The 134,654-nt window shown below is 41.5% G+C and overlaps 3 protein-coding genes across 6 annotated transcripts; 1 reads left to right on the forward strand and 2 right to left on the reverse strand.

The window, feature by feature from the left end:
- Positions 1–3,638: 3,638 nt before the first annotated feature.
- LARP4B (La ribonucleoprotein 4B) lies at positions 3,639–59,335 on the reverse strand. 3 transcript variants are annotated; one of them, XM_064703933.1, is made up of 17 exons: positions 59,118–59,335; positions 41,035–41,169; positions 28,667–28,814; positions 28,293–28,454; positions 26,202–26,283; positions 25,618–25,754; positions 24,152–24,255; positions 22,309–22,419; positions 21,759–21,812; positions 21,216–21,425; positions 18,147–18,253; positions 17,413–17,550; positions 15,948–15,993; positions 12,767–12,931; positions 8,770–8,891; positions 8,033–8,144; positions 3,639–7,489 (listed from the first exon to the last, which is right to left on the reverse strand). In XM_064703933.1, exons 2-17 carry the CDS (start codon positions 41,113–41,115, stop codon positions 7,208–7,210), a joined length of 2,061 nt encoding a protein of 686 aa, XP_064560003.1. In that variant the 5' UTR covers positions 41,116–41,169; positions 59,118–59,335; the 3' UTR covers positions 3,639–7,207. The 3 variants fall into 3 exon arrangements, with proteins under 3 accessions (XP_064560003.1, XP_064560001.1, XP_064560002.1); XM_064703931.1 differs by having other exon boundaries at positions 17,413–17,667; XM_064703932.1 differs by lacking the exon at positions 59,118–59,335 and adding an exon at positions 58,808–58,824 and having other exon boundaries at positions 17,413–17,667.
- Positions 59,336–109,739: 50,404 nt separating this feature from the next.
- GTPBP4 (GTP binding protein 4) lies at positions 109,740–121,152 on the forward strand. 2 transcript variants are annotated; one of them, XM_064703934.1, is made up of 17 exons: positions 109,740–109,898; positions 110,509–110,679; positions 111,956–112,059; positions 112,680–112,816; positions 113,396–113,496; positions 113,881–113,973; positions 114,458–114,649; positions 114,737–114,802; positions 115,509–115,598; positions 115,992–116,102; positions 116,359–116,436; positions 116,545–116,596; positions 117,187–117,287; positions 118,149–118,346; positions 119,170–119,235; positions 120,298–120,432; positions 120,924–121,152. In XM_064703934.1, the coding sequence occupies exons 1-17, from the start codon at positions 109,851–109,853 to the stop codon at positions 121,074–121,076; spliced, it is 1,896 nt and encodes a 631-aa protein (XP_064560004.1). In that variant the 5' UTR covers positions 109,740–109,850; the 3' UTR covers positions 121,077–121,152. The 2 variants fall into 2 exon arrangements, with proteins under 2 accessions (XP_064560004.1, XP_064560005.1); XM_064703935.1 differs by lacking the exons at positions 109,740–109,898; positions 110,509–110,679; positions 111,956–112,059 and adding an exon at positions 112,485–112,551 and having other exon boundaries at positions 112,606–112,816.
- A 1,561-nt stretch (positions 121,153–122,713) lies between these two features.
- On the reverse strand, positions 122,714–128,552 carry IDI1 (isopentenyl-diphosphate delta isomerase 1). The gene is made up of 5 exons (XM_064703936.1): positions 128,413–128,552; positions 127,232–127,395; positions 126,159–126,251; positions 124,738–124,868; positions 122,714–124,184 (listed from the first exon to the last, which is right to left on the reverse strand). Exons 1-5 carry the CDS (start codon positions 128,505–128,507, stop codon positions 123,867–123,869), a joined length of 801 nt encoding a protein of 266 aa, XP_064560006.1. The 5' UTR covers positions 128,508–128,552; the 3' UTR covers positions 122,714–123,866.
- Positions 128,553–134,654: the final 6,102 nt, after the last annotated feature.

Here is a 134,654-nt window from a genome sequence, read left to right on the forward strand (position 1 = left end):
TGAAAGCATGGATCAGCACTCAGGATGGCAGCCAGCATGGCTGAGCTTCTGTCTCCATGGGAATCACTAGTTCAAATGAAAAGTAAAATACGAAGGTTTATCTGAAACAGACTTTGCTACCAAGGAGGCATTTGTCTGGCAGTTCAAGCAGAAAAATCTACTGAGAAAATCACTCTAACAAATCTGTCACTTCAGTGTCCACTGTCTGAATCAACAAGTCTCTGCAACACTTATTTGCCACAGCTTCAAGGCAGAAATCCTCCCTCAGCACCAGCATGAGCCATCCCAGAGGAGATGGACACACTGCCAGTATGCAGGAAGGACACACATTCCAGTAAAAACAGAAATGAAGACAATAACACACAAACACCATAAACCCAGCAACTGTAAATATTAGAAAATAGAGCATACTTTTTTGAATTTGTTGTATACATTATAGTTTTGAACACATACCTAGATAATCCTCCTCTGAGTACCAAATTTGCTTTACTGAGTAGGACAAAACATAAAACTCCAACAAACTGAAATGCTGAGATGCTGTCCATTGCATTGCTGAAAACAGGTGCAATTCTTAGGAGCAGGGAGCTGCCATCTACCACAAGCAATGCAGCTCCCAAGAATAGAAAGCATTGACTCACTAGAGATGAAAAGGAGAATATAACAAGAGAGGGAAAATGACTGAATTTTACACATCACATTTCTAAAGGAGAACAAGATCCTTGAGTAAGAGACTGTGTAGGTCCGGACAGCACAGAAACCACAGATCCCAAGAAGTTCCATTTAGGAAAAAGGCCTTCTCCCCCACAGAGCATATTTAACTGCACACCTTTGTTCCCATCACAGAGTGCATCCTGCAGGAGAGGCACCAGCTGCCTCCCACCCAAACAGGGCTGGCTTGGGGGGCTGTGAGCCATTGTCATGCAGAGACAGCTCCATTTGGTGCTGACACTCTAAACCTGAGTGAAGTACTCTGGAGTTGGAGACAAAACAGTAAAAGTGAGACATTTCTAGTGAGAGCCACAAGCTATGAACTGTGGATTCCTGGAGAACACCCCAGCCTTGGAGGGAACAGGCTGGACCTGCTGGATTTCACTCACTCTTCTACCTGGGCTGACATCTCAAGCTGTATGGAGAGCGTGGCTTTGTTTTGAAAGACATTAGACACATTTCATTGTGCATCAGCAATTCCACCCACGGAGATTTCTTAAATCTGTCCAGCTTTGGCATGTTTTACAACTCTAAATTCTTCCATTTACCCCTCCTTTCTCAGAGCACCCTTAGGCATGGTGGATTTACTGCTCTGCAGATGCCTCCAGTCTGCCTGCAGCAAAGGGGATGTGAAGCCATCAGGCTGCAGGATGGCTTCCACAACCCACATGTGAAACACAAGCACACAGTGCAGTTTGCTCCTCAAACTGATGGGAATTCAGAGAAATTAGGGAGTGATTTTTTCTTCTGACTCCCTTCCCCAGCATACAGCTACCCTTCTGCCCTCCATTTTGCAAAACAGTGAACTGCTCCCCAACCAGTTGTGGCAAGATGCACAATGACCTTTAATAGTCTATCATAAGAGATTAAAAATTTAGCACATTTACAGCATGAACATAATAACCAAAAACACTAGAGCAGAAATTGGACCCTTTCTCCTCTCCACTGTGAGAAAAAAGCTCAAAAATCACCAAGCTTGATGACTGGAGCCATATATATTGTGGAGGAAGCAAGACAACATTTAAGCCAAGATTTTTGCCTTCCACTTGTGATAAGCCAATTGTACCAACACTCAGTTTACTTTGGCTGATTGTAGTACAGTATTCCTGCCAGGACCATCATCACTCTTCTCCTTTTCCTCCCTCCACTGCACTGCTGGTACAACAAAAGCTGCTGACCTATTCCAAGCCCTCCTCTTTCCTGGGCACTTTTCAGAGCAGCCAGTGTGCAGATGAGAGGGAGCCCACAGGAAGGAAGAATGGCACAGCTGAGGCCAGCCACCTTCTTTGCAGCATTTCTGTGCTTATTTGGCACAACAGCTCAGGAACTGTATTACATGTGCCACTTCCATAGGAACTAAATTTCTAGCTGATCAATTTATGTTGGGCATTGAAATATATCCCAATATGTTTATCCATGATGAGTGGAGGCTGCAGTAACCCAGCTACCATAACCAGATGGCACCACTGTTGCAGAGCTTATTCTCTCAAAAGCAGAGAAGTGCATAATGTTGCTTTCACCTATACACCAGCAAAATCTGAAATGCAATCACTTTCCTGACTTAAATGGTTGCAGTCATAAAAACTCAGCTATACCAGAACAAGAGGTTTTAACATAAAGGTTTGTGAAGTAAAAGCATATTAGAAAACTTTAAACTTCATGAAATCTTATTTTCTAAAGAAGCCTTAGGATGAAAGCATAATGAATCAGCTTCTGTGACAGTGAGTAACCTTTGGATGCTCAAATTGCACATAATTTCCCACATTCACTCTTTCTCATCACGCCCAAGAGGACACAAAACCATGTGTTTAGCATGAACATTGCTGCAGCCACCACTGAACATCACCTTTTATTGAGGAAAATCAGCACAAAGGGGACACTGCCCAGTCTTGTTGTGCAAACAAATAGATCCCCAATTTCTGTCAGAGCTGGGGTGGTCCTCCACAGCCACGTTAGAATCATGGCAACATTGCTGACAAATTTCCATGCATTTTTTTACACATTAAGTGGTAGAAAACTTTGTTGCAAGGGCAGAACAGGATAGTCCCTGTTCAAGTGAAAACTGGTTGCCTTCAACTACTTGTAGCCCAGGTCATCACCAAAGCCCAATGGTTTAAGTGAATTTTCCAGCCTGGAGATGCTCACAGTGCCCAGTGCAGGCTGGTATTCCTGTGTTGGCTTACTTTGCTGAGCACAGAAGTGCTGAGGAAATAGAAGCAATAACAGTCTAACCTGTCCAGGAGCTTACAGAACCATCAGCATGAGAAATAATACTGCAATACTTCCCATGATGCATATAAACCACAGCAATTGTTAATATTTCCATGCTTACATCCATTGTTATAATTGGTCAGATATAGCTGTATAAGAGAAAAACCTCAACAAAACAAAAAAAGAGGGTGGTGGGGTGGTGTTTGAATTATTTCCAAAATATTCTTTTATGTAGAGAATATCCCAGAACCTCTTCTTTCCTAGATGCAAGATCTTCTTCGAGAAGAACTTCTAAGACCAGCTAAAGCCAAAAATAACCCCAAGACATCTCCAGATTCAAATGCCATGCAAGCAAAGCATCAACCTAAACATTAAAATCCATATTTAGGACCAAGCCAATACTTATCTAATAAATTGATGAAACCAATGAATAGAACCTTCAGTAAACAACACATCAGCTTTTGTGTTTGCATTAAAAAAGTTAACCAGTCATAGTTACCTAATAGAGAAAGACACTGCAGCCTTCAGATATATCACAGAGGTTCTTGCTGCTGATACAGAGCCTTAGGTGATGGTTACAGGAGCTGTGCTGAACAGGAAAGCAAAAGGTTTTTTTTTTTTCCCAAAATTAGAAATATACAATTTCCAAAAATGGGAGCAAAAGACAAAAGCTAATGAAAAATACTGCTGAAGAAATGTTTAATTAAAAAAATCAGGAATTCAACAGTGCCTAAATCTTTATTTTTCATAACCTACATATTTTTTTTCAAATTAGACAGTTTTACATTTTTATGACACAAAAGGAAACTTAAATTACTGATAGTTTACATGTAAGCTTGATTCCAGTCTTAATGGAAGAAGAACAAAAACAAAAACCCTCAAAAAGGCTCCCATATTACACTTCTATTTCGTGAATTGGCAGCTGTTAGGTGTCCTCAGAAATCTTGGATTGTCTGCTGCTATTAGTGTAATAGGCTCCGAAGCACAAACCCCTACCTGGAGCTGAAGGAGATACAGAGATAGGTGTGCACCATTACACTCAGCTGTTGCTCCTGATACACTGCCCCTGCTCCAAGGGCCTTTCCCAGCCAAGGGCTCAAGGCTTTGAAGGACAAGGCAGCAACATAAAAAATCTGCCACTGCTCACAGGTTTCTATGTGACAGTGTCACGGGGTGGGACTGATCTGAAATGACATTCAGTTTTGAAAGCAACCTTTTTTTAACAATTCCTGGAAGAACCTCAGATCCCATTTTGACTTGTTTTCCAAATGAAAAGCATCACCACGCAGTTCTAACAGGGTAAAATGCCAATTTTAATTACTGGATCCCTGAACCTTGAGCTCAGCTACTGCTTTTGGGAGATTTTTAATTTTAAAAGCTATGTTTTAATCCCTCTCTGTATCATAGCAACAGTCTGCATGCAACTTCACAACTCTACTCCGAAAACTCCATTTTGTCACTGAGTGGGGGTGGGGGGAAATAAATCTCAAAGCAAAATACAGTAAGGAGAAGTTGTATTGTATATTACACAGCGATTTGGCGTGTCACTTTTTTTTAAAAAAAAAAAAGCTATAAAACCACATCAGAGGAAGGTTTTAACTTTAGATGCAACAGACTGTTGCTGGGTAAGCAGTAATTACAGTGTATTGACCTATCACAAATGGCAGCAGAATACATTAGAACAGCACAACACATCCCAGTGGTCTCAACAGATCACCTGGGGCACCGGCTGAGCACCAGCACGAGCCGCTCGCAGCCGCTGGAAGGGAGCACTCGCCACTGTCTGCAGCTGGTAAAGCCTTTCAATGCAGCAGACAAACAGAATGAGTCATACAGCTGGCCTAAACCACACACAAATCTAGCCACCGCTTTCACTGCCGCTGGGGAAAGGAGAATGGGCTAAAAATCCAATTACAGGAGCTGAGCAGTTTTGGTGATGGTGTCGGGGTCCTATCTCCTCCCTCAGCATTCACAAAGTGCGCTTTTGAAACAGGAAAAATCAACAGACTCCACGTGCCCTATTTTGACCAATTCTGCAGCATACAACAGGCTGGATTTACAATGCCAACTAGTTACCAATTGATGCTTGTAATAGGAAATTTATCAGGAGTCAACTTCTATAGTTACTTTACAGTTCTATGAACCATGCATTGATACTCTTGAAAGCAGACAAGTAAGCTTCAGTGTATATTTTTGCAGCAGTCAAGTTTTTCCCCAATTAGACTTGATTTTTTATTAATGACTTAAAAATTACAGTTTGACTGCTGAAATTCATTATTTACATTGCAGAACACTTTTGAATTGGTTAAATTGTTTGGTTTTAAAGGGACTTTAGGAAAATATTTGAGGGCTTTCAAATAAGACTTTCGTTCCATTTCCCTTTTGCAGTGAAGAGGCAGAGTCAGTTCAACACACCAGAATAAAATAAGAAAAAGAAAAAACAACAAATTAAAGTAATATTCAAACCACAACATTTAGTTTATCTACATCCAGCTCAACAGCAACATTTATAATATCAATAATTTTTATCAGATTTTTTTCTTTAGGGTACCTTTTTATATGTTCTGATTATTTACAACTGTACAAGCAAAGCACACACTTCCAAGTGCACATATTTAATACAGTATTGACTATTTGCATTTACAGGTTTTTCAACAATCTGAAAAAGATCAACTGTTTAAGATCTTTAAGGTATATTACAAAAACTGCTGCTAGTTCCTGTACTACAGTATGTTTACCCAGTAAGACCAGTGACAATAGATACATACTGTAACTGAGTAATTCTGTATGCCATTCATGCTAACCCTCCACGGGGTCAGACCTCATTAACTCTAAACTGTCTTGTACAAAAGTTAAGGCAAAGTCATTTTCAAGTTTAAATAAAATTCAAGTCTTTAAATATTGGATGGAAATAATTCTTTAAAAAAATCAGTTGTTTAAATAAACATTTTTGTGGAATAAACTGTACTGTCATAGTCAGCAGGAATGAGTTTTGTCTGAACTTCCTGCAGTTTAAACACTTAAAGAAAAGCTTTAGGCATTTTAAAACAAAAATAATTTATATTCAACTTTATTAGAAACTTGCTAATTTAGTGCATCCTTGTCCTTCAGAAAGCGCATCACTTCTAAAGTAAATAAGTGTGAGAAACCTCATCCCAGAGGTAAATATCAGGGATCTCTTCCTCCACCACACAAAACAAACACCATTATCTCACGGCTTGAAAAATTGAAATTCATATGCCAATGCTCGTAGTTACAGGAAGATGTCAACACAAGGCTGACTAAGATATGAACTCTTTCAAAGAGCACTTGGGGCAGAGTTTTAAAAAAAAGTCTACACAGAGCACAGGGGTAACCAGAATATACAGCGCTGACTCAGTTAACTCCCTTACAAGCACAGGGAAGCTAAGGTTATCACAAGAAGGCTACTCTGCTTTCTCCTGATAACATCCACTAACAGGCTTCACCACCATAGAAGCTCACAGACTTGATTCTTTCTATTCACAATGTGCTTTGTATTTGCAAATTATAACATCAGTTTTATTCTGGAGTGAGAAGATGGTTACTTGCTTGCAGTAAGTCAAAAAAGGAAATATTTCAGAAAGACTGCTATATGGTGCCCTGTAGAATTCATTTTGTGTGTGCAAAACATCAAAAAAAGATTAGGTTTTTAAAAATGCTAGAAACAGCTACTCATTTAACCTAAAAGTGCAAGTTTGTTTGCTGACACTTAGTACAGCAGCCCAATAAAAAAAAATCTTCAAGGTCACATACTAATTTGTAAAATATATCTACTTTCTTGCACTCTACACACTAGCTGCCGTTATCAGTCTTTTGGACACTAATTTAGATATGTACTTGCAGACCAGTTTATTAAAAATATTGCAGCAGCATGTTTCTGCTTAACAGTTTAGAAAAAACTCACTATACAGAGCTTGCACTCACACAGCCACAGAGAGGCTTAATAAAAAGTTGATTTTTTTTTTAAAGACAAATATTTTACACCTTGGAAAAAGAAAAAAAAAAAATCACACTAAGCTTCACCTCCAATTAAGCACCAATCTAAATGTAAGGTTTAGAACAACTATCCAGAAATACCCAGAAAAATAGAATGCTTGTTCAAGAGGGGGAAAAAGTATTTCACAAAAAAATATCTTGCAGGCATTGTTACATGCCTTGTATCACTGCAAGCTCCTAACCAGCAACTCATTCTCAGGTATCTTAGTGGGAACATGGGTTTAATTTGTGGGAAACAGACCTCTTCTCAAATCCCTCCCAGGTGTTATTTTCACTGAGGAGATTTTGGAGGGGTACTCTGTTCTTTATTTAAGCGTTTGCCAACAGCTGGAGGGGACGATCTGCGTCCTGACTGTCTTCTCTGGTCTTTGGGTTGTCCAGGATGTGACTTTGCAGGAGGAGGTTCTCTGTTTTTCTCTATTGTTTCTGTGGGCTTTTTTTCTTCTTTCCCACATGCTACAGTGTTTGGCTTCTGTTCTTTCTGGGGTTGCAATGTAGGAGGATCCTTAGTTGTTCTCTGGCAAATTTCCGCATAACTAGGTTTTCGCAGTTCCTGGGAAATCAGCAACAAACAGGACAGAGTTAAACAAAGCATCCTAAGGGGCAAAAAAACCCCTTTTATGAACAAAAAAGGGTGAAGTCCTGTCCCAAAAGACTGATGCACTTAAATATGCAGACGAGGGTTTGAATATGAAGTTTACAAAACTGCATAGACAATAAAGCTGAAGAAAAGGTAAAATGTAAAACAGCATGCCAGAAAAATGGGGTACTGGCACAGGGCAAAATACTTCCCCTTCAAACCCTAAACCAGCTGAAACACAATGAATACTTTGGTTTCAATATCAACCTATGTTTTAATACTTCTACCTCAAAGATACTACCAAGAAAAAGATTCAGATAAGGGGGTCTCTTCTGCACTGCTAATAGCATCATTCTATCATGCAAGTAATCATGAAGCCAAACAAGCAAATTTAAAGCTGCTGGACTAATTCTAGGATGCTTGGGCTCACATGATTAGGCAACACTGGGGAGCAATAAATATTCTGTTAAATGCAAACTGGATCATTAAGAAAAAGTGAATAATAAGGTCACTTACTATGGCAGCCCCATTGACTTGTACCGATTTACATGCAGTACTCAGAGTGGAAGAAGAAAGTCTTTCTGTACTCTGTGTCTCTCTCTGCTGTTTATCCACAACTTTGGAGTCCCTGTAATCATCCAGCAGGAAGCAAGGCTCATGAAAAGTGAAAACTTCAGGATAGATGAATAGTTTAATAATAGCTCTAAAAAGTTTTGAGTATGACTGCAAGTAGTTACAGCTATAATTTGCCTAGCACATGATGACTAGCATTGCATTAAAAATGCCATCAAAAATAGAAAAAATATATTCCTGTGCAATGTGACACTACCTCTAATTTGTCATGTTCTAATAGCATTTAGTTACTCAGCTATTTGATTTGCAAGTTCCAAATAAAGTGTTACCAAAAACTTTTTTTATGGTATGGACATCAGTACTGCCCACAGGGCCATGGGGTTACTCTCTGTGTTTCAAAGGTATCTAAATACAAGACAGCAAGGTATTCATTAAACTTCTACTCACAGAAACTAAACCACAACACTAAATTTTCTTCTGCTAAATTACTATTATGATTGAATCACTATTATGATATTGTTCAGAAATTAAGCTTTATTGCCTTTACTACAAGTACAACAAAATATTACTTTTTTCATTGATTAAAATTTTAATAGCTATTTACATTGTTCTGCCTGATGAAAGAAAATGCAAATGTGATGCAGAGCAGACTAATTATACCCATGTAATTAAGTGCTTACTCAGTAGGCTGGGGAGGCGAAGGAGACCTTTCAAAGGTCCTGGGCAATGTAGAAGAAACTGGTAACGGCTCTCGAGGAATTCCTGATGGAATAGTGTTTGTACTTGCATCCACATTAATGTTCTGAAGGAGGAAAAAAGGCACAGAAAGACAATCAAAATATCCAATTAATATGGTCTGCCTGAAAATTAGCACAACCAGGGAACACTTCATAGTTTGATTTATACTGGTAAATTGACTATAGGAAGGTACAGAAGGAGCCAATACAGGAATTGTAATGAACATGTTATTTTTTCCTTGACATTTATTTAGAAACACAGACAGATAACACACTGGGATTATTTCCAAAGAAGTTAAAAGCTTAAGTCCATTTGGGACATATCTGAATGACAAAATCACTTTGAATCATTAAGGTTAGAGAAGACCTTCAATCAATCACCACCTTGTCAACTAGGCAACGGCACTAAGTGCCACACCTGGTCATTTCTTGAACACTTCCCAGGGTGGTGACTCCATCACTTCTCTGGGCCGCATGTTCCAACACTTAACTTGCCTTACAGTAAAAAAAAATTTTCCTGACTTTCAACCTAAATCTCCCCTGGCACAGCTTGAGGCCATTTCCTCTTGTCCTGTCACTGGTTGCCTGAGAGAAGAGACCAACCCCCACCTGGCTACAGCCTCTGTGCAGGCAGCTGTAGGGAGTGAAGGTTTCCCCTGAGCTCATTTCCTTCAGGTTACATAACCCCAGTTCCCTCAGCTGTTCCTCATAACTTGTGCTCCAGACCCTTCACCAGCTTTGCTGCTCTTCTCTGGACATCTCCAGCACCTCAATGTCCTTCTTGTATTGGGGGGCCCAAAACTGAACACAAGATTCCAGGTGCAGCCTCACCAGTGCCCAGGACAGGGGGACAATCAGTGCCCTGGTCCTGCTGGCCACACTATTGCTGACCCAGGCCAGGATGTCACTGGCCTTCCTGGGCACCTCTGGCTCATGCTCAGCTGCTGTCAACCAGCACCCCCAGGTCCTTTCTCCAGGGCCACTTTCCAACCACTCTGTCCCCAGCCTGTAGCACTGCCTGGGGTTGCTGTGACCCCAATGCAGGACCCAGCACTTGGCCTTATTGAAGCTCACACAACTGGCCTCAGCCCATCAATCCAGTCTGTCCAGACCTCTCTGCAGACCCTTCCCTTCCTGCCTCCAGCACATCAGCACTCCTGCCCAACTCAGTGCTGTCTGTGAACTTATTGAGGGTGCCCGAGGTTATTAAATCAGACTGGTCCCAATATCAAGCCCTGGGGAATACCACTACTGACTGGACTTCTTTCCACCTGTAAATTCTGCGCCTGCTGGTGACAAAGCAGGCTTTGCACCTGTAGACATAACCACAGGCAGCCTATGAAGACAAAAGTCTCCTAGTGCTGAGCACTAAGGACTGTATTCTTCAAAGCTCTAATTCTGTATCATCCCAATATAATGATTTGCTACCAAGCAAAGGCTTTTTCCATAGCCCTCAAAAGGTTCTGCCAGTGCCAAGTGATACTGTACTTCCAGATAAATGTCAAATAGGTTCAAGATGCATACGTTAATTTAAATGGTCACAAAATAAGAAAAGACTACTTTGTATTCTGAAAAACATATATCTCACATTTATAACCATTTTGTTTGTTTTAAAGGGTGCTATGTTCTTTGTATTGCTTCTGACCTATCTCAAAAATTCCAAACCTCAAAGAGATTCTGGTATGCAGAAGGGAAAACAATGGGAGAACACAAGCTCAGAAGGAATAAGATAACCCCCTCCTTTTCCCTCGGCCAAGTCACCATTCAAAAGGGCATAACCCTAAGACTCCTCTGGCTGCTGTTATAAAAGAAAATGGGATTTGATGGCACTGTTTTAAAATCAGGCAGCATAGATTACTGCAGCAGATCTAAGCCTAGTTTGATTCAATGTAAGACTGCAAAAGGTGGATGTTTAGAAATAACAGAACAGCTTTTATAGGTTTATTCACTGTAATAGTGTGTGCAAAAGCTTGAAACTGCAAGCTGCTGAGCATTCTGACCCAAGTGCATCAGAACTTGCAGGTACATGGTTAAGTGTGAACAGCTTCAAGTCAAGCAGACGTGCAAGAGCTTTTGCTTGCCAAAACACACAGCCTTGATCTGACAGTGCTGCACTTCCTAGTTACAAAATGTGGGATGATTATTACCTGCCTTTCCCCAGAGCTACTTCTAGAAGACATCACTAAGCAAAGAGCATAAAGATACAATGCTTGCATAACAACTGCTGGAAAGGATAGACCTTCAGTCCCCTCAGCTCCCACACACTGGACTCACCCTTCTATATGAAACAAGGGAAGCACTGTGTAACTCTACTTCAGTGCTTTGTAACACCACATCAAGTGACATGAAAAAACATTGAGATCAAGGTGAAAAGCAGCCTGTATACATTGGCAGGACTGATGTTAGCTCAAATAGCTCTGTAGCAGAACACAATTGCTCTTTGGAGCCAGCTGCTGTTATCTTACTCTTTACTTAAATGCCAACAAGGAAAGGCAGCATAATCCCTTTTTTTCCACATAATGGTACAGAATAACTCTTGTAGGTTGGAAAATGAAACTGGTAAATTGAAGGATGCTTTTTAATGTGACAGTGCACTGCACGTATCATAAAGCCTAAGTGCCTGACTGATATGAAGACTGCCTCTATAGGAGAGAAGTCTAAGTTCTTTACCATAAGTACAAAGCAAGTACTAGATCTGTAATGGGGGAACAAAGGGTTTTCAGCTGCAGTATTAAAAACAAGTGCTGGAATTGTATTTAAAACCTGAAATACCATAGTCAAAAACCACTTCATAAGTAACAGAGGTAAAATACTTCATAACTAATAGATCTTAGCCAAGAACAGCCTACCATCTGTAGTACTGGCTGACAGTAAGTTAAACACTGTTTTTACCATGGCTCTGAACTGCACATTCACTCTAAATGCAATCCTGGAACACAGCAGCCCCTCCTACCACTTGCAGGAGACAAGAGTAGATGGGCTCTCTGTACAGTCACGGCCTTGGGTGCAGACTGTCCTGCTGCCTCCCCCTTTCTTTACCAACCCCTGACACATGGGCACCAAAGAAAACATTCTAAACCCAGCTTATTGCAGGAGAAGACACCAGAGATTGTGGTGGTTCACCACTTCACCATGTCACTTTGCACTGCTAATCCAGGGCTTCACTTCTTCAGTTGTGGTACAGCTAGAAAAACACAAGTTACATTTGAGCTATCAAAAAAAGCCAATACAGACTTTCATAGCCCAGAGAATTCCACACTGCAGAGGGTTATTTGAGTTTTCCTGGAGAAGAACATACTGTCACTCACAGATGGCATGGCAGAGACAGTTCTAAGAATGAAATCTATGAAAAACTACTGAACATTAATTTTCAACTGCATCTCTATTACATCTACACAGCAATGGTTGCCAAGTTATTCTGATGTTTTTTTAATCTTTCTGAGCAATTTGACAAGACACTGGGATCCAGCTGGTTTTGGTAGCAGTTCTTGTTCCAGCTATGATGCCTAGTGTACTGAGATTATGTAGGCAGCTTCTTTATTTTGATGCTTAGAAGTTTGTCACTTTAAAGTGTTTTATATAAAACTCAGAAGTCTTACTTTCAAGCAGGAGGGAAAATCTATCACATATTTTTCACCTGAGCCTATCAAAAAGCCTGAGGCAGTTATGCACAGCAAAGAGCATATTTTCTAATCTCTGCTATTAACATCTACTTATTAAACTGGTGCCCACATTCCACACCATTTCAAAGAGAATACCCAACAAATTCTAAGATATAAGTAAAGAAGGCAGCAGCACATCATTTGACAGCTCTTTTTAAAGAACATTTCTTACAACCCATGTAAACCCCCAAGTTTTCCCACATATAGATCACCAAATCAGAAAACAAGAGGTATGCAATTCTTTGTTTTCCCAACCAAAATGAACATCCGCTACTCACTCTTTCTTTTGACGTTCCTATTACCACACTGGACAGTCTGTTTTCAAACAGGTCTTCAGTCTTTAAATTGCCAGCAGCCCCAGGTAATGGAGGAAAGCTAGATAAACCCAATTCAAAGCTGGGAGATGGAGGTTTCGGGGGTGGTGGAGACTGTGTTTGGCCTCTCTGGAACAGAAATACCAGGTTGGGGTTACTGCACTAGATGACAGAAAAGATATGCAGCTCTAAACTGTATTTTCACTTGATTTGTATCAGCAAACCCCTGGAGAAGGCTCCCCATCTCATCCCTCAAAAAACCCATAGAGTACCGAGAAATAGATGCTTTTATTTTCCACTGTTGCCCTTAAAATATTTAATTATTATTTAAATATCATGGTATATGCATCAGCTTTAGGGACACTGACACAAGAAGAAGTTTTCTCACTGACTCTTCATTGAGGACAGGCACAGTGACACAGAAAGGAAAACAGACTGGTTAATGTACCATGATATGGTGACAATATAATGCCCATTTATGTACAGTTTATAACATCCTAAATAAAAAGACAGGAGTCAACAAGAATCTTACTTTCAGATATATGAAGAAAGGGTAAGACAGCATGCCTTGTATGTAGTACAGACAATAACAATTTACATCTAATTCGTATTAATCTGTATTGTCACTGTGTAAAAATAGAATGCTAAGAGTCAAAACTGTTTTTGAAACAGACACTTTATAACTAATTCTAAGAAGAAAACCAATGTCTCAAGCAAAACAACCACCTGTGTGTTAATTGCAACTTTTTTGCACTATAGAGAGCAGTTCAGGAGTTAAAAGTACCATGGTTTAAGATCACTTGTAAGAAATGCTGGTAAGGATTTGCAAGTTATTTTATATTTACACAAGAAAAATAAAACTCCTTTGTAATATGCTGTAACTGAAGTTACAAATTAACTTCACCTACATCATGTAAACAAAGAAGTTTTTCTTCAAAGAACTGTTTCTTGACTGTGCTGAGGCCTGTGCTAAGATGATCTCTGCTGCAAAATATCAAATGCAAACCAAACTTTGAAACAGTTCCTATTTTGAAAAGGAAAACACAAGTATATAGTCAAGATGGTGTGAATGTGAGAACAATGCTTCTGAACAAAAAGAACAACAGATATAAGACTACTTTTGAGGTCTTTTCACAAACTATATGTAATGTCCAAAGAATTGTGCGTCAAGAGGGAAGCAGGGAAAGAAAAAATACAGAAGCAAGAACAATTGCAACTCCAATCACTGCTCCTGACCCAGCATTACCCCCTGGAAGAATGCTACAGCAATGGAGACTGCAAATCTCCAAAACTGAAGTCAGATGACCTGTCAAAGGTCAGGGAGAGAGACTACACTAATCCAGCTCAAACTGCAAGAGGAACAACTCGAATTTTTACAAGTCATTCGTCAAATCACACACTCTTCTTAAAGGGGACTGAAGTTCTGCAATAGCAAATGCTTTTATGTTACATTTTAAGTTACACAGTTGAATCCTAAAACCCTCAAAATCTTAAGAGTGGCATTGACATCTAAAATCAGCAGGATAAGAGAGGACTTCAACGAATTTTAAGCTAACTGCATAAAATTTCTCAAGCTAACTTCTTGTAGGTTCAGTACTTGGATTATGTCTACAGTCTCAGCAACAATCTGATCAAAAAGTTTCATGCTCTTTTTCATGCAAACGTGCATAGAACTATATCTTTTTTTCCTTTAAAAAGAAAAATCTTCTTTAGAAGTCATTATGCCATTCAAATATACTGGTTTTAGGGGTGTCCTGTGCACACTATCTAATTGCTACAGCATTACAGAAGAAATAGGATACTGGATTCAATTATTTCCACAGTCTAAAAAAAAGGTAAAACTTTAATCTTTTGGTTCCAAGTACACTTCCTTACAGTCCTGGGTGTGCAGCAGCTCTCACTTCTGCTCATGGTGCAGCACTGGACACTACAGAATAAAGATTCTTGGCCCAGAACAGACTGGAAGGACCCTGGCTGCACAGGCTGCAATTACAGCTTGGTGCTGACAGAAGAGAACTGTGGGTCTCCAAAGAACTCACAACTACCAGTTTTTACATTCCAAGTTCAAATAATCTTTGCAGTCAGCTCTGTCAGAAGTGCTGCTCTGCTCAGGGAGGCGTCCAAGGTAATCCTTTCACTTCAGCCACTCACATCTAACCTGCACCACTTCCTTGTTCTTTTAAATACAGAAAAATTAATAGGAAAATTTCACTTTTAAAAATTCAAGCAGCTTTGAAAGGGCAAAAGGAAGAAGTACTGGGAATCCTACAGGCAATCTGGTCTCACTGTCTCTGGGAAGTTTGATGAGAAGTAAAAGCAATCAAAAGGGAGGAATCACTTGTTAAACTTTCCTGCTCCTTTGTCCTAGTTCACTCAGGCCAATCAACAGCAGGAGCCACAAACACACACATGCAGTGATTCCAGACCTTTAGGGAAGTGTTATGGCTCATGCAGTAGTGTTTCTTTACAATTGTACATGAATAAGGAAATAACCTGGTTCAACTTCATGAATATGCCACATGTGGCAAAAATAAACTGCAAAGAAATGACTGGTTTTATCACACCAAACCTTAAATCCTATAAAAACATGGTTTTTTCTCTTCTACACTTAGTGCAGCCTTTTCATGTATCAAGTCTACTTTGGTATTAACCTTAAATTTAAGTTTCCCAAAACCACAGTATTTTAATAGTGTTGGCATACCCTTACCTGGTGGCACCTGAAGAGGCATTTAAGAAAATTAACTGATCACCTCATAACAAATATTTTTGCTACACATTATGCCACAAGGATCTATATAATGTTTTTCACTGTCACTGATTGATAATGAACTATCAAGTGTTTTTAACTTCAGCTGTTTAGCCATTCCTGAATGTGAACACTGGCATGTTGACAAAAACTGAGATGGAAATTTTTTGCTACTCTAAGAGTAATTTTAACTTTTCCCTGACTTCTGCATTAATGGAAAATCAGCTCTGATACCCAAATGCAGTAAACTCATGTGACTAATGAGCTGTTGTCTTTAACCAACTGTAATGTACAACTGCTTCTGCAGTAACTTATGTCCCCTGCTACTCCATGAAATATCCACACTCTTGCCTTGTTACCCTGCTTTTATTAGAGACAAATAAGATCATGAACACTCACTGTAAACTTGTCCTCCCTTTTCTTTCGGTAGCCATATGAGTTTTTCCTAAGGGAAAGAATGCAGATATAAGAACCTTGCCTATAAATGGTTGGAAAGCAGTTAATGAAAACAGGAAAAATTAATTCCAATTGGTATTTCATCCATCTTCATTCTGCACAGGTTGTATTATTAAGAAATGTTTTAGGGAAAAATTCCTAGCAAGCTCTCCTTAAAATAAAGGGATACATCTTATGCAAGTCAAGGTAAGAACAAACTGGTTACAATTAATTCCTGTGTTAAAAACATCTCAGTAGAGATACATATAAGGATTAGACAAATGTTACAGTATATAAATAAGGGGGTCAAAAATTTTTGTATACCAATGTAACTTCTGAAATACAGCTAACTATTTCCAATCCAGGTAAGGCTCCTTCAAAACATTTTTAGCACTTCGCCCCCAGCCCTGCTTCAGGTAAAGCCCCTCCAAGCAGTACAGTAAAAAATTTGCAGTGCATTCTAATTCAGTTTCAATATATTTTCTACGTTAATTTGACTTTCATTATTCTAAACGTATTTAATACTGAAACATCAAAATAATATCATTTTAAGTACTGATTGTTCCTGCACATTTTTAGTCTATAGTTTGAGCCATCTTGTTTCCTGAGTTCCTAATCATACTTTCATCCATTAGTTATAACACAATTTGGTAAATTAGATTTAGAAAAGTATTACAACCCTTGCACAAAATACCCATTTAATTTTGCAATGATACAAGTCTGAAATAGGATCATCTGCAAAATACTTATCTTCCAATTCAGTAAGTCACTCAAAATGTGATTTACTTGGAAGCATAAATACAGCCATTATCAAAGCTGCAGAATACTTTTATGAAGCACTTATTAGAACTGTATTTATAAATATGCCAGTTTTCAGCTCCCCAGGTAGTTGGTTCTGGGTTTTATTAGGTTGCTTTTAAAACATAACAATAGTTTCCTTAGTTGCCTGTAGCAGTTTTTCCTCCCTCCATACCAATCCACCATCTTTGCTGTTGTGTATGCCCAGTTTGGTCAAAATTCTGATCCCTCAACTGAAAAAGTGAAGAATGAGCACTGCTAACACACATTCAGGTGTACAATCTGCAATACTGAACAATGGAATTGGGCAGAACTCCTTCAATAAAGTCAAACAAATAATATAAAAAACTTTCTTGCACCAGATGAAGAAGTGATAGAAGATCTTATAGATCTAAACAGTTCATCAGTTGCCAATAATGATTTTCATCTGGTAGGAAAGCATGCAAGTCTGCTTTGCCTTTGTTCTGTATTTAACACTTTCTGTGAAGTGTTTTGCAAAATTTTAGGTTTGAGGAGAGTCTGAGTTTCAAGCAGCATTGAGAGCAGTAACAATACCACACCTGCACTAAACAGAGCAGTTCAGAAGCAGCAGCACCTGGCTGTTCAGAGGACAACCATGAAGCACACTCACCTCCCCCTCCCTAATCCAGGGGACGAGTCAAGGCTGGTCTGTTCCATCCTCCCAGTCCCCACTTCCCTCTTGGTGTAGCTGGTGGTGGCACTCTGCACCCGTGTCCTGCTTTGGCCCGGCTGCCGCGTCTGTGGACTCCTGACGCCATTGATTAAACGATCAGCAGAAAAGTTGAATATTGTAGGACTGTCTAGAAGCCCAGGTCCCCTTTCTGCACTGGGTATTGTATGGCGTATATGTGACTTGCTAGGATTCCTATAAATTCAAAAGTCATTTCAACATACGCGCACTAGCAGAGACCTTCTGAGGCCTAAGCCTGTTCACAGAATTCAGAAGCAAGATCTTCATTCCTTTATCACTTATTTCAGTTATAAGAATGATCACCATTCATTGTAACAGGTCATGTTAATTATCAAAATTAACCTTTTCCCTGTCTGTTTTCAACTAGAGCTTTACTATATGAATAATCCTGTTGATGACATGTCATCTCCCAGAATATTTCAGCTGAATACCCTAAATCACAGAACAATTTCTCAGCTTTCAGACTGTCCATTTACATTTCCAAATACTGCATCCATTAACATCAGAAGCACCATCTGCACTTTGGCCTCACCTTTGGCACCAGGTTCAGTTTCACAAGTACTCTCAAGTGAGCTGGTGTTACTAAAATAAGCAGATGAAAACCCCATGTGCCAGATAATACAACAGTATTGTTAAAAGATAGATGAACTTGCCTGTTCCTGGGAGGATACTGTCTGAGTGTTGTCAGTGGAGAAGCAGCAGGCTTGAAGGTTGGAGATGTGAATCCATTGATAAATCCAGTATTTGGAAATGGTGTTACCTAAAAAAAGGTATAGCAAGCTCATCATTATAAACAAACTGAGTATTACTTTTCTTAACCCCATATTTTATGTCATTCTGTGCAGGACAGTATACTCAAAAGATTGTCTTAGACAGCAATAGAGTATCTGTCTAGTGCCTTGTAGCTGACTTACAAAATGTTTGGAAAAAACCCAAGTTTCTGTTTTTCTGAGAAGTCAGCCACTACACATCTTCAACTTACGACAGCAAGAGAACTGAAAAACATCAAGCCAAAATTCTTGGCTGTAAGTTAAACAGCTCTCCTCCTATTTCACACCATACTACACATGGCTTTGGAGAACCAAGATACTCCTTTGTCAGAGCCTCTAATCTACATGGCCTGTAACTGTTTCTCTTACAATTGTACATGAATTTCTCCCTTAAAAAACCTCAACAACTTCCTTTTAGTTCCCCATTCTACTTCCATGTGACATCTAAATAAAGCCTAGAGAATAAGTGGATGTTAAGTAGAATTCTGATGCTTTTCAGATCTTATCACCTTATTCTACATGTGAAGCACTGTCTTCTTGTCTGAAGAAACAACATTTTCTGGGGTGGGTGCACACTAATGCCTTGTACATGCCTCAAAACCTGGAGCATGCTCCAAGTCATTTCTCCAACCTCACTAGCACACTTTTGTATTTTTTATTTAAATGTGGGAGTTTCATTTAAGGAACATTACTGTTAGCACCAGCAAATGCTTGCTTGTATTTTTCCCCTGAAAATAACTACAATGCAGAACAAAAAGATTCTTTCTACATTCTATTAAGCTTTGAGAAACAGCTATGATTAAGACCATTTGCTATAAGGGTACATTTAAACTTGAAAAAGGTTTCTTGTGCAAGTTAAACCATTAATCAATGGAAAACAAAATTTAACACCAAAGCTGTCATATTAAACTACTGCTAGCCTAACCTAGCATGCATGACAGCAAATGCTACCTCAGGCTTCACAAAAAGGCCATTAAAGAAGGCCTGTAACAAAGCTCCTTGAGGAACAAAGTTTCATCAAAATATGCTTTGAAGTGTTTCTGGTTTAAGAGTTACAACATGAGTCCTGAAAAATTCCATCAAAGCTAGTAAGCAACCACTGAACCTGAAAAAATGAGAAGACACTGAACTTATCAGGGACCCTAGCAATATTCAACTCTTTTCTTTATAATGATGTGTGATCCTTTTGGATGAAAAAAAAAATTTCCCCATTTTCCAATAATATCAAAAGCATTCACAGAAGTCAACTGGTTAAAATACACTTTCTTTTCAATTTCTTTTTTTTTTTATTCCCAAACAGGAAAAACTAGATTTTTTTTCTTGAATACGATTTAAGCACATGATGAAAAATGAGGCAGTTTTAGAATCCTGAGGACATGTGTTGCCATATTCAAGTTTCAGAACTAAAATGGTATTGCCCACATGACTGGGGTATTCAATCTCAAATTAGAGATGAGAGAGAGTAGAGTTTATGTTGAAGCAGAATAGAGAAACTTTGCTGTATTTTCACACAAGTCTCTACATGCAAACTGCAACCCTGTCTCATGAAAATTATTGCTGTGTCATGGTTCCTCAGGGTCCCTGTTCTCCTCAAGTGATTCCTATTCAAATATAGCTCTTCCTACAAAAGAATCAAGAAACATCACGTTACAGTCATGTACATAAAATGCAGCTAACCAATGACAATACACTGCAGAACAGTAAAAAGCAAAGCACAGACAGTCGATTTCCTGTTTTGACTAAGAAAAGTTTCAGATCTTTAATGCTAGCAAACTCATCAAGTCTTCCCCAAAAGACAGGACTAACTTTTTTGGATACAGAAAGTTACAGGATAACATAAGTAGATACACAGTATGATGTGCTTGAACCTGTGGCTTATTAATCTTTGTCTTCTGTTTTATTCCCATCCAGCTCATTCAGTATCCCAGAGCAAGACTGTGCAACAACCTTATTCTCAGTTTATCTACAGGCAGATTCAAATTCATTGCTGCTTAACAAGACAGCTTTTTCCTGGAACAACACTGCTCACTGTGTTACCTTGTCTCATCCACATTCTCCATCCCCCCCGAACACCTCCCCCTGCAAGGCCTCTGGTTCCCTTCCCTGTGTGTGAAGTGTTTAGCACACCAACTTTTTAATTAGCTGTGGTTCAGTACAGAGGATGTTTGCTCAAGTTTATTCAAGGACACTTTAATCCTCTGCCAAAAAAAACATCTAAAGAACTTCTAATTTTGAGCATTGCTCCCCTCATTTCTTTGAGCCACAAGTAAAGGAGGCATCTCCAGAGGGGAGAAAGAGGCTCCAGATAGGAAACCTGAGCCTCCCAGTCATTACAGGAAACTCCACATGTTTGTAGGGTAACAAAGGCCAACTAAAAGGGGCCAAGGTAATTCTGATGAGTGTCACAAAGCAGAAGACAGAAGCAGCATTGCAGGATACAGTCTATATCTCATTAGAGTATTTAAGGATTTATTGCTACCATCCTAGCTTCAAGCCTTACCAACAGCCCTTCAAGAAAGTAATTTAAAAAGCAATTTAAAAGTGATTTTTGTAATTAGCAAAAGCAATTTCACTTTTCATTGCCAAAAGAGATGTTACCATTGCACAGAAAATATTCTGCTTTAAGAACATGCCAAACAGGGCAATTCAGCATGTTAACCTACAATCTAACTTCCTGTTAAAAGAACTTGGTATCTTGACAAGTCTTTACTAAGGAACTGCCTCAAAATCTAAAAGGTTTAAGAAGAGAATCATACTCCAGTCTGAGATCAGACAATTTTCAAATAATTAATCCATCTTGTACACCATGGCAAGGATTCTGAAGGACTGTTCTTCAAGAAGAACCAGAATCTTAAACTCCCCTCTTCAGGATAAGTATGTTTCCTACACCTCAATAAGAAAATAGTATCAGCTTTGAAAAGAACACAACTGTTCCAGAATCAAGAGACTTACCAATGAAGGGTCAAGGTAGCTGTGTGTGGCTGACCAGGTCTGTGGGCCAATTAAGCTGTACAGTGGGAAGTGCTGCTGGGGACTGTATACTGGAGGGATGTAAAAGGATGTTGTGTAGCGCTGCTGCGTGTAGAGGTTCATATCCAGAGGTCTATATCCATTCTTTGGCAAAAATGTGTTTATAGCTATTGCCTTTGCTTTTATCCTTGCCTGCAAAGGAGATTAGATTATTTATCACAGCAGTCTTTCAAATTGTATCAGGATGGTTCAAATTAGCAGCTCTCAAACTTTTACTGGACACTTATCAGTCACTGCAGGGACAGCAGGAATGCTCCCCTGCTGCCTGATGCTGGGCTGGATATACCACTGCCACAAATGAGGAAGAGGAGAGCTGAAGTCATATGTGCTACATTTCTAAACCCACCTCCAGGTGAAATGGTTGCTGAGATTGGACTATTTAACTTTACAGAAATCACAGTGAGCACCACAAAACCCAGAACATACACACACACCCCACCCCTAACATCATAAACCTCTATTTACCTTAATTGGTTTTCCTTGGAAAGTCTTCACTTCTTCTCTAAGGTATCTGTAAGCCTTTATAAACAAGAAATTGTTAGATTTGTCAAATATAATTCAAATAAAGGAAACTTAAGTTTTGACAGGCTAAGCCTAACAATAATTCTTGGAGTGTCTGCTAATGTTACAGTATAGCAAAATCTCATACATCACCTGCATTTAGCAACATTTACCTTATCATTAAGTGCTTCAGTAGCATTAAAACAAGATTCTAATGGTTATGATTATAGGATTTCAATGTGTCACCCAAAAAAGTCAACACTCTCAGTACAAAAAAAATCATAGCTTTAGCCAGGAAGTCAGGGTATGTGAATAAGATTAAAAAAACCTCTTAAGTGTTATGTTTAATAGTTACTGAAAATTGGACACAACCTAAGGGGAAGCATTACTGTTTTTACAGCGTGGGGTATGTTTTTCTTTACACATTTGTAATACAGTTTCCAACCTGTCAATTCATCCTCCTATCAGCCTTATTTACTTTTACATTCTAATAAGATTCAAAAAACAGCATTACCTGCTGTGCATCAGCTTCCGATTCAAATGTGATGAACCAATTGTCATTATAGGCAAACTCACAGTTGATGAACTTAGGCAAATTGTCTCCTTTGAAAAGTGCTTCAACCTCCTGGGGAAAGTGGTTTGATAAGGAGGTGGGGAGGTGAGGGGGGAAGGATGGAGAGAAGAAAAGACATCAATATAAAATGCAAAACTCTGACACCCTGAGAAAGACACAAAGCACTGCTGGGCTTACAAAACATAAGAGAGTAGTTCAGAACACCTACAGCAGTGTCAGCTCTCTCCAGTCTCCCCCTGGAAGGCATTAACACCAGCACTGTCTAAGGCCATACTGCAAGAGGCTTAGGTGGGAGCTATTTAGGCCAGAGAAGACATTTAAACTTGGTATCAAGTGCAAAAAGATGTCTATTTCTCCCCTGTCCCCAAAACCATGGAGCCACATGAAAACCTCTGCATACGGCACAGGACAGGAAAATCCTGTCTTTTCAGCAGAAACCTGCAAGTAAGCTTTAACTCAAAACAGGGCTGATGTTACCTCAAACATGACTGGCTAGTTTCTACAGAAAAAACAGACCCTGGATTTTTTATTTGTTTTAATTCATTTGCATTATTCTTTTGTTTTGTCACAGATCTGAGGTGAGCAGCATCAAAAGGCAACACAACTTGGGAGACCTTACAGCCTTTGCTGCTTTAATAAAGCCTGACTCTGCTGTGCTAGAAAACATAGGCTAATAAATCTGGTTAGTTAAGTCCAGATTTTTCCAGCACAACAACTTTAAACACAATGTATAAAGCATTTTACTGGAGACCAATACTTCTGAAAATAAAGACTCCTCAGAACTTTGTTGTCAAACATTTAAGAGTGAACATGCAGTGCTAATATATCCAACTTGATGAATTCATGACAGAAAAAAAAAATCTACAATACTAAAACTTAGGAAGTCTTTGTAAGGCTACATTTAATTTGGAAAGCTAGAAGTAGCCATTATTTTAAAGCTGGGTACATAGCACATATCCAACTTCTTCCCTTCAATTCCTTTTAGCATTTTGTTTCATGTTCCTGTTTACTAAGGCCACTTAGTTTTTTGTTACCAGTTTCTACACTGCAGTACTTCTGATTTTTGCACGATGGTTATTAAGAGGAGCAACTCTTTCACAATCTTTAGTCTTGCTTGTAAAATTAAATAAAAGAGAAACTAAAATATATACCCATCATCAAGAATCTGCACCTTCTCCTTTTTGAAAATTCAAGATGGTTTAATTACAACCTCATAATTTTTTTCTAATATTTTCATCAGTCATAGTCCCTGATTCATTGGAGTGGCATTAAGTATCTTTCAAATAATGAAGTTCTCCAGTCTTGCACTCATTCCACAACCCAGGGGAGATCCTTAGTGACTTACTGACACCTCTCACCTCAACATTACAGAAACGTTTACAAAGCTTTAACTACTTTACTTGAGCAAGCTTCAAGGGGCAACAGTGGCATTTTCTAGTCTAAGATTTATCTTCTTTCATCTTTGTCTATTTATCCAAGGATCTGAGCACCAAGTGCATATAAGTAGGACAAAGCCCAAGAAATAGATGTATCTCTACCAAAGACAGCACTATCAGTTTCTCAGCCCTCTGCAGAACCACAGGTTCTACCACAGCCTTGCTATGAGCAACATACATCTACCAAAAATATTTCTTATCCAAACAAAAACAATAAGTTTAAGAAGTGCTGTTAGAAACTAACAGTGTAGTAGTAAAAAATGTGATGTGCTTATTGAAATCTAGAAGAAATCTAACTTCCAAGTCCTAAGGGAAAAGTGTTCTTTACTGAACAAGGGAACACTTACTTCAATGGGAGTAGATTCAGGTACTTCACGTAAAATCACAATACAGCGATTCTGATTTGGCCGAACTTTTTCCCCCTTTTCATCCACTTGAACTAAAGGCAACGCTAAGAGAGAAAAGACAAGAATGCATTTCAGCTGTCAACAAACCTAGGAGCTTTGCACTCCAAAAGATCCTGTGAACACAGACATACAATGCAGAGCTTCCAATATTTTTGGAATTAAGAAACAAGCAGACAATGTTTCTGTTCATCATTTACGTGCCTGAAGAATCCTTTCTAGTTTTTTACAAAACTTGTAGCTCTGGCCAAGTACACTCTGAGCTGAGATTTTCCATTTATAACTGGATCTCTGCACACCCTGGCAATGCCCTTGTAGCTCTCACCAGGCATTCATTCACTTTTCCATCTCTGGTATGCCTCTCTCTTGTTGTGAGCAGACTCAGAAGCACAAAGTTAAGCCAAGGGGGTCTCTTGATTCACCTACTTCCCTTACCTTTACAGGGGATGAAATGTTTTTGTGCTTCCAGGAGAGAACTCCCAGCACTAGTATAGTTAGTGCCTTTATCTTCCATGGAAGCTTCCCACAGAATTCTTCCCAGCTGTGCTCTGTGCAAGCTGAAGTTTGCTCTTGCAAAATACAAAACCTTAGAAACACTCAGTGTGCTCAGCACGACCCCAAACACCACAGTTCTATGACTGGAGCAGCCAAGGCTCCCCCTGACTGAGACATACAGAGCAGGTTTTCTCAGTTTCTGAGCAGTGACTCCAGCAGTGCCTCATTGCTGGCTGGCACACCCCACACTTTATGGGGACACAGTCCTCTGCATGTTCCAGAAACTTGATGGATGGCAGGAGCTGCTGTATTGTTCTTCCCACAAATATCTAAGCCATTGAAACCGACTGCAAGAACCAGGTTTGGCTGACCCAAAGCTCACTTCTTCCTGGTCAAACCACCACATTGACACAAATATTGCTCTGTTGGCCTTATTGTCCTGGTTCAGGGCAGCAGCAGATGCCAGCTGTAAGATTCCCCTTGGAAACACCCCCCAGGGTCTTGGCCCACAGGTACTCCACAGAGCTTCCATTACTGATGCAGCTGATTTCCATCCATTCAAGGTTCTCTTAAACAGTGACAATCCTCCATCCCTTTTTCCCCACCTGTCTTTACAGAACAGTCTAAAGATACCCATCATGATCCCCCAATCATGTGAGTTGTCCCACCACATCCCACAATTTAAAATCATTAATTCTTATGTGCATAGATCATTATTCAACAGCTGGAATACAGAGTAGCTTTAATAAAACTACAGTCCTATAACTGATGATCTAAGTTGCTTGGGCTACTTAATGCTGTAGAGAAAAATAATGGCATTTTACTGCAGTACAGTAAGAGAGATAAAAAATTCAGATTAATAGTTCTACACCAATAACCAAAATGCTTTCTACCACTGAGGAACTTTTACTTACATCTCAGCACTTCAACAATCAAATCCATATCAGTACTGAGTTTCTTGACATGATCAAGATTTGCTACTGTCATTATTGGCACATACTGATCACTGTCCATCTGTGATATAAGGTACATGTCACTGGCAAGATTTTCTCTGTTGGGAGAAAAAAAAGAAAAAAGAGAAATGTCATAGATCAACTTTGTCCAATAAACTTAAGAGAAAAATTCATCACATAGCAGAAGGCAGATTCCTTCAGCATTTTTGCTAATTAATGAAAATCACTGGCTTAAAGCTTGCTAAATAGCTTAAATTACTCAGTTTTAATTATGACCAGGAAAGATCACAAAAATTCACCTGATCTGTAATTGCTTGTAACTACTCTCATTTCAAACCCATGTTTTTGCTAGTTTATGCATTAGGCACAGAGCTTTCAGGTAAGCTTTAAGAGGTACATCAACACAACACTCTGAAATTTGTGTGTTACTTTTTCCAAATTCTCATCCTTTCCACCCAGTTTTAAGTAACAACTAAGAAATGTATTAACATACATCCCAAGCTGTTAGTCATCCTCCAGTTTGGTCCATTTAGGTAAATACCTACCTAGATAAACAGAATTCCAGTGTCTTTTTCAGTAATTCTCGTAAATCTTCCTGACCTTCTGGCTGCAACTGTTCGTTTCCACCTAATAATTAAAATACTTCAAATTAAAAAGTAGCTCTGCTATATTACACAATATCTATTTTAAACAAGCCATCATGTCTATTACTGACTACATAACTAGTAATGAATTTTCAAATTCAATAGATGTTCATTATGTATTAGTTACCAACTCCTGAAATTGCATGGCAACTTTTTATTTAAGAGAGAAAAGAGAAACCATGTCTGACTTTACTTGTTAACCTCTGTTCTCCAAATACATAAAAAATCTGAAGCACTTTTAGAACAGCTACAAGCACATCTCAAAGTAAACACTGTGAATTTCTAGCTGATGAAATTTCTGGCTGATGAAACCCTGACTAATGCAATGCAAGGAACAATGCAATGGAGGCATTCCATACTTCCGGTCTCACTCTAAATTACCAACACATTAATTCAGAGAAGGTTTTCAAAAATATAGTTATGGAATATCAGCAGATATCCAATCCACTAACAACAAATATGCAATCAATTTACAATCTTTTGGTTAAGAAGGCAAAATTAATTTATTTTTTATATATGTAAGTTTAAAAATTATCACATGGAAAACAGGAACCCCATGTTTCTTTTAAGTTTAGACACAATATACCAATGTCAGTAGATAGTAAACTCATTGAGTCAGTGGGAGAAATGTTTCAAGAGTATAAGTTTTGTGTGGGCTTTAGAGATTTGTACAACATTTAGTAGGACATTACTCATGTTCATATGTATGTGTGTAAATGGAAATTGGCTTTTTAGAAGCATTTCACTACTGTCCTCTATACCCTTCCCTTCACTAACTTTCATCCTTTTATTCAGCTCTCCTTGGGCTTTCTTCCTCCTAAAGCAACTTCTAATTTTCTCCCACCATGGTGTCCTCCACATGTTCTCCTCTGACGAAGAGAACACCAACACTTGAGAAATACATGTATCACGTTCCAACTATATTTCCTTTTATATGCATTTCTAAAATAATTACTAAAAAAAATGAAAGATCAGATTTCAGACTTGTGAATGTGCCACTACTCATCAAATAGAACAGACCCAACCTGCTGCTCAGCTCTTTACAACACCATCGAACTTGTGTTAAAAGTTAACTCCTTTGGGCACATAAAGGACACACGGACAAGTTCCAGCAATAATCTGAAGAATGCTGTTCCCTTCTAGAGTGTGAGGCACCATTAATACAATTTCCTATCTGCCAGCTAGTTACTATTTAATATTCCCCAATATTACCCTTAAGTACAAGACTCAATGAGAACTTTCAGTTTTCAAATATAAGCAAAGATGATACCACAATGATGTCTGATTTTCTGATTTCAGTTGCCTTGATTTGCAGCTATTACGGCTGCTGTACTGGTAATTTTAAATACTAAATCAGCTAAGCATAATGAACAGACCTGTTGTGAATCTCAAGAAACACCCAGCACATTTTCCTCTACTTCCCATCCCTCATCTCAGTTCAAGTAGTAATCCTACATGCATCCTGCAGACCTTCTGTCCCATTCCATAAAATATAAGCATGGTGAATCTCTATGCTAGTTTCCAGAAGCTTCTTAAAACATACCATCTGGTATAGACTATAGCTTCTTAACAGTTGCACTGAAGAGAAATTCTGGAGGTTGATTAAATAAGAATGTGAAGAACTTAATACTATAATGTTGCTTCTATTTCAAGTACAAAACGGGTCTTTCCCTGCATTAACATTACTACTTGAGACAAACTGTATGTCAACCTCACCTCAGGACCTGACCCAACTAGAAACATGCATTTGTTTGATTCTGGGCAGAATCTTGTAAGACTTAAACCAGGAGAAAACTGGTCTCTAAACATGTCCAAGTTTGACTGTATAACAGACAGGAATTCCTAGGGCCTGTTTAAAGAATGCATCCATTGAACGAGAAAACCGGTACAGCTCGTAGCTTTTTTTGTTTTTCAGATGCTCACTGTTTAACTCAAAACACAAGTTCAGTTTGTTTTTAAGCTAGGTCCAAGCACACCCTAGGTTTCTCTCACCTGTCTGGGTGGTTTCGTGCATAGACTCATACTCGGAATGATCAAGAGCCAAAGGGTTCATGTCCGCCTGCTCCGAGCCCGGCACGGCCGCGCTCGGCTCCGGCAGCTCCGTCAGCACCGCGCTCTGATGCTGCTTGTCACCATCGCCATTGGCATCCAGTCCTGCAGCACACACCACCAACATGCTCAGGAGTGCTCCTTCTAATCACACTAATGCCACTTACTATGGCATTTAAACAACAGTTAAAACTACATCTGAAATAAAAGTGTTTACATACATGCTTTACGTTTTTTACCAGAAAATTAGAATTGAGACAGTGCTGCACCAAATTTTAACTTCTGCTCCAGCAACAGGCAGAAACTCTTGCTCATACCTTCTTTACAGGAATCTGGAGGCTGGTCAGGTATTTCTTCCCACGTTTTGCTCACACTACCATCAGTGGCACCACTTGCTTCCAAGTGTAACATATGATTTCCCCACACCTTTGCATTGGGGTTTAACTCAGAAACCTTGGTTGACTCCTGCAAAAAGAAATGGATTATGCATTTCAGGGATGCACAGCAGGCATCTGGTGCACAGACACATTCCGTTTCAAACAACAGTATCAGACATACAACTCAAGATTTTACTCATGTTTTTTCACACCTGAATATATTAACTGAGTTCCCATAATCCTTTCAGGTACACAACTGAACTGTGGTGCACAGTATTCATTTCCTTGATTAAAGCCACCAGAAAAGGTTATCCAAGCAGAGCAAATGACAACAAACATTTCATTCTTTGCCTTTGACAGACTAACTCAGCCTGTACTTGACCTAGACTTCAGGCAGTTCTCTAATATACATGTCTTCTTGATGTTGATTATATTGCTAATCATATGTTACACTTTTATCTGCAGATCAATCTAACAGATGTTAGATCTGTATCTATTGTATCTGCAAAATAATACTTGAAAAAAATCAAGAAAATACAAAAGTATAGGGATTTTTCTGAAATTATATAAATGTGTAACAGTTTTAATGAAACATGGAAAATTGAAAACAATAAGATGTGCATGACAACTTCTGTTACCACATTTAGAGGAGGAACAGAGCGTTAGGACAAAAAGAATGAATAACCATATCTAGATAAATCATGTCAAGATAATCTCTTTTAACCTGGATTGGAAATGGACACATTTAATGATTACATATGGTTATATACAACCACCATATAAATGGTCACATCTGTGCTTAAGAAAGATGGCTCTCTGCAGTGCAAACATCTACTACAATACTTTAGAGTAACATGAGACTTATTTTGCTTATGTTTGAGCAAAATGCATTGGACTTATTCCACACAAAATATATGTTGAGTGTTTTAATGTAATTACACTGGGAAAGAATATTGCTCATGATACGACACAATAAAAAAGTTTATTAAAAATTTGCTTTCTAAATTTACAGATGCTAGGAACATTACAGCGTTTCAAGGCAGGTACTCCAAAACCCCACAAAACTTTAAATCTTCTTAAACACACACATTCAAATACTTATTATCACAGTGCATAGAGAATATATCCAGAAAATAACTTTAAAAATTTTCCTTAAATACATCTCCTGAATGACAGAGAAGACTTACAAAAAGTGGAAGCGTTTGACATAACTACTTGCATAGTAAGATTCAAAGATGACAGCAAGATCCATCAGTTTCCATTTTTAATATAAGAAGTTCCCCCAGGAGAGAGCAAACAGCCTTGAGCACAATCCACTGCCCACACTGCGAGTGCTGGGCAAGGTCAGAGCAGCTGTTCCAACACAGCAGCAGGGAAACAACTTCAGGGAAGCTCAGCAGGGAAGGAAAAGGAGCAGCAGCTGCTCCAGGTTGACTCTGCAGAGTGGGTAAGATTGGAGGGGACCACTGGAGGTCATCCTTGGAGGGGACCACTGGAGGTCATCCAGCCCAACCTCCCCGCCTGAGCAGGGCCCACAGAGCAGCTCAGGATTGTGTCCAGACAGCTTTGTTTGTTTGCTAGCCCAGCTAGCCAAGATCCAGCCTAGCTCTTTCCTCTTACTTCTCCTGCAGCCACTCCTCTCTACAGCACTACTCACCTCCAGGAGTGAGGAAAAATTTCCTAATTGCTACCAAACAAGAACTTCAGGAAATCCACAACACATTTCTTCCTATACAAAACTAAAGAGCATTAAGAATGGTTTGTAGCAAGCTTCCTTTCTGCACACTGTTTATCTTAAGTTCAGTTAAAACTGAGAACCTGCAATCAAGTTACTTCGCCAATGACTGAATTTTCACACAAATTAAACAGGAAAAATATTCAACAAAATTTTTTACTTCTGCATTCTGTACAGAAAAGCATTCAGCTTTTCAAAGGAAAGGGAGTCATCAGGTTCAGGACAAAACAACATCTATTTAACTAATGAAACCACAGTCTGACTTGGCTTAGTCAAACTTCTAGCTTCACCTCTAAGCTTTAAGAGCAAACCACTTCTGCAGAATACTTACAAGTTCATCTTTACTGTGCCATCCCCACGTACCAGCACATTCCGGCGCTAGCAGCTGATATGGGTATGTTTCCACTGCATATGAAGCACCTGGTAAATTTTCAGGTTCATTCTGGAAGTTTTCATTAACTATACACAGTCTATCATTCTTCATGGTATCATTAGAAGCTGCATTATTCCATAAAAAGCCCACTAGATATTCACCATTACCAGAAGGAACCGTGTCAGAAAGCAGCTGATTTGTCCAATCAGCATTGCCAGTCTGAAGATTGATGAAATGTGGCCACATTTCAACGTGGGGATTTTGTCTGTCCAGGTCACAGGACTGCTTCTGCTCACTTGATCCATCTTCCATCAGACCTAACACACACTGCTCTCTGCTTTGCTGAAATCCTGCTGCACCAGGAGAGGCACTGGCTATTTCATAGGAAGGAGTAGCAGCATATTTGTCTACCTGCTTTGGGTCAACACAAACTCCGAACTCTTTGTTTGAGAAAATCTTGTGATCTGGCTGCATCTGTTCCCAGCTTGTGGTCAAGTCATTCATCTGAGTATTTAATATGTAACTGGTGTTTTTCAGTTCAGTAGTCTTGGCTTGCAACTGCTTCAAATTCCCCCTGGTAAAAGGTTCTAGATTCTTAGCTGATAAACCAAAACCATTGAGGTTCTCCTTTGCGTGGATGCTGACATACTGGTTTACTTCACCATCCTGGAAATTACATTCATTTACATCACACATACTTTTTTCACAAGTTTCTGATCTATCCTCTGTAAAAGGCACAACAGAAACTTGAGTGTTCTCAACTTCTGGCTCTGGACTGGCACAGTGACACAACTCAGGCTCTTCTGCTGGTTTGTCATGCTCATGAGAACATGCATTTTGACACAATACAGGTAAAAAGTTATGGTCTATGTTTAAGAGTTTAGTGGCATCTTCCAGATTTTTTGTGGCATCTTTTAATTTTACACTGCTGTCCATACAGCTGTCCGTGACTGCAGGTGCAGAGGAGTCAGAGGGAGCATTCTGACTGTCAGTCACGCCTTCACTGCAACTGAAGATGCCTTTATCACAATCAGCAATGTTAGCATCCAGACTCTGTTTTACATTTTCTACCCTGTTATCAATGGACTCATTTAGCTGACCTTCAAATTTCGTCTGTTTTACAGCTTTTACTACATGCCCAGCTGTTTTGGCTGACTCAGTCTCTGCACTCCATTGATTTTCCACTGTGTGGAAGGAACACACATCCTGTTGCTCATCTTGTCTGCTGTTCATATCTATTTTATTCATATGCTCACATTCCACAGACACAGAAGAGAGACCGGTTTTGTTATCTGAATTTGAATATTTGCATACTTTATTCTCTACTAATTCTTGTGAAACCTGACACTCTAGGGTGTTTTCCTTTAGGAACATTTCATCTGTGCTTGGATTATGTGCATGAGATGTCACAGTGCCATCACTTATCCCTGATCTAGTTCTGCTCAAGTTACCAGCTTCCTCAAGAAAGTCACCTTTTAGTTCAGTGGCACTCACACAGATCTCCTCCTCCATGCCAATGTGGATTGCAGCTTCAGGTGATGCCCGGATTTCAGCACAACCCTTACTGTGAGTTTGAAAATCAGAACCTTCCAAGTTTAGCTGTGTTTCAGTCATGTTCAAAGCTTCACAGCTATGCAAAACTGTACCAGTGCACGTCTCTCCCTCTTTTAAGGATTCTTCAAAAGTGCTGTGATGTTCACTAGAGTCTGGTGAAAATGTTTGGCTATTACCATATGTTCTTTCAAGTATTTTTTTTTCCACATTTGAGTTCACTTCACTTTCTGGCTCTAGAAAGCAGACCTCTTCATCAAGTTTTTCTACATTGTCCATTTCATGTAGCTCCAATGATAATTTAAAGTTACCCCCTATGTTGTCTACCACCTGTTCAGTATTTATTTGCTCTACAACACTTGAAGGATGCCTAGTTAGTGGTACAACAAGTGGCACAACATCAGAATGATTACTTCCCTCAGTTTTTCCTGAATTAGATACTCCAGAGTTTAATAACACATTGGAAATATGATCACTGTTCTTCACCTTTTCTGAGTGAGGGCTGTATTGGTCCTCTCCAGCAGCATCCACAGGCTTTACAGAATCACAAGCAGTATGCAGTGATTCATTCCAACTGGCAGCACTACCCATGGTACATACCTCCTCTTGCTGATTCTCAGGGATGATTTCACCAGGCACTTTTGCTTTTAAGACATCTGTTACTATACTATCAGTATTTAACCTCTGCACCTGACACCTGTCAGTCAGTAAGTGATCAAAAGAACACTGGATGTCTAGGCTACAATATTCCTTTGTATCCTTTTTCTCCATGTTTGATCTATCCTCTTTTTTATACTCAAACAGTTCTTTCTGTGAATTAAACTTAGCTTCCACTTGTGCCAATTGTTGCATTGGAAATTCCTTCCCTCTGTCTAGAGGTCGTGCCATGGTGCACATTCCTTCATCAGTAACAGCTGAGTTATCTATGGCTGCTGCAGTCTCTCCATGCACAGTAGCTGGCACCTCTTCATCCCCTTTCAGATCTTCTGCATCTACAACACAAATGCTGTAAAACTCCTTGTCTTTCACATTTTGACTGTTGTCTACATCAAGACAGGAAAATGTTGGAGACATCTCTCTATATAAGCTCAAAACTTTCTGTAAACTGTCACTCTTGCTGTCTTCAACATTTACTCTTGTTTCATTTTGCCTTGAATGGTCACATGTAACTGCATAATCCTCCAGAGAATTTCTATTTAAGGAAATTTCACTCTGTAAGCCTTTGTCTACAATATCTGCTACATGAGAATTAGAAATATGATCAAACAAGCAATGCTCTTGTGAAGGTACATTTTCATTAGTAATACTGCTATTATTATCTTCTATATTGTTCACATACTGACCATTACTATTAAGTTTTTTAGGTGCTCTTTTTTTAATAATCTTATCTTTCTTTTCTTCACTTCTCTGCAGATTTCCATATGTACCAGAGACTTTCAAGAGGTGACTAAAGGAATTAAAGAAGCTAAAAGGTCTGCCATACGTCCTCCTAGGGCTGGCATGGGGAGTATTCTCCATGCTGTTATATGACAAATATTTTCCTTTTCTACCCCAAAAACCAGATTTAGAATCCGACACTGAGCAATCATCACCACAAACACGTTCAGTGCCGACTGTCACAGCTGCCCCGTTAACTGTCCTTCCCACTGTATGCAGATCCTGGCTTTCCACAGTTCCAAAAATTGAAGATAAAGTTTTACTTATCCTTGACTTTGGTGCTTCCTCTTCCACAGATTTTTGTAACAAGCTGGTTTTCTCCTCACTCGTGCTGTTACTCAATTCTTTACTGAAGCAGCAGCCCATGTTTAATAAGTAGTGTCAGAGGGTCTTCTCATTGCAAATCACCTTCCTCTTTACACTAACTTTCTATGGCTACTGAGGAGACAAGCCAACACCCAACTGCCAAAAATAGCACACTTGAAAACCATGCAGGGGTTCATATGTCATTGCCACTCAAAGTCCAAATCCCAGTTGCTGAGCAATGTTTCAGTATTTCATCATATACACTGTAATATTCAAGCCAAATACTCCTTCTAATGAGATTACAGTCTGTTTAGGAGTATTGCTGAGTCTTATGAACTTCTATTCTTTCCTAAAAAGTTTTGTTCATCCAAATAGTTAAAATATTTAAATGACATCTTTCACAATGCCCATATGTGCCAGAAACTACTTGTTTTCATATTTACTACAACTCCCACCTTCTATACAAGGAAAAATGCATTCCAGCTTGACATATTTAAATCTGACATGTAGATCAAACACTTCTTGGACATTTTCTCCTTCTCCTCCCTTCCCCCAGAGCTGAACCTACACCACAATTACTTCTTTAGGAAAAACAGGCTAAAGATAGATAAGACCTCATGTATTCCATTGAGCAGTCATTGTACGTTATCAGAAGCCAATTCTGTTCCAAGCCTATTTTTTTAATTTGTTATCTGCATGAAAAAAAAAGAATACATAATTCCTCAGTGACTTATAGCACTGAAGGGGGCCGCAAGATCATTTACCCACCTCATGGTACTGTGACAGGATTAATTATACTTAATGCTCAGAAAAAAAAACTGTGTACCCTTTTACTAAAAACTCAGAAATATTTAAAAAGTAATTTGTCTGAATGCTATTCCTTCCAAAAGTCTGTCCTCAGTAGTTTTCATTGTTGTACATATACAGACTCCTCCTGATCTCATAACAACTAAACCTTTTTTATACACATGTATTTACATATTGAAATACTTCTACTACTGTAAGTTCTTGTAGCTGCTAATAAAAAGTGGTTCTGTTTCTTCAAATATAAAAGCCCAATAAAAAAGCTGAAAACACTCAGCAATCTTTTTCTGCCCTAAAAAGATTTGTTCTTCTTTGCCTTTCCATTACCTCACATCACTTAGACCTTCTCTCAAATGCATTGCTATTATTTCAGATTTGGACTCCATACTTCAGAGAGCTTACAGAGTGCACAACTACAGCACCACCCTACTCTGTTACTTGAAAGATACTGAAAATCAGTAAGAGAGTAAGACAAGGCAGACCCTTAAACTCTTATTTCAAATGTTCTTTCAGACAAACACTTAACTCAGTGCTATTTTTCCACTGGTTGTGCACCTTATGGTAACTAATATTCCACTAACTCTCACCATAGAAGACTGCTGAACAGATAAAAAATTACATCCCCTCTTCAGCAAGTCTGCTTTGAAATTGTAAAGTAAGATCATAGGAAAACTACCCTCCCCCCGCCCCCTAGCCGACCCAGGAAGACTCCAAGTGCCTGCAGCTACACTGTTCCTAAGGATAGGAAGTCTGATGCATCATTGCTGCCATCTGCTGCATTTTTTTCAATTCTCCCCTGGGACAAAGTTATTCAACATGCCTGGATCCAGACTGAAAACTATGCCAAGTCACTCCTCTCTTTAGCATTCCCTGGAACCGAGGACAGGCAAAGGGGGAGGGAGTTACTTATAATAGTTTTTTTGAAGAAATGCCATGAGCAAACAATTTAACTGTTTTTAATGTCAGCTTAAAGTCACAGTAATACTTAAAAAAATTCACAACTATTCAGAAAACTCCCTTATCAGATAAACAAATAGAAAGATTTTTCCCTTTGTGATTTAGCCTTTACTCTAACTCGTGCTTTCTAGAGAGGAGCTAAGTGTCTTTAAGAGATAGAGCAGGGCAAAGTCCACTTTTCCAGTGCCTTAACAACCACTTCTCCTATCAACTAATGGAAAGAAAAGGGGTGAAGCAGTTCAGGCAAGCAGAAACTTATTCCAGTTTTCCCATACCCTTCTGATGTGTAAGAGCACATTTTGTACTTGTTCCTTTGTTTTTATCTTAGGGTTCCAGGGATAATTTCTATTTTAAAGCAGCTACAGTGCACATTCATTAAGTCAAATTTCTCAATACTATTTAGTGTGGGATTACAACTTTAAAGAAAAAAGGCAACATGAATTTAAGCAGAAAATGCCACTCCTGTTACGCTACATCACTCGAGGCACCTTCTGGCTGAGCTTAACACTGCCACCAACTTGAAAAGCACTTAACAGAGTTCATGCTCTGCTACTTCAGAGCCCAGCTCCTCTGGGGAGTAAATTTTGTTATTTTGTTTTGGGTTTTTTCCCTTTATTCATGCATATTTTAGCTCTGGTATATTGCTCATGTACTCAAAGCCTAAACAGGTTTTCTGACTGCATGAAACAAAAGTGCTCTGAAGCAGCACTCTCATAACCTGAACAATTACTTTTTTTAATAGGTATTTTGTCCTATGTCCTGTACACACCTACACAGAAGGCAAGAACTCAACATGCTTATTAACTAGAGTATACTTACCCTCTTTCATTTCTCAACATACTTATTCCTTGCCAAGGAGTAAGGGTTTATCCCAGATACAGCCTTATAGGCCCAAATTTAAAAACAATCTAGATTCAAAGTTAGAATAACACAAGCCAAAACAATCCTTACAACCTACCAAAATCTAACTAACTTCCTTTATTCTTTCTCTATAACAAAGCCATGCAACTGTAACAAGTTCTGAAGAAACAGTGATTATGCTGCACTCCCAGGCCACACCTGATGCCATGCCCATCGCCAGCCAAGGGACACAGAGGAGCAGCCTCACAGCAGATGTTGCAGTGACACCACTGCAGGCTTCTGAAACAGCTGATCAAGCTGCCTGACTTTCCAACAGACCATGGTTAATGGACTGCTAAGAGTTTAAGTACACATTCTACACTCTGAAATAATCAAACATGAGCATTAAATGTCATCTACATATATAAAACTATTCCTATGGCCTTATTCACTTTTCTTATGGCCTAAATCTAGAATACCATGACAGAAAGAGCAAACACCAACCAGTATTGATCCTTCATGATGCTGATACTGTACACGTCCAGTTTAAAGTCTAATTCTCCCATTTCTTGTTTAAAGCTAGTCATGATCTCTTGAATACCACCTACTCATTATACAAACTGCTGCTTAACATTAAATTGGCACATATTGCATGTAAAACTGTGATTTGTCCAATGATCTGAGGATTATCTGGTATACTGAATTTTCACTGAGCACATGGTCCTGTATTAAACTACTAAACTTGATTTCCTCAGTTCCTTTTCATTTTGAGGCTTATTCTTGAATGGGCTGCAAAAGGATTTTTGAACAACATAATCCAGCAGCAATAAGCCTGAGACATCCTTTCATATCCTTCCTAAGAAAAACATTTTTTTAACATACTTAAAATTACAATTAAGTGCCATCTTTCAGGAAGCTCTAGATATTTCCCCCCTGCTTTGAACAACAGTAGGATTGAACTTTTTTTTACAGTACCTATAAGGATTGAAAAAAATCAGTGTACCACACAGATTAGAATTCCCATTAACAGAAACCCATGGCAGCACCTGGTAATTATTCAGCTAGGGAAAGAATGGGTGATGCTAATATTGCAATCAGATGGCAAGTTTAAATGGCCCCACTGTGCAGAACTTGGTTACAGGAATCCCTTTTAAAGATATTTTCAAATTTCCAGATCAGGTCTTCAATTTGACTAATCAAGGAAAGAAAATTCTTTGGACCTTGGAAAGTGCTCTGAGAGGCCACACATTCAAATGTTAGAATGGCAGAGGAAGAGTTTAGGCTCAATAAGCAAGGAAAAAGACTTGTGCATGCTTTTAACACTAAAAGTCAGTTAAATCTTAATTTGGCAGAGACAGGACATACAAACTACCTCCACCATGGGATTTGCACCTTGGCCTCTTCCCTCAGAGTAACCTAATTTCTAGCAGCAAAGAGTTACTATTGAAAAGGAAGCACAGAAGTGAGTTAAAATGGAGTGAACTGCTTCTTAAAAGCTGAATCTCCTGGGTCCAGCCTAACAAGGGCTCTCTCAGAAAGACTAATTGTCAAATCAGGATACAAACAGTCCATTGGCAGATGTCACCTGAAGTGACAAAACCTACCTCTAGGTTAAAGAAGTTGAAAAAACAGCACATTTAACTACCAAAGCTAAGAAAACCATCAAAGTTAAGAATCTGCTAGTATCCTCTAAGCTATGGACCTCCAGTATGTAAGTCTAAGTTACTATTGACAAGAAATCCATGAAGATCCTCAAAATGCCAATTTCCTTCAAACAACCTGTGCTCAAAATTCTGCTGTTAAATATCACTAGAATCAGCCAAAATGATTGGTTGTGTTGGAAATGAACCAACTAGACTAGAACCATACAACATTGTGATTGACCTAGATTATGCTTTAAACAGCATAGTCTCATAGTTACTTCAATGCAGAAGAAAAGATTGTCTCACTCACTCTGAGGTTAAGACTTTGATACATGTTAGTGAAAAGGTGACCTGTGTATCTTTAATCAGCAACCCTGAAAAGTGACTTCTGAAGGATTCCCTCAAAATATCAAAATCTTCATTTTAATTTAGTCACTATTGATTACCAATTCAACAGTACTCACAGTAAAACGTCTTCAATTCTGTTCCTGCCAAATAACAGAATGACCAAGCTCATAATTAGAAAAATTTAGTTATTGTTCAAAGAGAAAACAAAAAAATACTTGTTATATAACCACTTCTGATGAAGAACTAGCCTAATACCTATTTTTACAAGACCTACAGAAATGTATCAAGATTTCCCATTGAATTAACTTTCTTCCTGAACAAAAACATTTGGACAAGGTGTATCAAGATATCCCAGTGGAACGGCACAGCCAAAACAGCTGGGAATGCAATTCAGCACATCTCTTACAAGTCTATTAAAAACAGACTCCCAGAAAGCTCACTAGGTGCCAGGGCAGTACGGCCCCATACCAAATGCACACTGAAATAATGATCAGCACAAACATGCACCTACATTTTTTTGCAGTCTAGCACTCTGATCTCAAAATAATTAAACACAAGAAACAGCAGGTCTTTTCACCTGACCTGAAGTATGTACTTGCTAAAGGCAATAGAGCCAGGATTCCAGAAGTTTTTTCTCCTTCCTATCACATTTATGGAAAGATGGAAGTGTTTTAATGATCTTAGTTTGCTAACTCTTTTCTGCACTCTGTGAAGTTTTCTCCAATTATAATCTTGTTCACAGAACTTGCAAGTGAAGTCCTGAAGAGCTGACAAAAATCAACTCATGTAAGCATGGCATTACAGAAGGGACCATTTTGAAAGCACCACTGTTAACAAAATATATTGGTAATTATGCTCATATCAGAATGACCTTCTGATGTTGTACACATAAGAGTATCATATTAGTATAACTTAAAACCTAATAAGCTAGAGGTCTCATCTTTTTCAGATAAAATATTCACCCAAAGAAAAGCTTTAATCACAATAGAACATGTTATCTGAAATGTACCATTATAGCATTATGGGTACATTCCAAGACACCTAAACTGACATCAGCTTTCTCTTCTCATGAAAAGAACAGTAAGGTCTCCTGAAATATAAATAAATGGTTATGCTCTTTTTCTCCAATTAAGTAGGGAAGAACAGGAATTAAGATTTAAATACTTTTTTTTTTAAATAAAAACTCTAGTATGTCAAAGAACCAGTACCCATATGAAGACAATAAATTGCCTTTAATGCTAATGCACCAACAGCTTCTAGCTCTTCAAGAAAATCTTCAAGCCACTCTTACTCAAGTTTATTTGTACTAATACTCTGGGTACAGAAAAACAAACAAACAAACACCAAAAAAACCCAAAAAAACCCCCAGCACATCTCAAAAGTTCAACTTCCGGAAGTATGGCAGAAAAACAGGTTGAATTTTTTCCTCTACTGTCAAACAAGTAAAAATTCACATCTAAGAAATGTAAAACAGAGAACTCAGGAAAAAAAAAGGGGGAAGAGGAACAAACAAAAAGTGCACCAGCTTTCTCAGAAAAGCAAAGCATGAGTTTTTCAGAACGCTCCCTAGTGCTTGCTCCAAGCTAAGCTGGAAGCAGGAACTATCTGCTCCTCAGCATGGCACAAGTGAAACTCCTGGCAGAACATACAGTGAAACCAAACCCTTTAACATGTCCCAAGAGGAAACATTGCTCCCAATATACAGTTAACAAAAGCAAAAATTCGAACATATTTAAATAACAATCAAGTCTTCAGTCTTCTTGAAGACATATGCAGCATTTACTACAACATGCATGCACAAGCATCCCATACAGCCACTGACTGGATCCTGCACAGCAGCACAGCAACAGCAGCACGTGCCACTTGGCACAACTGACCGAGCAAAATTCCTGTTACAGACTGCCAGCTCCTGCTTCTATGGCTTTGTGCTTTTTTCAATTACATGTACACACAAAGTGCATTCCCTGCATTGTCCTCACATGGCAAAGTGTGACCAAGAACTTAATTCAAGATTAGTGATACAATTCCTGCATAGCCTAAAACCCCCTGTACCCTAAATGACTGCAAACTGTCCTATCTTGCAGTTTATGTAAATCCCCCCTTAAAAAGGGCTGAAGCCAAGCTAAGTTGAGTTTCTAGTCAGTATGGAGAATTAACCACCTCCAACAGCTCTGTTCTGGCTGTTTAATGTTTCAATGCTTTCTGTCAGCCAACTGTCTTCTAAAATGTTCTGACCTACAATTTTGATTGAGACATGATGAAAACACAATGTTTCCTACAGCACACCAGGGGAACATGCAATTAGAATACTTACTAGATGAGAACCGTCCTTAACTTCTTGTACTTGCTGCACCTGCGGTTCAGCCACAACTTTAGTGTCCTGATCAGAAGTCATGAGCTGTCTGCTTTTTGGCTGCTCAGAGAGAACTTTACTGGTCACCTTTGTAAGCTGCAGAAATAAGAAGACAAAAGATTCTGTAAGTGGTTGTTGAAATTCCTGAGAACCACAGCCACTCCAGACACGCCGCCCTGACTCAGAGCAAAGGCCCAAAGAACTTCCACACAATTCAGCTGGGATTATGCATCCAGAGAAAACATAAAATGAGGATAAAGCCACCTTGCAGACACACTCAGCTCCCAGTCACTGGCTGCCTTGGGATTACAGATGAACACTTGCCCCAGCACTGGGCAGGGAAATTCCATTGGGAAAGTTTCTCTTGATTCTCACCTGACTTATTCAGGCTGCATTTCAAACCATGACTTCTTCACACCACCTGCAGACTCCACTCACTAAGAAGCATTTAGTCACAAACCAACCCTTCTTCCATAACTACTTTTATGGTCATTTTATCTTTGCAAGATTTAAGAAACATGTTACAACAGTTCTGCTAGACTAATAATGCTCAACCAGTTCTTCTGCTCTATCATCCCAAAATCTTATTTTATTTGATTAAACAAGTTAAAAACTCAGTAGAGTTGAAAGTCTGACAGTGACATTGCTTTGAAATTTGATGCTATTATTTAATGCTGTTATTTTTAAAAGTTGCCAAACAAACAATAAAAGCTAATTCAAAGCATGAAGTCTCAAAGTAAATATTGAGGTGTGAAAGACAGGCTTTTTAATTTTTTCTTTTCTAAAAAGATGTAAAATTTTTTTTTTAGTTTTTTATTCACAGGAAATTCCAGTACTGGATCTGTAACAATGCATGAGAAAGATTTATTGTCTTCAAGCTGGTGACACCAAACATGCAATCTCCCTAAAATGAAAATGTAAAGATTTGTAGCACATGTCAGTTATATTCCATTCTTTAGGGACATAAGCCCCTTTTAGGCTACCTTGAGCCTAAAAGGTAGCCAAGGCTAGAGTTAGAAGACTTTCAGTCCTAGAGCATTTGGCTTTCCATGAGTCTCCTTTACACTGTATTTTGAAATGGACAAAAGCAAATATCAAATGCAACTGACTGAATATATTCCAACATTTTCAAAGAAAATTACTATGATCAGCTATAAACTGATTTGAGCACCTGTATTACAGGATTATGCAAAAGGTATTTGTACATATAGCTGAGGAAACAAATATACTGACATCCCCAAGAAGATGAACATTTCAGCTTACATGAACAGTTGCTTAATACCTCATGCTATTGATGTGAAGTTAGCACAAAAAGTATGTTTTCAAAAGAAACACAAGTCATTGTTATATTCTCAGAAGTTTCTTTTCTTAACACTATGTGTCTCACACTGGAATAGAAACTACTTAAGGAAGAACTGGCACAGACAAAAAACCACATTAAAATGGAACTAAGAAATTACACTATCCCTCACAGTGTTACACACAAATATACTCACAAGTTACATAACAAAGTCTGGAATTCATTCAGGATGTTTATATTTTATAAAACAACGAAAAACCATCCCCAGGATGAAAGTAACTTTTCAAAAGCAGTACTAAATAGCCAGACTCTGGGTTGCTCAAAGCCATGCATGGGAAGAGGTAGACATTTAGCACTGCATGAAGTGTTTAAGCCTCTTGGAGAACACTTCTGTTCATGTTTTTTAAAGAAATTGTGTTTAGCCTTTCCAAATTTTGGATTAATTTTTCTTTCTAAAAAGAACTCAAGATTCCTTAGTGATTTCACATTCGCTGTATGCAACCTCCACTGCTGTTCATACTACCCTTGGGCACAGCTTTAGTCCAGAGTCATAAGCTAAAGGCTACTTTAGAGAAAGACAAGCATGTTTCACTCAGCAATGGTGGTATCTACTCAGCATTTTGATCCCCATATCCATGTTAAGGTAGCTCTTTACATCCTTCTGTCACTTATTTATCTCACATATTCCCATTCCCTTCTAGGATCAGCCTGTCCAGAGCCATGCTGCAATCTCTTCCATCCTCTGGCACACTGTGTTAACACCAGAACTTTGTCAGTCTATGGATGAAGGAAGGGAAGGGAAACAGCTGCAATTATATGAATCTGTCAAACAAAAAGTAAAGTTCAACTACATATATGTCCTTTAAAGCATTTGCTGACTGGCCAACATACCCAGCTAAATCATTAATTGCAGCTGAGGAGAGACAGGTTGTCAGCTAACCTGACATCACACAACTGCAGTGTGCACACTGCAACTCCAAATTCCTTGGGTAAGCCACCAGCAATTAGAGCAGCATATCACCCTCCTGCTTTTCAGAAGTCCCTTAGATGAGATTATGCAAGATGCTTATCCCAGGCCAAGTCTAGATTGAAGCCATAGGTAACTTTGCTTACTCAGACTAATAATCATATTCTCATTAGACACACGGATTTGTTGTGATACACACCATCCTAATACCACTCACCTTGTAAACAAATTCTTTTTAGTAATTACAATGTGAAACCCATATATTTAAGTTGAAATTTGATCTCTAAGTATCAAAATGGCACTCCAAACAACAGCAATAAAGTAATTTGTTTGAAGAGGATAAAACCTGCTTTCCAAATCCCATGATTTTAACAATGACCAGCCTTTGCCTTTCTGCAAATGAGCAAGCCATACAGAAAGTTCCCAAACACAGAAGGAGGGAGCTTCTGTTGCAACTTTTCTTCACTTAATACACCCCACTGCTACAAGTCTGCAGGATGTCAAGTGCTCAGCTGCAAAATCCCAGTGGTTGTGAGATACTTCAAAAGGACTCCACATGCAGGGCTGTTCTGGAAAGTTAATGCCACCTTTCCTACTGCAGAGCTGCCACTTTTGGACTCCTAGAGAACAAAACCCACATGGCAGCAGACTCCCATGACTATCATGGCAGAGAATACAAGGGCTGTAGAAAAAGGCAGGGATACTTCAGGAAAGAGAAAACCAATAAAAACCATGGAATGTTAAAAGCTCTCCATATGATATGTTTTAGCATGTTTTTCATTACTATTGATATATCTCTTCATAAAAAAGCTTATTTATACAAACCACAATCAATAACTGGCAATTCTAGAAACCACAGGTACATATTCACTGTTTGAAAGAGTTTATCAGCTGAATTAATGACAAGTTAAACAGAGCATTTTAATGCAGCAATAAAAATTATCATCCAAGTGAAGAGTGAATTTGTCCATGACTTTAAAAGATACGGTTTACCAGTCAGCAGTTCAATGTATCTTTGCATAAATAAATGTTGCAGCAATAAGCAGGAGACATTCAAGAGAAAAATGCAAGCTGGAAACCCTTGTGGGATAGAGACAGCAGTACCTACAGCAGAACATTGAGCTATCACAATCAAATGACAATTTTTTCATCACAGAATAACAGAACAGTTTTTTTAGTTGAAAGGGGCCTTTTGAAGGTCATTTAGTCCAACTCCTCTGCAAGAAGCAGGGACATCTTCAACTAGATCAGATTGCTCAGAGTCCTGTCCAACCTGACCTTGAATGCTTCCAGGCATGGTGCATCCACCACCTCTCTGGGCAAGCTAGGCCAGTGTTTCACTGATTTCAATTTCTGCAAATGCATATAGTAAACCATTATATCCTTCTGGCTTGACATCTGGCCATCATGGAGTAATAAGTCAAGTTCAGCAACTTGAGAATAACTCTGTTCTTGACTCTACTACAGACATTCAAGTACTTATTTCTACAATATCTATCCCAAGAGAAACTGCCCAGATTTTATTGAGACCTATCAAAAGTAGTCCAAACTTGTTTTGTAAATAGCCAAGACAGAGAAGTTTAAAATACAGGAAAAACATTTTTCTTTAGAAACAGCACAATATTCAACCATGTTTGCTTTCCCCAAAACTGTAATACACTGCTCCATCTGCAAAACTAGTAATTGCAACAGCAAGGGCAAGAGTGCTTTATTAGTCCTTTTCTCATTAGTCACCCTTCACTTGTTCAGATCTGTCCCTGTGGACACCTGGTGAGTGGTTAACCTGAGGAGTTACAAGAATATTTTCAGGAGGGATTGAGACCATCTGGTCAAGCAACACGGGTATTTCAGCCTCCTGGTTTCACTCTGCAACACCCACAACCACCTTCGCAAACAGAAAGATACGGGCTTTGTTTGGGGGCGGGGGGGGGGGGGGGGGGGGAAAGTTGATTTTTAATTTTTTTTTTTGTCTGAGGTTTTTGTGAGGTTTTTTTTGGCAGTTGTAGCATTTTGGTTTTTTTAAAGCTGACAGCATGGTTCTTCTCTGTGAAGTATTTTCAAAGCCATCTAGTTATAAGAATTCCATAACTTCAGAAGATACAAACCAGCAATGGCCCACAGAATGCCTGCACAGATAAGTGCACACAAGCACATGGTGACTCTTGCCTGGGTGCCAAGCCAAGCAGAGCTGGGACTGCTCTCATCCAGAAGCCACACGTGTGTGTCAGTGTGGTGCCAACACCCAGCCAACCTTTACACTGCATTTAGAGCAGGTCTGGGTATCTCAGTATGGGCAGAGTTAATGTGCTACTGTCTGAAGGTATTTATAAACACTGCATCCACATGCACCACAACCTTGCAAATAGTTTGGAAAAGACGTCTATCTCCCTGATTGTTACACAGCAAACAAAACCCCTACTGCTCTTGCTGACCTCCCTAAAAACCTCCCTGGAGTGTAGCCCCCAATCCTCCTGCTTTCACTGTAGATATCTCTAATTTTTCTCATTCATATTCAAAGTGTTCTTTTCTGCACTCTGTTTCACTGTCTAGAGTTACTATAGTCTGAGTAGCAGCATGTGTTCCCTCAATCAAATCAGTCACATAGATCTGTTATTTAAAAACATGCAAAACCCCAAACAATGCTCTAGGGCCGAGATCTTGCCTGCCAACTTTCAGCCCAGAGTAATCAGCCCTTAAAAAGAGATTTACAAATGCAAGTGCTGACAACTAACTTTCACCCTGCAAACAGCAACAGCATAAAGCAAAAAAAGCTCACTAGAATAAAAGAACTTTTCACTGCTCTTCCAGCAAGTACAAACAAAAAATAGATTTGAGTTTGGCTTTGTGCAGAATTCTTCCTAGCAAACATTTTAGAAACTTTAAACACAGATTAAGTTTTCACAAGGCTAATACAGGAATACACTTCAGTAACATGAGAAAGCTTAAAATGTTTTCCAAACAGAGGTGCACTGCTTAACTTGAGCCTCATAACAAACTTCCAGCTGCAAGCCAGAAATCCTCTTTCTACAGTGAGAGAGAACATTCTTTCTGACCATGCACCACACACTACCACTGACCTCAGCTCTGAAAAGTTTTAGCACCTGCTAAAGACATCTATATGAGAAATAAGAGATGCCTTTCCCAAAAATTTTAATACATTAGCTCCTCTTTAAATGAAGTTTAACTTTTCTTTATTAGCTTCACCAGCTTTGTGAGTAGCCAAAGCATATGTAATATATATCACGAGTTAATCATGTTCTCAGTCCCAGAGCCAACTCAAATACAGGATATTTGGTTAAGCTTATACAGCATCATCAAGAAAAACTGGAAAAACCCTAATCCTGAAAGGCTGAGAGTTTCCCTCTTAGTGTCATAAGCACTGATACAAACTTGCAATTTTCATCAGGTGGTTGTTTGAGGATACTTTCAAAAAAACATCTCAGCTGTGAGAACTGACCCATCATCCTGCTGCATGGGGCACATGCTGCCATTCTGTAGATGAGTAACATCATCCAAGCTGCATCATGCCCACAGAGAAAACTTGTGACAGAACTCAGGGGTTTCCATCTTTCCCTTCAAAGCAGGAATCAGTTTCTTTACAGAACAGATGTGACAAGCAATCCAGCTTTCAAAGGATGGCATTATTTAAAATAAAATATACTGTGAAGAAGTTCCATTACCACAGCAGATAATATAGCTGTGAATAAGAAATCTAACAGCACTAAAAGCATATCTGTTTGTGGCCATCTCTGCAATCATCACTGTGCCTACATCAGTTGTAAAATCTCTATTACACAACAGCAATTAAAAAGCTGACACGACATAAATATTTAGTCACAGCATGTGTCTACAGAAGTCTTGAATGCACTACTACTAAAAATCATCACAAGGTCCTCAATTTGTTTAACTGCTGATTAGCTCAACAGTTGGGGAAAAAGTTGAAAATTCACCTCTGGAGCTTAGTGTTTAGAGCCAGTGATCTATGCAAGTCTGTCAGATGAAGGTTTCAAAACATACAAGCATCCAGTGTACGTGCCAGCATGGTGGCTGCAAAGTCAGATTTCAAAAAACCCAAGAAAAGTACCATTGGATTTGTTTCAGTTTTCCTTCCTGCCAAGAAATTACTTATGCCCCAGCACTCTCCAGAATAATGCAACTTCTGGGTTCCTGAAGAGGAACATGGACCTAAGCACTGGGGGCAAACCTGCAACAGAACACTTGGAAAACTCAAGGCACTTCAAAATGCACAAGGCAACAGCAAGAACTGCAGTGTCAGAAGAACAATTAAACCTTAATGCTGTACCTTTTTAACATCCTTCAAGAGAAAACACAAATCATTCAGAGCTGCTGCTGCTGCACCTACTTCACAACTCTGTTTTTTTTTTAATCCCTTCTGTTGTTTATAAGGTTGACAGCCTCAAAATTGTTCTGCAATTCTATCAATTATCCCTTAAAATGTAGTCTCTCATTTTAAAAAGCCTGCAATAGTAAATCTTGCTGTTTAAAAGGAATGCTGCATTTTTTAATTTAAAGATCTATAAAGCATTTCTGTGTGAGGCTTCCCAAGCAATTCACAACTCTCATCATTTACTGAACATTCCCACTCACATAGAAACCTGTGCCATGAAGAGACATCAGAACTGATTACTCTGCAAGTCTGGAAATCCAGATCATTACAGTAATTAGCTGTCCAAAAGATGCCAAGCAGCAAGTTACTAAACAAGGGTGATAAAATACCAAAGAAACCTGATACTGGTGAATGATGAGGACTCTGTACAGAGCCATACGAAAAACTCTTTCAGCGAAGAACAAGAAAAATGGGAAGAGGGTAAAGTTACAGTCTTACTCAGCACCCCAAACAAGAAGATGATGTCAACAGTGCACAGAAGATAACAGGATGACCTCCACCAATAAAAAATTATTATTATAATTTTTGTATATATTTTTTGTATTGTGATTATATTTTTTGTATCTAGTCTTTTATGCACTGCATTTAAAATATGTGTGTAATGAAAATGAAATAATTTCACTCCACTCAATGGTCTCTCACAGAATTTCTGCAGCCCTCCTGCACACCAAGAAACTACACATGCAGTTATTATCTGATGTGCACTCAAACATCACTCCAGAGATGGACCAAGAAGCCTGTGGCTCACATCCTCCTCAGTAATGCAATAAACCAGATGTTTAATGGTGTATAACTTCACAAAAATCTTACCATTTAAGAACACTAGCAGTGCCTACCAAGCAGGAATAAGCCACTAGGAAGAAATTTTTATGCCTTATAAGAATGTCATGTGCCTTGAAGACAAGAGTGATTGTGTCATGAGCAGTTTTCAGTTTGCTTATGGCTTGTTCTCAGTTTTCAAGTCTGAAGCAGCACTCTCCTGACTGCAGGCTGAAGCACATTACATTAAGAAACTCAACTCATTAATTAGCAGGAGTTGCTTCATGTTGCACATCCATCACAAAGCCACAAGCTTGTTTTCCTCACTGTAAGTGGACTAACTGCACACACCCTGCAGGTTATTCATAAAGATATATATTTAATTTCTATTATAACTATCGTGCCAGATAAGATATTTATCAGATTATGATTTCAAAAGTACCACACTTAATTAAAATTCATCTCTCAGCTCTCAGATTCGTGCATTTTCTAAGAAACCCCTCAAATGGCAAAATTAAATTGTTAGCAGGTCAACCAAATCATAAGAATTCAGAAAAGTGGAATGCTAACTTAATATAAATTAATTATGATCATAGTCCTCCACAACCTGTCCTCTCTTGATAAGCTGAACGTAGAATTACACATTCTACATTCATTACCAAGGCCTACAAAGAGCAGAAAACATCTCACATTGAATAAAAATGTCTTTTAACTTTCTCAGGAAACAGATCAGGAATTTGTTACTCAAGCAGATTAGCTAAGTACCTTGAAGAATAATGATTTTTCACTAAAATGCTCCATCACTTGCCCTCCCTTACATTTGTAAGCATTATACTTCCTGCCTGACTCCCAGCTCTGGTGCAACTTTTTACTTTTCCAGGACAGAAAACATCACCAGAATTGGAAGAAATCTGAACACCCCCTTCTACAGTTAAACAGAACTACACAGTAGGTGCCTGCACACGCACTTCACTTCTGTGGCCACCAAAGCAGCAGCAGAGCACAGAGGACTCAAGCTGAATGCCTGGGGGCATCAACCCTTCTGTCCTGCTCCAGGAAAGCAGAGGAGCACAGAGCAGAACTCCAGCTCTCAGAGGAACTCAACAGCTGAGCTCCACATCACTGCTGCTGCTGTTACAAAGCATCACCAATAAAAACACCCAAAACCACCCAAAACCAAAAAAGGAAAGTAAAGGCTACAGTAACATATCTGCAGGACCTTCACAACAGAAACCCCAGCAGACTGAATATTGCCTGTACTGAATTAAAGAGTGAAAGGACAGGCCAGTGCAAGCCACTGCCTCTTCTGCACTGAAATAATCAGAAAACTCATTAAGCCTAAATACAGGGCAAACAATGCTTTAAAGCAGCTACTGAATGACAAGCTTACAGTTGGACCCCACACTCTGCACAGCACTTGATATCTGCCTCTGCTTCCAAACTACATTTGGAATACATTTGTTAAATAAGTATAACCATAGAGGCAAACTAATTCTTCATATAATCTTCTAAACCCAGTCAGCCTAAATAATGATTAAGTAAATAAACCCCCTCATATTTATGCCTAACATGGGTTAAGAGAAACTGCAGGATGTGATGGAAGCTCCTTCCTTCAGCAGGATTTTTTCTTTAATTAATATATTTTAATAATCTCATCAGAGCATAGACATCATATATTATATACAAAGCACTATTCACATTGATTTCTTGTAAGATTCCCATCCACCTACAAGGCAACAGCCTATGCTTGCAGCGTCCAGTCCAGTAGGATTCTCATCTGCAAACACCACAGCTGAAGCAATACTAAGAAAAGTCTTGGTATTTTTACTAATATGCATAAATTTAACTGCTAAAAATTATTTCTACAGAAATATTAATTGTAGATCTTTTAGGGTGGTCTTTGATAGGCCAATTGGATTTTCTCTGAAAGCCAAAGCTTTTCATTAACTTCAGAGGTCCTTATGCCAACAAATTAGCTGGGAGACTGTTCCAGGCTTTTAATGTAATACCAATATTTAATATCAAATACTGCTCACTGATCCAGAAATTGTCATTTCAGGCAAATGTTAAATGATGGGGGAAAAGTGATGGAAAGCATCACAAAAGTATGTTTCTAAATTTTAGCACCATCAAATACAAAACCTCACCTAAAGCAACCACCATCCATGTTGCTTGTTTTCACTAAAATGACATGAGTCAAAAACTGCACAACACTTCTATACACACAGAAAGCAGAAGAGCAATTGATTAGAAACAGTAAATTGAATTGGTGAGAAAATTCAAGCTTGCCCTGGAGTAGACAGAGCAGGAGCAAATACCTGTTGGCACTAATGACTGGGTTTCCCAAAAACTTGCTCATTCCTGTACTATTTTTAAATAGTCATTTACAGAACACTACATGGTAGCTTAAACTCTTGAACTCTTAAAAGAGGCCTGCATTGCTCCTTCCCATAGCCAACCAAGGCTTCACGAGGAGATTAACAAGGCTATCAGAAAATAGATCTATAATCTATTTCAGTCAAACTATTCTCTATTTTGACAGGAATCTTATCTCCAGCAGGTGAGTTTACTCTGGCACTCTGGACACCAAGTCTGTCTCATCCTACCATACCTTCTCTGAATTCATGCACATATGAGGAATTATTGTGCAAAGATAATATCTTGCATAATAATGTATTTTCTTTGTTTTCCTTCCTTCTCCACATAACTGGCCTGCTCTCCCTTAACCAATCAGGTGAGGGTGTTTTTTTGGTGTTTGCTTTTCTCTAAAGTAGCTATTGAAGGGAAGTGTAAGGTTAATTTTCCTATTCCCGTGCTGAAAGAAGCAACAATTAAGCATGCTAAGAACTCACACAGAGGAGTCAAGTTTAGGAGACTGTTGCACTTTCACTGTGAGAAACAGTTTCAGTCTAAGACAAACTGACTCCTGACTTTGAGTGAAAACTAAAAAGATTCTGAACTTTGCTGGATAACATACCCACCAGCACCTCAGCACATTCAGGCTCACTGTGAGTGGGCCTGTCATTCCGTAAATTCTGTTTGTTTAACAAAACAACTGTCAGTTCTAAAGTATTTTACTAGCTGCTTCAAGTTTTTAAAGCTAAGAGGCAGCAACTGATGGTCTTTTCCCAGTTCTTCAAAGAAACACTAAATCTTCAAATGCTGTAACACATGCTGAGCTTCCAGGAGGTTTAGCACTTGCTTAGAGGGAACAAGTTAAATGTTGTGCATGAAGAGGGTGAGTTTGGCAATGCTGGGAACAACGAACTTCCTTGTTTCAATTACTGAATGTTCCTCCTCACGATTTACCAATACCAGCTCTAAGTTTTCCGCATTCTTCACTACACTGCTGGCCAGAGAGTGGCTGGAGCACTCACAGCCTGCCTGTGGCTCCAGGCAGGACACTTGGCAAAGGTGAAGGAAACAACTAACCCAGCTTTGCTGGGCAGGATTTTATGAACAACATCTTCCTCAAAAAAAATTCCAAAGTTGGCATAAGCAGATGCAGCATTTTATGATGAAAGACAAGACTAAAAACACCACTTGAAGCTATAGGGTTAATATTCAGTGCAGTTCCAAGGGTGAGGTTAGAAGGCTGACCTTCTTTAACAGACCTTAATAGTCTTATCTTAGAATATTGCTGTTACTTGGATTCCACGTTTCAAGTCTGCAATCAGCGTTGCACTTAAGCAACAGGAGGTCAAAAGCTGCATATGGAATTTCCAGGACTCTTAATATTTTTAGTACTTTGAATTATTATTTAAGACACATACACAGCTTCAAAGCCAATTTGCCAAATTCTTTATCATGGTGTTCTGGGACCATACAATAAACTCCTAACTCAGGGAAGCAGAAATCTAACACCACAGATCTCAAATTCAAATGCACACAGAACCAGAATTCTGGAAAAGATTTGATGCAAACCAAAGGGACAACCATTACAATCCTCCTGGAATATATCTTCCCTCACAACAGGCCTGAGAAAACGAGGAGAGAAGAAGATCTGTACCTACATAAAGTCCAAGTGAGAGGCAAATATAACCACGTATGGTGTTGATGATGCCAGTGATAAGCAAAAAGGTACAGTGACAATTTTTGTCCCAACACCAATGCATACAGCAATCACTGACAATGCAAAGCCTATTTCAATAAACAGCCTGGGATGAACTCCCCTCAATCTCTGGGGTTTCGTTTTGTTTTTTTTCAGATGACTTGAAAAGCAGTCATTGACCTAGAATGTTAGTTTAAGTTTCGAAACATCTTAAGGACCAAATCTAAACTGAAATTTAACTACTTAGAGAAGAAGCATGATTTAACTTTAAGGTTGTGTAAAAGAAAAGGAAACTAATGTTTTTTGCCAATGATCATTTTATTAACCTCTTCACCAAAAATAGGATTTAACTCCAATAATCCAGTCATTTTAGCATTACTTCCTCTTTTAATAAAGGCTACCATCCTCCATTGCAAGCTTCACCGAAACCAGAAGCAGCTCTTGCTAGTTTTAAATCACTGAATGAAAGACTATTGGGTGCACATTTGTTCACAGTTAGAGTACCCCACCTTCCTAGAGTATCACTGTAATCAAAACTACTGGTAATTCAGGTTTTGACTCACAGTTAAAGGATGGACTGCCAATATTTTAGCTTGGATTTAATGACAATAATTTTTCCTTGCAAGTCAAAATAACTGGGCACAGACCCTTCTAAAAATTTCACTTATTCCTTGACTCCAGTTAGAATACACAGTGTTAACTAAGAAAATTATAATCATAAAATATAGACTATAAACTAAGCTGTAACATATGTTCATTAAAAAGAGTCCCTTCCCTTCTTGATAGCATAATTTTTTTGGCATTTATTATGAAGAATTGGACAAGAAGCTTTAAATTTGAGCAGGGACACAAAGCCAAGATCCTGGAGAGATGCCAATGTAGACAATGATATTCTGACCAAATTGTTTGCCTTGCTGCTTTAAACAGCAACATGGTGACCATTTTCTGTCCCTATCGGTCGGGCAGCAACAACATTGAATGGGAATGAAACTCTGAGATAAGACTGCAAATTCTGCACACACAGGTAGCTCAGCACTTAAAGTAACCATGCCCTAGTACATTCTTCACTTCTGCTCTACTTTTAATTCCTAGAACAAAAACCAGAAACCAGGAGGATACACCAAACATTTGAGCAAAACCTCAGCACTGGGGTATGGAAAAGCAAGCTACTTTGGACATTGGCCTGTTGATTCATCAGTTCCTTGTTTGAACAACAGTCAGAGTCAGACTCTGTTGTGGGGCAACCTGTGACAGCATCACAACCTGCGAAAATACGCATATGGATACCAACAGTGACCAAAAACAAAACCATAAAGCTGCCAAGAGACATCACTGTAAAGCTTTCAAACCTTTCATTAAGTTTCTGCTGAATGAGATTTATGATTTTTTTTCTCAACATAGTTACTATTTAACTAATATTTTGTTTCTCAGGTTTCCCAGTCGGATCACTGGCATCCTGTGACTATAAAATACTTCACTTAAAACAGACTGCAGAACATTAGATGGGCTGAGAAACACTGATAAACACTTTTAACAGAGTAACAGAAATCTACAGTGTTTTAAGCAAGTCTGCAATTCCCCTAACAAGACAGATGGAAGTCTGCCTTATGAATAGTATCAATAAAGTATTCACCATTGTTGCTCACTTCCAGAAGTCAGGAGGAAGGGCCAATAAGAGAGAATTAACCCATACAAAGGGAAAATATTGTTTAGATACTTGTTCAAAAAACCACAAGAAATCTAAAAGCCAAATAAGGTGATACAGTATTTAGCCTTCCAAAAAGCCCAGCATTAGCTTTAGATAAAATAACTGTATGTTCTTCACACTGAAAACTCAGTGCATTCCTGAACATATCCCATGTGAAATTGTGATAGCATCTGAAGGTGTAATTTCCGAAGTCTGTGTTGCCAGTGTTTCCTGTTTTCAATAATGAAAGTGATACTGGAATTTTAGAAAAGAATCCCTAACAGATAAAGCAATTGTGTCCAATTTATCACAGGCTACCACAGCAGACAGATGTCTGTACATTTCTATAGGCATCTATATTTCTATCTATATGTGCAACAGTCCAGAACTCAAAGCTGGGTATACCTGTCACTACCTTAGACACACATACACTGAACTTGATATATCTGAACTCTACAGGGCCACAGAGGCAATCCAGAATAAACCTTTACTGTAGGATATGCTCCTGGAACACCAGCTCCTTACATGCCAACAGCCTTATGAGAATAACAACAGAGCTGCTGGAAGTGCAGAGGTGGCAATCCATTCAGCTTATGAACAACTGATTCCTTTTGTATTACATCATTCAACTACCCATTAAGGAGCTGGACTGACAGGATCCAGAACATGCATAGCCCAGCCCTCCCTGGTAAACGAGAGCATTCGAAAAGATTAAGACTCAAAGAAATTGGTGATTCATCAGGGTGTCAAAACAGCGCTTCCCCAATTCCCAGCAATGTTCTAGGCCAAGCAGCTAGCCACATATTAGTAACCTCTGTCAGACTTCCAATTTTGGAGTTAATTGTTGTTCCTGAAACACATACCCAGACACAAAATACCTGCAGCAGCACACATCACAGAATGAACACTGCCATGGCTATCCTAAGCACACATTTATGCTGTATTACAGTCACACCTAATTTGAGCACTCCAAAGTGCCTTTGTTGTCTGTGGGTATTGCTCCTAGCACCTGCTTCTGAATGAGGGGGCACCCTCCTTTAGCAAGGGGATGGAACAGCTACACACACAGATGTCATAGACCAGTGATTTCATAAATCCTTGCCTGCATCACATCACCAAAATTTAAGTACCACCAGCTGGGAAGCAATTAACAGAAATTGTTTCTATCTTGTAATACTTTTATGGAACTTAAGAAGATGAATGGGTAGAACAGAAATTGACTTCTGGTCTGTTTCTAACAAGTGCCTCAAACTTGTTGATTGTAGACACATTTTTACCATTAGACAGTCAAAGTCATTATATGTTTAAAGAGAAAAGAAACGGGTTGTTCAAATAGCAATGGGTCTTCTTCAATTATATGGTACTTACAGTACAAAAAGGTTTTTTGACCAGGTGAAATATCACTCAGTTTTATATTCAGTGAAGTTGCTTCAGAATGCTATTTTTGTGATTAACTATTATTGATACACTAGCTTGACTTGAGTTTAGCACAGAGGAGTTAATGCACAAAAAAAGAAAACAGAGCTTTCCCAAAGCATTAGCTTGAAAATGCAAATACAGTTAGAACTGGTGCCTTTGACAAAGCACATTATCAGTTCAGGGGAAGGGGTCGTGTGTGTGTCTTCTCTTTTTTAAGGGATTACAAACTTTGAAATAGCGCTAGTTTTAAGTTTTACATCACTTTCCCCATCCTAATTCAATTAGTGGCTTCTGTGGTGAAATCCACCCATCTAGATCTTGTATATGGACTAAAATCAGAGTATTCATTTCAGCACGTGCATGCCTTGCTTTCAGAACAACATTGCCCAAACACCTCTCCAGGGCCTTTACTACAAGAGTAGCTTTTATTGTCATCTTCTACACAGCTCTCCACACATAGCTCATTGCCTATTTCAAAACTGCAGGGAGAGGGTTAATTTTCTTCCTTACAACGTCCTGTTTTGTAACATCCTGCCCTTCCTACTCATACCTGTGTGCCCATTCTAAATGCAAATGCACAAGACTTCCAATACACCTGGTGGCTGAGTATCACTGATTACATGCAGGAAAAAAAATGCAGCCTGAGATTATTTTCTACAGCTTTGTCTAAGACTTAGACAGACCTGTTGTCCAAAAACGTCATTTTGCTAGTAAATGCTTAGAGGAACAGAGAACTTTGCAAATCACATTTATTACGCCTTATGGCACGCAAGTTTTGCACACGTGTGTGTACACGAACACACACACAAATCAGACTCCCAAAGCTTAATCATCTCCAGACTCCAGAATACATTTCTTTGCTTGCTTCATCTCTTTCTGCCAGCAACAGCCCTCCTGACACTGCATTTGTGAGCTCCCTCCACAGCCACCTTCACACCTCCAAGGCAAGAGTGTTCTTCTTCAAGATCGATAAGGCTGCGGCCTCTGCAAAACCTGCTCCTTGCAGCACAGGCACGAGACGAGTCAAGTCAAGTGCTTTACATTCTCATTTGTGTGCCTTACCTGTTAATTTACGAGAATGTGAATGCCTGATGAATATATATAGACACCATGGAATTAAACATTAATAGCGTTGAAGGTCCTAAAAGCCACCTAGTTTGAAAAAAAAATCAAACTGATGGAATACATCTACACCTAATTACTTTGTTTTTTGTAACTCCTTTTTTGCTACCTTTAAGCTGTCACTTTAGATTTGTCATGCACTATGGCCACAAACATGCCTTTTCCGTGTCTAGCATGTGCATTCTGTGAGGTAATGTAATAAATATTTAACAAAGAGTTTATATTACCATGCCAATTAAGCTCTCAACTGATTTAAAGCCAAAGCTGCTGCGAGATATGAGACTTAATAAGGGACGCAGCAACAGATCGGTGCAGAACATGTAGATGAGACAAACCTGCCTCTATTGACTTTGCATTTCAGCAAATAAACCAAGGATTTAACTTCACTCTAATAGAAATAAAGCATCACCATCAGAAACTGCCTACATGGTATCTGTATGTCTCACAGAAACAAAACCCCCAAGCTCCCATAACTGCCTCCAGTTCCAGATCTTCAGTTTTGCTCAGTAATGAAACATTTAAGATACAGCCCCATATCTAAGCACTATAGACAATAAATACATATCAGCCATTTGTACTTTCTCTGTGTATATTGGCACTACAGCCAGCCATAAAAAGCAACCAAGGCAGCACATGCTTGTGTGTGCTTACACCTTTAGTCCTTCACAGTGTTTGTGTATAAATGGGTAAAAAACACCTGGAAAAAATGACAAGGTAAACAGTTCAATGTAACCCAGAACATTGTGTGTGCTTAAGGACCTGATTACATACAATTGTTTATTAAGGAACGTTCAAGAGATCAAATGCTTTCAATTTTCTGCTTGTAAATTCAATGTTTGTAATTCATCTAAGAACACTTTTACCTTCATTTGAATAAAAATTATTTTCCCCCAAAATGTGAGACCAACTAAACATAGAAGTTATTGTGGCTTCTGTATAGAGAATACCCACATGAATGACAACACATCTAGAAGCATAAAATTTTCTGTAGACATTATACATAAAATATAGACTGCTTTTTGTAAGCATATTATCAGGCCTCAGCCTAGTTTTGACCTCCCTTTCACTTCCTCCCCAAAAAAATTAAAAATATAAAAAATATCAATGTTGTTCTAATAGCTAGAGTGAGTAAGTTGATTAGCTTTATATCTTGAGAACTGACTTGAAGAAATGCTTACAAATCAGCAGGGAGAAGTGAAAGTTCAACTGATAAAAAGTTACCAGACCAGAATCAAAGCCCAAGAGTTGTGAAATACCAGCAAGCTGAAAAAAAAAAAATACAACACGCTTTGACCTTTGAGAATTTATCCAATCTGTAAAAAACAGGTAAGTCTGACACGAAACTTCAACCACAAGACAGACCTTCCAACAGCAATCCTTGAGGCAGTACTAGAGAAAGATTCCTTCTCCAATTTTCCTAAGGATTCAGAGGCCAACAAAACTAGGCCAGAGACAAGAGGCAGAATCGGAAGCCAGAATTCCCATGGTTTTACCCCAAGAGTGACTCAAGTTTAAACAGTGGTTTTGAAACCAGCTCTCTCTCTGCGGCCACAGGCAAGTCCTAACCACTTTGCCTCAATTCGCTTACCTGCAGAATAAAAATAATTATACTTATCTGCCACACAGGAATCTCACACAACAAACACTGTTTGCCAAGTGCGCATCTGTGCAAACTGCGGACAAAGCTACGTAGTAATTTCGAGCACCTGGACAAACTGAAACTGAGAGTGAAAACAACTCCGAAGGCCCAACAACAACGAAATCCCGGGGGCAGCGCAGGGCCCGAGCGCTCCCCCGGCCCGCCGGCAATTCACCTGCTCGGGGCACGGCCGCCGTGGAGAGTCAGCGCCGTGCCCGGAGCCCCGGGCCAGGGCCCGGCACCGCCCGCTGCTCCGGAGGGTCCCGGCCGCCCATCCGGCCCGGCTGCAGGCGGGGCCCCCCGGCGCTCGCCCCGCTCCCGCTCGGCCCGCGGCACACGCGGCTCTCCCGCAAGGCCCCGGCGGCGCGGGGGCAAAGCTCACCCGCTGTGCCCGGGGCGGCGAGGCCGCAGTGCGGGAGCGGCCCCGGCGGCTCGCCCGCCCTACCCCCGCCGGCACCGCGGCCCCGAGCCGGGATCCTCCTCCTCCTCCCTCCCGTCTCTCCCCCGGGAACCGCCTCGGGTGGGAAGATGGCGGCTCCGGCCGCCTCCCCGGTGCGAGGGGGCGACGGAGCGGGGGGTGTCGCTCCCCCTTCGGCCCCGCCATCCCCCCGCACCGGGAGACGCGGCTGCGGAACGGCCCCGGCGGGCGCCGCCGCCCGGAGGGCGCGGGCCGGGCGGCCCCTCGCACTCACCTGTCACCAACAGCCGCCGCCGCCCTCGGGCCGGGGCTCGGCGCGGGGGACGCGGGCGGGCACGGGGGCGGGGGGGGGGGGCTCCGCCGTGCGCGGGGCCTTTCGCTCCTGTCGGGTTCCCGCGGGCGCCGGGGCCTCTCGCCGCGCCGCCGCCGCCGCCGGGGCCTCGCCGCCGGATGCCGTGAGGAGGAGAGCGGAGCGCGAGGCGGGGCCGAGGGGGCGCGGGCGGCGGCAGCGCCGGGGGCGGGCGGGGCGGGGGGGGGCGCGGGGGGGCGGCGGCGGCTCCGGGCCCGAAACGTCTCCGAGCCGAGACTCAACCACCCGCTCGCATGAGAGACCCGCTTCCGGCTCCCGGCGGAAGTCCCGCCCCCGCCGGCGGAAGGGATTGGCCAGCGCCGCTCGGCCGGGAGCCGCCGCGCTCGGATTGGCGGAGCGGCGAAGGGGGGAGGGGGCCCCGGCGCGCGCGCGGCGTGTGACGCGCGGAGCGGCGCGTGAGGCGCCTGACGTCACCCGCCGCGGAGCGGCGCGCGGGGGCGGGGCCGGCCCCGCCCTCCCTCCGCCGGAGGCGTTTTGTCCCTTCGCAGGCGCCGTAGCCCGGCTGGGAAGTGGCGGGAAAAGAGCCGGGAAAGGGAAGGGAAGGGAAGGGGGAAGGAACGGGAAGCGGAGGGAGGGAATGGAAGGGAGGGAAGGGCGGGTCACGGGTGATGTCGCGGAAGCGGCGCCTCCTGTCCCGCTGTCTCCGCCTGTGTCTCCGGCAGTGTCCAGCCGGCCCCGGGCGGTGTCTCAGCCCCGAGGGACGGAGCGGGCCGGGGCAGTGCCCGAGGCCGCGGGGCCTCAGCGAGGGCTGCGGGTGTGGAGCACGCCCAGGGCTGTGCTGCGCTGACACCGGGCACGTTGTCGCCTTCTGGAGCCCTGCCATGGCAGCACGGGAGGGGCCAGAGCCTGTCCGGAGTTACCGCGGAGTGTCCCAGCTCCTGCTGTAGCTGCTCCTGTGTCAGTGAGCAGCTGTGGCTCAAAGGGAAGTGATAAACTGAAATCGGAAAATTTTAGAAGAGTATTTAGTGACAGCCTTGTGTTTCATGAGGGTTGTGAAAGCCTGGAGAGTCTTGGCTCATAGAATCACAGAATGGTTTGGCTTGAGAGGCACCTCAAAGATGATCGAGTTCCAGCCCCCTGCCATGGGCAGGGCCGCCTTCCCCTGGTCCGGGTTGCGATCAGCCCCGTCAGCCTGGCCTGATGGAGCATCCACAGCTTCTCTAGGAAATGTGTTCCAGTGTGTGAAAAACGCCAATCGCTTGTTTTTAAAGTGTAATGGTAATAAAATGGTTATAAAAATAGTAATACAAATAGAGTAATAATAATTTGGAAAATTTGAATTAGGACAAATTGAATATGAGACAATAGAGACAAGGAGTTACGGATGTCCGGGTACCTTTTTCTGGGCAGCACGAGCCCGAAAAAGGACACACATTAACAGAGGATTAACCCTTAAAAGCTATAGCCTGTTGCATATTCATGCACTTCATACATGATGCATAAATTCCATTCAAACACAGGATTCTGTCTGGTCATCGTCATCTTCCTCTGAATCCTGACAGCACCTTCGAGGGAGGAAGAAGTTCGTTTCTTCTGATAAGAAAGCAATAAATTCTCTTTCTCTGAAAGATTCAGGTGTCCTGTGGCTGCTATCTCGCTGCGAGTCCTTTCCTTAAAAGAAGTAGCCTACACAGCATAGTCTCTATTTTAACATTTTTTTTATAACCCAGAACTATATTTAACACACTACTTAAGAGAATGAATACAGCATTACTTTCTAATGCAAGACATATAATATTCATTTTAATATTTGCAAAAAGCCAATCATTAAACACACATTTTTCACACAGTGCCTCACCAGCCTCCCACTATTCATTGCATGGAGGAAGAGAAGGCAGAGGAAGGAAAGGGCTGAGGAACAATCCTGGGAAGACAAGGGCTGCAGCAGGATTGTTTTGTAAAGCAGGATCCACACATTGCTTCCCTCCAACAGTGAGTTCCAGACCCCACAGGATGGCTGCTCTCTGCCACTGCCAAGGCTTGACAAGCAGCGACACTGCTGGGAAGCACAAATGCATTTTGGTTTTAGGTGCTTGCTTCCTCCTGGGCTGGAGAGTGCCAGGCTGGATCGAACATCCTGCATGGGAAGAAAATGGAATGCAGACAGAGGCAGGCACCGGACATTCTGGTTGGATCATGAGGGACTTTTGCTGGTCTCTGTAGGACTCTCCCAACTTCCCAGCCTCAAGAACTCTCCCTCTTCCCAAGGTGGGGAATAGAGTAAATCTTCAGTTATATAAAACTGCAGTGAGCCCCACAAAATTCAAGAGTTCTTCTGCTTGACCAAGGAACAAACAAGTCTTGTCAAACAGTCCTAGTTATTTAGTCCAGATCATCATCTATTTTTAACTGCAGTTAATTAGGCAAAAGGAAAACCTGTGGTTTCCTTTTGAGACTTAGGTGGGGGAAAAAAAGGTCTAGAAAGGATCTTCCAGGACTGCTCCCAGTCCTCAGCTTGTCTTCTACTTCATGTGTGGCAAAACTACATCACCTTACAACCATTGTCAATAGTTATCTGTACCATGTGTTGCTGCCTATCTGCATCTCAGAAATTAATCCAGGTAGGATAATCCAGTTTTTAATCCTTACTGATAAGATTCATATTCCTGCCTTCCAGGTATCTGCCAGAAATTCCCATAGAGACAATACAGCAATTAGAAGATCTATTTTAAGGAGAGCCAACAGCCTTTTGGTTTTTGTGATAGTTTTAATGTTCTTGATGTCACTTTATTGTTAAAAATCCCTTGTTAGTCGGGGAAATAAAGAACATCCCAGTGCAAGGAATGAACTCAGCCCCTCTGGACACAGAGCTTTGCTGTTCATTGAGGGAAGTGCATCTCCGTGCTCACTCTTGGGCAAACAAGGGGATGTTTTCCATAGCCAGTTGATTCACTTTTGCAGAATTGTCATGAGAAAAAGCCCTGAGCAGAGAGAGATGGATAGGATGGAGCCTGATCAGGAAAAGGAATAAGCCAGCTCTGAGAGTGGGTGTTCTGAAGGACAGACAGCACCTCAAGCAGTGCTGGGAGTGTCACTGACCCACAAGGTGGTCACCACATAGCCACTGTAGAAACAATTGATTGCTTAAAAGTCTACCTAATGTTTTTTAAAAATTTATTTTATAAAGGAATTCAATATGATTTTGCTCTTTAATGCCAGACCATTTTTCAGCAGACTGCAGTACTTGTTAAGAAAGAAAAAAAAAAAAAAATCTGATTTTAAACTCTCAAACATGATAAGCCCCATTGTATCCTTGTTCTTGAGGGACCTCAAAATTCCTTACCCCTTTAGACATGCAGTCTTCACATCTTCCCAAGCTGGATTCCCATGCAACACTTGGAAAAACACTTTTTCTGGAAAATTATAGGAGTTTTCTACCTGTCTGGGCCCCTTCTCATTCTCACTGTGGGGGATGTAGAACTTAATCTCTAAAAATGCTTCTGTTTTTTAATGGCACACTGCTGAGATCAAAAAGGTTTGATGTTTTCCTTGGTAGCTGAGGAGTGTGTGTCCTCACACACTTGAAATATTACAGATTGAAAGTAAGGGAGTGAAATATTACAGATTTCATGGGTGCTCTGTGTAATAGTAGAAACTACTCCTGTTTCTTCTGCCTCTCATACTCAGCAGTCAGGAGAGAGAGTGCACCTCTGAAGGAGCAATGTCCATGAGTGATTGGACCCTTAGTCTACAAAAATCAAGAAAGATTAGACTAACTAATTGTTTTTTCCTTGATCTGTGGTCAATCAGATATAAAAAGGACCATGTAAGTTATTTCTCAGTGTATTAGTGATATATTCTTAAAATTACATTTTGGTCTGGAGGAGTCTCAAGGGGATCCTCATTGCTGTCCAAAACCCCCTGACAGGAGGTTGTAGCCAGGTCAGGGGCAGTCTCTTCTGTCAAAACTCAATGAAAGGATGAGAGGGAATGGCCTTTAGTTGTGCCAGGGGAAGTTCAGCTTAGATATTAAAAAAAAAAAAATGTTCATTGGAAGAGTGGTCAGGCACTGGGATGAGCTGCCCAGAGGGCAGTGGAGTCTTTGGAAGTGTTCAAGAGGTGCTTGGATGTGGCACTTGGGGATGTGGTTTAGGGATGGTTGTGGAAGCGCTGAGTTGATGGCTGGTCTAGATGATCTTGAAGGTCTCTTCCAACCTCTTTCATTCTGTGATTCTGTAAGTTTTTAAATTAGGATTCATAGTTCACAGGAGGAAAAAAAAGGTCTTTGGTATGCTTAAGAGGATAATTCTGTACAAAGAGGAACTGCAAATAATGCAGTGTTCCTGGAAGCTAAACCTATAACTGAACAGTCAGAAAATCAAACCTTCAAAAGTCACTGGATGTACTGAAACACTTGGGCTTTACAGTCTTTATGATTTCCTCTCAATATAATAAAAAGCATAATATTTCCTTCATCACAAGAGCATAGAGAATTAATTCATTGGAGTTTGTGAGGCACTTGGGTGGTATGATAAAAACTTCTACTACCACAGACCTGGATTTCTGCTTTGGAAGAAAGTTCCTGGTTTGGACTACCTTTTTTTTTTTTTTTTTAATTGTTTGTTTATTTGTGTTTTTGTTGAAACACACTCTCATAAAATATTTTACCCTTCAGACCTATGGGATAAGGCTTTATGAATCACTAGTATTTAGGAATTGCTGACCTAGAACATTTGCCAAAAGTCACAGACCACTTAGTACTCTGCAATTTTGTGACATCTTATGAGTCAAGTAATATTTTACAATTCCTGAATCTATTAACCACCTTTGCAGGACGAGAGGTATTTTGAAACCTAAGATACTAAATGATGATACACAATGGGCTATTCCTGTCATAAAACTTTAATAGAACCCTGTAACCAGTCTCTATTGCATGGATTTGATGAGTGACATTTTAAGTATATATTATTTCCATGTCAGTATCTTTCATAAGCCACAAGTAAATATATGATTGTGCCAAAGACAGTCCTTGTTCCAAGTAGAACCATCTCAACTGTCAACATGGAGGACGTGAGAAGCTAAATAATCCTTCCAAAGGGAGAGGAAACGAAAAGAGATTAGGTGACCTGATGAAAGATTATACAAGATGGGCACATCTAAGTTTCAGCTCCAAGTTGTATCCTGTAGTTTAGTGAAATGTTCAGGCTTCCTTTGTAGCTAAGTGAAAATAAATTATCAGGTAAACTGATGAAAGACCATTATTGATCAGATAGATTTATGGTCCCTGTTACCCCATGCATCTCTAACTGAAGGAATGATCCAGGTTCAGATGAGATAGACAGAGATATGTTCCAGTATAACTTTTCTTGTTTGATGTTTAATGGCATGCTCTTCACTTTCCCAACTAAGTGCAGATGTGTAACACAGAGTATTCAGTCTTGATAAAAGCAGGTGATAATGGAGATCTGGTTCTGTTCTAGTTGAACAATCATTTATAACACTGTTGTGAGGCTACCAAGAGACAATTCCTTAATTACATGCAGTGCCAAAATGCAGCTGGGCTGCAGTGGGATCCTGGTGCCCAGGCAGCAGTGCTGAGTGCCCACACGTGCATGGCAACACGAACACGAGCACTTTGTGTCTTTCTTTGATCTTAGATATCCAGCATTCTAAAGTGCTGCTGTAGAACCAGTTCAAACAGCCCCACTCTCAGCAGATTTTCCCTCTGGCCTTATCCCTGCAGCAGGTGAGTCTGAATTCTTTAAGCACAGAGAGCATTTTAAAATCAGGCTGTTGGGTGGGTGCAAGCGTCATTAAACCTGGGATTTTGTGAACACGCTGTAAAAATGTCTAAGCTGTAGATGGTTCCATAAATACTAAAACTTGTTTACAGCAGCTGATTGCAAACTTTCAGGAGGTGGTAACAGTGATAATTACTGATAATTGAGCATAATCACAAATCTGAAAGTTGCCATTCTGTTTCATGGACCTTGCACTACCATAAGACTGGCACAGGCCTTACTCTGTCTATAGATAGCAGGTTTGTAGCAGAGGCAGGACTTGAAACCAGATCTTGCAAATTTTGGGTTTGAGCAATATTCTGTCTTTGATTTAGTTATTGTTAATCTGTGACATATTTATTTCTTTAGCTTGGGCCCATTTTTAAAAGCTAATTAAACCTTAATGAAAAATTTTATAATTTGTACATTTTCTGGCTGAGTAAAAATTTTTAAGGGGTCTAGAATCTAATATTTTCTTAGCACTAAGGGTGTTAGCAATTTTCTGCCTTTGGGCCTATTTTCATCGTTCTATCACTGCTGTTTCTGAGCACTTCACAACAGTCTTTAAATATCATTATAGCTTCTGTGTGAAGTATGAGTGTATTTATCCCTATCAACAGCTGGCAAACTAAGGCATGAAGGTGTTTGAGCTCTGTGTTGTAACAGGTCCCCTACAAAAGTTGTATATGCCTTGAAAAATGATCATAATTTTGTATCTCTGTTCTCTTAAGCACTATACTAAGATTCTGTGGGATCATATATACATAAATTTTTAGTCCCCAAACTTCCAATTTCAAACATGAGCATCTTTAATTGTATTTCCTGCTTGTGTTTTCAAAGATTTTAAGATGTTCTGTTTCCATATCTTGTCTGTGTGTGTGTTTGGATGCAATTTTAATTCTCTCATTCTCAATTATGTTTCTCTGTGAGGAAAATGACATGGAATTGTCATGCCCCTAATGAATGAATTGCAAAGCTATGAATATCAAATGTTTGTAGTTATAGAAGGAATATATTGGATAAGGCATAGTAGTGAACTGGGATAAGGTAGTAACTTAAATGCTCAAGACTTGAAAAATAGGCTTGTAGCCTCTATAGAAAGATATTGGTGGCACCTTTGTTTCCAGTTTTCAGGAAAAATGTACTACTTGCTTGAAATTCACATTTTGTTTGGCCATTAGTTAATTTGGCATCAGATAGACTCTTTAATGTGACCTTCCCATCATAGCAGAATATTATGTACAAGAGGACCAAATAGAATTCAAGAAGTGTCTCTTTTTGAAGTTAATATTTGGGCCAAGTGAAATATTAATTACAAAGAATTGTTTATAAAGCAACACTTTTCCCTAAATCTATTATCAATCATATCACTAAATATAATGGCATTAACATAGAACACAATATAAATCACAGAACTCTCCTAAATCTTTAATTTACCTCGATAAATGTGGTTTTCCACTTTAATTCTGCATCAGATATCTCTCTGTGAAATGCTCTCCAAATTTCATGTGTAGCCTGTATGGTCCAAGTGATGCTGCTTCAACTGGGAAGCCTCAGCTTCTCCTTCCCGTTTCACTATAAAATATGTTCAACAGTGGGATGCCAAGGGCAGAAATTTATCCAGACAACACAAAAGAAAACTGCTGCAGGCTGTATTTCATCTGTGTATTGGACACAAGACAGGTATCCAGTGGTAGAGGGTGGTATCCAGTGGTGTATTGGATACAATACAGGTTATGTAGAGGGAAGGGGCTAAAGTTTCACATTTATAATAAAGAATTTGATGGAGACTCAAATAGATGAAATTTAATGCCATAAACCAGTGACTATTATTTATTTTAAAAGAAGTTTGAACTACTGTAGTCTAGTTGTAGGGTCTGAGAGATGCTTTTATGTCCAAATGCTGGATGGTCCTTCTTGCCAGGATTGCCTAAGGGCAGAGTTGCCGTAATGTAACCCTTGCTGCTCTTTAGGACCACTGTGGCTCAGGGTAGAGAGGAGTCCATCCAAAACTCATTGCAGTGATTCCCAGGTGCTCTCTAGTTCTTTGGGACCACCAGCACCTGGTGTAGCTGGGAAAAGATTTCCCAGGCCATGCCAAGAGCAGTGCAGCTGCAAATTGTCTCTGGTAGCAGCAGCACTTCTTGAGATGCACTGAAAGTGCTCAGTGCAGGCGAGGAGACCGTGTATCCTCCTGCCAAGCACTGGCTGTACAGTCCCTGACGCTTCATTTCCCTGGCTCCCAAGATGATTGTTCCTGGCCTTGATTGTTTTTTTAACACGGCTTTGAGAACTGCCCTAACCTACTGCTTATAATGAAATGTAACCAACAAAAGGGATCTTTTGAGAGTTTTACACCTTGTGGCTGGATGAGGAGGTTACACCTTTCTCAGTGATGCAAAAAGTACTTTAGCTAGAAGGTGTGATTAGGGAGGATAACAGAGAAGGTGGCAGGAAAGCGCTGGTTCTTGAATTCATCAGTAAGGACTGAAGGACTTCTTGGTTTGTTTCTTTTCACATGTCCTTTTGAATCATGGGCTTACTGCTTCTGAAGCTGCAGGGCTCAAGGTGATGATTAGATAAGTCAAAAAAGGTTGTTATTCTTCCCATGCTGCAATGTTTAAAGGATAATTCTCTCACAGATCTCCTCCACTCCGCTATACAAATGAAAAAACTAACAGCTTGTGCATTGCAAATAAGAACCACATGAAAATAGGGTCTGTAGTCACTGAGAATTGATAACATCAACTCCTGAGAATCACAGATAATTCTTGAATACTTTAAAATAAAGTAATTTTATGGTGAATTTTACCAATACTTGCACATATATTTCAAGATAGATTTTTTGGGTGCATTTCAGAGATGCCCACTAGCCTCTGTCTGCTCTCTGATAAACTGACACCAAGTTCCCTGTAATTCTAAGGAAAGGAGCAAAAAGGGGAAAGAGAAGAGCTGGTTGAGCTGCTTTAAGAAGAGCGCTGCCCTTGTCACCTGTGGCAGTGGGACAGAGTGGCCTTGAGTCTTGCCCTTGGCAAGCTGGGCTTGTAAACACTTGGGGATTGCTGTACATCACAGCTGCTGGGGGTTTATCTGTGCTAAAGAAACTCTGCTGTCCTGTCTCCAGTTATTTTATGCCCATAATTTACAGATACAGTGTAGCACGTACCCACCCTCCTCGGGTTTTTTGATCTATTTCTTCTTCCTAACCCTAACCCTCTGCAAGAGCTGGCAGGCCCTCAGGGAACAAAGCAAGATTTCAAAAAGAAAAGACCATCAGGTGCTGATAGTCTGTAAAGTCACTTCTGATTGTTCTTTGCACTTCTTCCCCTCAGTCAAAGAAGACAACTAGTCTTTGGAGGCCTGTAAAAAGATTACTCCATGCTGCTGAACCCTGGAAATTGTCAAGATGATCCATTTAATGCAGCCCTATGAAACCCATTCCCTCTGGCAGAGCCCCTTCCCATGGCAAGAGGATTCATTTCTGGTTTGCAGCCAGCAGAAGGATTCCAGTGAGAGAGACAGTTTTCACACCTGTTATTTTCTAATGCTCAGAAGAATAATGCAGTTAGATCCTGTTTGAGAAGACACAGTGCTTTCTCCTCATTTCATGCTTCAAGTGGTGCTCTTGGCATCTCAGACATATTCCATACCAGAGGGCCTTGATCCTCAGGATGTTTTCAGGGGAAGCATTTTCCTGTATGAACTGCTGTTGCTCTCATGAAGATTTCTGATTGATCTGTTTCCTCATCTACCACAGAGCCTCTGTGAAGGCTGCTGCTTGCTTCAAGACACAAAGAGAGCAGCTACCTCTGAGGAGGCAGGGGTTCAGAATTTATTCCCGCTCTCTTCCCAGTGCTTCCTTGACTCACCTACAATGCTGGCATCCACACCAGCTCTCTCCTCTTACAAATTACAATGGTAGCACCTAATTTCAGGCAGCTGGTTTGCTCAAAAACTTGCTATCTTTCTTCCAGTGAAATTTTCCCCTTCTTAGGATGCTGTGCGTCTTTTCCATCATATTGATGGATCTTATCTTTAGTCCATACCTTACTTCTCCCTAAGTCTGTACATGTGGCTCCAACCAGGCAGAAAGAATGTTTGCTGTTTAATTAGTACTTGTAGCTCCTACCCAATTGATGGAATCACCCTGTTGTCTTACATATCAAGAGTTCTATTATCATTATAGTGCAAGGATTCCATATCACCAGAGTTTCATACTACCTCAATGTTTCTCACAGGCATCTCCTCTAAGCACTGACTGTTCCTGATCCTTGCAGCAGCCATCTGACTTCAGATCCCACCAATCCACTCTTTTGTAACACTGTTCTTATTGGCTACAGGTGTGGCCTGTTAACATCAGACCTGCTCCTAATCTTTAGTAGTTGGTTCAGCTGCAACTCTTTAGGGAATAAGATTACATTCCATACCACCTTCATTTACCCATAATGTATCCCCCTACATCACCCAGAAGGAGAAATGCAGGTTTTTAAGTCATCCACAGGTTGGGCAAGGTCAGGCACTTGGTGGTGATGGATTAAGTCTGGAGCTGAAGTTTCAGAGTACCCAGTGGTTGCTGCCCATGAAACAAGGATGAGATGAAAAGCACAGTTGAGTGTACCAGACTGAGAGCTGTGGGCACCCCGAGTGGATAATGTGGGCCAGATTTTGGGATTGGAATGGCCTGTAAAGGGAGTGGAGGGAACCCACATGAATTGTGCCTAGAGATGTCTCATTGTGACCTACTGACACATATATTTGACATCTAAACTGAGCATTCTTACCTAAGTGTGGGGAAATCCCTGTGCACCTCAAGGTGCACATAAAAATTGTACCATTTATGCAGAGTTTTTTGTGCAATCTCAGTTCTGACTTCCCCTTGGGTGTAAGAGAGAAAATAGAAAGCTGTTTTAAAGGGAAAAGAAAAAAGCAGTTTGTACTATAGGAAGTCTAAATAGCAAGCTCCAGCTGACTGATTCACTAAGCTAAGTGCAACGTGGAAAGTTCAGTGTCAGGGAAATAACAGAGCTTTCTCTCCTGGTGGCAGGCAGTCATGGTTGTTGTTACTGGCATTGTCAGCAAACACAGGCTGTGGCCACAAACTTAATATTCATCTGTAGGGGGGATAGAATATAAGTAAATAAAGGTTGTATAGAAAGTAATCTTACCCCCCTAAAGAGTTGCAGCTGGGTTAATTACTAAAGATTAGGAGCAGGCCTGATTTTAACAGGCCACAGCTGTAACCAGTAAGAAGAGTGTTATAAAAGAGTGGATTGGTTGGTTGAGGGGAACTGGAGCTAGTTGGCTGCTGTGAGGATGAGGAAGGGTCAGTTCCTAGAGGAGCTGCCTATGAGAAACATCAAGGAGGTACAAAACTTTTAAACTCTTGTAATAAGGAGATAACAATATGGAACCTTTGTGATATAATGGCAGCATTCATCCTTCTGGTATTACTGCAGATGGATACAATCACCACGAGAACTATCCTGTACTGAAAAATACATGTTCATACTGTTTTTCTTTCCTCAGCCCAGTGAGGTCAGTTCTGCACTGGGGGCACGTCTGGTGGCTTCTGTGGCATGTGCAAGTGGCTCAGTGTTCACTGGATAAATTCATCAGGGAGTTCTCTGTACCACAGCCAGGCTGCCTGGGACAGGCCAGTGCCTGGTGACACAAAGATGAGCTCAGATGAGACAAACGCAGTGTGACCTGTGCATCCAGGAGATGTTTTCTTAACAACACTTTCTGGCACAAAATGGGAGAATTTCCCTCCAGCCTCCTGTGCTTCCTCTGTGTTTGGAGAGAGGGGAGCTCTGAGGGTACAGCTGTGGAATCTGAATAGGAGATAACAGTGCAAATTTGTGTACTGATTTTCAATACAAAACCCTGATTTTCAATACACAATAATTTTTTTTTAAAGCTTCATGCTGCCTGTGATGCCTTTTGCACTTCCAGTGCCTCTCCTCCTGCATGGGGACAGCAGCAGCACCTTTTGGTGTCTGCTGTAATATGGGTAATAATTGCAGTCATGTTTCTGATTTTTATCAAATTGAGTTATAAGTGGGGGTATTCTGCAGAAATAACAAATTATCTTTTAAAATGAATGCTAGAAGTGATCTTGTATTTTTCTTGAGAAAGTGTGCCCGTGGATTCTGTCAAGTGAGTTGGATGGCAGATAGAGGTGAGCTGGAATTCATTGGAATAGGATAATGGTGGGTGATGTCCTGAGACTCAGAGCAGGACTGATGGTCCCAGGAAATCCAGGGGAGAGAAACCAGTGGGAAACCTACCTGCTGGCACATGGTCTGCCCTGGAGGCAAATCAACCAGGAGGAATGAAGGCAAAATGGATGACTGTGACCTGTTTTCCTTCACAGACCACTAGGGGAAGAAAGGCCTTGTATGTCTCTGCTGATAATCCAGCACTGAGCTTGGGAGAGACGCCTGAACCAATGGTATATAAGCAGATGGAAGTTATAAACATGAATCTTAAATAGAATTAAATGGAAACATCAAATTATGTAAAGTCCAGTCTTTCTACTGAGAAATACAAATTGCAGTGAGAAACAGGAAGGGGGCAAAAAGAAATGAAGCATGTGTGGTTTGGTTGGTTGTTTGGGTGTTTTTTAAATTGAAAAAACTGTTTTAATTGAAAACCATATAATTGTAAAAAAGAAACAGCAGAATAAAAAAATATTTTACTTCTCCTGACTTTGTCCCTCTTACCTCTTCTGTTCATCAATTTTCTCTCTTGTTTTAAACTCCTGGCATCTTGTTTTATAATTAAATTTTGAGTTCTTCAGGACAGCAGCTATATTCAGATATGGAGCAGTAAACAGCCTGCAGCAATAAATCCTTACACTGATTGGCATCACTGAGCAACATAAGCACTATGTAAGTAATGAGAAAGTCTAAGAGGTGCTGGGTCCTGGATGAACACCATTGTTTTTCAGCAGCTTACATTATAGTGGAATTAATTCAAAACAGTGCGCAAAACTGTGTCAGTGCATTGGCTAAGGGCAGGCTGGATACTGCTTGGAGGCATGGAAAGTCATGAAGAGCTGGGTGAGCCCCAGGATGGCCTCTGGGAGGAAAGGTGCTCTGGGGAGGAGCTGATTTGGAACTTGGAGCCAAGCTTCCCATCCTTTGGGAAGGCAAATTGACAATTGTCTTCTTTTGTGACATTCAGGAAGGATGAAAGGTCTCTGTATGAGAGAGATCCAAACTCCCATCATAGCAGGAAACCTGAAGAGCTATCCTGCTGACTGCTTCACTTGTCCACATTTATTTACTTAGAGCCATTTGAGATATCCTGTAATAGGCCCCAGCTGCCACTTGGGAGGGAGAAAGGTCATGTCTAATATTTGGCAATTCTGTGTAAATATCTTGGATACCAGAGACAAAGCTGGCACTAGACATGTGAGTTCAGCCAGCGAGTTGGTGTGCCAAGATGTGTGCTGTGGGGTGAAGTGGGCAAGTCTCTGGACTCCACTGAAGCCTGGACATCCAATCCACATGTGGACACTTCCCAGGTCTCCTAACCTGCAAGGGGAATATTATTATTCTTTAAGATGTGCCTCGAGACAAGACTTTGTGTAGTGTCCTTTAAGATAATACATTAAAAATTGCTTGATGCTGACATTGTGAAAATTCTTTAACCTCTTTTTTAAAATGAGGGGCCTCAAAGTGGAGCTGGAGCTGCATGTGAGAATGTGACTTCAGCCCTGCTCTGAGCAGAGTGGTGGCTCTGCAGGGCTGGGCAGAGGGAGCTTACAGGGATAACCACTGGCCTGGCATCCTGCTCTGGCTTGTGCACAAGGCTGTGCAGAGAGCACATCTCAGATCTTACTGAAAATCCATTACACTTTTTTTTTCCTTTCCTTTTCCTTAATTTTATTTTTTTTTTTCCTCAGGAATAATTTCCTTCTGAGTATGTGAATTTACTGCAGCAATAACTAGTGTTTGCTTACATGTTTGTACAAGAGAAGCACAAGGAGCCCCTAGTGTCTGACAAGGACGCTGTGGCAAAACAAATTAAAAATAGAGACAGAAAGCCAGAGTGCAGAGAGAGAAGTTATTACACCAAGGATGACAATGGCCCTCTGAGATAAGTCTCAGGTCTTCTGAGGTTTGACTCAATACCTCAACTAAAAAAAATAAAAATCCATGCATGATATAAAAACTTGTATTTGAAAGTTGTTGGTGTTTCTAGATATGGGCGTATGGAGAAAAGAAACAGTCCTTGACCACAAAGGATACAGCATGAGGTGTAATCAGACAGGAAATGAGAAGAGTATTTAAGATCACAGGTATTTTGTCCCAGTGTTGGAGCAGGACAGATGGACTGTCTCTGTATTCACAGATGTTCTTAAAGAGAGAAGGAACTGACTCCAACTAAGAGGGTTTTTATCTGAAAGTCAGTACCAGTATGTTTTTTCACCTCATACAAACAAAGAAAAAGAAGGGTTTGTTCTGCTTCACTGGAGCAAAAAAAATAGCACAATGGAGTTCCATTCAGGCACACAAATAGCAACTGTCCTGTGACTTCTCTATTTAAATGGGTCTCCATGGTGAGATGTGCCTCACTCTCAGTAGATGGCTGTGGAGCAGTGCTGTGCTTACACTGCAGGCAGGGAGGAAAAGGCATCTGAGACATCCCCCTTGCAACGAATGAATGAAGAAATGAAACAAGATATCAGGTTTCTGGTGCATCACGCTACAAAACATGACCCCTGTGCTCTTCACCACTGCTGTACTGTCCCTTCACACTGCTTTTCCAGGCCCATTCCAATTAAATGTATTCTGCACTTGCAGGCACAGCCCTGACCAACAGATGGTACATAAATAGGTGTAAAAACTGCAGCATCACAAAGGGCTTCCTTGCCAGGCTGCATTTCTTGTTTGCTTTCTTCTTTCAGTGTTGGTAGTAGAGATTATTAATCTGCTCTGTGATAGCCAAGCCGGGACCAGACCCCTCCAGGGTTTTGCCCAACTCAGAGCACCCAAGGATGACTTGGTGCTGTAGGAACCAGTGCAGATGTCTGCTGTGCAAGTGGTCTCCAGCAGCAAAAGGAAAAGAGGAGCTGAGAACAAGATTGCTGGACCTCTTGAACCACTTATTTTCTAGGGAGAATGGCAGACCTGCCTAAAATTCGGGATACTACTGGTATGGCATTAACGCTATTTATATGGGGGATCTGTGAAATAAAAGTAAAAATCAGCTAAAGAAGTCTGAGCTAATTATTCCTGGTGCTGGAATAATTATTGCGATTAATGACAAGCAAGATCAGCTGTCTTGCCAAATACAAGCTTTGAAAAATAATACCTTATAACTATAAAATAAGCCAAAATTGGGTTAAGGAGTTAAATACAAAAATATGACTCTTGGGCTGTTATTTGTATTCTGCATTAAAATACTGAAGGTTCACACTTTTCAGATCTTATCAGCTAGAAAGTGTCATGTATCATTTAAAAGTGTTATATTCTGCTAGGAAGTTGAATGTAAAATCCTCTTATAGATCATGACATTCACTGTAAAATTATTAGCAATGCTAATGCTGATACAAATTGTAAGATATTGATACATCAGTGTTAATGCATTGAACTTGAATTCCATCAAAAGCAGTAGAAAAGATGTTCTGACTTTAATTGAGACACAGATCTGACCTATACATTTTTAAAAGGTTATGCCTAAGTGCTAGGAATGGAAAATATTAATAAAAATGGAATCTGTCTTTGCTGCCATCCAGGCAAAGCCCCCAAAGGTTTTGTATGTACCTTTTACCATTCATTGTTGTATTTTGCTTCCATGTCAAGCCTGGAAGCAGGCTCATCAGAAAGCATTTGCTTTATTCAAACCAAGTCAAGAGTTAGGTGCTAACTCCAGCTGCTACCAATACAGCAGCCATTGAAATGTGAAAGCACAGTTCAAAAGACCTGATTTTGAAAGTGCTTTCCTATGAAATCCAGCCAGCTTTTGAAATCAGACTTTCACTGTCTACCCTAAACTAACCAAATGTTCCAAAATCTGGAAAAGCAGCTAAGGAATCCTGCTGGTGCAGAATGATTGTCTTGCACAGCTTCTCCCTTGTGTGTCAGGGCATGCCAGGGTGGGTGTTTGTGGTGTGCCATGGTCCTCACTGTTCTTTAGCTCTGTGCTCAGTGTGGTCTCTCTCCATGGACAGGCTGCCCTTTTATTTGTGTAGCAAGAATGGGAAAAGGCAGAGCTCAGCAGTGCTGCCAACAAGGAATAGACAGGAGGAGCAAAATGAGATGTCTGGGGTTCTGAAGGGGGAGGTGAGCAAGGTTTATCAGGAGATGGCAGGATTATCAGGAGATGGTGGCAGAGGTGGATGCTGGTGCCATCCTGAGGGCCTGAGTCCATGGGTGTGACAGCAGAGCTCATTGTGCCAGGTCAGGGATGGGTCTGCACTGGGGAGGAGCAGGCAGTGCCTGCTGGGTTTGAGCTGTGCTAGGGAAGCAGATCCTGTGGAGTCAGAAGCAAACTCTTGTGGTTTCCAAATGCTCATATGTAGCATTTTAGCAGGTTGGAGCAGATGGCAGGTCTGGCTACCCTGGGCCCATTCCTGGGCAGTGGCTGCAAACCCTTCCAGCCTCTTGGAAGAACAGTGTGGGTATGGCTGCTTTAGGAATGGCATCCAGGGGTTTCCTGCTCCCTTCCACTGTCCCTGCCTAGGTTTGGTGGCATGCTCAGCACCCTGGAACACGTGCCCAGTGCTGGTGCCACAGTCTGGGAACAGCCTCCCTGAGCTGCACTGGCAATCCCACATGGCCCAGGCTGGTCAGCCAGGGCAGGATGGGTTCAGCAGCTCCAAGCCAGAGGAGCTGCTCTGCTTCCCAGGTGGAGATGTGTGAGAGCAGACATGGCTGGACTGTTTGAGTGCCTTCCAGAAGACAAATCATCCGTGAGCACTGCTGAAGTGAGCTCAGCAAGCACCAAAAGTAGGGCACACTGACTTTCCATCACCATTCACTGACAGGAGCAGAGCAGAAGATGTTTCAGAGCAGCCTTGGTCACTGACTGGAAGGATGTCCCAGCCAAGGGTCACCACCAAATGCATCCACCTTCCCAGTGTGACTGAGCGCTGAGACAAGCAACACAAGTTTTGTGGCACCTGACTATTCCTCTAGAGAAGCCAAAATAAATGCTCTTTTCCCTTTGCAGTTTGAGAGGACCTGTACAGAGGAGGTGGAATTGGAAGCAGGGTTTGACCTTATAGCGCATGTAGCTTACACAGAAACCTCCAGTGTTAAAGGGAGTTTTAAACTCTGCTCATTAGCTTGTAGCAAACCTCAGTGTGCAACCACAGAGCTGTCCTTAGGCAAATACTGTCTTCTGAAGTGACACTTCTTAGGTTCTCCAGCTAGATATAAATACTAGATGGACTTAGCATGTGTATCTTTCATGTGTATCTTTGTCTTTGGAGACAACTGAGGGTGAATTTGTCTATCTTACTATCCCTGTGGCAAATAAACCCTGTGCTTGTCTTTTCTACAGGTCTCCATCACAGACAAAAAGGGAAAGGAGGGAAAAGGCAAGGAGAACCTGTAAGAAGAATTGAAGGGGAAGCTGGAGCCAGTCCGGGTCAGTCCCCCTTTACAAAGTCCCATTTTGGGTGACTTGAACTGGCAGGTGAGGGCACCTCTCACTCTGAGCCTGCACAGAGTGTGGAACTTTGGCAGTTTTCTGGAGGTTTGCCAGTAAACTGACTCTAACAGAAGGAGATGGAAAGCAACTCAAAGGGACAAAGCTGCAAAGGAAGTAATAGGAAAATAACATTATGAGAAGAGGAAAGCACCTCTGAAAGCTGGCAAGTAGAAAATTAATTTCAACCTGAAACTGCCACTTTACCAGGATGAAATCAGAGAAGTTCTCTCAGGAAATAAGCAAAATGCTCAGAAATCCAGGTTTCAACAGTGAAGTTCAACGTGAGCTGCAAATGCCTCGGGGAAATTGCAGGTAGATCAGCAAATAACGAATTACAGAAGTGAAGTCAGGATGTAATAAAAGCCTCAGTACCCCTTTGAGATAACATTTGCTTTTACCTGGAGAGGTTCCTGAGAGGGTTGTGGGAGCTTGAAAGAAAGCACTAGCTCCAAAATTGCAAACCTCAGAAGCAGGAAGAAAATAATTGCCTCCCAAAGAAACACGTAGGTAAGAAGATGCCTCCGCTGGGAGAGGTCAAGTCAGTAACAACCATGTCTTTAGTCATCACTGAAATCCTCAAATCAGAAAGGCAGTCATGCAAGACAAAAAAAGAATTGCTTAAAGGGCTGAAATAGCTTTCTCTATATTAAAGGTGGGACCAAGCCATGAAGTACAGCTCTAACTTGATCTCCAGACCCAAAATTCACAAAAGATTGGATTTGGGTTTTTCTGGGCTGGGCAAATTTGTCTGGATCTCTCAGAGTTCAATGTTTAGTTCTTTGGGTTTTTCTGTCTCAGGCTGTGCTCCACACCCAGACAAGTGTGTAAAATCCTTTGCAGTATAGAACCAAGAGCAGATTTGGTGCACATGAATTTTGTGTTGTCCTGCACCAGCTCTGAAGAGCCGGGACATTGTTCCATTGTCACAGTGCCTGTGCTCATCCTGCTTTTTGTTGAATGTGGTAGCACCACACAGCTGCTGCAGGTGTACATTCATGCCTCTGTAACTACAGGGATACTAACCACCGTGAAGGCTGGTAAGCTTTTGGGGCTGAGATGGAAAACTCTCTCCTCACCAAACCCTACACCCATCAGCTAATCTCATCTTGGTGGGACACACAGTTCATTTCTTGGAGGCTTCACCGTGGGAAGCCACACTACAGGATGCCATGGGGACAGGAGGAACCTGTCACCATCTGTCCCCCTCCACTTCCTCATGTGGGGACCCAAACCTATCAGTCATCCCGACCCAGGATCATTTTGGGCTCCTCTGATTGCTCCTGTGTGTTAAAGAAAGGGAGGGATGGTGCAGGTAAGGAAGCAGGAAGGGTTGGAGGGAAGGGCAGTGTGTGTGTTCCCCCAGAGGGGCGCGGGAGGGAGGAACCTGCCCTCACTGGCTCAGAGCTCAGCCACACTCAGCATGCTGGCTGCAACTGGTGTTACAGGAAATTCCACTGCTGCTGCAGGTACCATTAGTGCCTATTAGCTGTGGTGGTGTTTGGGGCCGTGTCCTTTCAGTCCCAGCCCTGCAGGATGTCACCTGTCACTGCTGCAAAGCCTCCATGTGCGGGCAGGTTGTGCAGCTGCCTGCTCTCCACACTGCCACTGAAATGTGAAAGCACAGTTCAAAAGACCTGATTTTGCTCATGGCAGCACACCACAGCATCCTTTGGAGGATCATTCTGGGATATTCCTGAGGAGATGTAGCCCAGCCTCCCATGGGGGATGGAATGCTGGAGCCATTGAGTTGTTGTTGCTGCAAGAGGATGCCAAGGAATCCTTCTGGGATTTCTGAACATGGAGGGGTGAAAGCTGCCATGGCCAATGCACACCTGAAAGTGCATGATCAGTGCCGGAGGAGGAGAGGGTGGCATGGAGGGGAAATGGGCAAGGGTGTTGCTGGACAGGTCAAGATATGTGGATGGAAAGCACCAAAACTGGAGAGGAGTTGTCTGGAATATCCTCCTCATCAATTTCCTAACTTTGTAGAAGGACAATAAGCCTATCTTCTGGGTGAATTTTAACTTTATTGGGTAAAGATTTCCTGTCTTTCTGATAAATTCAGCCAAAAACATCAGTTAACGGCAGCAGCACAATCTTGCATGTTGACAGATCCTTTCCAGTTTGTTTTTACCATGGCCAGACACTTAGGAAGGACCTCTTTTCTGTATTCTTTTCTCTTAGCAGAAGCTTTTGTCCAGGCATACCCAGGCTGTTTGTGTTCTCAGACAATAAGCTGCAATATCCAGAGATTTAAGTCAAAGGTCAAGGTCCTGTTGTGCAAGGCAAGATATTTTTCCCAGAAGTTAGTTCCTGCCCTGAAGAAGTTCCAGAGACAAAAGAAGACTCTGGCCCAGCTGACGACAGAGAAGTAGAAGGCACTGGTGAGACACTTATAATTAGTCTAATGAGGATCAATCAGATGACACCAGCTGCCTAACTATTGTCAGGTCATTTTATGGGCATTACAGCAGCAGCATGGTTGTAAAGAGAAATGATAGAGGTATTAAGCTGTGACTACTTTCAGGACAGGCTTTTTCCACTCATGAATGCAGGCTTATGAAAAAAAGTGTAGAGTAACAGCAGTTAATTGGGATATACCTGAAATGTGTGCTGCCTGTTTATTGAGTGCTGCAATCTCCCATCCAATGCCCACCTAGTGCCTTAGTAAGGCCCTGATTGCTGTGCACACATTCCCTATAATTATCCCCATTTATACCTTTTCTACATGCAGTACAAATGTGAGCCAAAACTTGGTCTTTCTAAGTCCAGAAAATACAGGCACAGAATCAATTATAATGCTAGAGGAGAATTCTAACCATTGGAATTACCTGCTATTCACAAGCAACTTCTTTTAAATTCAAATCCATCTGGGAGGAGTCAATCTGAATTTCCCACAATGGTTTCTAGAACATCCAACTACTCACCTCTGCTTTATGATCACTGCCACTAAACAGCAAGTAGGTCCTGTGAGCAGTTTTTCCCTTTGTAGTCTCTTCATGTTCATACATAATTTTCCAAGGGTGAGGTTTTTTCCAATAAGGAAGGAATGTTCACGCACAAATGGCAGTAGGTTGAAACGTGTGTTGAGCCAACCTGGAACTTGTGGTTTAATAATCCCTTAAGACATTAACCAGGAAGGGACATTTGCCTTCTTGTGCATTGAATAAAACTTAAAAGAGACTGAGGGAGGGATATGAATTCATTATTCATGCATTATTCAGCACTCATTACTCTTTCCCCTGAAGACTGCACGAGTGTCTGAGCTCACTCTAGTCAATGGAAGTTCAATCACTGCTGGCAGCAGACCTAAAGCACGTGCAGGCTGACCAGTGCTGCTGTCTGCTCTGGAGGAGCTGAATCCCCTCTCCCCAGTGAGCTGGTGTGCAGCCACATTTCTCTTCACAGAGAAAAGAAAGGCACAATTCTTCCCAAAAACATTTCTGGGTTTCACGTTCTCTGAACCTCAGAGAAAGAAATAACAATTCTTATCATTTGCTGTGCCTGTGTTGTGCCAAAGTAGAATGCAATATGGAGATTGTTTACCCAAAGTGATGGGGTTTTGTTTCCTTGGCCTGTCAGGGCCAGCTGTGTGTGTGTCAGGAGTGCCACTGACAGTCACGAGATTCTGTGCAGTGTGTGCAGTTGAGTGCTTGGCAGATTCAGTTTATATGTAATATAATGTAATATAGCATAAAATAATATAGTATAATAAAGTAATTAATGAGCCCTCTGATTAGATGGAGTCCTCCTCATCATTCCTCCCTGCCGGGGGGTCCCTGCAAATACAGTACTGGTGGACATGCACATTCAGTGATGCAGCTGCCTGTGAGCTGAACTGAAACTGTGCATTAGATGTTGTGTACTGTCAGCAGGAAAGAGGAACAATGTGCTTATGGAAGTTTTATCTCTGCTGCTGCTGAGCTCACTGTAGAGAGGCTATGAAGAAACAAATTCACAGGGCATAAAGAGCTGAAAATTATGTTGTGTGTAAATGAAAGGTCATTTGCCTGTGTTTGGGATGAAAGACCTGCTATAGCTAATTCTTGGAAGGAATGGTAACTTGTGAATTTTTCATATGCCTAGTTCCAGGATTAGTGTATCACTTATACGTGATATGAAGAGGTTAAAGAGATGCAGCATCAAGGCTTGCAAAAAGCCACACTCTCTATCCAGATATATTAATAGTTATCTATTAATAGATCCTGTTACATGCAAATATGCTTGATGCTAACATTATTTAGCTAAAATACAAGCAATAAATACTGTTCTCTAAGGCACAGGAAATACATTCAAAACCAGTCTATGCTTTAATAGATTTCTTGTGTCCTTGATAGACTTAAAGTTAGATAATCTACATACCTGACACAGTTTAAGCCACCAAGGCAAAGGAAAGTGTGAAAAACTTCTCAGCATTGCTTCGTTGAAATGACAAGAATACTTTTCCAAAACCAATGCCTTTTCTAATATTCACTCTCAATACATTTATATACACAATTCTTTTTTGTCTCATACGTGCAATCTAATACCAAATCTGACAGAAATGAGAAAAACCTGTTCAGCACAGTGGCTAAGCAGTTAAAATGTCATTCAACAATTTGCCAGGTCACTGTCACAAATATGTTGCTAGGTGACTGTAGATGTTATCAGCCACTAAAATACATGCATTTTCCAGATGTATTCATTAAATCATTTTCTGTTGAGTGATTCTGTGGTACAATGAAATTGAACGCCTTATTAAGGACCTAAACACTTTAAAATATATAAGGACCTAAACATTTTTAAATATATAATGTAATCTGAATTATATTGAAAACTGTCATTTGTTGTGTAAGTGGAGGAAAGGGATCCAAATTTGGGAAATTTGACTAAGGGTTTCTAGAGATTCAGCTCCCTAGAAACTGCAATTTTACACTATCCTCTTGGGTTTTGTAACTTCTGTGCATACCTAATGCTCACATTCTGCATCTAATTATTCTACAGCTGATCCCTGTTAATTGCCATTTCTATCAGCTAGTGATATGACTCATTAACCCTTTGGAAAGCAGTCTTTCAAAAGTTAATAACCGTAGAGTTTGAAACTTCAGGCGGACGTAATACGCAGTCATAAAAACACTGGCAGTGAAGTGTGAGCTTGAGGCAGTTTCAGATGTCATTCTGGGAGCTGATTGTACCAGCCACACAGAGCTCACCCCACAGTCAAGATCCCAAAAGCTGGGCTGGTTTTCCAGGTTCCTGTTCCAATGTCATGCATGCAGAGGTCGGTCTCTGTATCAAAGTGAGCCAGAAGAGCTGCCACACTCCTGGCAGTGTGCACTGGTGACACTGGAAATGACTAGGGCACACATTTATGTACTGGGCTCAGGTATAAAACCTGTGTTAGAGGGTTCTAATCTGCAAGCTGACTCCACATTCCAAATAATGGGGGCAATTATTGGATACAGCTATCTCTCTGTTATAGTGCAAGTCAGATCTACAGATTCATTCTGGCCTCGATATCTACAAATGTATATTGAATAGATATGAGCAGGGTTCAAAGAATGTGCTACTGGTTGCATTTTTTCTAGAGCTTTGAACTGTAACATCTGTGTGTGCTTCCTGGTTCAATGTTCATCTGGAACGATCGAGAGATTACTCAGAGTGGTTTGGCAGGGACTTGCAAGATCACAATTTTCAGCTCACACCAGCCTGCATCAAAGGTGTTTACACGTGCATGGATTTAAGTGTAAACTGTCCAGACAGAAAAACGTGCTAGTGTTAAATCCAAAATTATCTCCTCTGGCTCAGGGAGTTCCCAGGCCACGAGTGACGGCAGACTGAGTGTTTCTTCTGAGAAAATACTGCTATTTATTATTTTTCTGCATTCAGCAAATTTTTCCCTAGGCATCCACTTTTGGCCACATATCAGAGGTGAAATACTGCACCATATGGAGCTTGACCTGGTCTCTGTGGCCAGTTTTATGCCCTTAGGCCTGTGCAGCACTGACTCTTTGTGACAGTCTAGGTGATTTCCAGCAGCATGGGGAGTTCATGTCATTGGTCTCCAGGGCGTTGTAATAGGTACAGAAGGAAAATATCACAGAATAAATCCTTAATCTTTCTGGCAAAGCTGAAGGGAGGGCAGCAGTTTGAGGTTTATGGTTACTGTAGGTGCAGTTTTTAAGCATAGCTTAAATAGTTGTATGTGTTATGCCTCAGCTAACTGTCCTTTACCACATGAAAAAAAAGTTTAGACAACATATAATGTTCTCTGTTCTAAAAGAGGGAAGGAGCACTTCACAGTCTGTCTGCTGGAGGTTGTGCTGTCCTGCCATTGCTCCAGGCAGAAGTGGTTTGGAGGAGATTCATTGCTCTTCCTCTCAGCTTCACTGGCATCAGCTCATGAAACAGGAGACTGTGGTCATGAGCTGTGGCTTGGGATCCTCACACTGGACTGTGTGACCTCTTGAGATCCCTTCCAATCAACATTTCTGGAGTCCATAGAAGGCCTACACTCACCTGAATCAGTAACTCAAGGCAGCTCTTCCAGGGCATCTCAAAAGCCTTCACACATTTATGTGATGGCAGCTGCATCGTGTCCCCTCAGCAGCAAAACTCAGTGTGAGGGGTGCAGCTGAACTGGGTGTTTGACACTTCACCAACCAAGCAGGTGGATATGATCCACACCCTTTGGGATAGCCTGGCACATCTGACCTCCCCTTCAGATGTCACTTCAGAAGGATCTGTGCCTATTATGATTCTGTGTCATTTTGATTCTGCCCCTTCTACTCTGCTTTTGTGAGATCCCACCTGGAGTATTGCAAACAGTTCTGGTGTCCCCAAAACCAAAAGGATGTGGAACTGTTGGAATAAATCCAGAGGAAGGTCATGGAGTTGAAAAGAGAACCGGAGCACCACCCTGTGAAGGCAGGCTGAAAGAGGTGGGGCTGTTCAGCCTGGAGAGGAGAAGGTTGTGTGGAGACCTCAGAGCAACCTTCCAGTACCTAAAGGGATAGATAGGGGAAAGGGGATCTACTGGGAAGCTGGAGAGGGACTCCTGATCAGGAACTGCAGCCATAGGACTAGGAGTAATGGATACAAATTGAAAGAGGAGAAATTTAGGTTAGATATTAAATGTGGTTAGACAATGGAATGAATGGTTTGCCAGGGAGGCTGTGGATGTCCCAACCCCAGTGTTCAAGGCAGGGCTGGGACAAGGCTTTGAGCAACCTGGTCTAGTGGGAGGTGTCCCTGCCCATGGGACTGGATGGTCTTTAAGGTCCATTTCAAACCCTTACCATTCTATGATTCTATGAGTATCCCATGTGTCCAGAGATATCTCCACTGATAGGACACACTTGTCTTTAGGCAGCTGAATCAAGCCCTGGATGTCTCCTGGGATGAACAGAAGCAATTTTGCTTTTTCATCTGCAGCACAGAAAGTGTCAGGATATCCTCAGTGGCCTGTTCACCTTAAATAATCATTCTCTGCAAGGCTGTGGTTGGTAGCTTTAGCTTGCAGAATCCCAGCACCAGGTCAAACAAACATCCAAGCCCTGCAGTGCACAAATGATGATCTGGGATAAAGCCCTGCTGTCAGATTACATTTGTTCAACAACTGCAGTTGCCTAACCAGGGCCACAGGTCAGGCTCATGTGCATGGTGGCTCATTTACACATTGTTTGGGTTCTGCCTCGTTCTTTCTGCTGTCACTCAAAGTGGAGCTGGGTGTAGGCACTGGTCCTGCTGGATTTTGGGGAACAGCCACCCTTTAGCAGTTCCCATGGGGGCAGGTCAGGGGTGACACAGCCTGGATCCCACTTCCACTGATGTTTTACACAGACACCAAAAGGACCCTCAGTGCTGAAAGGCATCTGCCACAAGGCCAAGCAGAGAAGGATGAGCCCTAGGGACAGTAAGGTGGTGTCTAAAGTTGAAATTACTTAAATCAATTGTTACTCAAGTGCAATTGCTGCAGCTTCCTTGTGGTATTTCCCAGAAGCCTGAATACCCTTACTTTTCTCAGTACAGACAGCGGAGTATCTTAAATAAAATATATTCCTATTGACATTTCCTTTAATGCAATGTCAGAAGTTTCCAGAAAGATGCTTGAACTGTAGAAATTTAAGTCAATATTACTTAAATTTAAAATGAATTCTCTGTTTTGAATTTGAGCAATTGATTGCCCTGATCTTGGAATAAAAGTTCCAAAGAGAGCTTCCCACAACATGATGTGGAAGGACAGAGAGGTGCTCCACACACTGGAGATGGAGGGAGAATGTAGTAGAGCCGGCCTGTTTCCCTGGAAATCAAACCACCTGAAACTTGGCTGTGCTATCAGAACACTGCAGCCACTGCCAAGGTCCTCTCTGCATATTTAAATTTACACCAACTCTGTGTTGTGACAAAGTGCCAAGCACTGATGGGAACCTTCTGTCTCTAGTAAGAATTTTGGACACATAATAACAACACAGGATTAATATAGCTTTGCTTGAAAGCAGAATTTAAATGAGGTTATTTAGGAAAAAGCAATCTTATTTCTTTGAAATATTATTTCATTCTATGAAGATATAATGAATTAACATTTATCTGGAAAATGCTTTTTTTTTTTTGTATTTCACAACTACTTTTTAGCATTTCCAGACTGAATAATATTTTCTAGAATATATTTATTCTGGAATGAGCTTTTGCATCTTTGAGTGATAGACTCAATCAAGAAACTGATTGTGTACGTTTAACAAGAAAAACAGCAACAGTAATAGTTGTAGTAATAATAACAGTAATAAACCAAACTTAATTCTGAAAAAATGTGGAAAACTCAGTTTTACATTTTGTCTTTTTTTTTAATGACACATACACGAGTTTCTGATGCATCATTCAATCCTGTCTTACAAACTACAATAGACTGAGATTTACAGGGGTCTATTTAGTTCATTCTTGCTTTGAGAGTCAGTTTGATTATAGCATATAAGCATTATCAGAGGAACAAAACACTGTAAACTAAAAGCAGTTTAATCTAACAGAGACAACAACAATACAGACAAAAAATTAAGACTTACATTTTTATTAGCAATGAATACTATTTTAACAACACATGCAGATGAAATCACAACAGATTACCTAATGAAAATGGTGTTTTCTCCAGTAGTTTTTGTCTTCAAACAGGCACTTGGATGTCAAGGTGGTGGTGAGCTCTTCTGCAATAGTCTTGTCTCTGGACCACTCTCTGAGACTGAAGGAGACCTGGGGAAACCTGCCCTGGGGGAAAAGACCAGGACATTAAATTTTCCTCTCTCCTAACACAATTCCCTAATCACCATTGAGCAATTATCCCTTTCCATTTGCTCTAAAAGGAAAACAAGTGATAATGTAGATTAACTTAAATGGCTAATGATTATTCAGAGATGTAGGGTAGACAAGAGTTTCCCTAAATTGAACAGACTGGATCCTGCTGTGATATAAACACTTTTCTTTGTGACCAAGGCTTTAATATTTCTCCCTTGAATTCAGCTTTGCTCAGTCTCCCAAAGGGGCTGCACATTAACAGCACTTCTGGACTGGCAGCCTGGTACATTTAAAATAAACTTTGTTATTGGTGGGTTGTTGTAACTGTCACAGAATTTTTAAAAGTTACATTTTCCTACAGCCCACTAGAGAGGTGTTAAGTCATTAAAATAATGTGTGGTCTGTTTGTTTATTTATTTATAAAGGACATATTAATGGTAGTTTATGAACCAGCAAACTTTTCTGTTGCAAAATAAAAGTACATAACTGTTGAATGTGCTTTCTAAAGCTGTTGCACTGGCATCTGTTGTTCAGACTGTTAATACATTCATAATTTGAAAAGCAAGTTTAATTAACTCTCCAGTGTTAATGCACATTGCACACACACATGGGCCCCTCAATTTGCCCATTCTGGATGAGGCCATGACTGTATAAACAGAGACATTTCAGAGAAAGGCATTCACTGGTTTATCTTCAGCACAAAACACCAAACAATAAGGAGCTAATATTTTGATTTTTCACATGAAGCACTGCAGTACAGTCCCACTCATTCCAAGATTGGCTCTTGCAGGATGTACCTCCCTTGCTGAGTGTGGTTCATGGTGCACCCCAGAAGCCTGCACATTCTTGCTTTTCTTAGAATGGATGTTGAGTTATCTTTAATAAAGTGCACTCCTACTGAGATCACTTTTAATGCAATGGTGGAAGTTTCCAAAAAGACATTTAAGCTATAGAAATCTGTGGGAGTAGCAATGCTTAAGGACGAAACCTTTCTACTGTGCCACTAACAAAGTGCTTCACTTTCTACATGACTTGTGCTGTTACCAAGGGCCATTTTGTATCACTGAAAATAAACACAGTAATTCTTATTCATAAAGCCTGTCTTGCTGGCCTCATTCCTAATGACTTTGGTGATGCAATAAACTTTTGCCACTTCCAATGTGCAGGAACTGTGCTCTCCAGCATTCCCACCACCTCTGTGCACCAGGTGAATTTGATTTCTCTGTAGGCTTTACTTACCCACATTTTGTTGTCTGTGGGCCTGATGCAGCCCAAGTGGCTCAAGGATGGTTTTGGGACCATGTCTGGTCCATGTGAAAGGACAACAAGGCAAGGTTTGAGTTTGAGGGATGCTAATGAGTTGGTTTGGAGCACAGGTTGATGAGGAGAAGGAGGCTGTGATAATGGGAAGGCTGCCTGGTGGTTCCAAGGTGCACGGGGAGCTGCAAAGTGTGGGATTAGAGGCATTTATTTTAATGTCATACTGAGGCTCTTCTAGAGGGAACATAAACTTGGAGAACAGGATGAAGTAACTGGTATTTGTTTTGCTTTTGTGTTTTTACTTCATTTGCCCTGTCCACACATGTCTAAGCCTCAAATTCCAAAACTTAACCACAACTTAATCCCTTCTCCTCTGGGGCCCTTGGAGGTAGAAAATAAAGTTGTGGTAAATCATATCATTAGACTTTAATAGCCAATACACAGTAACTAACATTTTTTCCTCCCAAGGGAGTTATTTAATGTTTAATGAAAATAGCAATTTGCATAATTCACTTGCAGTATAAAGGTCACCAACAATCTGTCACTAGGATAACAGGGTAATTACTTAAGATAACTATCTTCCATTGACAAAAGAATGTTAATTTGTTGAAAAGGACTATTTAAAATTATTGTATTTTAATTATTATATCATCTTTCTTCTATTTTTAGGAATGTCAGAACATCTGCAGCAGAGCTGTGTATCACTTTCTCAAAGGCAGTGGGTGTTGAGACCAGGCTTCTCTATTAGCTGGTAGATGAATAGCAAAAATATCCATAAATATGAGAAATCTGAGGGAAGCTGAGTGATGGACCAGTGCAGAAGAAGGTGCTTGGGTCAGAGTGGTCCCACACCATGTCCCCTCTGTGTTGGGATCAGGAGGACCCTGATAGTCACACTCTGTGGCCACATTTCTCTTCAGAGAGAAAAGCAAGGCACAACTTCCCAAGGATATTTTCTGGGAATCGCAGCGAGGAACCTCAGAGAAAGGAAAAATAATTCTTATCTCATTTGCTGCTCCTCTTGTGCACAAGTGGAATGCAGTGTGGAAGATTGTTTACCTGAATTGGTAATTCGATTTTGGTGTGAGAGTTTTGATTCACTGACCAATTGAATCCAGGTGTGTGCATGTGTCAGGACTGTTACAAGATTCTGTGCAATTAAGTGCTTGTGAAGATTCAGTTTAGATGCAGTGTAATATAGTATAGAATGATATAGTATAGTAAAGTGATTAATTAGCCTTCTGATATCAATGGGGTCAGATGCATCATTCCTCCCTTCATCAGGGTTGCCTTGCTTTCACAATAATACTCCCTCACCAAAACCTCTTGGGTCACAAATATTGCCCAAACAAGGGCTTTTGTTTTAAAGTTGTGGTCTAAGAGCAGAGAATGGTTCTTAGTAAAGCACAACTCAGCCAAGCACTGCACACCTGCATGAGCAAGCCCAGCCAAGGACTGGACATGATGGCATTCTCACAGGACCCAGCAGATGATGGAAATCTCTGCTGGGCAGTGTGTGGAGCCCAGCACTGATCCTGGCAGCTGCTTTGGGCCAGGGGCCACCACCACACCCAGAACGTTTGCCAGGAATATCCAAAACTGGCATCCAGCTACCAGCTGGGCTGGAGCACCCTGCATTGCCAGGGGAAATGAGTCAGAACCAGCCTGCAACACGGACTTCCTAAATTGTGAGTCTCAGCAGTGTAGCCACAGCCACACAGGAGTACTCCTGGGCTGGAGCAAATGGTGTCACTTTGTACCTCATTGTCCTGCTTCTCTGCAGAGATTCCTATCAGGGCCATCAGCAGGGCTTGTAAAGATGACTCAGTCTAATAGAATCCTCTCCCATTCACTGCAAAGCCAGGAGGAATTCTCTCTTATCCTACAGGTGCACCATAAAGGTGTCTTTAACACAGGGAAGTGCCCCTGAGTGAGTGACACACTGTTTGCAGAGGGACAAACCTACTTTTGCAACTCAGCACAACAGATCAAAACCACACCATGTTTCATTTAATGATTACTCCTGCACAAAGCTTTCACATAATAAGCACTAGCATATTTTAAACCTGAGCAAGCTAAACATTTAATTTACTATTCACTTGACACCACTTTAGTTCATTAAAACCTCTGCAGCACTGGAGAAGGTGAAGAGGGCAATATGATTAAGATAGCATGGTTAGGGCAGGGCAGGGGTTTCTCTCAGCTGAGAGTTGAGGGAATCTCATTCTTTCCTTCAAAGAATCTCATTCTTTCCTTCAAAGCAGTGGTGGTTCTCCTTGGCTGGGCCAGGATGGAGCTCCAGGTTTCCCTGCTCTTGGGCACTCTGCAAGGTGATGCTTTGGGGATAAGCCTTGCACTGCACAGAATCACCCCAGCTGTTTACCTGCATGACCTCAGAGCAGTGTTTTTAAGGGATATGATATTGATAACTCAGATCACCTCTGCTGTGATTTAGAAGGCATATAATTGCATTTATATAATTATAATTTAAATAATTATATACATGTATATATATTTTAATGTTAGTTGCCACGGTGAAATAGAGGTGATGTACCAACTTCATTAAAAAAATCCTGACAGCTATGAAAAGATGGGGGATGCCACAGCAGCAGCAGTGAGGGCCTGCAGGTGTTAGAGCTGATGTCTGAGCCCATCCCCAGGGAGGTGTCCAGTGCCCAGGGCTGGGGCTGTTCCTGTCCCCTCCCAGGGACCTGAGGCGCCACACAGAGCCAAGAGCTGAACGTGTAATTCCTGCAAAATCTGTCTTCTGCTTGCATTTAATCACAGAACTTCTTTTTCCACCTCCTCACAAATCAAGACCCAGGAAAACAGCATAAGATTCAATGCTGGATTTAGGCAGATTTCTGGTCAGAGGCTTCTCTGCTCTGCAAGCCCTCCAATCCCTATGGTGAGCATGGCCATGACCATTCCAGGTGCAGCTTCCCAGCTACTGGAAGCCATCTCATTTGAAATCAGTGGTTGGTCACTTCTGTTTTGAATTTAGGTTCTGGGTGATTTCCCAATGCAGAACTCCCATTAAAGAGAATTAGAGCACAATAAAAATAGGCTTTAGGGGACCAGCCTGTCCAGTCATACAGGAGGTTCCTTATAGGATTATTTTCTTGATACACAAATGCATGCAAATAGTCACTAGTCACTTTGGAATCCTTCCTAAGAGTGGCCAATAGCAGACATACAGAAGAGAGCTTTCCAGTAACAGACATATGGAAGAGCTTCCCAACAGCAGCATTTCCACACAGTAACCCAGCTTTAAGCTGTGTGAAGTGTAGGCCTCCTTAAACCACAAGTGGCATATTTGTCTTAAACAAAATTAATGCAACACAGCATCTAAAAATAGTCCCATGGAGTCATACATTCTCTTGTTCCTCAGCATTTGAATCACTGCAGCTGACTGCACAGTGTCATAAAACACATTTTGAGAATGAAAAATATCCAAAAATCTCCTAGAGTGAAATACTTTAAAATAAAGAGAATCTCTCACTCTGTAAAGCAGCTACCTAAGTTGTGTTGTTTCAGAAATGGCTGAAGGCCACTCCTTGGTGCCCAGAAGCCACACATGGCCAGAGCTGTGGGCACCCCAGCAGCTTGGGTGCAACTCAGCCTGCATCAAGCTCTTACTCACAGTTGTTTTCCCACATGACCTCAAAACCTGAAAACAATTAAACTGCTAAAAACCTGATTATTCTCCAAAGCTGAGATCTGTGGTGGAAGTCCCAGGTGTGCTCACAGAGTGATCAGCACAGGGCTCAGAGCAAACACCACGAGTGCAGCTGGGGGACCAGAGCCATCCCTGCTGTAACGATGCTCCCGCAGCCAAGAAAACTGACTCGAGCTGGCAACGAGCAGGGGGCAGGGAAATTTATGGATTCTTTCCTTCTTCAATCAACAGTTTAAAGGAGACACAGAGCAATGACTGCACCCCAAATACTCTGTTGACTAAATCTATAAATAAGCAAACCTCTGTTGTTCACATTCTTCTGCTCAGGTGGTTTCTGGCAGCCCCTAAAATGACAAGAATCATCTCCAAAATGCTCAAGTTGTGAAAAATAACAGTATCTTGTTCTTATATACTACAATTTCATATTAATTTTATTTGGGAGTGTACAAAGCAAAAGAGGTTAAGCCAAGCCCTGGATTTAGGTACGTGATTTTTTTTTACTACAAAAAAGAAAAGGCTGAGACAGCCTCATTCAGGTGGCTTTGATTCATCCCCCGTGTTCTGAACTGGCTGTGCACGGTCATCACGGCGTGTGACAAACACCCCGAGCGCCCGGAGCAAGGTCTGTCCCCAAGCACTGAGACATCCCCGCTTTGGGAAGCGCTACCCTCAGAGAATGCAGGTTCTAAACCAAAACCTGTCTGCGAGATGCTCGTAGGGAAGAGGAGGCAGAAATCAGATTATATCATCTCCCCCTGCTCCACCCGCTTCACGCTAATTATGTGACCTGAAAGCTCGTGCCTTAATTAGCCCAGAAACAAATTACGCTGGCTCCTCCTGGTGGCTGATCCGGCCGAGCTCCCCAGGCAGGCTGTGGGTACTGGGGGCGAGCGCTCGGCTCCTCCCGGACCAGCGGCCGGGAGCTGTGGGGCTCGCTCTCTGTGGGGCTCGCTCTCTCTCTCTGTGGGGCTCGCTCTCTGTGGGGCTCTCTCTGTGGTCTCTTTTTGTGCGCTCTGCAGCGGGGCCCGGAGCCGTGCAGCGATCCCCCTCAGGCCCTGCTGTAGTGTCCGGCCACTCGCGGCCCCCGCTCTGGCCCTGTCCTGGGCAGGGTTCTGCTGTTGGTGGTGGCAGTGTTCCTGAGCACCGCAGCGTTATGAGTAGAAAAGTTGCCCGTTTTTTTAAAAGGTTGCAGAGTTCACAGGTTGAGCTAGTTGCTGCCAGGGTGGAGTTCTAACTGTTTGTTGTTGTAATCACCTGTCGTTTTCCTTAGCTACCTGTTGTTGAGGGTTCAGAATTCCCCCGTTTGTCGACACCCTGCTGCTTCCTGGAGGGTGGCACCTGAGACAGTGAAGAGGAGGAGAGAGGCATCGGGGTTGGCATGCAAAAGAAGAAGCCCCTCACCAAACCTAGCAAAAACCCCTAAAAACAACGAGCTAACAGGAATTGAGGGGTCGAAGTGATGTCTAGACGTGAGGAACAGAATCCAGTGTCTACTAAGACCCTTTTTACCCCTCACCCTAAACTAAAGATGTCAGCTGGACTGAGGACCTCGAATGTCAAATGAGAAAACTGGGGATCTCCCGATGCTCTGGTGAAGATGGAAACCCCAGCTCTGCCTGCAGACCACTGGACACAGCTGCACTCTTCCTCCTCCTCCGTGCCACTTCTGGGAGCAGCGGCGGTGTGAGTGTGACCTGTTGATTCTTCCCACCCGAGCTGATCACTTTTAATAAAGGCATTAAAAAAGAGAAAGTTCTCCTGCCGTATTTATTTCAGGAAAATGTGGTGGGCTCTGTGTATTGGGGGGTGTATGGTGCTGCTTTATCGGGGACCATTCCTGGTGTGCGCTGCTGGGACTCAGCCCTGCACATTCAGCTCCAGAAGGAGAGCTGGAATAACACAGCTGAAAAGCTCGCTGGTGCAGGGGGTAACACACAGAGTCCAATAATAAAGGAAAGCAGCTGGATTAGGAATTGAGCCAGTTTGTGTTCCCTAAGCCTACCCAGCACTCATTTTTGGAACAGAACAATTCCCCTCTCAGCATAGAGGAACCAGCGTCCCCCCGGGAGGCTCGCCGCAGGAGGGGGTGTGGGCAGGTCAGAGGACACTGTGCACTTTCATGGTGAAATCTGAATAAATATTCTGCATGGAAACAGGCCCAGTGACTGAGCACGCTGGCAGGCTAGCCTGGAGACCTGGCTGCCTTTGAAGGACTGTGGTTGTAATTACTGTCACCATTACTTGCATCAAGAGTTACAACCACATGAGTTTGGAGCCTCATCACTTTTAGTCAGTGCTTTAAAGCTGCCTCTCTCTTATGCATGCCCAGAGGTTTTCTTGACCTATTTTTGGACAGTGAGGAATTATTTATTTTTATATACAGACTTCCCACCTAACCATGATAATACAGTAAACAGGAGGCTGGGAGGAACAGGAGCAATATACCTGCACTCTCACCCTGACTGTACAACTCAACAGGGAGCAGCCCTGGATGTAATGCTGACTAGTGTTACAGAAATCCATCATACTGAAAATGCTGGTGCCACAAAATGCAGAAAGGGGATGAGGATTACCTCAGGCTGAGTATTGTCAGATATTCTGTATGGAAGAAATTCACACAAGCCAGAACCTTTTACAGGTGTGAGATATGAGACCTCTACCAGTTGCCTCTTCATCCCTCTCTTTCCTGAAAGCGTTGAATGGTATCAAAGGAATATCTGTTTCCTAGGGAGAAATAATATAAAAGCCAAGTGGTGCATTTATATTTGTTCCAGGAGCAGGATAATTATTTGGTTTATAGTTAAACAAGAGGATCTGTGCTCCCCATTTCCTCTGTATGTTCATCTGTAGCACCAGTATAAGGGCTACAGAGGCAGATCTTATGTACAGCTCCCATATGAGCCCCATCTCTGAGTCAGAAGAGGGTATAGTCCAACAAACCCTCTTCTGTTTAGCCCCAATAAACATCCATTCATGGGCACCTTTGACCCCCAGCACTTCATCATCTCCATGGACAGACACAGCTGAGGAGCACGGTGACACAAGAGAAGCCAGAGGACATTAGGGTTTTCAACAAGTAAAAAACCAAACAACTGCAACAAAAACCCCAGACAAGACTCCTCTTTCCATCAAGAATGAGTAAAAGGTCCAGCTGAAGCAAAAAAAAAAAATTTAAAAATAGAAGAATGTATAGATGTGATGACACATCTTCTCCTGTATTTTTCACAGTTTGGTGAACAGGTGAGGGATGAAACCAAAATGTATAAAAGAAAGAAGGTTTTAAATAATTTGGATGTATATTGTAATGGGGTAAATGTAATTTAAATATGCAAATATGAACAGCCAGTGGGTTGCCCTGAGGGGCTGGGTGCCTCTGTAAAGCACAACACCCCATGGATGGTACAGGAGTGAACACCCCTTCAGGTGCAGTATCTCTGTGAGGAACTTGAGCATGGACTAAAGCTCTGTCCAGCCTTGCAAGCTGCCTCTTTTACTGTTTCATAATAGATTTCCAGCAGAGCTTGTGAGAACTAGATAATGTCCAGCTTTGCCTTCCTGAATTGAATATACTGTGGCCCAGTCTCCAGTAATGTGCAGCTCAGGCACATCCTGAGCCAGAGGCAGTGTCTTTATGTCCAGCAGTTGCTCATGGACACTTGGCTGAGTCTGTTCTCCCAGAACATGAATCCACACTGTTCATGGGTGTACAGCTGTGCCAGCTCATTAAGCACTGCCCCACTGGTGATGCTGTCCTAGATAAGTGACATGTGCTATATTTTCCCTTTATCTAGGCTATAAAGTCAGTGTGAAATTTGTATAAAATGCAGCACAGATAAAAAAGAGCAGATTTTTTCTACAGGTGTAAAGACTCTGAAGGTGACAGTACTATATTTCTTTAAGACTGACTTTGTGTTTGTTCCTGCAGTGCCCGTTATGAGGAGATCATATAGTATGTTGGAATAGCTCTGTGCTGTAAAAGATCTCTTTTTCTCCAAAACATATCTGTGTGTAGTTCCCTTCTTCTCCATATTTAAAGCAAATGGTCCTTTTTCATATAATTGTTGTGTGGAGTCAGAGGCAAATATTGATAGATAGTGACAGAGTTTAATTTATTTCTTTGTTGAAGATTGATTTTTCTTGGGTTTCAGCAGTACTGGCTGCCTTCCCAGAAGTGTTTCTGAATTTATCACTGCTGGGTGCCAAACTGAGATGGAAAAAACAGCCTTTAAATACAAAACCCCTCAAACTAGGGGGGCATTTCAGCTTGGTGAAGTTCTGGCCATAACCCCGAGTGCCACAGGGTAAGGACAGCGGAGAAATTGAGGCAGTGATTTATTTAACAGTGTCAATAGAGGGAGATCAGCCTTAGAGAGGGATGCTCCTGTCTGCCATGGGGTAATTACTCCTCACTCCTAACTTTTGGTTCATGCTGAAGATCTTTTCCTTCTTTGTCACAGTTGTGTCTAGGCACTGAGTGAAAGAAATGAGAGTGCAAATTGAGACAGACTTGCCCATCTGCAGTGCTTTGCAGATTCCAACACTCAGAGCCACTGTGGGAATCCAGCTGCCCAAATTGTTGATGGCAGAAGATTCACTTCACATTGTCTGGCAGAGGAAAGCTCCTGGCCTTGCTTTTTGAGTCTTCCTGCTGACGAACCTCATGAGTTTTAATACTCCCTTCTGATGGCAGTGTGTGCAGAGGGCAGGGAGAAGCCCACTGCTGAGGCACGAGGGAGGTGACATTCCTTGGAGGCACACAGGGATGCAGCTGCTGATGTGACTTGTGTAACACCCTACCACTGGGGCTGGACACACTTGTGCCCAGCTGAGCTCAGCCATGGTGCTCCTCTGGTGGAGTTCAGCTGCTCTGTCTACTCTTGGTATCATCCTACAAGACAAATCAGGAGCCAAGGCAAAGTAAGTTGGATTTTGTGCTAAACTGGAAAGATTAAATACTTTTATCGACTTCATCAGAGTGAAGATATTCAGGTTTGTGCCAGGGTCTGTGGTGTATGGCTTAGGCTGCCAACAGCAGTGCATGTAAGCAGCATTGTACCATTCAGCTGGCGAAGTTACCACGGCTTCTCTCTGTGTAAACCCCTTGTAGCAGCTACTCCTTTTTGCACTCATCTGGCTGGGCAAGCTCTCAGCACATCCTTCCTGAAGGGGCTGCAGCAGGGGGAATGTGGAACAAACAAAAGTAGAGACCAGAGGTTGTAAAGCGGTGTAAAGCAGGAGAAGCACCCTCTTCCATCACAGGAAGATCAAGGCAGTTAACAAAAACTCCGGGCACCCGGCAAGATCAAACCGAGCTCCAGTGCTCAGTGTGCTCGGAGATCCTCCCCTCCCTGCAGCAATGCGGCAGAGCCTCTCGCTCCCTCTAACGTTAAAACAATGCTTAATTTAAAAGAAAAGGAGCTCCGATTGTTCTGATCGCTGGTTTTCACCGCCTCAGGGAAAACGGAATGCCCCTCTCAGTTCCCAGTGAAGTGGGAAAGTGAAAGCCCACAAAGGAAGTTCTTTCCTAGTCCTTTCCCTTCGCAGGGAGCTCTCATCCTGGCGAACCCAGCTTTTCCTGAGACAGGAGAGGTGTCAGCGCTGCCAGGGAATCTCCTGTCTCCTCCCAGCGAGAAGCACCTCCCAGCTGATTCATTCGGGTTGGAGAGGAGAACCTCTCTTTTTACCAAGGATCTCACCTCTCTGAAGACTGTTTATAATTAATGCTGCTCCTCTCTGAGCTTGGCAGCAGAGGCTGGTGCTGTGAAGCACAGCAGCCTTCGCTGATAAGCCCTGCACTCTGCATATCTTCCTTTCTTTGAATGTTTTCTATCAGGAAAGCACCAATTTGTATTTCCTATAGAAATTGCTCCAGTTTGTATTTCCTATAGAAATTGCCAGGCTGGATGGGCTTTTCTCTGACAGAAGTAGAGGTGTACTGCAATGTTTCTGCTCTTCCTCTGCGGCATCAAAGGAAGCAGCATGTGACATAGAAAAAGGACAAAGAGGGACACAGACACTTGTTCCCGCTTTCCTGCCAAGCAAAGGTGCCATTGAAGAGTTTCCCTTTCCCTTTGCCCTTCCCAGCACATGGTTCTTCTGACTGAGCACAGGAGTGCCACAGTGCCACAGTTTTCTCTTGTCCAAGTGCAAGGTTCTACCATTCAGTTCTGAGTTTTGACAGCACTCCATTTTAAGGAAGCACATTCCTCCTTTAACCTCTGCCCTGGTGATGGGAGCTGCAGACCCTACTGCTCCCTTTGAGGGGGATACAAGACATTCCTCATACTGAAAGGGCTGGGATGTGTTTCTGGTTTGAAATAACAGTGTGCTGGGTGGATTTCATCACACATGGTGGGGGAAGAAGTCTGTAATCCTACATCTTCCTTTGTACACGGCCTAGGTCCCACTGTGGTGCTCTTTGCAGCATGATAATACCATATTATTGGTATTATCATGGTATTGGAAGATCCGAGGAGCTCAGGTTGAGTACAGAGAGGTTTCTCTTCCCATGTAGCCAAATTCTAAAGCACAGGGTAAGATTTCAGCTGTTTATGTAACAGATACATTTTCTGTATAAAGAGCCCCAACGGCTTGCCTGTGCACTAGAGCACAACTTTGGGCAGGTTTAAAACTGTACAACATGTCCCAGTGCTTCAGAAATCATCCAAAACACAGTATGTACAAGAACATGTACACTGTAATACCAAAGCACCTTTCACAAAATTGATCCTGGGCATAATCTCTAATTACTTAAAACTTAACCTCAGGAATTAGCATTAAGAGGGATAATAATTGCCTAACGATATCAGAGCAGAACAAGTTCACAAGCAAAAATGCATTAAGGAAAATTCTTTCTTGGTAAACTACAGTGAAAATGACTGGAGGGATTCAAACCTGTGCCCTTGAGATATGTCAGCTCTCTGAAAACCTAATACAGAGTTTAGTGTATGCAGACACCTTCCTCAGAAATAGCAAAGTGAAATCACAGCAAAACCAGGATTTCTCTTTAACTTCTACTGCTTTCTGAGTTCCTTTTGATATATATTTTACCTAAATCTTCAGAATTTAGCACCTAACCATGCTGGTTTTGTCAGGCCCAAGGTGTAGAGAAGCTCCAGGCAATGTCCTACTAAAACCTATTTCTAGTGTGCAAAAACAAAGCAAATGGTGAAATGGTGCTAATTAACCCCTAGGGTCTGTCAGGCTGCTGTGGGAGTACTGAAATGATATTTCTGAACATTCATCTAGTCATCAGCAAAGGTTGTTTTGTCATTGTTTAATTTCTGTTGAAGACAATCTTCTGGAACAGGCTGTATGTGTTCAGAGAATTCCACTCAGGATGTCATGGTCCATAGAGCTGATCTCATCCTATCTGCACACACCTATAGCCCAGGAACTTCTCCTTGGAGCACAGCATCATTTCCATTCACTTCCAGATTCCTTCAGAAAAACCAAGTCATAAAAAGCACTTTAGCTTAACTGATACTCCCACTCATCCAACGTCCATCTCACTTAGAGATAATTGAGCAGGGGATGCATTCAACACATACAGAATTTAAAGTAAAAAGCATCTAGAATCCAGTGTTGATTACTGGAAAATATTGTGCTCATCCTCCAATAATGTGCTCATCCATTAGAAATATGTATTATGAAATATCCATTTATTTAGACATTGCAGGGAAGATGAATGATGTCATCATTCATGATGTCATTTCAGGGAAGATGAATGATGAAGATGAATGATGTCATCAGAATTCCTTTTCTTTTTTTCTGGATGAGGGATGTGGTATTCCTGACATTAATATGTACCCATTGTGCAAGATCCCTTCATAGGGATATGTTGATCTGCATTTGAAAATGGATAAAATCAGCACTGTCATGATTGTTCCTGGAGGAGCTAATTTTAATTGGGCTTTTATTGTGAGAATAGTGAAAAGTGACATTGAAATTTGAGAATTTGCTTTAACTTGTAGCCATATCCAGAATTTAAACTGAGATCTCCCATATGGAAAAAAAAAAGAAAGAAAACCTCTAGGATATTGTATTGCCCACTCCATTATGTGGTAGTTAATAATTAAAAACATGCTGCAGTTCCTTTTATGAATTCATAATGTGGAGATGAAGGATTACTGCAAGCCGTAATTTGACATGCAATAATCTTGACTGTATTTCAGTTATTTGCAAGCAAAGCTTCATTTCCTTTCTCAATATTGATGATACAAAGAAAGAATTAACATCAGATGTTTCCTTTGCACTTCCTCAATTCTGAAGGGCCTTCATTTAGCAGACAATAACATTGCTCACAGTTTGCTAGAGCACTTCTCCAAAGCCCATCTTACATGTCACACAACAACCCATCACCCCTGGGGGACAGGCCCATGAGAGGCTGCCCTGGGGGCTGCTGCTGCTGCTGCTGTGATGGATGGATCCCTGCAGGCCTTGGGAATGCACTCTGATCCATCACAAACTCCAGGGGGTGGATGGCAATTTCCTAAGGTAGAGTTGTTATATTTATGTCCCCAGGCACTGCAGCTGGTACCTAACCCTGGGTACAACCAGGAGCTCTTCTCCCAGCTGTGTTTACCTGCTGGTAAAGGCCAGGCCAAGCTGAGCTTGGGAGCAGCTGATACAGAAACACTTCCTGCCCAGCAGCTTCCCAGGAGGGGAGGGAAGAGTGCAGACAAACAAATAGGCTCAGGGGTTAGCAAGACAGCATGGTTTTCTCAAGTGCATTTTCTGTGCTTCGCAAAGAAGCCACTCCCTAGCTTGAAGGGGTAGAGGAAGAAACACTGAAGCATCTGGAATGGCACAGTTGGACTCTGGTAACTCCAAGGGGATGGGTACAGTGTGCCATTGTGTCCCAGCCCCCAGGACAGCACAGCCCATCAGCAGTGCCTTCCTTGCACAGTAGTTCCACTCACACAGAGGAAGGTGTGTCACAGGCAACCACAAGGGTTTTGTGGGTTCAAATCAGTGTCTGATTTCCACCTGTGCTCTTACACCAAGCCTGGGCTGTCAGGAGGAATCCCTTGGCTGTGCCCATATTGACAGGCACCCTGCAGTGCCCAGACCATGCTGGACCAGGTGCAGACCTGGCTGTGGCCCTGAGCTCCTGAGGCCTGTGAGTGACACATGTTGGGCACATCTGTGCTGGTACACTGAACAGTGCCAGGGAATGTACCCATGGACTGCACCTATATAATTTCTGATGGATGGCCCAAAGCAGGGCTTTAGACATGCAAGACAGTCCTCTCCTAACCCCAGTGCTTCTGCCCCATGAGCTGCACCTGTGCTCTTAGCCAATATTTCCAAGTCCGCTTCCAAGGATGGTGGGGAGGAGGAGGACAGGACCTGCCTGGTCCTCTCTCCCTCCCCCATCTCTCTCTCTCTCCAGCTGCCATAGAGAGTGAAGAGTCTGAAAGGGCAGATGTCTGTCACTAGCAAAGGGCTGGCATGCAGCCCTAACTGCAAAAGGCTGCAGACTGTGTGAGGCACCAATGAGGTCTCCCAAGTGCTATGTGCAGTTTGTCACAAAAGCTGGCATTTCTGGCTGCAGCCAAAGACTGGTGTCTGAATTTCCATGTCTGCATACAGCTTCCTATACCTTTAATGCAAAACAGCACTGCTCAGCTGTAAAAAGCTCTCTGTACTTTATGTGTCTGGTATTTCTTCATATTGCTGCTGGCAAATCCTCTTGCCAAAGAATCTGCGGGTACAAACATGGTCCTTGCAGATGTGGACCACAAGCACAGCTGCTTCCTAACCAGCCAGATGTGGCTTTTTGCACTGTAGTTCTGGGTGTAAAGCATGTAGATAATGGCATAGTGTACGTGGGACTCATCTGCAGGCTACATGGAAGAGCTCCTCTCTATCAGAAACTTGCACACCAGTTGTCTCACTTCCAACAAAATGCCGGTGACTGGATGTGTCAGGATCAGCTCTCTGCATCACATACACAGGATCCTTCGTGATCCTTGGTGTTAATACAGTGGAAACAGGAGTGACTGAACACCAGCTCCTGTTCTGTCTGCACACTGCTGTCTGTGGGAGCTCATGCTCTGGGTCAGACCACAGGCACACAGCAGCACTACATCCCCTACAGCTCCATCCACAATCCCCTTGTCTCTGGAGCCCTCTGTTGCATCTCCTGTTGGGCTGCCTAGATATGTGCTATTATTGCAGAATTATTTGAGCACTTACTATGTCGCAAAGGTTAATTAATTAGGTTTTTTTAAAGGTGGGAAAATGAAAAGTGCTGTGTAAGTGTTCCTAAGTATTACAGAACAATGGTTCACAGCATCAGGATTTTTCCAGGTATTTCTTTGCAGCTTTAACTTCCTATCTTGGTACCACACAAGTGTCAATTACCAGTACTAGTTCAGTAGACCATGTATCAAATGATAATTCTCAAAACATGTGAGAAATAAATTCTAAAGGCTAGGAATGTTTTGTCATTATAAAACTATGTATATTTTAATATGCCATTTGTTATATAACATATAAGACATATACATTATCACGTATGTATATATTACAAACAGGTATACATGTGTGTATGTACACATGTATGCATGCATAGGGACAATATGATAAATTATTGTATGATAAATAGTAATTATTCACAGATGATGCTGTGATAATATACCCCTGAGAAATAACATGAAGGTCCCTTTAAGTTCACAGTGTCTGTGTTTCTGATACTGCCTTAGTATCAATGATTCATAGCAATTACAAGATTATACAGTAAATTATGCACATTAAATCAGTTACCATCATAGTTTGCTATCAAAGGCTCTCCTGGATTTAGCTCACTATTATTTCAAGAACTGTGAAGACATACAGGTGCTGCTGAAAGGTTCTCTATCATCACAGTGACAAGGTGACCTTATAAAGCTCCAGTCAGAAACTGGTGAGGAAAGGGTTTTAATTTCCTCTGTCACACTGTGATACAAATGGCATCTTCTCACAGTGCAGTGTGGTTGTGTGCCATATGCAAATACAGGAGAAGCGACAGCAAAGGAAAGCAAAAAATGCTCAGGAAAGCCCAAAATGCTCAGTACCAAGTCACATTTATGTCTCAGGGAGTTTTGCTGATTTATTGGCTAAGAAAAAATACTGCAAGGACATTCTCATTGAGCAAGAATCAATGAAAGGTTTAAAAAAAACCAAAAAATAAATTCATTCTGAAAATAATGAGCAGTTCTACAGCCATGTAATTAGCAGGTATTTTTAGTTTTCTTCAGAAAGAATGCCAGGCAGCATTCATGTGATTGACAAGGACAATGCTGGTGTGAGTGACATATGGATCTGTATGGCAGGACTGAAAGATGTGAAAAGAAAGGGTTTGAGATGGGTGGGGAGACTGGCAGCTGAAGGGCTGTGGGACAGGGAGGTCAGTGACAAGAAGGTAATGAAAATACAGAATTAAAATAGTGGAATGTAGACTTGTTTGGTGGCCCTTTGCTCAGAGGAGGGAAGCTCCTGCCATCCAAGGGAGTGTCTGTTTTGAATAATGAGAAATGTTCTGTCTTTTCTCTCACCTCTGTGGCTGCAAGAACAGGGGACTGCAGAACTATTGTTGGCTGGCTGAAAGCAGCCTGCAAGCAGCCTTACACGCTCTAGCTTAGGGCAGCTGAGTCTTCAGACACCGCTGGCCTGACATGGCAGGGTAACTTGCAGAGCCAAAACCATCACTGGATGGTGGCAGACTGGCAATCCTTAGATGGGATCTGCACCAGGGAACACGACTGACTTGTGTTCCAGAACTTGGATAACCAGCAATTGCAACCCAGAAACATGAGATGACAGGCATGAGGTCCTGGACCACCCACTGTAGTTATATCCATGAAGAATGAGTCGTTAGGGCAAATTGTAACAATATCAGTAGCTCTTGGCAAAATACAGCACTTGGCAAAAGTATTGTTACTGTGCCTTACACTGAAACAATAGATCCAGCAGAATGCCATAAATCTTCTCTGAAACTACCCTGAAACTGCCCGGAGGATTGCAGTGTTTCTTTGGCAGTGTGACCACGCTGTGACTCCAAAGCCCCACCTGCTGAGCCCACACTGTACAGAGTTTTCCCAGCTGCCACCTTCGTCAAATATTGTTTTATCTACTTGCAGCTCCTTGGCTTTTTCAATGGCTTTAGCAATATCAGGGTGATATTTTTAAAATGTCATTGCTAATACATTTTAACTACACACTGACAAAGATTTAGTATTATTCTAAAACCTGAAACCTGCTATCTTCAGTGTAGCAAAGTGAGGATGAAGGCATTACTTTTGGAAAGGACATCAGCTTCATTTCAATTTTATGTCAAAAATACATCGGTAGATAGAGTTTATGTCATAGCTGATTGCAGGCAGATTTAGATGTCAAACTTGCTCATTTGCCAGACAAAACAAAATAGGCACCTAAGTACAATAAAATGTGCCTGCAATGATATGTGCCATCAAAAATGACACCTGCAAATGTTGTCAAGATGTTGTAGATGCAAACATCTAAGAACACTTGAAATCATTTCCAAGCCTGTGAAGTTTGAAAAATGTAGGACATGAATATCTAGTGTGAGTACAAAACACATCCTGCTTCTGCCCTTGGAGAAATATCCACTAAGTCATCTTGACTCCTGATTTTTATATTTCTGGATCTTAAAGTATATTAAGCCTTAAACAAGATAAATAAAATAATAATTAAATAAAATCTTAAGATGGTCCTACTCTGTGTTACTTTCCAACACTGCTGTTATTGTTTGTTCTGTTGTCTTCCTTTTTTCTTTCCTCTCTCTCTCATGGTAAATGCTGCCTGGCTGATTCCTGCTTCAGGAAAGGTTCACAGAAGTGGTTAGCCTTTTGTGAGTGCAGTTTAACCCTTAGTGCCACTGAATCCCACAGTTTGGTCCTCAATGTCAAGAGCCTCCGATCACAAGGAGTCTCAGTGAGGTCTCTGCCCACACTCCTTTTTCCATGGAGGTACCATCAGTCATGACTGGGTCACCAGCCTAGGATGTAAAGTAATTTGAAAACTACTTTTTATTGCCACCCTCAAAAAAATGAGGGTGGCAATAAAAAATCAGAAAGTGAGCTAGTGGAACCCAAAAATAATTTTCTTGCACCTGAGAGCTGGGCAATAGCCCACCATTCCCCTCAGGTGTCTTGGGGAGCTGCCATGGGCACGCTGTTGCACTGCACACTGTGAGCACTTTCTTCCAGTAAAGGAAGCCTGGACCTGGCTGGTTTTGAAAATGGAACCCACTGGTGCCACTGTGTCGGGGCCAGAGCCTTGACAAGGCTGACATGAGGCACTATTTTTGCAGAAGAATTACCTATTCCTTAAAGCATGACAAAACCCTGCCAGCTCAAACACTGTGTCCATATTCAGAAAGATCAGCAAAGCAACTCTTTCCTGACCATAAGAATCACCAAACTTCAGATGGTTCCAGGGGATTTTTTTTTTTTTTAGCATCAGGAATGTATAGTATAGCAACATTCAGTATGGTCTGCTGAGAGTCTCCACTCTTTCAGTTTGGCTGTTGACTCCTCGGGGAAGGGAGGGTGAGACAAGACACTTCACAAGCTCCACCTGGGGCTCTTTAAGGCTTTTAGAGGCTCTCCCAGCCTGTGCTCTCGGCTGAATGCCTGCAGAAGTCACAGGAGAAGGCAGCTCTCCCCGAGCCCTTTCCTGCCCACCACTCTGCCCTACCCCAGCAGCTCCATGTGCCCCTGCTTATCCTGACACTGGGGATGAGGGACTCTCTCCACAGGGCCCCCACTGCTTATCCTGACACTGGGGATGAGGGGCTCCCTCCACAAGGCCACACCTGGCAGCCTCCAGCAGGAGCTGCCAGACACAGAGCAAATACTCCACTCACCATTGCTATTCTCTGTAGTGCTGCCATTGCAGATCATGGAACAAAAAGACATTCTCCCCCATCTCCATTTTGGTAAAGTTGTCTCCTCCCCCTACAACCATAAAGAGCAGCAACTGGGAAAGACAAAACATGGCGTGTCTTTATTATAGACTTCCTTAAACAACTTCAAAGTTTTCCCAGATTACACAGTAACTACAGCTATTAATACTGTATTCCTGAGTGTACTCCTGAGTGTGCCTCAGCCACGCTCCTGAGATGCATTAGATGGCATTACTCTTCTGGGGCAGTATTGTCACTCTCCAAAGCTCTTAGATCCATCACCATGCATGCCCTTTGTAATGATAATTTAGTAAGAGAGTCTGATACTTAGTAATTCAATTTTGGAACTTCCCCTTTGTGTGTGATGTGCCTTTTGTGTGCTGATATGAAATGGCACTGGTTCAAAATAAAATCGAGCTCTTTATATTTCAGATACTGCAGATAAGTGTAAGCACTATTGCCGGTTTATAGCCTTATTTTCTGTATTTAATGTGATACTTCTGGGTTGGTAGTTCAGAGATCAATATTTTCTGGTGAAGCCTGGAGGAGCTTCTGGAGAAGAAGCAGTAGTTTTTTGTACCTGGCATCTACCAGTGCCCCTTGGCCATGACCTCTTGCATCCAATTTATAGAGCAAAAGGTTAGGAAAGCTGCCAGGTCTGTTTGGGGCCATGCCTTTTCATTGTGAGGACCAGAGTGGGACTGAATATTTTTCTCCAACTTGGCTACTGACATGGAGATTTTCAAAACCAAGAAATTAAACTGAAGCAAAATTGCTTCCAGAAATACCATTTTCTGACTAGCCTGTTGGTTGGCTTTTAAGCTGCTGAAATCAAAAGTTGAGGTGGACTGGGTATTGCTGCCAGACCATGCTATCAAATAACCCCTCTGAAAAGCTTTCTTCTGTTATGGAGACAGGAAGAGAGCAAGGAAGCTGGGGAAGGGGCTGGAGCACAAGTCATATGAGGAACAGCTGAGGGAGCTGGGGGTGTTCTCACTCTCTACAACTGAGGGAGCTGGGGGTCTTCTCACCCTCTACAACTCCCTGAAAGGAGGCTGCAGCCAGATCAGTCTCTTCTCAGACAGCCAGCAACAGGAGGAGAGGGCATAGCCACAAGCTGTGCTAGTTGAGTTTTAGGTTGGACATTAGGAGGAATTTCTTCACAGGGTGATTAGACATTGGAATGGGCTGCACAGGGAGGTGGTGGAGTCACTGTCCCTGGAGGTGTTTAAGGGAAGACTGGACATGGCACTCAGTGCTGTGGTGTGGTTGGCATGGTTATGTTGGGTCATAAGTTGGATTAGGTGGTCTCAGAGGTCTTCTCCAACCTAACTGATTCTGTGATTCTGTAATGCCACATCTAATTATCATAAAAATCCCTGCATGTGTTCTGCAGAAGCATTTCTTACAGATGAATGCTTGGGTGGCTCCCTGGGCCTTGTCCATTTTTGTCCCTGTTTTTGCAAGCTCTTCTCTGGCAGACTGGCATAGCACACGGTCTGAGCCTTGCTGGTGCCATTAGTTACCCTTGCACAATGTACAAGAATAATTTTGTGTCATTCAATTTCAAATTTATATGAATTACAGTCTACTAGAACGGTGTTTTAAACATAAAATGGAGAATAAGTGTTACATGCCTGAAATTTATCATAAATATGAATGACAATGTCTGAGTGTAGAAAACCAGCTGGGATAAGGAATTTTCTGGTCCAAAAAAAATTACTGGACATGGTCAACTTCTGAAACAAGAGGACACAATGTCTAGAACAGTACCCAAATTTTGTCTTGGAACTTGTTCTCTTGAAAACTGTCCAAGGAAGTAGTAATGTAGAGGCAGTGTGAGAGCAGGACTGCCAGGGCCTGCTGGGATAAATGGATTTTATCCAAGGCCTGCTCCTGGATACTCTGAATGCTGAGGATCAGTTTCCTGGGGATGCACAGGGCATGTCTGCATGTGAGTCTGGAGTACCTGCAATGGGCACCGGGGCCTTGGGGCTCACACCTAAAAGTGCCATGGACTGGGGAAGGCTGGGTCTGCTGTCCCAGCTGCTGGGCAGGCTGAGTGTCCCAGACCAGGCTGAGTGTCCCAGGCCACCTCATGGAAGGATCTTTCCAGAAACTGGGGAAATGTGGGGATATACTTGGAGAAAAGCTCCTTCAATTCCATAAAATGATGTATTTGCAGGCAAAATGCACTATAAATAAAGTGTGAAGTCAAATCTCAGTGCACAAGAACGCTTCAAGAAGGCAGACTGAAGTAGTGATATCAAAATGTTTAGGAAGCTGCACATCCCTTCAGAAGGGGGCAGCTGCAGCCCCACTGTGAGACCTGAGACAGGAATGGCTCTAATATCATATTTATGATCCAGTAGTGCTCATGCAGTCATTCCTGAAGTTAATTGCTGGAAAGTATTAACTACCATCTGGTTGATAAAATGAATTCTTACTTTTCAAATACCTTACAAATTTCCACTGCACTGGACAGCTGTTTGGAGCATTTCAGCAAAACCAGGAGCACAGTTAAATAAAGGAAATGTAAAAGGAGTTATGCATTTAAATTTCTAGTACTGTAGAAAAATGTGCAATCACAGATTAACACATAACTAAATTCTCTCAAGTGAAAAATGTCATGTTTTGTGTGGAGAGAAAAAAAATCCAAACCAGTGTGGAAGCCAAGGGAATTCCTAATTTTTAATCTAGTTTGCCTCCCAAAGAGTATCAAGTAATTTGCAATTTATTTAAAACTGATGTGCATGCCAAGTGGAACTGTCGAGTGGAAAACAGGGAAAGACATGCAAACTGCAGGACGTGCCTACATTCAGGTATCTTAAATATCTGGATTTCTTGTTTGCTGAAGATACACAAAAAACCCTAGAGCACAAGGTACAGTCAAGTTCATAAACTGCTCCAGAATTCACTCATGCTTTGTCTTTATCTGAAAGGATTTATAATTAAGTGTGAGACAAGTTCCTGAAAGTTAGTATGAAAAAAAAAGAAATTAAGGAAAAACAATAAAGAGGGAAGTAAGACTGGCTTTGCTGTAGGCCCCCTTTAGGCTCTGGAAATTTCCTATGAAAAATTCCTTCCACACAACCTTCTCTGAACAGCCCCAAGTTTTCAGCCTGTTGAGGATCTGTGTATGTGTGAAAAATGCCAATCACTTATTTTTAACATTTTAAAAGTTTAATAGTAATAAAATGATTATAAAAATAGTAATATAATTAGAGTAATAAAAATTTGGACAATTAGGATTTAGAACAATACGAGACAATAAGAACAAAGAGTTATGGATGGTCTGGGTACCTTTTTCTGGGCAAAATAAACCCAAAAAAGGACCCACATTAACAGAGGATTAACCCTTAAAAACAATAGCCTGTTGCATATTCATACACCTCATACATTATGCATAAATTCCATTCAAAAAAAGGATTTTGTCTGGTCAGTGTCAACTTCTTCCTCTGAAACCTAACAGCATCTTCAGGGCTGAGCAAGATGGGAAGAACTCGGAAAAAGAGCAATAAATTCTTTTTCTCTGAAAGATTTAGGTGTCCTGTGACTGCTATCTCAGTGCAAGTCCTTTCTTTAGAAAGAAAATATCCCACATAGCATAGTTTCTATTTTAACACTGTTATAACCTAAAACTATATTTAACACACTACTTAAGAAAATTAACACAGCATAACTTTCTAACATAACACATATAATATTCATTTTAATATTTGCAAAAAGCCAAAGACAAAATACACATTTTTCACAGTATGCATGTACACAGACACTGACACACAGTGTGCAAGCACCATGGTCCCTCCAGTTCCTGGCACCCCAGAAACATGGCCACAATGGAGCTCTGCCTCTTTTTCTGTGGCAGGCACCTGGCTTCTCACTCACAGAAACAAGAACAGAGAGCCCCCTCAATCTGGAAAATGGTCAGGAATGGAGTTTAGTAAAAAGGGCAGACTGCAGTGATAGGATGTGCAGGGTATGATCAGACATTTGTTCTGACCATGGTGTGCTACCAGCCTCTTTTATCCCCTTTTCTCTCCATTTCCCCACACTTTTCCCTCCCTTATCCACATTAATCCCTTGGACTTTCATTCTTCCTCTGAACATCTCATGTGTCTTTCAAGACATTCTCTGAGACATGACATTCTTCAATAAGGACACTGAGGTGCTGAATTGTCCAGAGAAGGGCTGTGGAGCTGGAGCAGGGTCTGCAGCACAAATTCCATAAGGAGCAGCTGAGGGAGCTGGGGGTGTTTAGCCCAGAGAACAAAAGGAGGCTCAGGGGGACCTTACTGCTCTCCGCAACTCCTGAAAGGAGGCTGCAGCCAGAGCAGTCTCTTCTCAGACAACCAGCAACGGGAGGAGAGGGCATGGCCACAAGCTGTACTGGTTGATGGTTTTGTTGGACATTAGGAAGAATTTCTTCAGAGAAAGGATGATCAGACACTGGAACAGGCTGCCCAGAGAGGTGGCGGAGTCACTGTCCCTGGAAGTGTTTGAGGAAAGAGGAAATATGTGGCAAAGTGGCATTGAGTTGACATGGTGGTGTTTGGACTTAATGGCCTCGGAGGTGTTTTCCAACCGAACAGATTCTGTGATTCTTGCACAATCCCAAGATATTCTTCCAGGTATCCCATGGGTGACCCAGAGCTGCTCCTGGAGATCCATCTGGTGTGTGCCTGTGCCGGGCCACAGCACTGGCTGCCAGCTGAATCAGCCTGGGGACGAGGCCACTCGTGGGCCCCTTGGCCCCTGTAAGGCTTTCGGGGTCCTTTCTGCCATCCTTATTCTCTCTGTCATTAACTCCTTCGTGCTAATGGAGATCAGCCTTTACTCAGCGCTCAACAGGCTGAGGGTGTGTTTTGCTTTCTCGGCCCTACGGGGCTCAAGCCACGTCTGCCCCCAATCATCACATCAGGGAACCATTGCCAGAACCCTGCTGGCGATCAAATGCTTCTCGGGCAAGACCCAGACTCAACCTCAAGCGCCTGCCCCCCTTCCATCTTCCATCTTCCCTCCCTCCCTCTCTCCCTGTCCCTCCCTCTCCCGGCCCGCCCGGGCCGGACGCGCGCAGCTCTCGCGAGAGCTCCGGGCGCGCTCCCTTTCCGGCGCGTGGCGCTGCAGTGGCGGTGGCCATGGCGCTCTACAACTTCAAGAAGATCACGGTGGTTCCGTCTGCCAAGGTACGGCCGCGCTCCCCTGCTCCTGCCCCGGCCCCGGCCCCTGCCCTCAGTGCCTTCCGCACCGGGCTGTCCCTCCCGTTCCTCCCGTTCGGCGGCTTCCGAGGACCGCGCTGCCCTCCTGCCCCTTCCGCGGTGCCGGCGTGGTGTTGGGTTCGCCTCCTCCCCCTCCCGCGGGAGCCGTGGACTCGCCTGGGCTGGTGCTGCTGCGACCGGCGGCCCGTACCATGTACAGTGTCGGGGGGGTCCTGTCAGAGAGGATCCTGAGCAGGGACCCTGAAGCCGCGTTTCTCCCTCCTGTTTTCCAAACCTGCCTCATACCGAAACTCATCGCACTGTCTTGCTTCAAAATAAAGTCTTTTTCTAGTCGGAAAAAGGGGTTTTAAGCACGGTGAGGGGAGCTCCGGCAGGGCTCGGACTCGCCAGGCCGCCGTCCATTGCAATAGAAACTGGACAGGGAATGTGCAAACTTCTTATTCCTGCCTGCCCTAAAACATGCCTGTCCCACTGTGGCTGTACTTAAGTCCTCAGCGTGCTCCTTCTCCAAAATAAAATTGTTGCCTTTACAAGAACTTGACATTTTGTGTAACTAATCATGTTTCCTCGATTGCAGGACTTCATCGATTTGACATTGTCAAAGACTCAGCGAAAGACCCCAACTGTCATTCACAAACATTACCAAATCCACCGGATTCGACATTTTTATATGCGAAAAGTCAAATTTACTCAACAAAATTACCATGACAGACTCACTCAGATCTTAACCGATTTCCCGAAGTTAGATGTAAGTGTTTTCTCATTTGCTGATTTCTCTGTGTAGACAATTTGGCCGATTTCAAGTAGATTTTACTGTGAGTAGTGGCAAAACCTGTACTGCAAAAGTTGTATGTTCTTATGAAGAGCAGAAGTTAAGTTGTGCCCGTGGATTGTCATTAAAGGCTGGAATTTACAGTCTTGTAGCTGATCAGATATGTTTGCCAGAAGTTGCTTTTAAATTAAGACAAAATGTGGGGGGGCTTAAGTATATTGTGTCTCCCTATTTCTTCTTTGTGTGTGCATATGGAAATTCTGCTTATGTTTAATCTTCCCAAGGAAATACCAAGAAATATAATATATCATATTGCTTTCCATCTTCAGGAGTTAATTTGACAATATAAATGTTGTCCTTGACCCCATAAAGGGTGGGGTTAGAAACACGGTATTAACTTCAAACAACTACAACTCTATCCATGTGCCCAGTGGGACTTTTTTATGGGCAGTTTTCTACACAGATTGAAATTATTCACCTGTTAAATTGTTTTTCTTGATAATTTCATATCCAGTGAGTGTTGCTCCAGAATTCGCAGAAATATCTTCTGGGGTTTTTTTTAACATCACGTGATGAAATCTCTTCAGGTAAATACATAATTAGCAGAAATACTCTGCATGAAAGATTTTTACCAGAGATGCCACTTCCTTGAACACTTGAGGATTTATTTGGGCATTAAAAAAACTGGTTTTTGTCCAGGCTTGTATAGAAGGTAAGGCAGCACTCAGAAAAGAAAGGAATTAATGGTACTGCTGTGTTTCTGCTATAATATGAATTTCCATTTAGAGATAATTTCTGTTGGCTTCTTGCAATTTTTTACTTAAAAAAAGACTTCAAAGTTGTAATATGAAATATTTTAGAAAGCAGAAGATCAACTGGAAACTCTGTATGAATAAGTCAAAGATGTGTTTGCAGAAGAAATTCAGAGCAGTTAAGATTAATGCATTTAATGACCAAGCAGATTATTTTTCTTACATAAGTTGGTAATGAAAATTGTTTGGCTTTTAGTGTCATTTGTGTTAGTGTCATTTGTTCTCCAGTCCATTGTTGTGGAGAAAAAAAAGAACTTACATTGAAGAAGTTATATTGAAGAACTTACATTGAAGAAGAAATAGTCATCTTAGAGTAAGAAAATAAGAGACTTAACATCAGATTCTGCTTTTAACTTAACAAAACTGCTTTTAACTGCTTTTTTAACTGCCTTTTAAGCTTTCTGCTATTAACTTAACAAAAAATTCTGCTTTTGTTTTAGGATATTCATCCTTTCTACGCGGACCTGATGAATGTCCTGTATGACAAAGACCACTACAAGCTGGCTTTGGGGCAGATCAATATTGCCAAGAACCTGATAGACAAGTAGGGGCTTTTGATTTCTCTGGTTTTGCCTGTGCCTAGGGGACTGTGTCTTACCTGTGATCATCTCATTTCTCTGTTTTGCCCGTGCCTGGGGGTTTGTGGCTGACTGTGACCGTGCTCACAGGGGTCTGAGGGAAGAGAAGAGGATCTGACTCCATGTTTCAGAAGGCTGATTTATTATTCTATGATATATGTTGTATTAAAACTATACTAAAAGAACAGAAGAAAGGATTTCATCAGAAGGCTAGCTAAGAATAGAAGAAGAAAGAATGAATAACAAAGGCTGGTGTCTTGGACAGAGAGTCCGAGCCAGCTGACTGTGATTGGCCATTAATTAGAAACAACCACATGAGACCAATCACAGATCCACCTGTGGCATTTCACAGCAGCAGATAACCATTGCTTACATTTTGTTCCTGAGGTCTCTCAGCTTCTCAGGAGGAAAAATCCTAAGGAAAGGATTTTTCAGAAAATATCATGGCTACAGCTGACCTGTGCTCGTCTCATTTCTCTGGTTTTGCCTGTGCTTGGGGATGGTTGGCTGACCTGTGCTCGTCTCATTTCTCTGTTTTGCCCCTGCCTGGGGGATTGTGGCTGATCTGTGCTCCCTGTGCCTGCAGTGTGGCCAAGGACTACGTGAGGCTGATGAAGTACGGGGACTCCCTGTACCGCTGCAAGCAGCTGAAACGCGCTGCCCTGGGCCGCATGTGCACCATCATCAAGAGACAGAAACAGAGCCTGGAGTATTTGGAGCAAGGTGGGTGCTACATATGGGCTGAAAAAAGGCACCTGAATTGGGTATAAAATTTATGATTAGGCTTAGTAGGAGAATGCGTTTAGTACAGGTTACAGATCCAGGAAACAGAGGAACGGTTTTAAAATCCCCAAAAACTTAGTGTTAATTTTTCAACAAAATAGTTTTCTCTTTGAATATTTATTAACTTTTATGGTATCACTAACAGTGATAAAACTTTTTCTTTGTTTAAAAGTCGCAGGCAGGCTTTTACTTACCATTCTTTTCACTAACATGTATGTGAAAAATGTTGCTAAAGATTTTGCAGACACTACTCCTTACTTCAGGTTACGTTGCCTGACTTGGTGGAGTCGTTCTAGATGTAAGATAGTGGTCTTCATCTATTTCAGATATTTCTTAAATTTTATATTTGTCATATGTAGATACTTGTGAAGTCTGCAAATTATTACATACTTTCATAAATGATCATATATCAGAAATGTTACTAATTTTTAGGTAAACAGTTCAGCATATGTATAGTTATTCAATCTCAGTAAAACTTAAATTATCAGAGATACTTAAAAAATCTTTTTCACATTTCAGTGCGACAGCATTTGTCTCGTTTGCCAACCATTGATCCCAATACACGAACTCTTCTGCTGTGTGGCTACCCAAATGTTGGGAAATCCAGTTTTATAAATAAGGTATGTGAGTGGTTTTTCCATGGATAATATTGAGATACAATTTAATTAAAATAAGGTAACTTCTAAACAATTTGATATAGTTGTGACAGTGTCTGATGTGAGTAGTGGCAAGTTCAAATGTGTGAGTAGAGGTTGAATGAAATTTCTGGAGGAATAAATGGAAAGTTTTGATAGATTTCACTCTTAAAAATCGTTATCTTTTCCAAAATAGCATCCCATTAGCATATTTTCTGATAGACAAATACTTGCAGAGAAACTAGAATAACCAGTTTTTAGCTCTTTTTTTTTTACCCCATAGCAAAGACAGTGCATTATAATTAGAATATACTCCTTTCAACTTCAAGAATTTTTAAATAAATGTGTGTGACTAAATCTTGTTTTAAGGTTACAAGAGCAGATGTAGAAGTACAGCCTTATGCCTTTACCACGAAATCTCTCTTTGTGGGACATATGGATTATAAGTATCTACGTTGGCAGGTAAGAACTGTTCCTATTTTGCAGTTCCTTGAAAGAGTGATCTGGTTATAGCCTGATTTGCCTTTTTGCCATGATCAGACAGGCTGTGTCTGACAGCTGCTGTGCAAGGTGCAGTGTGCCAAGTGAGAGCAGCAGTCAAAACTTGTTCTAAAAATGTACATGCATGGGTCTGTGTTCTGTTGGAGGGAAGATGGGAAATGGAATTATTGAGTAATGCCAGATCACTTTTTATCATTCTCAAATTCTGCGCTGGGTAGGGGCAGAATTTTCCCTTCCTTTGCAATACTTGGAGTGTTGGTTATGAAACCTCATTCTTCTTCCATTTCTACATTTTCACATTCCCAGTTTGGCAGAGCTCACAGTTCTATTTGTGACAGAAAGGAAAAACTGCCACTGTCTTAAAAAAGACAATATAGATGAACAATCAACCACATTTTCTGCAACAGCTGATCAGTAACACCTGGCTGAATGATGTTAATTTTAGGTGGTGGACACTCCTGGTATTTTGGATCACCCCCTGGAGGACAGGAACACCATTGAGATGCAGGCTATCACTGCCCTGGCACACCTGCGTGCGGCCGTGCTCTACGTCATGGACGTGTCTGAGCAGTGCGGGCACAGCCTGGAGGAGCAGGTGGAGCTCTTCAGGAATATTAAGCCATTGTTTGCTAACAAGGTGAGTTTTGTTCACATTATTAACAAACCCCAGGGGTTTATAACATGGTAACTTGAATTAAGATTTTTTTTTTTGTCTTTTTATCAGCCACTTATAATCGTTGCAAACAAATGCGATGTGAAGAGGATTTCAGAACTATCTGAAGAGAGCCAGGTTAGGATACTTCTCTCACCTCTTTGTCTTCTGTTGTTTACAAAAATACTGTGTGTGCATTGTGGATGATTATAATTTTTATTGGGCAAAATCTTTTACATGATCATTCCTTAATTGAGCTGCTTTAATTGTGCAGTGGGAGGTAGCTTTGCAGGTCTCAACCCCATCTTTCTTTAGTACTGTCTAATGTAGTCCTTGCCTGAATATTGTAAATGCTAAATGGAAGGTAGGTTCTTAATGGCTTCAGAAATCTCTGATGGTGTGAGAACTTTCAGTTACTGCTTTAATTGCTTTACTCAATAATCCTTTCAGTGACAGGCACAGTGAGCACTAGACTCAGAGGTCTCGCTGAACAGTTGCAATAAAAGGTCCTGCAGGCTTAATTCAATTGTATCTACAGGCTAAATTTTATCTACAGGCAATTGTATCTACAGGCTAAAGCACATAGAACTTGTGTCTCTCTCACTTTTTTTCTTTTTCTCTTATGGGTCATTTATAGGTGCCTTTTTTATTTGCTTATAAAATAAGAAAGATTAAATAGAACTATAATTAAGAACTTTCTGTCATCTTTTTAGAAACACCTTCTAATAAAATAGTAATTCATTGTATGTATTGACACTGGATTAAGATTTCTCGTCTTAATGTATTGTGGAATATTAAGAAATGAAACAGGATGTCATTATTTGGGTTAATTTTTCAATTTTAGAAAATATTTGAAGCTTTTGAAGCAGAAGGATTTTCTGTAATAGAGACAAGTACACTAACTGAAGAAGGTGTAATCCAAGTTAAAACTGAGGTAGGTGCATTCTTTTTGTTTCATCCAAATGAACAGCTACCATCTTGCTTCACTTCATGAGTTCAGTCTCAGTTAGACTGCATTATAGTGATAAACTTCAAAAATGTTTTCCTTGTGCTTCAGTGAGCTTGGGTGTAAGTGGAAAATAATATTGTAATAATTTTTTTTTAATTGTGATTTTTTTCTGAGTCCTATTAAAAAAATACATATCGGCATATGCATCTTCTCAGGATGCTTTTAATATAGAATAATTTGATGCTTTCTTGAGAGTTAGAGGTATAAGACAAAAAGAGAGTAAGATGTGAAGCCAGATACCTGGCATGAATGGCTGCAGTGTCATTTGCTGTGTCTGAAAGGCTTTGTTCCTCACCTTACCTTGCCATGTGCCCTCAGGCCTGTGACAGACTGTTGGCCCATCGTGTTGATACTAAAATGAAAGGAAACAAAGTGAATGAAGTACTGAATAGATTACACTTGGCCATGCCAACCAAAAGAGATAACAAGGTAGGCTACATGTTTACACTATTTATTGTATTTCCCAATACTTCTTAAATAGGGTAAGAATTCTGTCATTGTTAATCTGCAAACAGATTCATATGATGAAGTTTTCTAATCTATTGCCTGTAAGTGCCTTTCCTGCTGGGAGCTTGGGATTTTGTATATTCTTCAGAAATACATTACAGTGCAGCTGGTGATTTATAGCAGTGTGAAAAAATTGATGTGAACTTTTCCTTTTGTTTTTGGGGTGGATTTGTTCCAGGAGCGACTGCCTTTTATACCTGAAGGCGTAGTAGCTCGTAAGAAACGCATGGAAGTGGACACTCCCAAGAGGAAATTGGTAAGTGGCATCTCTAAATGAGGAAATCAGCAGCTGGATTTTAAATTTGCTGTGTTAGTCCATAGCCTCTAAATTAAATGGTATCTAAAGCCATGTATGTCTTTGCAGGAGAGAGATATTGAACTTGAAATGGGAGATGATTATATTTTGGATCTGCAGAGTAAGTGTTAGATAAGAATTATTATTATATGTATTTTATACCATTATTATTACTAAACAGTAAAGTGTGGCTATTTCAGCCTTAAGGGGGAATACCTAAACCTGACTGCTTTCAACTAATTGCCAGTGGCACCATTTCATTGCACACTATCCTTCTGTTCCTGAACTGGAGATCTTTACTGATGTGTTTTGTGATGTTACTCAGTTGTTTCCCATTTTGGAGTCACAGACATGAAACAGCTGCTCTGATGATTCAAGTGATTTTTTCTCTCCATTCTGTATTATAGGATTTAAATAATTTCTGATGCTCTCTTTGTTAAGAAAGTATCAATATGAGAGAGAACCGCATGTGTTGTGTTTCAGCTGGGTTTTTGTTGCCTGGTGTGTCTTGGGGCAGTGGGTCATGCCATAACTGAGCAATCTTTGGCAGTAGGATGGAGATCAGAAATATTTGAATATAGCAGAAGTGCTGCCAAATTCTTAGGGGTGGGGCACTTCTTTTGTGTGTGTGTTCTGAGTGTTGTCTTTTGTCAGGGAACATTCTTTGAAATTAATTTTTGTCTCTTTATCAACTTTTGTTGTATTTTTAAGAATACTGGGACTTAATGAATTCTTCTGAGAAATATGATAAGATTCCAGAGATATGGGAAGGCCATAATATACTTGACTACATTGATCCTGATATAATGAGAGTGAGTTTTTCAATTTTTGCTTTACACTTTTCTTTCCTCTTTATCTCTTATTTGTTTAATGTCAGTTACCATTTGTAGATTAAAAACAACATATTGTGAGAACCTGTTCTCTTTTGCATTGTCTGCTCTTGTCATGGGAAAATGTACTAGTTTTTGAATGATAAAGGGCAGAATTTCAGAAGAATGGAAAATTTTTTCACCTTGTCAGAATGATGGTGATCTTATCTGTTCCATTCTAAAATATGAGGTTTGCACTAGAAGTTATATTTCTTCATTCTTTCACTACAGCTACAGGAATGTAGCTATCAAACTTTATGTATTTTTAATAATATGAAATTCATCCATCAGATTTATGTCTGTGGAGGAAATGGACTGAATGCTCAATTTGTAACATTTTTAGCTAATAACAGTCGCTGTTTGGATTTCCTGCTGGTTGTTAAGGAGGAGTGGTGAGTGCAGCCCATGGAGGCTGCCAGTTATGCAGCAGGGTTCCTGTGAACTGCTGGTGTCCTGGACTCATGTTGCATGTCAGAAGAGAAGGGTTTTTCAGTCTGTTTCCAGAAATGGCACAGCAAGCACAGCTCACAGGACAGTACAGCTGCTTTCAAACACTGGGCAGCTTTGGGCAGCCACACAAATTTAGCCAAGTGTTGATGTGGAGTGATGGAGTTATTCTGCACAGCAGTGTGTCCATGGGTTCACAGTGATCTCTGTCACCAGCCCCATTTGTGTGGTTATCAGGCAAAGTAGTTCCTTCTTTGAAGGGCCTGTGTGCTGTCATGGCCCAGGACCATGTACAAATGTGATGTTGAGGATTGTAAGTCAAGATCTGATCTCCATTTTACCTCTTCACAATCTAAGAAACTGGAAGAATTGGAGAAAGAAGAAGAACTGAGAGAAGCTGCTGGAGAATATGACAGTGAACCAGAAAGTGAAGATGAAGAAATGATGGAAATCAGACAATTGGCAAGGAAGATCCGAGAAAAGAAGAAACTGAAAATCCTGCAGTCAAAGGAGAAAGATGTTCATGGTCCAAGGATGCCCAGAACAGCTAAAAAGGTGAGTGTAGAGCATGTTCTGTAAAAAATCTTGCTGCTATGTAAGAGCACCATGAAAGCATGTATCACTGTTGGATAGTGGAACTGATGCCTTTTGCTCATACTTGGCCCTGTCACTGCTTGCTCCCTTCTGTTCTCCCAGGAGTTCTGGTCACTGCTTAGCTGAGGAGGGATAGTAACCCTTTTTTTGTGTGTCACATAAGTGAGTCTTGTGTAAAACTCCATATGTATTGCAGAAAAGGTTTTTAATAATGTGATGCAGTTTGTTTAAGTGGGTTGTTTCATTGTATATTGTCTGTTTGCTTAAAATTCAAATAATGCTAAGAATTAGATAATTACTTAAAATCACAGTAATTTAAAATTTGTTCTGGAAAAGGTGATGTGTGTCTTTGGTAGCCAGGTAATCACTGTATCTGGTGGCAGAGTTTCTTCTGACCAGTCCAGGACAACTGCAAAGTAATAAACTGATAACTAGATATTTGAGAAAATGAATCTAGCTGCTGTTGCCCCAGGATCTCTTACCTTCTCAGAAAGTGTGCCTTTTGGGAGAAAAGGAAACATTTTTGACCAAACTGGCTCTCCTTGTCAGCTTCCCCCCAAAAAAGCAAACTAATTATATGATCTTTGGGAAATGTTGGGCCACTGGAGTCTTGTGAAGCAGAATTTATGGATGTAAAAAATGAAATGTGAAGGTAGGACATCAATGACCTGTGTGTGGATGTGATAAAGCCAGAAATATAAAGTGAATATAATGACTTGTGGTGGTATATTGAGACAAAAAGTAAGGTGGAAGGATTTTTTTTAAAAGAACTGTGTTTTTACAGGTCCAGAGGAAGGTGTTAGAGAAAGAAATGACTGATCTTGGACTTGACATGACTAATAAAGATGATGTAAGTTTTTGCTTATTGAACATAATACTTGTTTAAAAGAGACTTAGATTTCTTTGAGCACAGTTGAAATGTTTTTTAAAGCTGGCACAAGAGAGAGGTGGGTTCTATTAAGGATGAATTAGGAACTGCAGATGAGGCAGTTGCTACTGGAATTTTTTGAGTAATGTGATCAAAACAGGTTGTATAAGCTGAAAAACTAACATTTATCAAGAATGTGCACTGCTTTCTTGGAATTTGTGTAGGATTCAAGAACAGGCTTAGCTAAGCATACTTCTTAATTTTCAAGTCTGCTTTGTTGGATGAGACTCTACTATGTCAGAAATAGTAATAGCAACAGATGAGGCCTATCTTTTTATAGTTCATTAATTCCATGAGCTGTAATTGAAGTTTTTGAGGGCAGCTGGCATTTTTAAATGTAAGGCAGATAAAGTACTTCATCAGAGACTGGCCTCCAGGAGACTCTTTTTTAACAGAAATTTAAAAATCCCAAAACATTTTGTACAGCAAATCCAGCAGTGTTACAGCTCCCTGGATCTTGAGATCTCTAATTCTTTAGCTAAACAAGGAGTTAGGAAACAAGAGCTGTCAACATTACACATCTGAAGCAAGCATTTATGGTTCTCAGAGCTGCCATGCCATGTTGATGTAGGAGCAATGTAGAAATGTAATACTTATGCTATACATGATCAGTCTTTATGACTGAAATTCTTTAGGGCTTTGCCCAGTGCACAGGACATTAATCAGGGTAGGCTTCGTCATTGCTATTTTGCTGTTGCAAAATTACTTAAGTGTTGCTCTCCATTCATTTGTATCTTTTTATTGATTAGTTTTAGGCGTACTCCACCCAAAGAAAAAAGCCAGTTAGCAACTGTGGAGGAAAAAAAGCGAATATTCACTGAAATGTGAATGTTCCTGTAGGACAGAGAGACAGTGACCAATATCTGTCAAGATCTTTGTGTTACTATGGAATAACCGAATCCACTTCCTGTATTTCCGATGACTCTGACTAGAAATGAGCTGATTGTTTCTGGCTGTAGGCTTAGATGATGGTTTCAATTCCAGGCCCATTACGTGAGGAGGTCGCGCAGCACCACGAGGAAGCGCAAGCGCGAGGAGTCGGAGACGCCGCGGTCGGTGTCGCGCAGCCGCAGCTGCTCTCGCACGCCACGGGACGTGTCCGGCCTCCGGGATGAGAAGGTTTGTTATTTACCTGTTCTCACCTGCTGGGCAGCTCCACCAGCATGGTTACACCTAGAGCAGCTCCTGGGGAACTGCAGAGTAGGCTGGCTGTGTTTGTGCAGAGTTTGTGCTTAGCTCCATCATCTTTTCATTTGGACTCTGTTTCTCTACTTCCTTCTTACAAATAATGTAATAATACAGACCAAGGACAAACATTTTAATTCTTTAGTCTCTAAATGCAAATCTGAAGGAAGAATTCTGCAAACTGTGGTTCTACCTGTAGTAAGTGAGAAATTCCAGGCACAGCATGATCCTGTGTTAGTGCACTGGAAAGTTTTGCTAAGGAGGGTTAGTGCCACTTCGATAGTGATAACGCTCTGGAGTTGGTGTTAATGTCCTTGATGAAACCATCCAGCTCAGTGGGTTTTCTTAAAGGTGTGGGTTTTCTTAAAACTTGTTCCCTGAGTTACTGAGGAAGTTACTCTGCATGTTTGCTTGTTTTTAAATAGATGGTGAAGAAGGTGAAGATCATGGCAAAGAAAGCTCAAAAGAAAATGAATCGCCTGGGCAGGAAAGGAGAGGCAGACAGGCACATATTCAACTTGAAGCCAAGACATCTGCTGACTGGGAAGAGAAAATCTGGCAAAACACAGAGAAGATAAGCAGTATTCTGAATCAAGATTAAAAACTAATCAAAAAAACCCAATTTAAAATCAAAATTAAATTTATTAAAACTAATTTCTAGTCCTGTCATCCTTTTTGGTAATACTTGGTGTTTAAGTGTGTGTTTTATGTTCATGGTTAAGATACTTCAAGCTCAGTTTTCAATATCTTGAAATTTCCCAATTCTAGTGGCAGAAACCATTTATAAACACATAAAAATACTTTCTTCCATATTCTTATTCCTGACTTTCATCTATCAGTAAAGTGTTTCTATACAAACCTAATTTAAATGAGGTTAAGTCTAGAAATGTGAACACTTTGTTGAACTACTGTTATAAAAAATGCCTGGGTTCAGTAAGGTTTGGATTGCTGCATGCAGATAATCCTTTGTGATGAGTTTATGGCACTGGTGGAGGCTGAAATGGGGGGAAGTAACAGAAAGCATCAAGATCTATGCAAAGTTTGTGTTTGTGCACTGAAGTTCAGGAGCAATGCTGCCACTTCACTGAGCTGCAGGGTCACTGGAGGAGAAACTGCAGTTCTAGTACTGACCTGCCACCTGTAATGGGCAGGTTACACCTTACAACCCTGAATATTTCAGATTAATATTTCAGGTATGTAGAGAAAAAGGATCAGACTGAAATTTTGTGCCAAGCACATGCTACTCTCATCCTTGGCTTAGCAAGACATTTTCTCTTTGGGACCTGATAGACAAAATTCTCTATCTGCTCAAGGCAAAATACATTGTCAAATGGGAGATATTTTCTTTTTGTCTCTACTTGGTCAATGATTACATAGAAGTTTGTAAAATTATGCATTATAAATGCGTTGCTTGAACAGTACATTTCAAATCCATGTTAAAAATTAACACATGCCCCACAAAAAATAAAGAGGAAGAAAGAGCCCTCACATGACTACTTTTTGAAATACAGCCAGTGACTGCTCAGATGTCAGATTTTGCAGCATGTGTAAATTGATGGAGCTGCTCTCATCTACTCTGTGTAACACATCCAGAATTAAAGCATACTGTAATCCTGCAAAGAAGACCAATGCCAAGAAAAACTGAGGGGCTTTAAGAACTGTTAAACAAAAGTTTTCTTTCAGCTTCTGTATGCACAGGGCTTCTGCTTCAGGATCTGTTTTGCCAGCTTTTTCTCCAAGCTGAACTAGAAAAACAGAACTTTTTTCCATAGATCTGTGCCCTGCTGCCCTGCCCACATCATGCTGCTTCACTGGTGTTTAATGGGCAGGGTGCTGCATGACAGAGATTATTCTGCATGTGGCTTCACATCTGGAAAGAAAACAACAGTCCAAGGGTTTAGGCAAGGTGGTTTAATTATAAAGTTAGATTTAAAAAGTATTTGAGAACTTCTCCATTGCTTACAGCTGGCTATCATGGCTGATTGCACTGAATTCAACATAGCTGCTACATCACATCACTGCTCCCTCACCTGATAATATTTCCTTTGAAACAATTCATCAGTTCTGGCTCATACACAACAAACTTGACTCTAAAACCTTGAACCACTGGAGGTGCTGGTACATGGAAGCTTCAGTGCTGCAGTCACAACAGGGATGAGAAAGAGAAACCTTGACCATGGAAAAAGTTAACTTTACCCTAAATCCAGACACAGAATCATCACAACCATGTTTACTTTTAATGATAGTTGCACGACATCCTATTTCATCAGGCTCTGCAAGAACTTAAAAACAGTGTGCTAACAGAAGAAATCACACTTTTTTGAAGACCCTCCCTTCCCCCAGTCTATAATTAAAATGGAAGCACCCTTCAGTATCTGTCTTACTGAAAAAGCCTCCTAAGTTACTAGCAATTGATTGACTGCAAGATCAAAAAGGATTAGCTCTGGTACTCTTTTACAATTTCTAATTAACTGACATCAAGACCCAGTGTAAGCCCGCAAATGTTAAGTCTTGAATTGTGGGGTTCAGGGGTTTGAGTTGTCTGGGAATGACTATTACAGGAAAAGAAAAGCCCTTATATCAAAATGCCTTGTTTTCTGACAATGGAGAAGAGCCATTTAGTGCACATCCTGTCTCCAAAGCCAGAGTACTGACATTAGGCAGGTACCACTTACATTTGCTGCAATTAACATCTTATTAAAAAATTTGAGATGTCCAGTACTCAACCATCAAATAATCAGAAAAGCCTGGTGGGGGGAAAACCCCAAACAGTGTTTATTATCTAAAGCTTTAACACATATGTCAGCACTTCAAAGTCAGACTTACTCCACACAGGCAATCCAATTACTTAAGCTTTTATGGGTTTGCTTAATTATAGAGTACAGTAGCTGAAGAGATTTGCTTTCTGCAATTAAAAATAATCCTGATTACTTTGAATTGCTTTTTCCTTCTGGCAGTTGGTCTCAACATCACAGCAGAGCCCACAGTCATGTGTAATCATTATTTAATGTGTGGCTGAGTTCAATGGGAACAGCCCAGCCCTCCTCCCTGAGCTGGGCAGGAGGTGCCTGGCTCCCTCCCAGGTGTGCAGGGCACACACAGGCTGAGGATCTTTCACCAGGCACTGGAGGAGGAACCCAGGGGTTTCATGCTACTGTTACCCATTTTACATGAGATCTTAACAGGCCCAAGAGAACCAAGGATGAGGGGGAAGAGGTGACAAAGACAGAAGAAAAAACATTGGCTATGACCTCTGTATGAATTAAACATGCTCCATGTGGAGCAATTCTCTGCAGGTACATCATGATTTCCCAGTGTTAATGAGACAACACATCACTGCTACCTTCAGCACCTTTTATCCCAGCTATTCACATTCGGTGTATTTTTTCATGCTCAACAAATTTGTTCAAGTTATTCAAGTTATCCCACCACTTAAAAAGAAAGGTCTCTGCTATCAGCTTGAACCATGGAGTAATCTTAACTTCATTCCTGGCAGCTTTGTCCAGGAGCTGTTTCAGTTCTTTCTGTGTCACGTAGCAGTAGCTCTGGATCTCGTTGGGGTCAGGATTCAGTGTCACATCCTTCTGCACAAATAAGATATAGTCTATCTCATGTTCTCCCCAGATGCCATCAGACTTGGCCTTGTAGTGAATTCGTGTCAGGTAGGAGATGTCTTCTGGAGGTACCTACAAGAAAACACTTGTGAGAGTGCTGCCAGACCAGGAGAACTGCACTGCTGGGCATTGCAATACAATTTATCAGCTATCATCCTCCTCCTTAGAAATTATTTGTTCCCAAGTGTACAACTGCAATGCACTTTTTCACCAAGAATTACTGGAAAAAAAAAAAAAAAAGCAGATTGATGGCATGAATTGCACAGCATTCTCTAGCCAGACTCACCCTGTAATACTGGAAGTGTATTTCTCCTGTATGGCATGTTTTAAATAATGCTGACCAGACTTTACTGCACACTCACTGAGCCCTGGTGAAAACAAACACTGGCACCTACCCCTCACCTCCCAAGGAAAAGAGCTGACAAGGACCTGAAGCCAAGGTCAGAACCAGGTACTGACAGACCAAGTGTAACCCTGCCCTCCAGGGATCTCTGGAAGCTCACTCAGCTCTCTGCATCTCCAAAGATGAGTTCATTTTTGGTTTGAGGCTGACTCTGCCTGCCACACACAGTCTGTAAGCTGGCAAGTGCTGCCAAGAATTCCTGTTTGTCCCTCCTTTCTTTACCTGCTCCATGGGAATTCCCAGCTCTGCCTTCAGCCGTCTCTGTGCTGCTCTCCGAACACCAATGGCATCATTTTCTTCCAGTTCTTGAGGGTGGCTCAGAGGGTGACTGCAACAAGTGTTGGTAAAACAATCTGCAACAAGGTCAATCAGTTCAGTTGTGACACTGAGGAAAAAAGGACCTGGGAAAATAAGGACCTGGGAAAAAAAAAAACAAAAAACCACAACACCAAAATCCCCAGAGACAAAGGCCAGTTATTGAACACATCCCAGCTTCATTTCTGTTTTGCAGACAAGGGTCACAGACAGGGGATATTGACACCTCTCATTTTCCTCTACATATTTTGCACTGGGATTTGCCTCTGCCAAGCACTACTTTGCAGGCTACTGTTTGATACACATGAGGACAGGCATTCTTATCCCCAACACATCTACTTAGAGAGCCAGTCTGTAAAGGCCTTGTTTATCTCTCAAATGCTAATTAAAATTACTTTTGGGAGTTCATATGTAACAGAATAATGAAAATATTCCCAGAGCTTCAAGAACAGCTGGCAGTAAGTAGAATGAAATACAAAGTTTATATCTGTGTTTAAAGGACAAACGATCTATACTCTGTTTTTAACTTTTTCCTTCTCTGCTAACCAGTCAAAATGTAGATATTCTAACTCTATTTTAGATGCTTGGTTTGTAGATATTCTAACTTTATTTTAGATGCTTTTGAGCTCGACTTTTATAGACAAAAGGTTGAAACAAGCTCTGAAGTAAAGACTCCCTTGGAAAAAAGAAAAAGGTCTTCCTTCCTCAATGATTTTGTTTTTCCACTGAAAATTCTGCAACAGACAGCTTCATGCTCCCTCCAGCATTCCCCATGTAAGCTGTTTCTATTTGATCCCCTCCTTATTTTTATGCCTCTCTATTTGCATTTGACAGTTCAGGAGTGTTCAAAAGTCATGCACTGCATGGTTTGGCCACACTTTTGCCTCACTTCTGGCAGAGTTAAACAAGAGTTTGTTAAGCCAACACAAAGGCCCACAGATGTACCAGGCACCAGGGCTCTGCTGCACTCAGCCTTTACCAGGGCAATGGGACACTGCACAGCCACCAGAGCCATTTCTTCAACTCCCATAAATGTCTTGCAGCAGAAGGGGCAAACACCACACCCTCTGCCCTTGCACCAACAGCACCAAACATGTCAGGGACAACCATTTCCCAACAACATATATATAACAATACATGAGCATTCCCCTTATCTTGCTTCACCCACAAGGTAATTTGAACTCCCAAAAGTATTGGAAGTATGTCCTCTCCAAAGCAGTAAATTCTAAAACCTCAGAACGAGTTCCCTGCAGGACTGGATTGATGTAGTTTTTAAAAATATTGATCTAAATAAAGCATTTATATAAACACAGTGTTTCAGCACTAACCTGGAAATGTAATTTTTGCATTCGACCTCTGCTGCAGCAGCAGTTTATTTTCTGTATTAAATAAGAAAACACTGAAAGCTCGGTGCAGCAAACCTAAAAATAAAAAAATCACATACAACAAAAAGGAGATATTTAATACAAGAGAAAAAAGCATATAAAGACAGTTAAGGGCTTAAAATGGCCTCATTTTTACATAATCCAATTTTAAATTAATGTATGTTAAAAACCAGGAATTTGATCAATAATTCAAGAGCCATTATTCAGGTTTCTAAGTCAGCTTATACAAAACATGAAATTAGAAGAGTTCCTAGAATAAAAATGCAACAGAGGAGTTCTTCTAAACTCAGTCAGTTCACCATTCTGAATGTGTACATTTGGGCAAGCTTCCAAGGAGAGCTTGGCACCCATAAATTGACAATCTAGAAGAGATGACTCAAATTCCTAAAAAACTGAATTTCAAGACCCTTCAAGAATTGCAAAAGCAGAACAAAAATAGGCTCCATTAAAAACAGTATAATTGCTGTTTTCTACACCTTTTAGGTCTGTTATTCCTCACTCTTCAGGAAGATGCTTTCCCTAAGTACATAAAAAGAGGTCACACACCACGAGAGACTGCTGAATCTGACCAACCCAAAATCTGTGAAACCCTGTCCTATTAGCAGTGCTTAAAGTAGAACTCTGCGTGAACTACTTTAAAATTAAATCCTTTTCTACTTGAAAAGAACTCAGCAAAGAGGCAAACAGCATTCTTTAGAAAAAGCTACACAGAACCAGGTATCCATAATAGGAAAAAATACTGCTTTATCTTCAAAATGTGATTTAAAACATTTATCAAGCTTGTATGTGCAATCACACATTTCTCTCCTTTGCAATTGCCTCTAATTGAGTGTTCCTCTATTCTGCAGAATTTTAACATTAAATATTTAATGCTGAGGAGGAGGGGCCTAAGGGGAGACACTTGCTCTGGTTTGATCCAACACTCACCTGAGATCAAGGCTTTAATTTAACCATGACTATGCTTCTGAAAATATTTGATCAACTTCATGGTTCAATTAGGAGATAAGCAGCCATACCTTTGTCAATGTTTTCATTCAAGTGACAGTTTTTCTTGGTCTCTGCTCCAATCTTATTGTCATTTTCATCAATAAGGATGCACATCTCTGCCAAGAGCTGCACCTGCTGCTCATCGAGGTGATCTGTGTTTACTTCAGGCATCCTGATGGTAGCACACGTTCCACTGAAGACAGACAATGAAGAGTCATTCATTAAAAAACAACCTCCATAAGGTTCTGGGCAGAGTCTGAGAAATAACCTAATGGCCTGTTTCTCTGACATGGTGTAAATTGCACACCAGTTTTATTCTGAGAGGGTTTATATGCTTTTAGCTTCCTGAAATTTCTTACCCACAATACAAACCACATAGCAACACCTGACAGGTGCTTGAAACACTTTTATTTCTCAGGAAGGCCTTGCAGCAGCTGTTGCAGGACAGCCATGCTGAGCATAACACTTTTATGGGCTGTCAGTGGCAGGAATTCCAGTTCCAAAGTTCAAGCTGGGCACCAGCTGCTTTATAACGCCAGGCATCCTGCACACGAGGATTTCTCCTCTCCACAGTCTTTAAAGGCTCGGGAACAGGGGTTCAACCTGAGGCACCTCCAAAGCAAAACCTGCCCTGCCCGAGCCTCTGCTGCTCTCGGCAGCCCAAAGCAAATCCCAGAGCGGGTCAGGCTGAAGGGACCACAGGGGTCACCCGGGGAGCTCCCTGCTCTGCCCGGCTCGTCCCGGAGCACACAGGATCGCACTCAGACAGATCTGGAGCATCCCCGGGGCGGGGGCTCACACCGACTCTTGTTCCAGGGCACCTACCCGGGAAAGGAATAAAGGAACTCCTTCCTCACGCTCAGGTGAATTCCTGGGCATCTGCCCCCTGCCTTACTGCTCAGCAATGAAGACCATTCCCTTGGCACCCTCCCACGGATATTTATAGATATTAACGATGTCTCCTCTCAGCTGTCTCTCCTCAAGGCTGAGCAGACTCAGCTCCCTCAGCCTTTACTTCTAAGAGATTCGATAGTCCCTTCATGACCTTCGCTGCCTTTCGACAGAGCCGCTCCGAGAGCCCCACGTCTCTCGGGCACGGAGGAGTCCAGAACCGGACGCAGCGTTCTGGAGGCTCCTCGGCACAGGGCTGAGGGCATGGTGGCCGCTCCGGGCCCGCCCGGCAGCTCTCCCTGCCCCGTTCCCCGCTCACCTCGCAGTCCGTGCGCTCGGCCCCCGCCGCTCTCCCCTCACGCCGGGGCCGCTCCGAGGGGCCGCGCTCCCGGCCCGGAGCAGCGCGCGCCACATCGCACGTCACACTCTGCCCGCCAATGGCGCCGCCGCCCGGCGCTGACGTCACCGCATCGCCCGATCGCCCCACTGCGGCGCGGGAGGCGGCGCCAGCAGTGACAGGTGGGGGAGGTGGAGGGCGCGGCCAATCGTGAAACAGCACCGAGCGGCGCTGGCCAATAGAGACAGGGAGCGGCGGCGAGTTGGCCAATGGGCGCGGGGCGGTGCGGTGGGCGGGGTGTGCAGCGGTGCCCACAGCCGGTACCGGAGACGGTCAGAGCTGGGGCCGGGTTGGGCTCCCGAGCCTTTCCCTACTGACGGGAATCACAGAATCAGTGAGGCTGTAAAGGACCTCTGAGATCATCGAGTCCCGCCTGTGACCGGACAGTACCATGCCAACCATGGCACTGAGTCCCGCATCCACACTTTCCTTAAACACCTCCAGGGACTGTGACTCCACCGCCTCCCTGGGCAGTCCATCCCAATGTCTAAACTTGAATGTCTCTAACATTCCGCGCTGCTTATGGTCTTTTCACCCACCCACGAAAACGGAAGGACTGTGCCCAAGTCCCGGCTCCTACAGATGTGCCGCTGTTTGTGGCAAGCAGTTCTAGCACGGAATATTTGCTCGGTTCTGGGAGCGCTCCAGGCGGCGGCCATAAGCCCGGGACTGCAGAATACCGGGGCTTTTTGGCACATCTCATCCTGGATGCTTTTCTTTGATCCGCAGTAGCATCCTTCGAGCTGAGGAGGTTCGGATGAACCCCGGCTCCCTCCGGCGCTGAGCCACAGCTGCTGGGAGGCAGCTCCTGGGCTGGCACTGTTGGGTTGGACGTGATATACACACGTGATCGGGGTTCAAGAAGAAAAAAGTTTTTTTATTCTGCATGTTCTCTAGCTTATATACTCTTAACAAAGCGTGATCTTAAGTCATTAACTGAGGTGGTGTTCGCAGGGGTCCCAGGACGAAGGAAGAGATGAGAATCTTGACTCCATGTTTCAGAAGGCTGATTTATTATTTTATTTCTTTATATTAAAAGAAAATAATATATTAAAACTACACTAAAAGAATAGAAGAAGAGATTTCATCAGAAGGCTAGCAAAGGAAAGGAATGCAATGATAATAAAATCTTGTGACTGCTCACAGCCTTGACACAGGTGGCTGTCATTTGTCATCAAGTAAAAACAATTTACCTGCTAGGTAAACGATTTCCAAATCACATTCCAAAGCAGCAAAACATGGAGAAGCTGATGTTTCTTAGCTTCTCAGGAGAAAAGATCCTGGCAAAAGGATCTTTTATACAATATGTCTGTGACAATTAACTACATCACAATAACTTATATTCATTGGTGCAAAGCAATTGATGTTAATATAATTGGCAAATGTTTTACAGAAATTAATAAGGCACATCTACTTGTATACACATCTACTTATGCATATAGTCTAGCTTACAAAAATTGTCATGTATCTTTTCTAATCTGTTTCTGTGCTGATGGCTTTGTCGTCTTCTTTGCTATGGATACACTCGAAAATCATCAATTGTTATTTCTTCTACTAACTCAGCTTTGTTGCAGGCCAGCTGTCAAACCCCTCCATACTGTGCTAGTCAAGCTCTGGAATTGGCCGGCTCAGTGAGCTCTTGAGGGCAGAGAAAGCAACAAACAAATGTCCTGGGCAGCAGTGGAGCAGAGCCAGGATGTCAAGGTGAACTGGTGATATATGGGAATTTAGATATGCACAGATAACAAATTAGAAAAACTTCAATACCAGCCTCTAGAAACTTCACACCACCATGGCTAAATACCTTCTCAGCAAGACTTTTGCTGGCTTATTGCTTATCCACAGATTTGGGTTTATGACTGGATGCCATAAAAAGCCCAGAAATTACATTTAATATGTCTTGGAGGCAAGGCTTGCTCTGATTCCTTCTCAGCTCAAGTTCCAGCATTTCAGTCTGGTTTGCTTGATTTTTCCTGTGAACAGGACAGATGGCCTGTCCCTGAGAGATATCATTAACAGCACAAATGTTGAAATGGACAGTTAATAATTTTTCAATGGAGGGGGGATGGGGTGGGTTATCTTACAGCATTCCCCTGTGCAGAGCTTGCTGAAAGAAAGAAGAGTGGAGATGATTTGAGTGAAAGCCACTTGAAAACAGCAGAGCATCAAAAGTGAAAAAAAAAGAAAAAAAAAGAAGACTCTAACAATGTGTTGGCTGCTACATATCCTTTTAACTACATAAACCATAACATTATCTACTAATGCTAATATTGTGTTATTCATTAATAAGCTACAAATTTAATGTTATCACAGGACTGTTGATAATAAATATGTACTCTCAGAAAGGACAGAAATGTACACAGATTGCTTTTTATTGAGTTTACTTTTCCTTACTTTACAGATTACTTATTGCTGAGTCACTGGCACAAAACAACAGTAATTGGAGACTGAGATATACTGGTATATCTTCACAGATATACTGAGAACATCCTTCAACACATGAATCACTTGCTTGTTTCATTGTTCCAGATAAAAATAAACAAACAAAACTGTAATTTTTTCTTCTATCATTTTCCTAAAGTAACAAAACGAGCTACACAGATCCATAAAAAAAACCAAACAAACAAAAAAAACCCCAAAAAACCAAACCAACTACTGAGATGGACACAGAAACCAGCATTTCATATGATGCCAACAGAGTTAACATGCAGGTCTCCTGCGAGTGAAGCTCTTTTAGAATAGAAACTACTCCCCTGGGAGGCAGAGATGTGTCTGTGCCTGGGGCACAGCTGGCATGGGACATTGGCAGGTGTACACAGTGACCTTCAGGCTGCACAGCAGAGGGAAAACAGGAGAAATGTGCTTATAGATGATAGAGAAAAGAGGCTTTTCTTCCTAGCAATAACTACTGAAAATTTCTATGCAGGCACTTCAGAACCTGACAGTCAGAAACAATTACAGCTCCTGTCTTGCACAGACAAACAAAGCACTTCACCTGAGTCGATGCTGGTGAGCAGCAGGAAGTGGCAACAAGTCCTGGTGGATAATGAGAGACAAAGAAGCAGGGCCAAAGGATGACGGAGACAAAACAAACCATTTTCACAAAACAAACAAGGGAGAGACTTCCCAAGCCCTTAACCAGATGCCAGGTTTTATGTCTCCTGTATCATCTTTCCTTTTGCTCCCCTCCAGACTTGCTCTTCACCTTCAAAGCTCTGCGTTGAACATAAAGCATGTTAATTTTTGTAATGGTATTCACTTCACTGTAACCTCAGAACTTGTACTCCACCCTGCATAAACAGAATGCCTGAAGTGACATACAAATGCTTTTGAGACTTAATTTTTGCATCTCCTGCAGTCCCCTGACTGTTTTCAAACACTCAGCTAACAAGGGAAAGACAGTTTCCTGTAACAAGTGGGAAGTCTTTCATTGACCTGAAAATCCAACCAGTTGTAAACCCCTGACAAAGTTTTGGTGCCTCCTAAGAGAAAGGGAAGTGCAATACCCACCAAACTGAAGAAAAACCTTTCAATTCTCCAGCAAGTTAAACAAGATGATCACAAGCTACAAGATGAAATAAATGCTGAACAAACCTGGGATTTGACCCCAGCCTAGAATGCATAAACGCCTGAAAAAATGCTTGTCCTCAGTTTTCAGATTTTCCAAGGAAGATTAATGGGCTCTGTTCCCCTCCTTCACATCCAAACTTCTTTTTCACCTTCCTGTTAACTTGCTCTGATATTTAAGACTTCCACTTCACCCTTCTCAGCTACAGAGCTATCCTTGTTCCTGGTCTCCCTAGAGAATGTCTCTTGTGAGTCCTTTCCTGCCTGGAGCCGTAGCTCTTCACAAAATATTTGTCTAAATGATCCACTCATGTGCTTAGTGAGAAACAACCTGGGTTTTATCTGAAATGAGAAGTAAATTCTTCCCAGTCTTAGCTAATCTCCTGTTCCCTTGACTCTTTTTAAAAGGCTTCTTTCAGGGAAGTGGGTTGGCTTCAGCTCGCTTCAGAGAAGACAGATGTCTTTGTAGTAAGAATGTAATACATATATGCTAAATATCTAAGTAGGATGTTGTATTTGCATTTGTTCAGCTTTCTCAAGCTGATGGAAAGAGTGCTGTGATGGATGGCTTCCAAATGTTTTTATACAGCATAAGGTGAATGAATAATGGTATAGGAAACCACTCTTCTAGGAAGGAGTTATTAGAAGGTTTCCTATATGAATCAATAAATAACCCTTGACTCCTTTTCTCCCTTAAATTTTTTTGGTTGGTTTGGTTGGTTTTGTTTTTATTTCTTTTGGTTTGAGCTCTGGACAGAAGGCTTTGCCTTTTTGTGCTACATTTACAGGTTTGAAAAATGCTAATTTGGGAGGTTCAGCTATTGCTCTGTCGTAGTGCTGATTTCCCAAACCTCCTATCTTGTCTTCTCTAGTCCAGCCATGGGTGCAGAAGTAGATTTGTCCAGGACAACCTAACTTTTCCCACTCTATTTACTGTATTCTTATTGAAAAACCTATTGAAAAGGTGCTGACTAGTACTGCCCTGTTTCCCTAGGCTCCTGTATTGCTATTTATGTCTCTTGTTTTGTATCAATAGTTTGTGAAAAGCAGTCTTTTGTTCTGTACTTGCTCCTACACATTACACAGCTCCTGCCACTCTTGCAGTGCCCTGACAAAACCAAACCAGCAGCAGAGCTAGAGTGACAATAGGCCACTTGTCATTCTCCTCTCATGAAAAAGCAACTGCATCCATACAGGGCCTGCTCATTTTCAGGTGAGGCACCCTGTACCAAGGAAAGTATTGTCTAAGCCCATCTTCCCTCATTTCAGTATTTTGCATTTATTCAGGTGAAAACATGATCATCTCTGTAATGCACTCTGCTCCTGGGGAGTGTGCTGCTCCAGAGGAGAAGGAAGCTGCCAGGTGTTCTCCCCAGGAAATCTCTAAGGTGGATTTTCGTGCTGGACATTTTTTTCCTTCATACATATAGCTAAAATTGTTAGAGTACAGTACAGCTATATTAGTGTAAAGTAATTTTGGTAGGGATTATGAGGCTTAAAAATGTCTAGTTAGAAACTGAACAGCTGAGAACTCGAATTGTCACTTGGCTAAGATGGCTGAGCCACCCACAACTGCACCAACTCTAAAGAGAATTCAAAGCATCGAACTTCAAAGTTCATTCAAAGCATTTGGTCAGGTTGTGTTCAGCTTCTTCCTGGGCACCTCTGTTCCATCCCTTGTCCCTCTCCTTTTGCCTGTGCAGTCTCCCCTCTTTTCCATTCCTTGAAGCCATTTAGCTATTTAGTTTGCTCCCTTTTAGTGGCTTTGAAGAAGGCAATAGGCTAAAATTACAGCATGTTCACAACCAGTTAGTGATTTTGGAGATTGACCTCCAGTAATGAAAAATATGCTAGTAAAGAGGTAAACCACTATTTTTGTTGCTGTTTAATACAGCTTTAAGACATGACTGCACAGAAGTGAGTAGAAAGGAAAAAAGACAAATGAGAACTGCAGGCAGATTTGTAGTTGGGAAGCACATTAAAAGAAAATGTAATATTTCCAGCTCTCACTGGCACATGTTCTTCTGGCCTTTTTACAGACCTCTTCTAAGGCAGTTAAGATAATCTGCCGGAAGAGAGAAAATAATTAGGCGAAGGCCTCTTTTGACTTTCACTATCTGCTACAATGAATAAGAATTTTAGGTGGAGGTTTATTCCAAGTGCTAATCAGCAGAGGAATTAATCACATTTCAATTACGCCTTGTAGGCTTCTGAGTGAACAGCCTGCTTGCAGAACGTCGCGGTTAGCTTTGATGAGCTGCCCCTGTCACTCGGTCTGCAGACACAGCGGAAAAAATCCACATTCAGTATCTCCCAGCCCTTCTGTATTAAAAAATATGGAATTCCAGCAAAGCTTCATCTCCTTTGTCAGCCCACCTGATGCAGTGTTACGGGAGGTAACTGGCTAACCAAAGCAGCAGCAGTTTCAGTTCGGTAACAGTAACGGTGCGGGAGCACAGCGTTACCCCGAGGGGCCGCGCTCGGCACGGCGCACACCCCGCGGTTTAACCTCCGGCACTGCGGGACCCGGGAGCAGCGGGGCAGGGGCAGCTCCCGCCCGGCCCGACGGCACTCCCGGGCCCGCGGGGCTCTCCCTG

This window comes from Zonotrichia leucophrys, chromosome 2 (genome assembly GCF_028769735.1).
Source record: "Zonotrichia leucophrys gambelii isolate GWCS_2022_RI chromosome 2, RI_Zleu_2.0, whole genome shotgun sequence".
Classification (NCBI taxonomy): Eukaryota; Metazoa; Chordata; class Aves; order Passeriformes; family Passerellidae; genus Zonotrichia; species Zonotrichia leucophrys.

Excerpts from the sequence above, each read along its gene's own strand:
- LARP4B (XM_064703931.1), bottom strand. The coding sequence starts at position 41,115 with ATGACTTCTGATCAGGACACTAAAGTTGTGGCTGAACCGCAGGTGCAG. Across the intron at positions 24,256-25,617 it reads GATTGTTGAAGTGCTGAGAT|CGTTGCCTTTAGTTCAAGTG; the intron begins GTAAGTAAAAGT and ends TTTCTCTCTTAG. Across the intron at positions 7,490-8,032 it reads AAGTCAATGGGGCTGCCATA|GAACTGCGAAAACCTAGTTA; the intron begins GTAAGTGACCTT and ends CTGATTTCCCAG.
- GTPBP4 (XM_064703934.1), top strand. The coding sequence starts at position 109,851 with ATGGCGCTCTACAACTTCAAGAAGATCACGGTGGTTCCGTCTGCCAAG. Across the intron at positions 114,803-115,508 it reads AACTATCTGAAGAGAGCCAG|AAAATATTTGAAGCTTTTGA; the intron begins GTTAGGATACTT and ends TTTCAATTTTAG. Across the intron at positions 116,437-116,544 it reads ACACTCCCAAGAGGAAATTG|GAGAGAGATATTGAACTTGA; the intron begins GTAAGTGGCATC and ends ATGTCTTTGCAG.
- IDI1 (XM_064703936.1), bottom strand. The coding sequence starts at position 128,507 with ATGTGGCGCGCGCTGCTCCGGGCCGGGAGCGCGGCCCCTCGGAGCGGC. Across the intron at positions 127,396-128,412 it reads CCGAGCGCACGGACTGCGAG|TGGAACGTGTGCTACCATCA; the intron begins GTGAGCGGGGAA and ends GTCTGTCTTCAG. Across the intron at positions 124,869-126,158 it reads TGCAAAAATTACATTTCCAG|ATTGTTTTACCAACACTTGT; the intron begins GTTAGTGCTGAA and ends ACCTTGTTGCAG.